At 37.8% G+C, this 144,179-nt stretch overlaps 10 protein-coding genes and 3 pseudogenes across 14 annotated transcripts in view; 8 read left to right on the top strand and 5 right to left on the bottom strand.

Moving 5' to 3' along the window:
• Nucleotides 1-3,712: 3,712 nt before the first annotated feature.
• LOC142520906 (uncharacterized) lies at nucleotides 3,713-6,616 on the top strand (annotated as a pseudogene).
• Nucleotides 6,617-10,582: 3,966 nt separating this feature from the next.
• Nucleotides 10,583-11,188, top strand: LOC142520344 (uncharacterized). The gene has a single exon (XM_075623341.1). The coding sequence runs from the start codon at nucleotides 10,583-10,585 to the stop codon at nucleotides 11,186-11,188; it is 606 nt and encodes a 201-aa protein (XP_075479456.1).
• Nucleotides 11,189-35,373: 24,185 nt separating this feature from the next.
• LOC142521196 (transcription termination factor MTEF1, chloroplastic) lies at nucleotides 35,374-37,515 on the top strand. 2 transcript variants are annotated; one of them, XM_075624422.1, is made up of 2 exons: nucleotides 35,374-36,367; nucleotides 37,059-37,515. In XM_075624422.1, exon 1 carries the CDS (start codon nucleotides 35,474-35,476, stop codon nucleotides 36,359-36,361), a length of 888 nt encoding a protein of 295 aa, XP_075480537.1. In that variant the 5' UTR covers nucleotides 35,374-35,473; the 3' UTR covers nucleotides 36,362-36,367; nucleotides 37,059-37,515. The 2 variants fall into 2 exon arrangements, with proteins under 2 accessions (XP_075480537.1, XP_075480538.1); XM_075624423.1 differs by having other exon boundaries at nucleotides 37,138-37,512.
• A 2,905-nt stretch (nucleotides 37,516-40,420) lies between these two features.
• On the top strand, nucleotides 40,421-42,691 carry LOC142520343 (uncharacterized). The gene is made up of 6 exons (XM_075623340.1): nucleotides 40,421-40,777; nucleotides 40,880-40,982; nucleotides 41,232-41,630; nucleotides 41,750-41,840; nucleotides 41,963-42,290; nucleotides 42,473-42,691. The coding sequence occupies exons 1-6, from the start codon at nucleotides 40,421-40,423 to the stop codon at nucleotides 42,689-42,691; spliced, it is 1,497 nt and encodes a 498-aa protein (XP_075479455.1).
• Nucleotides 42,692-64,738: 22,047 nt separating this feature from the next.
• Nucleotides 64,739-66,128, bottom strand: LOC142520342 (uncharacterized; annotated as a pseudogene).
• A 12,263-nt stretch (nucleotides 66,129-78,391) lies between these two features.
• LOC142520340 (uncharacterized) lies at nucleotides 78,392-80,432 on the top strand (annotated as a pseudogene).
• A 3,482-nt stretch (nucleotides 80,433-83,914) lies between these two features.
• Nucleotides 83,915-86,269, top strand: LOC142521469 (transcription factor MYB105-like). Of its 2 annotated transcripts, none has more exons than XM_075624677.1 (3): nucleotides 83,915-84,787; nucleotides 84,914-85,342; nucleotides 85,789-86,269. In XM_075624677.1, exons 1-3 carry the CDS (start codon nucleotides 84,367-84,369, stop codon nucleotides 85,986-85,988), a joined length of 1,050 nt encoding a protein of 349 aa, XP_075480792.1. In that variant the 5' UTR covers nucleotides 83,915-84,366; the 3' UTR covers nucleotides 85,989-86,269. The 2 variants fall into 2 exon arrangements, with proteins under 2 accessions (XP_075480792.1, XP_075480791.1); XM_075624676.1 differs by having other exon boundaries at nucleotides 85,698-86,269.
• Nucleotides 86,270-88,114: 1,845 nt separating this feature from the next.
• Nucleotides 88,115-89,503, top strand: LOC142520339 (uncharacterized). The gene is made up of 3 exons (XM_075623338.1): nucleotides 88,115-88,750; nucleotides 88,818-88,890; nucleotides 88,972-89,503. The coding sequence occupies exons 1-3, from the start codon at nucleotides 88,564-88,566 to the stop codon at nucleotides 89,501-89,503; spliced, it is 792 nt and encodes a 263-aa protein (XP_075479453.1). The 5' UTR covers nucleotides 88,115-88,563.
• Nucleotides 89,484-91,857, top strand: LOC142521471 (uncharacterized). Its single transcript, XM_075624678.1, has 2 exons — nucleotides 89,484-90,363; nucleotides 90,461-91,857. The coding sequence occupies exons 1-2, from the start codon at nucleotides 90,351-90,353 to the stop codon at nucleotides 90,976-90,978; spliced, it is 531 nt and encodes a 176-aa protein (XP_075480793.1). The 5' UTR covers nucleotides 89,484-90,350; the 3' UTR covers nucleotides 90,979-91,857.
• A 7,743-nt stretch (nucleotides 91,858-99,600) lies between these two features.
• LOC142520783 (beta-1,3-galactosyltransferase GALT1-like) lies at nucleotides 99,601-105,055 on the bottom strand. 3 transcript variants are annotated; one of them, XM_075623906.1, is made up of 9 exons: nucleotides 104,883-105,055; nucleotides 103,335-103,380; nucleotides 102,385-103,223; nucleotides 101,428-101,660; nucleotides 101,041-101,322; nucleotides 100,603-100,731; nucleotides 100,351-100,530; nucleotides 100,097-100,204; nucleotides 99,601-99,850 (listed from the first exon to the last, which is right to left on the bottom strand). In XM_075623906.1, the coding sequence occupies exons 3-9, from the start codon at nucleotides 103,142-103,144 to the stop codon at nucleotides 99,641-99,643; spliced, it is 1,902 nt and encodes a 633-aa protein (XP_075480021.1). In that variant the 5' UTR covers nucleotides 103,145-103,223; nucleotides 103,335-103,380; nucleotides 104,883-105,055; the 3' UTR covers nucleotides 99,601-99,640. The 3 variants fall into 3 exon arrangements, with proteins under 3 accessions (XP_075480021.1, XP_075480020.1, XP_075480022.1); XM_075623905.1 differs by having other exon boundaries at nucleotides 102,385-103,209; XM_075623907.1 differs by lacking the exon at nucleotides 103,335-103,380 and having other exon boundaries at nucleotides 102,385-103,209.
• A 21,385-nt stretch (nucleotides 105,056-126,440) lies between these two features.
• LOC142520338 (uncharacterized) lies at nucleotides 126,441-127,256 on the bottom strand. The gene has a single exon (XM_075623337.1). The coding sequence runs from the start codon at nucleotides 127,254-127,256 to the stop codon at nucleotides 126,441-126,443; it is 816 nt and encodes a 271-aa protein (XP_075479452.1).
• An 8,210-nt stretch (nucleotides 127,257-135,466) lies between these two features.
• LOC142520336 (uncharacterized) lies at nucleotides 135,467-136,312 on the bottom strand. The gene has a single exon (XM_075623336.1). The coding sequence runs from the start codon at nucleotides 136,310-136,312 to the stop codon at nucleotides 135,467-135,469; it is 846 nt and encodes a 281-aa protein (XP_075479451.1).
• A 6,134-nt stretch (nucleotides 136,313-142,446) lies between these two features.
• Nucleotides 142,447-144,179, bottom strand: part of LOC142520733 (extracellular ribonuclease LE-like) — a 1,871-nt gene continuing 138 nt past the window's right edge. The window contains exons 1-4 of the mRNA XM_075623840.1: nucleotides 144,137-144,179; nucleotides 143,874-144,029; nucleotides 143,574-143,772; nucleotides 142,447-142,793 (exon numbers count right to left, since the gene is read on the bottom strand). The exon at nucleotides 144,137-144,179 is cut by the window's right edge and continues 138 nt beyond it. Of these exons, the coding sequence (XP_075479955.1) occupies nucleotides 142,570-142,793; nucleotides 143,574-143,772; nucleotides 143,874-144,029; nucleotides 144,137-144,179 (622 nt within the window). The 3' untranslated portion in view covers nucleotides 142,447-142,569. The remainder of the gene's footprint in view (nucleotides 142,794-143,573; nucleotides 143,773-143,873; nucleotides 144,030-144,136) is intronic.

Raw genomic sequence — 144,179 nt, 5'->3', positions numbered from 1 at the left:
TTTAAAAAGAGTTTTACAATAAATTTTAATTATTAATAAACTAATTGGATAATTGAATAAAGATGTTTGTTCAATTTATTAATTTATTTTTAATTATAGCGGTTAAAAGATAAATTTACAAGAAACATGATTTGATCATATATGATAATAAGATATAATATCATATTTGATATTATATAGTAAAAGGATGACTGAGAGCCATGAACAATTTACTAGGTGTATGTTATGATATTTTACATGTTATATTTTTAATTATTTGATAATTATTAAAGTGTGTTTGTTTGTGGCCGGTTCTCACCCTGAGGATCGTGTGCTAGCACCTTCGAAGATGCTTCAAACACTATATTCTCCAATGAGCTACAATAACTCGTGTTCTAAGAATGTTAACACCGATGAATTAAATTGAGTTTGGTTTAAAAACCAAGCGGAAGAAACTCGAATTAATCCTTCGTGAAGAAACCTGTTAAATTAGAAAACATTTTAACTTATGTAAACTGAATAACTGAAAAGAAAAGAATCAGTTGTCGCATATGTCAATTCAGTTATGGTGAAAATCGAACTGACGGATGTTCTAACTGATCAAGTCAGTTTGAAAACAACATTTAATCAGTTAAATACACAAGATATGTTTATGGATGTTCGGAGACTTCAACCGCTGGTCCGCTCCTACGTCACCCCTTCTACCTCCTCGGGTAGGATCCACTAGAAGACTTTGATTTATACAACTACTTGTACAAACTCACTCATCGTAGGACTTACACTCTGCCTCAACTGAACTCCTAGCCTAGACTGAAGGCAGCACCTTTCAGCCAACACTTGTTTAACGTATGTGTGTCAAAGAATATATTTAGGTGGTGGCGGTGAGAGTGTGCGTGTGCGGGAACTGAACAAGGAATACACCAAAAAAGTGTTCCCACACACTGAGAGAAATGTGCTTCTAATCTAAGCTGATAACACGTTGAAGTGTTCCCTCTGGGCTGATTGCTTCTTAAAAGCTAATATGCAATATGCGTACCCTTTTTCTCTGTATCTTCACACACTTATATTCTTCTTCTCGTTGTTGATTATGTTGGTCTTCACTGATCTTCTATTTATAGGAGGGAAACTGATCGTACAGTGAGACTCAACAATTGTATATATTGCAGCTTGAATGTGTTCCTTGAGATTCGTGTCTCGACTTTTCCGACAAGTCTCCAGGAATTTCTCGGCTTTAATCTTTGCTGCAAAGTCCATTAATTGTACTATCGATAGTACAAATATTTTACCTAGTGCGCATACCTTGATTCCATTGAATAAGCTTGTCGTGTTCTCCATACTATTGATTCCTGACAAATGCTTTGAACTGGTCTTGAACTGTTCTGGGGAAATCAGTTGGCTCGTCAGCTTAACTTGTTACACTGGTTCAGTTGAACTGGTCAGTTGGACTTTCCATCAGTTGAGCACTTCATCAGCTGGCCGTGCTTCTGAAGGTCTTCTGCTGAATTACCTGACAACTGATCAATCGGTTGAACTATTCTTCGATACATCGGTTGGACTGATTCAGCTTGGGTAATCAGTTGGCGTTCTCAAAAGCTTCAGTTAGGCGAGATAACTGATCAGTTCGGCTTCTGATCAATTACAGTATCCTGCACACTACGATGAACCATTAGTAACAAAATAACAAGTTTTGTTAACATCAAAATCAAGATTACGAACATGAAATGTTCCAACACACCCCTTATATTTGTATCCCAATGTACCATGAAAATTTAATGTAAATATTAGATTTAGTGAGAGATCAAGATTCAACTATGGTGAATTCAGATCCTCAAGAGTTTTGAAAATCGAAGACATGTAAATCGCTCATTTTGGATAAGATTCAAAATTTATATCATGCTCATAAAAAGAAAATTAAACATAGTTTAAATTTTTATTATCTTCCATCAATAGTGATTACATTATGAATACTTTCAGCGGTTAGTGTCTGACTCATATTATTGGAGAGGTTTTGACACCGGAAAGCTGTGACTTTCACTAACATACTTGATGTGAACTACGTGGAACTCTCATGACTTCAACTCATATTATTTAGGGACCTCATAGCGACGGTCCGCTAAGGTTTAATGTTGATGGTTCAGACTTGATTCATGAAATTATTGGTCTCTCATCAAACTTGAGATAAAATACGCGAGGGTTGCAATTTGGTTCTACATTTTAGAAATTATGATTGACTGATATTATTCAAGATCAAAATTTAGCAATTATCATTGTGTACTCACTAAAAAATTAGATTTTCCGTTACGAAGGGAGGGGGAATTCATAAAAAACAAAATATCATATTTTATGTCTTATAAATTTTTTTAAAATATATTTATTCTGTTTTCATTTCAGTATATTTAGATATCATTTCAAAATCCTCTATATGTTATTTTCGATCAAAATAAGCTAACTGGACCTAATTACCAAGACCGTTTGAGTAATTTAGAAATTGTTTTAAATTCCAAGAAAATGACATATGTGCTCAACAAGGCTTCTCCAAAAGAGGCGGTTGCCGATGCCCGTGCTAAGGAATCGGCTAAGCCTGAGAAATGGTGAGACCATGACTTGCAAGCTAAGAGCTATATGCCAGCTTCTTTGTCAAACAAACTGTAGAGGCGGTTTGAGGATGTTGTAAATGATGTTGACATTTATGGTCACCCACAAGAGTTTTACCATTAAGGCATGATACTGTCAAGGAGCTCATGACATCACTCATGCGAGAAGAGGACTCGGTCCATGAGTATCGTGTGAGGATGATTGAGCTCATCGAGAAGTTAGTGGGCCTGAACCTTATCTTCTCAAAAAAATCATCTACAAACATTCTACTGCTGTCACTGTCGTCCTCGTTTGATGGGTTTGTGGTGAAATTTAATATGAATAAGCTGGAGGCTAGCCTTGAAGACTTGGTCAATATATTTACCACATATGAAGCCACCATCAAGAAGAAAAAACACGTTTCCTATTGAACTCCTCGTCTGGGACGAAGAAAGGTCAATAAATAAAATATGATTCAAAATTTTAATGACACATATATAAAAAAAAATAATTATATATAATCAAGATAATTCATAAAATAATAATATAACTTTATAGGTCTAGAGTAGTAAAATTAGGCTTATCATTAATCAAATAAATTGTAAAAGCAAATCTTAATATGATTTATGAACCATTTACAATAAATTACTTTAAATTGATAAATTTGCTACAACTAAGATATTTTCTAATATAATATGTTAACTAGAATATAAATATTTTATATTGATAGAGAAAATAAACTCTAAATTCTAGGATCATATACTATGACCGTGAATTAAAATTTTAATATATTAAACTTATACATCATTCGACATTACTAAATATTTGAAGTTAAAATTTAAATTATTAATTAATTATTGTTTAACAATATAAAGTTTATTACTCTATGATTGGAATGAATAAGAATAGAATAATCTAAAAAGAATTCGAATATATATATATATATATATAACGAATTATATTTTATAAGTTTAGCACAAAAAGTAATATTTTTTTATGGATGACCTAAATAAAAAATATGTCTAACAAAATACGACCAGTGAGACCATATCACACAAGTTTTTGTCCTAAAAAAAGAATTCGAATATATATATAACGAATTATATTTTATACTTTTATTTAAATAAAATTATCTAAATGAAAGTTATATGAATTTATTTTCCAACTGAAAATAATGCTACAATGTCGAGAAAGGAACCCGCAAGGCATGACCTCGCTGCCTTCCGCCACTGCCATGCTCGATCTCCGGCGCTGAACTCGCCGCTGGCCGCCACGCCGCCGTACTTCTCCGATTAGAGGTCTCTTTTTTATTCTGTTTGTCTTCTGGTTTTATGAAAATCGATCTCAACCTTTGATTTGTAGGAAAACCGAACTCCGCCTTCTTGCAGTTTTCCGATTAGAGATATATTTCAGGTACCTCCTGCTTGCTTTGTCTGATTTTTACACCGCTGATTAATAGTGATTCAAAGTTCATGTCGAAGTACACCTTTGAGAAATAGATATATATTTCAGGGTTTAAGCGTTTGAGTGGTTTGTATGTGTAGATTGATTTGCAGCATTGAATTGAGGAATCTTTGGCAAGTTTTATATATCTGTAGTCATTTGTTGACAGTTTATTTGGCTTGTACCAATTTAAAATATTGTCAAGAGGATTCTGTTTTTGAAGCCTACATGAAGCTGCAAAAGGTGTTTGTCCTATGCTCATTGTCTTGAAATGTTACTCTTTTACAGCTAATAGATTAATCTTCCCTTCAGATTCAGTCAAAATATTTAAACTACAGATCCTTTAATCTGTTTCAGCTCCTTTCGATGGATTTTTGAATTTTTTTGGACTAGCATTATCTCCTTCACTCATTTTTAAATTTGATTTCAAGAGTGGAATGCAAAAACACTTTGAACTTCAAAAGGGCTGGGAGAGAAACAGTTGGGATAACAATGGTTTCAGATTCAAGAAATGAACCCTGAGCTGAGGATTTTAGGGAAACTTCATTCACCTCTTGTGAATAGATTGATAGTTTTTCTTTCGACGATATGCTGGAAAATCGAGTATCTGTTACTCTGGATGACCTTTTCAAACATCTAGTGAAGATGGAGACCACTAAATTCATTGTTTTTTGAAATGAAAATGTGCCCAAGATTAGTGATTCTGTTCATAATCCGAATAACTTCTTGATCAACAATCAATATAGCCTTTTTTTAAAAAAAAATCAATTTCTGTTACACATGTGAATTTTAGCCAATTTTTCTTGTGCCTTGGGGTTGTTTGTGGGTTCCATGTTTTCATTACGACTTGACGTACGAATTCGAACAATTGTCAAATGATTGGTATTTGAGTTGATGGTTTTATTATTGTTTTCTTATATTCAGATGCATAGAAAATTTTATCCAATTTCTTAAAAATCAATTTTATGGTTTTATTGTTGTGTTGTGCGATATTTGGTCACGGGGTTTATGGTGGTGGTATTTTTATTTGGTTTTTCGATGATGGAGGTAATATTTTGGGATGCTCAATGATGTATTGAGTTTATGTTTTTTTAGTATTTTGGGATGTCGAAAGCACCTTCCTTTACAACCTAGAACTTCGTACCCGTTCCGATACCGAGCTCAAGAAGAATCAATTCCCACCTGCATAAAAGTAATTGCAAGTGCTTCTGATTTCTGCACCTTGTTTAAACAGTAATCTTGCTTTAAATGGTTTAGTGCTCTCCCGTTTTTTGGGTGAATTTTCGTTGCAAAGAAAGAATTAGGGTTTTTAATTTTCTGATATGGGTTTCTGATGGTCTCGTATTGTTTATGTGTTTTGTAAGTGATCGAATTCGTGTTGGTGGTGGTTGTGGAAATGAGGGGTGGCAGGAGTTGGGCGATTATTCCTTTTGTTTTAATGTAATAACCATAAATGGCATAGTGTGATTGTGTTATTCGATAAATAAATGTGTCTCATCTTTTCTTTATGTTTGTCTACTAGATTTAAGCACCTGTCTTGTCTACTGAATGATCCAACGCTGAACATATTAGCTGATTCACGGAGAAAAATGTCTGCAAAGGGGTACCACAATGACGACGATGATGATGAAACCTTCTATTACCGATATTCTTCCACCGCTACTGAACCACAACCATCCTCCACTGTGACCAAATCCTCACGTGGTGCCTCCGGCAGTGGTGGGCTTGCCCCCTCCAAATCCACAGTCTATGTCTGCAACATCGACTACAACCTCACAAATTCTGATCTTTTCACAATCTTCTCCACTTTTGGTAAAGTGGCCAAGGTCACTGTCCTCAAGGACCGTGTCACACGCAAGAGCCGAGGTGTGGCATTCATCCTATTCGTGACTCGTGACGATGCCTTAAAAGCAGCAAAGGGTATGGATAAAAAGATACTCAACGGGAGAACTTTGCGCGCCTCTATTGCTGCAGATAATGGACGTGCCACGGAGTTTATTAGAAAGAAAGTATACAAGGATAAGAGCAGGTGTTATGAGTGTGGAGAAGAGGGGCATTTGTCATATGAGTGTCCGAAGAATTTCTTGGGGCCGAGGGAACGTCCTGTGGTGAAGAAAGGGCGAAGGGGTGGCGGAGAAGAAAGTAGAGTCAAAAAATATGAGCATACGTTCAGGAAAACCGCGGCGGAAGAGGAGGAAGAAGAAGAAGAGGAGGATGGTGGGGTATTCGAAACGGAGAATTGGGCATCTGCTGTGGACGGCACAAGGGCGGATGAGATATTATTAATGGGTGGAGAGAAGGGAGGGGTGACAAGGGAGACAAAGGAGAAGAAGAAAGGTTATTTTAGTGATGAGAGTGATAATGACGATTGAATATTTGGGGTAAAAATGGGAAATTTATTTATCTTTAGCCGAATATTGGTGTGTTTTGGAGTGATTTTCTGAATGCTTTGTTCTCTGTTTTTGCTTGCTTTCTGGATTTGGTATTTGAAATCCTTTAAATATCGATTTCATAATTTTTGTATAGCAGCTCCAAGTTAATCTATAGTTAATTTTTTGTTCTCTAGAAAATATTTTGTATACTTGTTTATTCGATATAAATGTTTCTGTCTTTTATTTTATGTCATAAGCTTTGCTACTTTTAATAAACAAACGATTATCCATCTAATGCGTACAAATTTATCGACATATTTTTGGTTTGCTACAGATTTTTTGTTTGAGAAATAATTTGTTTACATGTTTTTACTTGAAACAAATTTTAAAACACAATAACTCATATTACGGTCTTAGGTTAATTTTGTGAGAAGAGTTTCTGACTCAATTTATTCAAAAATCATTATTATTTATATCAAAATTATTAATTTTATTAAAGATATAGATCAGTTCGACATGCATTACGATATAAATACGTGAGATTCTCTTATAAAAAGAATTACTTATTTTAAAATGCAGTTTAGTAGTTAAACAATACATATTTCGATTTATTTAAATGTTTTTCTGCAAATTTTTCATTATAAAATACACTTATCTTAAGTTGGAATTATTTGAAAATGTAGTTTGTCCAAATTAAATAAATAAAATTACATTGTCCTGTGTTATCTCGAATTAAAGTAGACCTCTTGTGAGATGGTCTCACGAATCTTTATCTGTGATATGGGTCAACCCTACCGATAATAACAATAAAAAGTAATACTCTTAGCATAAAAAGTAATATTTTTTCATGGATGACCCAAATAAGAGATTCATCTCATAAAATACGACCCGTGAGACCGTATTACACAAGTTTTTACATTTAAAATAATAAATAGTAACCTTACACATGACAATAGTAATTGCTGACTAATGCATTTGTGTTGAAGTGGACAAAACTAATCATACCATCAGTCATAAATTTTCTATGACTCAACCTACCTTACATAATATATGAAAATTCACCAAGCTTTCTCTGTTTTACCTTATATATACTAGTTGCATTATTAGTTGCTTGAAGATTAACGTACTCGCCATATTATAATTTTTCAGTACTTTCTCTCTACTAGCAAAAACTTCTGTTTTTAAATCAAATCTAATGGCAAAAAAAAATCCTTATTGTACTTCCATCGATGGTGGAAAGTGTCAATACAACTATCTATTTAAAAAAGAAGTAAAAAAACTAATAAGAAGATTTTACTACATCCCAGTGTGGGTGGGCATCTTACGAACAAGGCTTAAGATGGAATTAATGTTTTATCTTTTGCTAGAATACGCAACTGGTATTGAATTAGAAGTAGACATAAATGATATGCATCAAAACAAAAATGTTAATTAGATTAATAATAAAATAATTGATATACAAAATTCTTACTTGCACAACATATGTATAAATCTATTAAGAGCTTTAGATTGTTTTTCTTTTCACTTCGTAGTTCGATGTACATCTGTCATCTCCATTCAACTATATTTTCTTCTTACGACGAAGTTCGAACAAATTCTGTTCATATTCTTTATTTTCTTTTATTAGTCTCTCATTATAGTATTTTTGTTGGTTGTTCTACGAACTGAATTAAAGTTCATATTTATAAATCTTGAAAAAATGAAGTTACCAAATTCATGAATCTATCAAATACGTTCGTAGGTATGAAAACCTTATAATCGTTGTTATCCTTTCCATATTGATAAGCTTTCATATTTCTTTTATTAATCTTTGGCTTTGGTTTGGTTTTCTTACCAATTGTTCAATAGATCAAATTACACTTAATATTTTGGAATCTTGAAAATTGAAGTTATCAGGTTCATAAATCCATCAACATCAATAATGATACCCTGGGATGTCCCGGGTCATGGATAGTGTCCGGGACATCCCGAGCCATAGAGACTGCCCATGGAAAGTGCCCGGGCCAGAAGCATGGACTGATATCGGGTCAATAAGATGACAAACTGAACCGACATCCGAGTCATAGGATTGCCCTGGACGAGGAAAGTACGACTTGAAGAATTTATGGAGGGGCCAGTCAGTCGAGAGGCCAGGCCATAAAAACACCCGGGACATTATCTCCCTGGGACGTTGTATGCCCGGGCCCTTGTAAGAAACCCCGAGAAACGTTTTACCCAAGCCACTTCGATATAAGTGCTGTATTTAATACCGCTGATAAAGTGGGGTGTGTGCAGCCGACCTATCTCTGACACCAGTGCAAGTGGTTGATAAAATCAAGTGGGTTGGATGTGACTAGTATGCGATTTGACATGTCAGAACAATATGGTATAATCAGCCACCCTACTATAATTAATGCTCAACACAAAAAACGAGGTCATCATTGCATCATCTACTCTAAATACCAGGTTCTTTACTTGTATCTACTCTCTATTCAGATATCTATTCACATATTAAATGCTCTAATTTATTGTTCATTTATTCTCCTCTCACACCAATCTCACAACCATCACTTGGTTACATTGGTTTCTTGTTTGAGCTCCTCACTGACTTAAGCATCGGAGTGTGATCACGCCGGACACCCCTCCGGCGCCCATTCACGTGGTTACTCTCTTGGTTGCAGATTTTCATACGTCTCTCGGGAAGCAAGCTTTTGGTTCAGACGTCCAGCTCTCATATTTCCTTCAATATCTTGATAGCAAATCTGGCAGAGTACCCGACCCGACTCGCCCCTTTTAGCCCGGGTTGCATCATTGGCGTCGTCTGTGAGAAATTTGAGTTTTAAGGCGTTGATATGGCTCTTACCAGAAGAACAAATCAAGAAACTTCCCGGATCCAGGAAAAGAACAACACTCGTCTTTCTGGTGCAGGTGGCCCCCCACCTAATGGTCCCCAGCCCACCATCCATTTAACTCCCGAGGAGTTGACCAAAATTGTAGCTGATGCTGTCAAGACAGCCATGGCAAAGAAGACCACTACTCATCATTCCAGTCACCCCGAGCAGCAACGTGAGCAGCCGCAAGAGGAAGAGGGAAGGGAAGAGGAGAGGGAGTCAAGTGCATGTTCTAAATCTCCTACTGTGGCAGAGGAGTTGGAGGAATTGAGGAAGAAGGTGAGGGCGTTGAAAGGACAAGTTGTTTCCAAGAGCAGTGCTCAAGTGGTAAAGGGTTGTCCATTCTCTGATATCATTGTCCGAGAACCACTGCCCGGGCACTTCAAATCAGCCAAGATCAAAGATTATGATGGGAGTTCTGACCCCGAGGAGCATCTTGCTCGCTTTGAAAATATGGCCATGTTGCATTGCTATGGAGACCAGATCAAGTGTAAAGTGTTTTTAACTACCCTGGTCGATTCTACACAAAGATGGTTTGAAGGGCTGGCACCGCAGAGCATTCACTGTTTTGAGGACTTTCAAAAAGTTTTCTTGCATCAATTCAGCAGCAACAAGAAATACAAAAAAACTGCCTTTAGCCTTTTTGAAGTAAGGCAGGGCCAAGACGAAACTCTGAGAGCTTACATCAAGCGATTTAATCGAGTAGCTCTGGAGGTTCCTGCTTGTGCTCCAAAGACGAAAGTCACAGCTTTTATGCACGGATTGTGGGAGGGAGATTTTTTCCGATCCCTGACCAAAAAACTGCTCGGGGACTTTGAAGATCTTCTATCCCGGGCAGAGAAATATATCAACATGGAGGAAGCGCAAAATCAAAAAAGAAAATCTTTGAAAAGAGCCAGAGGAGACCAGGTTGTGAAGCCCGAGGAGAGAGCTCACAAGAAAAGTGGTCCGGGACATTTCTCTCATGTCCCTCTGAGGATTGCCCGGGATCGAGAGATTCAAGAGTGCAGCTCAGACATAGCCCCGCTTTCCAGTCCAATGGCAAAGGTACCAAGACCAGAGAAGAGAGGGTTATGCACCCTTCACAAAGAATGTTCTCACAGTACCCATGAGTGCCGAACTCTAAGGAAGGAATCTAGCAAGCGTCCCATGCCAGCCTCTCATCCTCCCCAAGATAAGTCTAGATGACAGCCACCCTGGTTGTCTCGATGTCCCGGACAGGACACTCCCCGTAAATCAACAGATATACCGAGCGGAAGTAAGAAGCATGAGGAAAGTTCTCGGGAAGAAAGAAGCAGACATATTGAAAGGAAAGACCCTTCCCCGAGACGAGAAGTAATAAAAATGATTTCGGGAGGATCCACAGATGGCGATTCTAACCGGGCTCGAAAAGCAAGAAGCAGGAGGGAGTGCCTGGAAGTTGATGGAAGTGGGAGGAGTGAGCCAGTTATCAGTTTTCGCCCGGAGGATCTCAGGGGGGTCAGTCTACCCCACAATGACGCCCTTGTTATCCAAGCCCGAGTGGCTAACTATGATGTATTAAGAGTATTTGTTGACAATGGCAGCTCTGTCAATGTCATCTTTAAAGAGGCACTGGTCCAAATAAATTTGCACGAGTATCAGTTAGAGGCGGTTGAGACTGCCCTGTTTGGTTTTGCTGGACATGCCGTGTACCCGGAGGGGGAAATCACCCTGCCACTGACCCTGGGAATCGGAGACTTGAGGAAGACTGTGATGACAGTCTTTACAGTGGTGGATGCCCCGTCCTCGTACAACATCATCTTGGGGAGATCAGCTATGAATGAGATGAGAGCTGTGGCCTCCACTTATCACCAAAAAATTAAATTCCCAGTACGAGGACGGGTCGGGGAGGTCAAGGGGGACCAACCTTCCTCTCGGAGGTGCTATGGGGAGACTGTGCGGGTGGATCAGAAGAGGGCGAGAAGATAGGAGAAGGGGAAGAAAGAGAGTCCAGATGAGGAGGCCAGAGAAAGGGAAGTGCATTTTGTTGCCTAGGAAGAACAAGAGGCTGTGGAGATTGAGCCCGGGAAACACATCCGTGTGGCCCGAGACATCAACGCGTCCACCCGGGTAAATCTCTTGAACTGTTTAAAAGCTAACATTAGTGTTTTCGCTTGGTCTCAACAGGAACTGGCCCGGATCTCGCCAGAAGTGGCCGAGCACAAATTGAATATCCTCCCAGGATCCCGGTCCGTGAAACAAAAGAAGAGGCACTTTGGCCCAGAATAAGATAAAGTTATTGATGAGCAAGTGGGAGAACTAATGCGGGCCGGTCACATTCGGGAATTCCAATTCCCTACTTGGCTCTCCAATGTGGTCCTTGTTCCTAAAGCTACTGGAAAATGGAGAATGTGTGTAGATTTCAGGGACCTGAACAAAGCCTGTCCCAAAGACTGTTATCCACTTCCCCGGATTGATCAGCTTGTGGATTCAACCTCCGGATGCGAATTCTTAAGCTTCCTGGATGCTTATCAGGGGTACTACCAAATCCCCTTAACTCTTGAAGACCAAGATAAAGCCAGTTTTATCACCTCCGGAGGCACCTTCTGTTAAGTTTTTATGCCCTTCGGATTGAAGAATGCTGGGGCTACGTACCAGCGTTTGATGAATCATGTCTTCCAAAAGAAGATAGGCCGGAATATTGAGGTGTATGTGGACGATATCCTAATCAAGACCCGAGAGGTCTCCTGCTTTATTGATGATCTGGCTGAGACCTTCACCACTTTGAAACAGTATGGAATAAAGCTCAACCCGGCTAAATGTGTGTTTGGGGTAAGAAGTGGGAAGTTTTTGGGCTTTTTGGTGACTGATAGAGAAATTGAAGTCAACCCCGAAAAAATCAAAGCAATAATGGACATGCCTTCCCCTCAATTTGTCCGGGATGTACAAAAATTGATCGGGAGGATCGCAGCCCTGTCCCGTTTCATCTCTCGATCTGCTCATCGAAGTTATCCATTTTTCCAAGTTCTAAGAAAAGCGCAAAAATTTGGCTGGGATGACAAATGTGAACAAGCTTTTCAAGACTTGAAGAAGCACTTAGCCGAGTTGCCTGTCTTGGTAAAACCAGAACCCGGGGAAAAATTGTGGATTTATTTGTCCGCTACTGAGCACGCTGTTAGCTCCGTACTCGTCAAAGAGGAAGGAACCGATCAAAAGCCAGTATATTATGTCAGTCATGCCCTTCGAGGAGCAGAATTGAAATACAATGAAGTGGAAAAAATAGCCCTGGCTCTGGTGATGACTGTCCGTAAATTGAGACCTTATTTTCTCTCACATCCAATTGTGGTTCTCACCAATTCTCCACTCGGGAGAATCATGACACACGCCAAAGTCTCGGGAAGATTGGTTAAGTGGACTATAGAGCTCGGGGAATATGACATTGAATATAAACCTCGAGTTGCTATAAAAGCCCAAGAATTGACAGACTTCTTGATTGAGATGATTCAACCAGGAGAAGAAGAGGTATGGAGAATTTTTGTCGATGGTGCATCAAACTTGTCGGGGTGTGGAGTTGGGGTAGTTCTAATTGCTCCATCAGGAGAGAAGATCAAACTGGCCTTAAGAATTGACTCCAGGGTCATTAATATCGAAGCTGAGTATGAAGCCGTCCTGGCAGGGTTGCAGGCTGCCCGGGAATTCGGTGCTTCCCGGGTCATGATTTATTCTGACTCTTAGTTGGTCACCCAGCAAATCAAGGGAGCATATGAGGCCAAGAATGAAAAAATGCTCAAGTATCTGGGGCTCATCACGTCCCAGGCAGCGTTTCTAACCGACTGGAGCCTTGAGCAAATTCCCAGGGAGAAAAATGCAGAAGCTGATACCTTAGCCAAATTGGCTGCTGCCATGTCAGATATAAGCACTCGGGAAGTTCTCTGTTTTACCCGGATAGTGCTCTCCGTTGATGATGAAGTACCATCTGCTCGAGAGAGTTCGTGGATGACCCCTCTCATTGAATATATAGTGCATGGCAAGCTCCCAGAAGATCGGGCCCGGGCTGCAAAAATCAAAAAATAAGCACCCAGGTTCGTCTTTTTGAATGATATTTTATACAAGCGATCATATCAAGGCCCTTTGCTCAAATGCTTATTAGAAAATGAGGTAGAGTATGTTCTCCGAGAAATACATGAAGAGTGCTGTGGTGAACACTGTTAGAGTAGGTGCCCGTCGAGCCAAGTGTTGGCCGAGTGTTCACAATGAAACTCTATGTATAAGCAATCTTTATTTTAATAATATTTGAAATTATTGTTTTGGCAAATCTTTATCTGTATACCCATGCTAGTTGCATAGATAAAGACCTTGAATATACAAATAGTAGAAAGAATATGAGATGCTCATACGATGAGTATCATGAAACTCATATTTGGAATAGTGTATATTCTAAACAGTTCCTAGTCGATTCAGCCGCCGCTAAGAAGGATATAGGCCGCTAGAGTTCGAGACTAGTATCTGCGATGTGAGTACCATGTTTCATTGGTAGGGGACATTATGATGTCCGAGCATGCAGATAGGTGCTCCTGGTAGAGTGCACTGAACAACCCTCCATAAAGGACTTTCCAAGTGGTTCTCACTTATCGAGTGGAAGCATCCTAGATTATGGTTGTACACCATTAGTCCTTATGACCCGGGACAACATTGAGACTCTATGTGCAAGAATTATACTTTGACTTGTTACCGACTCTCAAGGGGTCATCAGGTGGCAAGGTTGGGTGTTCTGTCGAAACACATAGGAGTCGATGCATTGTAGTCGGGGATTCACCGCTTACCTTCGGGTATGGATATCCTATGTGTTCTCATGTATGTGTAGGTTGAAATCTCTGATCAGAGTATGGTGGTAATTATGAAAGTGGTTTCATAGATTACACCATCGATGCAACTACGACATGACACATAGTATCGATTCATTGACAACTCTCGATAAACCAATGGTTGTCGAATCGGTCGGGATATATGAGTTGAAGGGACTGTACTGTACGCTAACCATAATTGAATGGTTCTTGCAGGCACTATCATTTGATACCTAGGGAATCATGTAAGCGATGCTGCTAGGCGTTTAACATTATTGGTTGGGTACTATCAGACTTGAGTTCTGACGTTCTTGTTATCAAGGAGTTGATAAGTAAGAATGGAGCAATTGGGGTATGCTCATATAAGGACATGTTTAGTCCGAATCACATGGAGATGTGAACCCACGGCTAGTTGTATCAATGAACCATTGAGGGCCACACAAGTACTAGCTTTCTAGATCCCGTTGAGAAGTAAAAATAGTTCAATGTGTTGAACGGCTTATAAAGGAGTTTATAAGCGTAAGGAAAATTAGAAGTATGACTTCTATAAATGAGAAATTAGTTCAATGTGTTGAACGACTTATAAATGAGTTTATAAGCGTAAAGAAAAATAGAAGTATGACTTCTATAAGAGAAATGTAACTTTTAATTTATGGAAATGTTCCTAAATTAAAAGTTGGCCAAGTGAATAATGTATTTGAAAATTGTGATTTTCATAAACATTATTATGGACTAAATTAAATTAATTCAAGTGTTGAATTAATTAAACACTAGAGGACCTAGTAGAGTCCAAATAATTAAATTAATTCAAGTGTTGAATTAATTAAATCATATTGAGTCTTGTAGAGCTCAATTTAAATAAATTATTTAACTAGTGGACTTGAGTAAATTCAAGTAATGTTTAAATAATCTCAAAAATGTTTGAGATAATTAAATTAAGTCCATGGGTTTTTAATTTGTTAAAAACCATATAATATATGCATGCATGGGAGGTGAAGGGTTGGAGACTACTTTTTGGGTTATCAAGGCATGGCATGCAAAAAGGTGTTTTTGCTTTTTGCTTTTTGGCAAGACCAAGACAAGTCTCCCTTCCCCCTCATTCCATCTACTATGGCCGAAATATTGAAGGGAATTCTCTCAAGTTTTCTCTCATTTTTGTGTTCTTCAATTGTTGGAGAAAACACTCACTTCTCAAAGAAAAATCCTCTTAGTTTTCTAGTGCAAATTAAGAGAGGATCTACCTAGTTGGTGGTGGGCTTAATAGTTGAGCAAGGAGTGCTCAAAGGAAGCTTGAAGATAGTTTCTACCATTGAAGAGCTAAGGTGTTTACACCTTAGTTGGAGCCATACATCAATCCTTGTGATTGATAGGTAAAATTCTAAACACACTATGAATGTCGTTTTTGTGTTTTATTGTATTTGCTACACATTATAAGGGGTGGCCGAAAATTTCTTGTAAAAAATTCGATTTTTAAACTTCCGTTGCGCTTCCGGTCACCGTAACCGATCCTCTTTCAAGTGGTATCTGAGTTATGGTTACGATTTTATGTAGCATTTACAAGATATTATGTTGAGATCGATTTCTAACCACATGAGAACAAAATTTTGCATCGAATCAAGGCCGGTTTTGGGGGAATTTTGGGCAGCAAGTTGCTGCCCATTTCGGGCAGCTTGGGCTGCCCGAACAGCCCCTACATTTTATATAAAAAAAAATTTGCTTGTTGGCCGGAATCCGGCGACGGAGCTCCGGCGACGGCGATGACGACTAGGGTTTCCAAAAGTGTTTTGGATTATCAAAGTGTCATGGGCCTTGAGTTGTTGGGCCATTGGATGGCTGACATATTTGCAAATTTTAAATGGGCCAAAATGTTTTTGGTGAAAAATAAGTTTTTGGGCCCTTAAGTTTAAAATTACAAAAGTTGCAAATTTTTCTCATAAAATAAATAATTGAAGTTGGACTTTAATTATTTATAGTAAATTGTGATTTATAAGAAATTCGGTTATAAATAAATTAATTGGAAAGTAGACAAAGGTGTTTGTATACTTTGTTAATTTAGTTTATAATCGTGGCGGTTAGTGATTGGATCAAGATATATAATATTGGATCAATTAATTATTGTGATAATTAATTGATGGTGTATGATATGTGATATTGTGCATGAAGGATGATCAAAAGCCCAAGCCCAATTTGCTAGGTGTATGCTAGGATATTTTGTATTGAATGATTGTAATAATTATCAAATTTAAAGTGGGCTTGGTTTATGGCCCGTTCCCACCCCATGAGATGTATCCCTATTTGTCATGGATATTTATTTGTAAATATTAGTATAGTGGATGATCAAGATTGGAAGATGGTGGCCGTAATGATTATGAAGATCGAAGACATGTAAATATTGGAAGCTTATGTAATAGTTGCATTTGCATCCCGTGCATTTCCCTAGGATTGGACCTAGGCCCGTGTTTAGCTCACACGGTCCGTTAGTATTGGGGCGATTGATCATCCTTGTTTTGTTTACTGTTTATAATATATGCATGATATGTTATAAATAATGAGTATGTGCGTTATTATTATGATAATAACAAAGTTGCATGAATCCGACAAACATACGATCAAACATGGCGAGCTTTTAAATAAAATTAATGATGAGACCTTTCAAAATTAAAAACCCTCATTTTGAATAAGATTCAAAATTAATATCAAGCCCGAAAAGGGGAATTATAAATTTGTTTATAATTTCCATGTCTTCCATCGACAATGGGTGCATGATGAACGCTACCCGTACTCGGGGCTCGGCTCATATTATTGGGGGGCCCTGGGTGCCGGAAAGCTGTGACATCCATTGACATGGTGATGTGAACTACGTGGAACTCCCATGATTTCGGCTCATATTATTGGGGGAACTCATGGCGACCGTCCATTAAGGTTCAACATCGATGGGTAAGGCTTGACACGTGAAGATGAACGACGTCATATTATTGGGTCCTAATGAAACGTGAGACAAAAGTTTACGTAGAAGGGTTGCATTGTGATGCAATTGGAAACTACCTTTTAGGAATTGTGATTGGCTGATATTATTCGGGATCATAATTCGCTAATTGGACCTTACGTACCTACTGAGGAAAGGAGTTTCCCGTTTTCACTAGAGGGTAGTGAAAGATGTCAAAACAATGGGAGCAAATATTTATGAAGTAAAAGTCCAAACTTCATATCTTACTAAATATTTTAAAATAGTCATCAACATTTATCTTTTTTTGCTTTTCAGTACAAATTGACAATGTCTTCGATTCGCAATCCGATATCTGTAATACTCGACAAACACATATTAACTGGACCTAATTACCTCACTTGGCTAAGAAACCTAAAAATCATCTTGAATTCGGAAAGGATTGCATATACACTGACTGAGTCGCCCCCTGTTGAGGCTCCGACTGACTGCACTCCTGAGGAATTGCAGGCTTACAAGGAATGGTGTGACCATGACTTGATAGCCAGGTGTTATATGCTGACTTCTATGAATGATGAGCTGCAGAGGCGTTTTGAGGATGCAAAGAGTGCTGCTGACATTCATTTGCATCTCAAGGAGCTCTTTGGTGAGCAAACACGGCCTCTTAGGCATGCTACCGTCAAGGAGCTGATCACTTTACGCATGCGAGATGGGGCCTCGGTCCATGAGCATGGCCTAAAGTTGATTGGGCTCGTGGACAAGCTCGTTGGCATGGATCTGATCTTGCCTTCGGAGTTGACCACCGACGTGTTGCTGTTATCATTGCCTAGCTCATTTGATCCTTTTGTGGTGAACTTCAACATGAACAAGATGGAGCCGACCCTTGAGGAGTTGGTGAATAAGCTTGTTACGTTTGAATCAACCATCAAGAAAAAGAAGTTGGTTCTTTATGTGGGTTCTTCATCTGGTACGAAGATTGATCCACATGGGAAGGGAAAGAAGCGTTCTTTCCAACGTCCCAAGAAGAACGTGCCATTGATGAGGCAATCTCCGAATCCCGTTGAGGCAGCCAGACAAGTTAAGGCTGACAAGACTGATGATGTATGTCATCATTGCAAGAAGCCTGGACATTGGAGGCGTAACTGCAGGGAATATCTTGCCCAGAAGAGTTCTGGAAACGGTATGTTCTAAATTGAAGTAAACATTTCAATTAACTCTACTTCTTGGGTATTAGATACCGGTTATGGTTCACATCTCTGTAATGACTTGCAGGCGATGGGAAGAAGTAGAAAGCTTAGGGAAGGTGTGACCTTCTTAAGGATGGGCAATGGAGCAAGAGTTGCTGCCAAGGCTGTTGAAGATGTTTACTTATTGTTGAACAATAGTTTTAAGTTAATTTTATGAGATGTTTTGTTTGTACCTAATTTTGTGAAAAATATTGTTTCATTTCTATGCTGATAAAAATGGATATTCTTGTTTATTTTGCAAAGGTGTTTGCAACATTTACATGAATGAATGTTTGATTGGTACTGGTAAACTTGAAAACAATCTCTATAACTTAAAATTGAAAGATATTCCATTAAATGTCCATTCAAAGGCAGACACCATATGAGATATGGATGGGTAAGCCACCCAAATATTTTTGTCTTAGAATATGGGGGTGCCCTGCTTATATGAAGCAGGTAGTGGGAGATAAATTGGAATGTCGATCCATTTTATGTTACTTTGTGGGATATCCAAGGAATTCGGTTGGATACTACTTTTATCATCCCCAAGAAACAAAGGTGTTTGTTTCTAGGAATGCAACCTTTTTAGAAAAGGAATTTCTATTAGATAGAAAAGGCGAGATGATAGAACTCGAAGAGGTTCGAGAGACACCCACAGTTATAGAACCCACACCCGAAGAGCCAAGAGAGGAGATACAAGCTCCTAGAAGATCCGAGAGAGTCTCGAGACCACCTATGAGGTATGGTCTGCTTCTTGAAGAGGGCCATGATGAGCCTAACCATGGATGTGATCCAAGGACCTTCAAGGAAGCATTATCTGATACCGATTCATCCAAGTGGCTTGAAGCGATGGAATCTGAGATGAATGCCATGCATTCGAACCAAGTGTGGAATCTCGTGGATCCACCTGAGGGAATTGTTTCCATAGGGTGTAAATGGATTTACAGGAGGAAACTTGGGGCGGATGGGAAGGTATTGACCTTCAAGGCGCGATTGGTGGCAAAAGGATATACTCAAAGACAAGGAGTTGACTTTGAGGAAACCTTTTCTCCAGTTGCAATGTTCAATTCCATAAGGATTTTGCTAGCCATAGCTGCATGGTATGACTATGAGATATGGCAGATGGATGTCAAGACAGCCTTTCTTAATGGGGATATTAAGGAAGAGATTTACATGTCTCAAACCTGAAGGGTTTACATCTATCGGAAGTGAGCATATGATATGCAAACTTCAAAGATCTATTTATGGTCTAAAGCAGGCATCTAGGAGTTGGAACCTCAGATTCGACAGTACAATCAAATAGTTTGGTTTTGATAAGAATCATGAGGAACCCTGTGTGTATAAGAAGGTCAGTGGGAGTGTAGTGACATTCCTGGTGTTTTATGTTGATGACATTCTAATCATTGGGAATGATGTAGGAATGTTGCAATCAACTAAAATATGGTTAGCAAGTAAGTTCTCGATACAGGACTTGGGTGAAGCATCTTTTGTATTGGGAATACAGATCTATAGAGATAGATCAAGAAGATTGCTTGGTCTCACCCAGTCCACATACATTGATACCATCGTGAAGCGGTTCTCGATGGATGAGTCCAAGAGAGGACATCTACCAATGTGTCATGGCGTGTCCCTATCCAAGTCTATCTCCCAAGACTAATGCAGAGATAGAGGCGATGACAAGCATTCCTTATGCATCTATGATTGGTAGCATCATGTATGGGATTATATCTACACGTCCTGACGTGGCTTTCGCACTAAGTGTAGTGAGTAGATATCAATCAAACCCTGGTCTTCCACATTGGAAAGCTGTGAAAGACATCCTCAAGTAATTGAGAAGGACCAATAAATTGTTCTTGGTCTATGGGGTGGAGAACTGAAATTGGAAGGCTATACCGACTCTAGCTTCCAAAGCGATATCGATGACTCGAAATCAACCTCTGGGTTTGTATTCATGCTCAATGGTGCTGCTGTCTCTTGTAGGAGTTCCAAGCAAGACAATACTGCGGATTCCAGCACAGAGGCCGAATACATTGCTGCATCAGATGCAGCAAGGGAGGCTGTTTGGATAAGGAATTTCGTCTAAGAGTTGGATGTCATTCCTAATGGAGTTGCACCTCTCCCGGTGTTATGTGACAACACGGGAGCTTTAGCTCAAGCAAAGGAGCCAATGTCTCATCAGAAGTCCAAACATGTATTGAGAAAGTACCACATCCTCGGAGAGATTGTGGAAAGAGGAAGAAGTGTATTTTGACACAGTCGGCTCCGCAGATAATGTTGCTGATCCACTAGCTAAGCCTTTACCTGGACCATTATTCGAGATGCATCGCGAATCAATGGGTTTGAAGCATATGGGTAGTTGGCTCTAGTGCAAGTGGGAGATTGTTAGAGTAGGTGCCCGTCGAGCCAAGTTTTGGCCGAGTGTTCACAATAAAACTCTATGTATAAGCAATCTTTATTTTAATAATATTTGAAATTATTGTTTTGGCAAATCTTTATCTGTATACCCATGCTAGTTGCATAGATAAAGACCTTGAATATACAAATAGTAGAAAGAATATGAGATGCTCATACGATGAGTATCATGAAACTCATATTTGGAATACTGTATATTCTAAACAGTTCCTAGTCGATTCAGCCGCCGCTAAGAAGGATATAGGCCGCTAGAGTTCGAGACTAGTATCTGCGATGTGAGTACCATGTTTCATTGGTAGGGGACATTGTGATGTCCGAGCATGCAGATAGGTGCTCCTGGTAGAGTGCACTGAACAACCCTCCATAAAGGACTTTCCAAGTGGTTCTCACTTATCGAGTGGAAACGTCCTAGATTATGGTTGTATACCATTAGTCCTTATGACCCGGGACAACATTGAGACTCTATGTGCTAGAATTATACTTTGACTTGTTACCGACTCTCAAGGGATCATCAGGTGGCAAGGTTGGGTGTTCTGTCGAAACACATAGGAGTCGATGCATTGTAGTCGGGGATTCACCGCTTACCTTCGGGTATGGATATCATATGTGTTCTCATGTATGTGTAGGTTGAAATCTCTGATCAGAGTATGGTGGTAATTATGAAAGGGGTTTCATAGATTACACCATCGATGCAACTACGACATGACACATAGTATCGATTCATTGACAACTCTCGATAAACCAATGGTTGTCGAATCGGTCGGGATATATGAGTTGAAGGGACCGTACTGTACGCTAACCATAATTGAATGGTTCTTGCAGGCAATATCATTTGATACCTAGGGAATCATGTAAGCGATGCTGCTAGGCGTTTAACATGATTGGTTGGGTACTATCAGACTTGAGTTCTGACGTTCTTGTTATCAAGGAGTTGATAAGTAAGAATGGAGCAATTGGGGTATGCTCATATAAGGACATGTTTAGTCCGAATCACATGGAGATGTGAACCCACGGCTAGTTGTATCAATGAACCATTGAGGGCCACACAAGTACTAGCTTTCTAGATCCCGTTGAGAAGTAAAAATAGTTCAATGTGTTGAACGGTTTATAAAGGAGTTTATAAGCGTAAGGAAAATTAGAAGTATGACTTCTATAAAGGAGAAATTAGTTCAATGTGTTGAACGGCTTATAAATGAGTTTATAAGCGTAAAGAAAAATAGAAGTATGACTTCTATGAGAGAAATGTAAATTTTAATTTATGGAAGTGTTCCTAAATTAAAAGTTGGCCAAGTGAATAATGTATTTGAAAATTGTGATTTTCATAAACATTATTATGGACTAAATTAAATTAATTCAATTGTTGAATTAATTAAACACTAGAGGACCTAGTAGAATCCAAATAATTAAATTAATTCAAGTGTTGAATTAATTAAATCATATTGAGTCTTGTAGAGCTCAATTTAAATAAATTATTTAACTAGTGGACTTGAGTAAATTCAAGTAATGTTTAATTAATCTCAAAAATGTTTGAGATAATTAAATTAAGTCCATGGGTTTTTAATTTGTTAAAAACCATATAATATATGCATGCATGGGAGGTGAAGGGTTGGAGACTACTTTTTGGGTTATCAAGGCATGGCATGCAAAAAGGTGTTTTTGCTTTTTGCTTTTTGGCAAGACCAAGACAAGTCTCCCTTCCCCCTCATTCCATCTACTATGGCCGAAATATTGAAGGGAATTCTCTCAAGTTTTCTCTCATTTTTGTGTTCTTCAATTGTTGGAGAAAACACTCACTTCTCAAAGAAAAATCCTTTTAGTTTTCTAGTGCAAATTAAGAGAGGATCTACCTAGTTGGTGGTGGGCTTAATAGTTGAGCAAGGAGTGCTCAAAGGAAGCTTGAAGATAGTTTCTACCATTGAAGAGCTAAGGTGTTTACACCTTAGTTGGAGCCATACATCAATCCTTGTGATTGATAGGTAAAATTCTAAACACACTATGAATGTCGTTTTTGTGTTTTATTGTATTTGCTACACATTATAAGGGGTGGCCGAAAATTTCTTGTAAAAAATTCGATTTTTAAACTTCCGTTGCGCTTCCGGTCACCGTAACCGATCCTCTTTCAAACACCTCGGTGTCGGCCGGATTTTGGTGGCCTCAAATGAATCAAGATGCTGCCTGGCTTGTTCAAAAATGCAAGGGTTGCCAACACCATTCTAATTTTCATCATCATCCAACCACTGGCATGCAACCTATCTTATCATCTTGTCCTTTTGATCAATGGGGATTGGATATCGTGGGCCCATTCCCAATAGCCCGGGCGCAGAAAAAATTCCTCCTTGTGGCTGTGGATTATTTCTCCAAGTGGGTAGAGGCCGAGCCATTAGCCAAGATTACTGAGGAAAAGGTCATGAAATTTCTCTGGAAAAATATTGTTTGCAGATATGGCATCCCAAGAAAACTGATTTCAGATAATGGGAGGCAATTCCAGGGAAAGAAAATTACCTCGTGTTGTCAAGAAATGAAGATCGTTCAATCCTGCACCTCAGTAGCCCACCCCCAAGCCAATGGCCAAACGGAAGTGACAAATAGAATCATTGTGCAAGCATTAAAGGCCCGACTTCATGGAAAAGGTAAAGATTGGGTGGAGGAATTACCAAGTGTATTATGGGCATATCGAACTACACCTCGAGCATCTACTCGGGAAACTCCATACAGCCTAGTCTATGGTTCAGAAGCAGTCCTACTTGTGGAGATTGGGCAATCTTCTACTCGGATAGAATCTTATCCGAACAACAATGATCAGTCCCGGGCCATTGAACTTGATCTAGTTGAAGAAATGAGAGATCGGGCAGCCATTCAAATGGAAGCTTATCGCAGCCGGGGTAATTAAATCCTATAACAAAAATGTTCGATCACGAGATTTTCAGGTTGGGGATCTAGTCATGAAAAAGGTCAAACCAGTAGGTGATGTGGGGAAATTAGAAGCACGGTGGGAAGGGCCCTTCAAAATAGTTCGAAGAGTCAGCTCGGGGGCAGCTTATTATTTTGAAGACTCTCGGGGACACTCTCTTAAGAGACCATGGAATACATTTCATTTAAAGAAATATTATGTCTAAAGCTCTTGTATCTACTGTTTCTATATCAAATAAAGAAATTGTCCAAAAGAAGTATCTACAAAGTCCAGGGACCCGTACCCTGGCCCGAGGACCCGCACCCCGGTTATCTCATAAGTCCAGGGACCCGTACCCTGGTCCGGGGACCCACACCCCGGTTATTTCCTAAGTCCAGAGACCCGTACCCTGGCCCGGGGACCCGCACCCCGGTTATCTCATAAGTCCAGGGACCCGTATCCTGGCCCGGGGACCCGCACCCCGGTTATCTCATAAGTTCAGGGACCCGTACCCTGGCCCGAGGACCCGCACCCCGGTTATCTCCTAAGTCCAGGGACCCGTACCCTAGCCCGGGGACCCGTACCCCGGTTATCTCATAAGTCCAGGGACCCGTTGATAGGCTCGTAATAGTTAGTATTTTTATTTTCATATTTCACATTATTCCAACCTCCGATATGTTTAATTGATATATTTTTGTGTAATTTTATTGTATGAGGAACTTTTTTGGTCTTGGAGCAAATTTGAGCTAAAAAGGTGATGTTTATCACATTTGAGGTTTCCAAGATAGATTTTGAAAGAGAGTGGCCAAACCAGAAGAGGTTCTGGAACAAGGCGTGGCCACGCCTTGTGATTATGTTTCAGCTGCCTAAAATTGCAAGAAAGGAAAAATCGGATTTTCTGAAGATTATGCAAGCTTTGAAAGAATTATTAAAACTCTAGATAAGATTATCTATTATTTTATATTTTAAGATTTAGGGTAAATTAGATATTAGTGGGCTTTTTAGCAAAAATTTAGACCCAAATCATACTACTCCACAGAAGAGAGGAGGCGGCAGAAGATTTCTCTCAACAAACAAAATCCTCCAATAAAGAGAAAAGGGATTCCTCCTCACACCTAAGAATCCAACGCACAGCATGAAACAGAAGAAGATTGGAAAAGAATTCTCCTTCTACCTCTTCAACGTGAAGAGAAGAAAAAAAGCGCAGGATTTTCTCTCAATTCTCTCCACAAATCTAGGCTAAGTTTTATTTCTGATTCAAGGGATAATTATACTATTTCAATTTTATCACTGTGAGGCTTTTTGCATTTTAATTTAATATTGTTTTGTTCAAGTATTTGTTGATTTATGATTTATTTATATGAAAGTTGTATGTTGATTAATCTGACAATTTAATTCGAGATATAATTTTCTACTGCTATCCATGAATTCAGTGATCCGTAATTGTCATGAACGATTGGTACATGAGTAGCGATAGATTAGGTGTGTTGTGCTATCATAACATATTTAATTTAAATAAATCAACAAAACTCGATCTATCAATTGCAGCTATCTCGGTTGTTAGATTTTAGGATTAACTGTTTTCACAAAACGAACATGCTATTTTTAATTAATATAGAATGCTATCGTGCCCAGTTAATTATTGATAAGTTTTGATTGGATGCTGGGTTGGTCAATTAAGTTAGGAAAACACAAGAATTTTAGCGGCTATCCCTATAATTCTATGGTTAATTACTTGTAACTGCATGAATAAATAATATGTTAGCCGATGAACAGTGACATAATTGAATAGTGAAAATTCCCTTGAATCAGAGATTGGTAATTTAATTCTTGTTTAGATTTATATTTTTTTTATTGTTTTCTAATTTTAGTTTCAATATTTTATTTTGTTCTTATCCAACAAAAATCCCGCCTTTATTTATTTTTCCTCGAAAGAAATCATCTCCCGTTCCCTGTGGATTTGATCCTACTCACCATTACACTCATTTTATTTAGAGAGTAGGAATTTAAGTTTGGTGGCCCAACGACAGCACACCAAATTTTGGCGCCATTGCCGAGGAATGGTGCAAGGTTAGTTTTTTTCGATTTTGCTATTTTTTTATGTCTCATTCTTCTTGTACAGGTGATTCATCAAGAAAAGAATAATTTGAGAACTTTTTGTTGTGAAATACTTCGAGATGTTTCATCGACAAGTATTCACAAGTTTTGCCCAACAAACCGAAGAGCCGTTCTATGCAGCATGGGAGAGATTCAATTATTTAATAACAACATTCATGAATCATGATTTTTCTAACTATGTTCTTCTTCGAATTTTCCTTAAAGGTTTGAATGCAGTTACACGAAGATGGGTATTTAATGGGGCATTGACAATTGGTAGTCCACTACTTAGTCGACAGGAAGACGGTGTGATATATTTGCTAAATGATATGGCCGACTTTGACTACCATCAGTATTGGGATCCTTCGCTGCAGAGTTGGAGCCACCAATACACTCCAAGAATTAGCCAATCTGATTTTACAGACCAACCTTTCGAGCATCAAGAAGATGAGGGATATAGTCTTGAAAGAATCATAAGTCGATTGAATGATATGGTAAACAAGCGCGTGGCGTTGAATGAGGAAACTGTTGAGCTTCAGTTAGAAGAAGTTTTGGAAGAAATATCGAACGAAGATGAGGCATCAATTAAGTTGATAGATGAACAAGCTCCTGAGACTATCGATTTGAGCTCGTCGATAATGTTATCATACATACATCTTGGAGATCCTTGTCTTTCTCCATTGCCAATCTCAACAAATTTTGTTCTTCAAGATCCAACGATGATATTCTCATCCCATGCCTATTATTTAAAGTCATGTTTTTTTGAGGAGACGAGCTTAGATTGCATACATCAAGCCAAACTTGAGGGCACATGGAACCAAGACCCATATATGGTGTCATATGACACGTACTTTGGGCGTCAGCCGCTTTTTGAATGAGTGCTTTTGAGGGTCAAGCCGACGACTAAAAAATCAAGCGCTTTTGGGAGGCAACCCAAATTTTAGTTCTTGTTTTTTTTTCTTGTTCCAGTAGAGGTTTTCGCACAACAAGGCGTGGTCACGCCTTGTGCGAAAACCTCTACTGGAAAAAAATTAAAAAAAACAAGAACTAAAATTTAGTAGAGGTGTTTCAATAAGGCGTGGCCACGTCTTGTTGAAACACCTCTATTGATTTAATTTTTTTAAAAAAACAAATAAAAAAAATTTAACCTATCTTTTTTTTTCCCTATCTCATAGCCACCTCCATCGCCTCTCTCCAAAGTCCCCCAGCACTCAGCGCCTACTTCTCCAACTCTCCTCCGTCTGCAACCCTAGCGCCGCCACGAACCATTGTTTCCCCCACCACAGCAGTAGATGATGTTTCTTTACGATGCTCAACAGTTTTCAAGGGAGTTCTCTAACTTTTCCTACTATTTTATCGTTTTAGTTGATCATCTATTTTTGTCATTGAGGACAATGTCAAGTTTAGGTGTGGGAGTTTGATTTGATTGTGAGAAGTTTGACTTGACTGTGAGATTTTTGAATTTTTTTATTTTATTTGATTTTTAGTATTTTGATTTAATTTTTTAGCATTTTGGGTTAAAAAAAAAATTAGTGACGTTATTAGTTCCAAGCACCTAGTTCATTTGTTATCTCTTTCTTCTGAATCCTGATTGCCTCCGATGCGAAAGAAAATGATGATGTTTTCTTTGCGTGCAAATGTTTTTGCATTCTCACGTTTGCATTGTGAATAAGTTGCTCTTGATGATAGTTAGAGAGGACAAGTGTGTGGGATTTAACACAATTGCTATATTTTTTTTTGGTGAGCTTTGAGCCTATGAGCAATCATGTTATCGTGCTCCATTTTCTTTGATTGTGTGTTATCATTGCATTGTTAATTTTTCTAGAACTTGCATTGTTATACATGTCTTTGTCAACACTTTGTGGTGGATTAGGTGCATAGACAAAATGATAAGGGCATTAGGTTAAAACCATTTTCTTTAGCATCATCTGAGCCGTTCTTTGAGCCTACCCTGATTCATAGACCCCTAGTGAACCAAGTTTGAGCATCAGCCTTTTTCTTTAAATAAAAATAATCACATTACAAGCCGTGATAAATCCTTTTTGTTGGTTATCCCCCTTTTTGAACCTTGAATTGGAGAATCATATAAATTTTTTACAAATAGCATCACTCAATCCAAAATAGTGTGAATTGTTGGGATTTAGTCAATCTCGAATCCTTATAATCACCGTCTACAGAAAAAAACAAAAAAACAAAAAGGCAAAAAAAAAAAGAAAGAGAAAGAAGAGAAGTAGACGAAGTGAGAAAGAAAAAAAAAAAAGACGAAAAAAAAAACAAAAAAAATGCTCTTGATTATTATAATGAGATATAAGAGTTTTTGGATACATTTTTATTTTTGTGAGAAAAGTTTGATATGGTTTCTCCAATTCCATAGCTCATTGTTTCCTTTTATCCTACCTTACCCCTAGCCACGTTACAACCCATTTATAGCCCTTTTTGTTTGTGTATTTTAATTCATTCATTTAGTGGAAGGATGTGATATATTTGCAAGCCTATGGTAAAAATTTTCAATGCATTTGACATGAGAGTTTGTTTATATATATCCTAGACACTAATGAGCGGAATGAGCGAATCTTGTGAGGAGTTGTTAAATCCCATGCATTTTAATTTCTATACATTCTGATTGCAGTGATTCTTCATGATGTTATTTTGTGAGATGGTCTGAAATTAAAATGTCTTGTTGCATGAAAAATATTTTGGATAAGTAGAGGAAGCGGAAGGAAGACGAAAAATTGAGATAATTAGTTGATCTATTTTATGCTCGATGACAAACATTGTTTAGGTGTGGGAGATTTTGATAGACTCGTAATAGTTAGTATTTTTATTTTCATATTTCACATTATTCCAACCTCCGATATGTTTAATTGATACATTTTTGTGTAATTTTATTGTAGGAGGAACTTTTACGGTCTTGGAGCAAATTTGAGCTAAAAAGATGATGTTTATCACATTTGAAGTTTACAAGATAGATTTTGAAAGAGAGTGGCCAAACCAGAAGAGGTCCTAGAACAAGGCGTGGCCATGCCTTGTGATTATGTTTCAGCTGCCTAAAATTGCAAGAAAGGAAAAATCTGATTTTCTGAAGATTATGCAAGCTTTGAAAGAATTATTGAAACTCTAGATAAGATTATCGATTATTTTATATTTTAAGATTTAGGGTAAATTAGATATTAGTGGGCTTTTTAGCAAAAATTAGACCCAAATCATACTACTCCATAGAAGAGAGGAGGCGGCAGAAGATTTCTCTCAACAAACAAAATCCTCCAATAAAGAGAAAAGGGATTCCTCCTCACACCTAAGAATCCAACGCACAACAAGAAAGAGAAGAAGATTGGAAAAGAATTCTCCTTCTACCTCTTCAACGTGAAGAGAAGAAAAAAAGCGCAGGATTTTCTCTCAATTCTCTCCACAAATCTAGGCTAAGTTTTATTTCTGATTCAAGGGATAATTATAATATTTCAATTTTATCACTGTGAGGCTTTTTGCACTTTAATTTAATATTCTTGTTTTGTTCAAGTATTTGTTGATTTATGATTTATTTATATGAAAGTTGTATGTTGGTTAATCTGACAATTTAATTCGAGATATAATTTTCTACTGCTATCCATTAATTCAGTGATCCGTAATTGTCATGAACGATTGGTACATGAGTAGCGATAGATTAGGTGTGTTGTGCTATCATAACATATTTAATCTAAATAAATCAACAAAACTCGATCTATCAATTGCAGCTATCTCGGTTGTTAGATTTTAGGATTAACTGTTTTCACAAAACGAAAATGCTATTTTTAATTAATATGGAATGCTATCGTGCCCAGTTCATTATTGATAAGTTTTGACTGGATGCTGGGTTTGGTCAATTAAGGTAGGAAAACACAAGAATTTTAGCGGCTATCCCTATAATTCTAAAGTTAATTACTTGTAACTGCATGAATAAATAATATGTTAGCCGATGAACAGTGACATAATTGAATAGTGAAAATCCTTTTGAATCAGAGATTGATAATTTAATTTTTGTTTAGATTTATATTTTTTTTTGTTTTCTAATTTTAGTTTCAATATTTTATTTTGTTCTTATCCAACAAAAATCCCCCCTTTATTTATTTTTCTTCGAAAGAAATCATCTCCCATTCCCTGTGGATTCGATCCTACTCACAATTACACTCATTTTATTTAGAGAGTAGGAATTTAAGTTTGGTAGCCCAACGACAGCACACCACCCGTACCCTGGCCCGGGGACCCGCACCTCGGTTATCTCATAAGTCCAGGGACCCGTACCCTGGCCCGAGGACCCGCACCCCGGTTATCTCCTAAGTTCAGGGACCCGTACCCTGGCCCGGGGACCCGCACCCCGGTTATCTCATAAGTCCAGGGACCTGTACCCTGGCCCGGGGACCCGCATCTCGGTTATCTCCTAAGCCCGGGGACCCGCACCCCGGTTGTCCACAGTCTGGTGATCCGTATCTTGGCCAAAGGAACATGTTCCTTGATCATTTATCAATTTTATATTACCCCAGGGCTTATGCCCCATTTATAAATGTGTATCGGTGAAGGTTGAATAAAATTGACAAGGGTAATTAAAAATTCAAGTCAATTCACATTTGGAAATATTTTAAAGCAATTATCAAATGCAAGAAAAGGAAATATTTCATTGAAAAGGAGAAAGTCTACAAGGAGCCCGGAAGCCCAGGAAATAAAGGAAAAAATAATGAAATAAAAAATAGCAAAAATACAGGGCGAAGGGGTCCTAATCTATTCAGGATCTTGTTCCTTCTCTTGCTCCCCTTCCTCCTCTTCATCATCCGAGAGGGACGCGGCAGCTTTCTCCATGTCCGGGAAATCTTCCCGATCGGCCGGAACCAGGCCTGCTTCTTGAAACTGCTCCAGGCACTTATTGAAGCCCAGGTCAAAGTAGGGGAAGGCCTTATCAGCCACCATTTTCTTGAACTCTCGGGACTTCAAGAATTTTTCCCGGTCTTCTTCTTGTGAGGTCTTCACCTGCTCCAAGGCCGCAGTTGCTTCCTCAGCCCGGACCCGAGAAGACTCTGCCTCTTCTTTGGCCACCTGTACCTCTGCCCGAGCCTTAATCATCTCGGCCTGAGCCAAGTCCACCTGTTGTTTCCATCTAGCCCTCTCCCGGGCTAGGACATGATCGTGGAGCTCGTTCAGCCGACTTACCTCCTCTTGAAGTTTGGCATGTGTTTCCCGGGCGGCGGCGGCCTGTGTATTGGCCCTTTTGGCAGCCTGAGCCACCCGCTCAAAGGCCGACATGAGCATTTGCAAGCCCTGAATATGAAAGAGGTAAGTAAAATGGGTACATGATTAAACGATAAAAGTAAACAGAAGGAACTTACAGAGAAGGACCGGGCTACTCCTTCACACAACATCTCGTTCGGATGGAGTCCTTTGAGATGCCCCACCTCATCCGGGCGTAAAAGACCCCGGATCATCTTGACTAGATCCGAGCTGACGTCATCCCCAAAGATATTGGGAAGGACCCAGGATCTCTCGCTCTGCGGGCCAGAGGATGACCCAACAAAAGGAGGAGGCCGGACAATCTCCTCAGTCTCATCCTCCACAACCACCGTCTCGATAACCGGCTCTTTTGTAGCCTTCCTCTTTCGGTGATTGAGAGGTGCCGAGTCCTCCTCAGCATGTGGGGAAGTGGTATCCTCCCGGGTAAGGGCTGTCTCCTCCCGAGCCTTAGCCTCTGCCTCGACCCGGCGTTCCTCAGCTTCCTGGGCCTCAGCTTCTTCTCGGGCTCTGCGCTCCTCCTGTTCCTGAGCCTCCCGAGCTCTTTTCTCCGCCCGGGCCTTCTTCTGCTCGGCCTTCTTTTTGGCAGCCGCTTCCAAGAAACTTTCCCGGATCATCTTTTCTTCGGCTGCATCAGAGAAAAGTCAAAAATAGAAAGCTAAGGAAAATAATTTACCGGCCTGTGACCCAGCCTGGCTAAACTCGTCAATCATTTGGTCCACATGGTTTTTAGGCCGGTGCCCAATCCCGTAATTCACCAGGTTATCCCCCCCAATTAGCGCTGACGATAAGAAAGATTGGCCCTCGATCGCGTCCCAGGCCTGGGTAAAAGGGGGAAGGAGTTTGTAGTCTCGGGGAAGCTCGGGTTGATCGAGAAGGGAAGATAAGAAACCAGTGTCACACGAGGGGAGACTTGGGAGTTGTAAAAAGAAAAATTTGTTTTTCCATCCCTTCAGAGAGGAAGGGATGTCCGTCAAGAATCGGTATTTCATGCGGGCCATGAAAGAAAAGACCCCTTCGTTAAAGCGACAGGAATAGAAGAAATGAAAGATAGAAGAATTAATAAAATAATTTTTCATACGAAATAAAATAAAGGTGGCTGCCATAATCCGAAAGGCATTGGGGTGGAGATGATTGATCAGGAGCCCATAGAACCGGGCAATGCCCTCAAAGAAATGATGGATAGGAAATCGAAGCCCGCTCTTGAGCTGTTCCACGAAGAAGGTTTGGAAGCCCGGGGGAGGAGTGTCTGGGTGATCACCGGGCTTGGGAATCAAAATCTTGTAAGAAAAGGGGATCGCTCCCAGGGACCTGATTTCCTCAGAAGCCCCGGGGCGGAGATTGGTCACAGTGGAAAACCACAATGGCCCCGCAGTTTTCTCCTTCCCCTTACCCGGGGGACCAGTGGGTCGGGAGGAAGACGCTTTGGGTTGTGTGTGGGAAAGGAGTCGGGATGAAGGGATGGGGATACCTATGGAAATATGGACAGAGGTTTCAGAAGGGGTCGGGGAGAGATCCTCCGACCGTCCCCTGACATTTTTACCAGAAGTGGAGGATGTGGAGTTTGACATGATTCAAGGATAAAAGAAAAAAGTCAAAAAAGGGAAGGTAGAGTCACTTACGAAATAAAGACGGTGACGGAGGGTTGGTAGGAGAGATCGCCGGAGAAGATTTGCGCGACGGAAGCTTGAGAGGAAAATTTGACAGAGTTTGGCCACTGATTTGAATTTGCAAATGATTTTTCAAAAATCAGTAATCTACTATATATAGAGGGGGAAGTTAATCTATGCCGTTGATCTAAATGAATCGGACGGATTAGAGTGGCCTAGGAAATTGGGCGGTATGATTGAGCGGAATATTCGAAAATACAGGCGCGGAGCTCGAGGCGTCATGATGATTTATCTTCTCGGAATACGAAAAGTTCCTGACAACTTTAATGATAGGGCTTACGTCAGCACTGACAAATGTGACATCATCCTTATCATCTCGGGGAGACCACGACAAAATATCTCTCCTGACCGGGCACATAAGACTGATCGGGACAGCGAGCATGGCTCTAGCCCGACTATTTATGGAGGGAGTGATGATACCCCGGGATATCCCGGGTCATGGATAGTGCCCGGGACGTCCCGAGCCATAGAGACTGCCCATGGAAAGTGCCCGGGTCAGAAGCATGGACTGATACCGGGTCAGTAAGATGACAAACTGAACCGACATCCGAGTCATAGGATTGCCCGGGATGAGGAGAGTACGACTTGAAGAATTTATGGAGGGGCCAGTCAGTCGAGAGGCCAGGCCATAAGAACACCCGGGACATTATCTCCCTGGAACGTTGTATGCCCGGGCCCTCGTAAGAAACCCCGAGAAACGTTTTACCCAGGCCACTTCGATATAAGTGCCGCATTTAATACAGTCGATAAAGTGGGGTGTGTGCAGCCGACCTATCTCTGACACCAGTGCAAGTGGTTGATAAAATCAAGTGGGTTGGATGTGACTAGTATGCGATTTGACATGTCAGAACAATAGGGTATAATCAGTCACCCTACTATAATTAATGATCAACACAAAAAACGAGGTCATCATTGCATCTTCTACTATAAATACCAGGTTCTTTACTTGCATCTACTCTCTATTCAGATATCTATTCACATATTAAATGCTCTCATTTATTGTTCATTTACTCTCCTCTCACACCAATCTCACAATCATCACTTGGTTACATTGGTTTCTTGTTTGAGCTTCTCACTGACTTAAGCATCGGAGTGGTCACGCCGGACACCCCTATGGCGCCCATTCACGTGGTTACTCTCTTGGTTGCAGATTTTCATACCTCTCCCAGGAAGCAAGCTTTTGGTTCAGACGTCCAGCTCTCATATTTCCTTCAATATCTTGATAGCAAATCCGGCAGAGTACCCGACCCGACTCGTCCCTTTTAGCCCGGGTTGCATCAAATAATATTATTAAATATAAAAACCTTAGAGTCGTTTCCAATCATTCAATATTGATATTTTGTTTTCCAAATCTCTAATAACTTGATTAAAGAGTTTTCATCTAATTAAGTTTTAATATGAGGATGTGTTCCCAATTTAAGGCAGCTAGCTAAGCTTTTACGCCAATTCAACTTTTTCCATTTCTATTTTGACAAAAACTTGTGTGAGACGGTCTCATGGGTCGTATTGTGTGAGACGGATCTTTTATTTGGGTCATCTATGAAAAAGTATTACTTTTTATGCTAAGAGTATTACTTTTTGTTGTGAATATCGATAGGGTTGGCCCGTCTCACATATAAAGATTCTTGAGACAGTCTCACAAGAGACCCACTCTTCTATTTTTACCGATGTAGGTTTCTTCCACTTTCACCATACTTATTTCTTTAAACACAATTCCAACTTGAAATAATAATCATGTAGCTACGAATATAAAAACCAATATAATCAAGATAAATATGGCTTAAATAAAAAGATAATAGTATTCAAATAATTCGATTTGATTAGCTACATCGATTTTTAAATACAAGAGATAAAACATTTTCAAATTACAATATGTATATAAACCTTCTGACAAGTTTACAGATTGTTAAATAAATGAATTTCCACGTCTAAATGCCATCTTACACCTAAGCATGTCATACATATATAAATCCATTTATTTCATTTTTTTTATAAAGTGTGGTACTGGCTCTCTTTTTCCATACCTAACATTGATAGAAGTTGCTTCTCATTTTTTATTCATTTAAGGTTTGTATTTGAACAGATTAATTTGAATAATACTTTTAAAACTGAAACGGTCAAATCCGTTTTGGTGGACGTTTTTTCCGATCCTTATTATTTTGAGCTTTGATGCTAGTTACGCTCGTCAGTTAGGCTGATCAATCAGCTAGAATCGTTTCAGTTAAGATGAGCGTTGCTGATTTAAGGTCGGAGTCATGCTAATTTCATCATGTGCAGAACCAGTAACTTCATCGTAATTTATCTGTTTCTTAAACTCAGATTCAGTCTTCGACTTGTGAAGATGATTTACTGATAATCATCTTAGATTCGTAACGTATATTGAACCACTCCATTCTGATAACTGAGCTGATCAGCCTGACCAAAATAGTGCAATTTCTTACGTCAAACTGATGGTTGTTTTCATTACAATCATTTTGGTCTTGAAACCATCAATTTGCCTAGAAAACATTCGATTTAGCCCAACTGACCAGAAATACGACTCGTAGAAAATTGAGTTTTATGATCATTCGTTTTTACGGTAGGTCATTTCGTCACTAAGCTATGAGAAATCATCGAAACTCTACGACTCTCCAGATTTTCAATTTTGCTAAATTCGAATTCTAGCTTTCAACTCGAGCTAGCAAATTCACACTTGAGTAAATATATTAGATGCAATTTAACCAAGTTATGTCAATAAAATCAAACATTTTTACATTTATCTTTAGTTTTTCATATTTTCTTTATGCTACATGCATCGAACTCCATTTCTTGTCCGAAGAAAAATTTACATCAATATGTTTCAAGAGTGTATTTGTCACTCCATTCGTCCAACGGTTTTATCCAACCTCCCATCCCAACAACGGAAACCCTCACATTTCCCACTCCCTCCTCTCCAAAGATGACACTCCGATTGCCAATCCCCACAGCGCCCAACTCGGCAAAAGCTCACCTCTCCTTTCCTCCAACTGCCTCCGCCGCCGCTTCCGCTTCTGCTTCTGGCGCCACTGTGGACTCCGGCCTCAAATTCCGGGAGAAGCTCGTCTACCTTCAATCACTCAAGGTAAATCCCACGAAAGCCCTCTACAAGAACCCGAATATCCGCTCCGCCCCGCTCAAGACCCTCCGCTCCATCACCCAATGCCTCGCCTCGATGGGCCTCGAATCGTCTGCCGTTAGCCGCATACTCGACATGTACCCGCAGCTCCTCACCTCCGACCCATATGTAGATATTTATCCAATATTTGATTTTCTGCTGAATGTAGTTGAAATCCCCTTTCCCGAGGTTAGGAAGACCATCATTCGGTGCCCCCGTCTCCTTGTGTCAAACCCGGAAACACAATTGAAGCCCACGTTTGAATTCTTGACAGAATTGGGCTTTGCTGGTTCGAATAAATTCACATCCCAAACCACATTGTTGTTGGTTTCAAGCTTGGAGCTTACGCTGAAACCGAAGATTGAGTATTTGATGGGATTGGGGTTGGATTACAATGATGTTAGGAACATGGTGTTGAGATCACCTGGCTTGCTGACTTTTAGTATAGAGAATAATTATAAGCCTAAGGTAGATTATTTCTTGAATGAGATGAATGGGGATTTGGAGGAATTGAAGAGGTTTCCGCAGTATTTCTCATTCAGTTTGGAGAGGAAAATTAAGCCGCGCCACCATCTTTTGGTGGAGTATGGATTCTCGATATCGTTGTCTGATATGTTGAAGGTTAGTGACGGAGAATTCAGCTCACAGTTGATTGAGGGACGGCTGCGGATGCTGGATGAAAGAGAGTATTAGTATTTTGTAAGTTGCAATGTAAACTATTGTCTTTTTAAGTGATGATGATGATGATGTTTGGTATATGGAGTTGTGTATTTTTGCTCTTTTGTTTATTTTTTTTCCCTAAAACTGTGCTTGTTTTTATCAAAATACATGTTAAATTTCATGTCTCAGATAAAATGTATAGTAAGATTTGTGTATGAAGAAACTAGGTCGATTGTTTGTTGAGGTGCTTGATGGCAAGTAATAATGTGTCATGGATCTTTTGTCACAAGCAAACCCTTTAGTTCCAAGGATCCAACTTTTATGTAGACACTACAGTCAAAAAGTAACAACTACAGAAACAAGAACGAAGCAACTAAGTTGTAGACGGAGCTTGTGCCTTGGGAGGAATAATGGTGGCAGCATCTGGAAACAATTTATTCAAAACTGCTTAGCTTCTTATTGTTCTAATGAAAGTAAAAACCAACTAAAATAAGGTACCGACTCAAATTATGCTTGTTAATGAAGATGCTGAAAATAGTTGCAGTATAAGCAGATTTGTCTCGATGCCTTTTCTATATTAGTTCATGCTCTCATGAGGTTGTTGAGTAAGGTTTCTTGCCGTTCTGTTACTTACAAATGGTTTGCAGACTGGCAATCTCTACCTGTATCTCCTCTTTGTATACATATTTCTAAGGCTTAATTGTCTTTCTTTCTTACATTTCATTCAAAGTGGATGGATATAATCAAGTTGCTATCAAGTTGGTCTTGTTGATGTTTAACGCCATTTCATCATCTTTCCAATGTTGGAGGGTAATTGCTATGGCTAGCAAGCAGCTGGAATTGAAACCAATGTCAAAGAAAAGCGGTTATGAAAGCAACGCACGCTGCTGGTGTGCTTCCTGCTCGCAAGGAAAGAAGAGCGACAAAGTTCACAGTTCCCAATAACGCTTTGTTCTTGATAATGCTTTATGTATATAGTGTATCGTTTCTGGGATAACGTTGGATGTAGCAGTGATCTTCTACTTGCAGTCGGCTTCTGGTGACAGAATTTTGTTGACTTCAGAGGTTTTATGCACGAAGAAATGCATGCTTTCAAATGTTAATTAATTTTTTCTCAGCTTAACTCAGTAAACTAGTTGCTTTTTAATTGAATAATCTGATGTGTTTGGATTTATGAATTTGATTTGGAGAATGATTTGAACGATGTATATCAAATAACACCAATTTCGGTGTATCTGAAATCCACAGCATCTACTGCTGAAATTTCTTGATATGAAATGGATTTAGAAGTCACCTGATCACATAATTGCATGGAGAAGATCTGGAAATCCCAAACTTATCCCTTCTCCTTCCCCAAAGCTTAGAGTGTACCAGTTAACAAGTTGCTATAGTAAAATTAACAACGTCGTCATAGATCTAACAGTCATCATTGATCCAAACAGAAGAAGTTCGTTCATAAATGACTACAAATAAAAAAAAAATTAGGTCGATACGTCCATCTTGAAGATAATGCTTTAGGATATGAAGAAATAAATTGAGCCTACTAATTAAATGATGAGGAATATCCAATACCATAATAATACTCGATTTTTAGGTTCGTATTTTTTATATTTAACGTATTTGACACTACGGTATCTCATTTCAAGTGCAAAAACGATACAGATGAGGTTCTGAAATGCTTGGAAAGTAAATTTTCTAGCCAGAGGTTCAGACATATTTTTCTTCATATAATTTTTAAAGAACCTCCCCATCTATGGATCCACACAAATCTCATAAATATTTAATGACACTCAAAATTAATTGCGTATAGCTGCATCAATCCCATGTCTGTTGCAAGATATTTTGTCTTGTCTGAAGGAGTGGGGGATTTCCCAAAAGGAAAAAATGGCAGCTGCACATATTATCATGTTTGTTTTACTGCCGTGGGAAGACATCCCCGTAAGATCTCCTGGCAGGAGCTCACCTTTATACGGTAGATCAGTTTTTTTGTTTTTTTTATTTTATTCGGAAGAGGTTTTTTTTTTTATAGATCTCGAATATGAGATATTATCTCAAACTTAAAAGTTCTGTGTACATATTTAAAAGTTGTTTTTTATTAAATGTTTTTTTTTATAAATTTAGAAATGATTTATTAATAATTAATTAGAAAAGTTATTTAAATGTGACGATATTTTTTGTTTTAAGCTTATTTTTTTTATAATAATTTTTAATGTTATAATTAATATATCATTTTTTTAAATCATAATTAAATATAAAGAAATATTTTATATAGACATGATACTTGCAGATGAATTAAAAATTTACTAAAATAATTTTCACAAAAAATTTCTATGATATAGTTTCACATGTCAATTCTGTGAGACTAATCTCTAATCCGACCCATATCAAATACAAATATTTTTTTTTGTTACAATTATTAATTTTCACTGTAGGCAAGTATCGGATCGACCGATCTCACGTATATAGATCTGTGAAGTCATCTTGCAAGCGACAATTCGATAATTTTTGTTATATTTTTTATCAAATGAAAATGGAACTTTTTGTTTATTTTATTTGAGAGAAGTATTTTTGGTATATAAAAAATTATACCATGACCCCAAAAGTAGTTAATCTAGACCTCTCCTTATGCTTTATTTATCCAGAAAATTTTGTTAAGATCGTATTCAGGGCCGTGCTTATTCAGAGTCAAGTGAGTCCAATGCTCATGCTCATCTCCTTTTTTAAAAAAAATTATTATATATAATACTATATAACCCAAAACCAAATCAAATTAATAGTCTTGTAGCCAGAATGAAAAACGTTAGAAAATCTGCTCGTGCTTAAAAAGAAAAGAAAACCTATTTGTAAATTTGCTTCCTTGAGCATTGAAAATTTGTATCATATACTAATAAAAGTAGTATTTTTATAGTATATGGAAAATTGCATATGTTGCCTACAATATGTTTGACAAAAATGAATGCATTACAAAATAATTTAGATCATATATGAGTTGTTTGCATGGTTCGCCGAAACGGGAACGGAACGGTCGGAACGGGCGTTTCGGAACCGGAACGTCAGCAACCTTGACGAGGTTCCGGGGTGTATAGGTTGATGGCTTGTATCGGCGTTTCATATACCGAAAACGGGAATATAACGGTGGAAAACGGAGATATAACGGTGGAACGGAATCGGAACGCAATTCGCGACGGTTTTGTTTTGAACTGTCGCTACTAACGACGGTTTTATGTATGTAGCGATGATTTTTATTCAACCGTCGCCGATTTACATCGGTGACGGGTTTAATAAAACCGTCACTATAGTTAGCGACGGTTTGAATAAAACCGTCGCCAAATTAAAATCTGCGACGGTTGAATAAAAACCGTCGCTATATTTAGAGACGATTTTTCATAAAACCATCGCAAATTCGAATCAGCGACGGATTTAATAATGCACGTATCTTTGCTTTCTAGTACAAATAATGCAATTGTAGGTCCTACTGCACGTAATGCAATTTTGAGCACATTCATTGTTTGGATAAAACCGTCGTCAAATTAAATTTCTTATTTACATCAAATAATCTATTTAAATGATATTTATTTTAATTTTTATATTTCTAAATATTTTCCAAAATTTTTAATTTTTATATATTTATAATATTTTTTTTAAATGCCCGTTCCGCGACTGTTCCGCGAAATTTCATTGTAACTGGAACGGTAGCATCCGTTCCGATCTCCGCAACCGCGACAGCGAACCATGGTTGTTTGTGATCATTGAAGAATTTTTTTGATTTTTTAGTAGTGACTTTAATCTTTGATTAATGTCGGTTTGTGTTCAACTTATTCTAAATTTGGAATACCTATATACCTAACATGTCTTGTTTTCTACAAAATCTTCGGAGGAGTGCAAGATTTGCTACTATAAGAGCAATTATTAGCAAATGGATATACACACGTATATATGTATGAGTATGTGTGTGTATATGTTATTTAATACATTTTTAAGAGAATTGTTTTTAAGAAGATGTGATTGGTGGAGTCACTTTTGTCCCTGTGAAATACAATACATTATAAGGGGCTGGGTCTAAAAAAAAAAAAAAAGCTAAAGATTGAAGAAATGATTCAAAGTCAAGCTGGAGATATCAACAAGTACTTTATTTCAAACAAAAACATAGTTGCAGAGGTTGAAAACACGGTTGATAATTCAATTAGCAGAGAACAAGATAATGAATTGGATGAGAATGAGATTGATACTAAAAAAGTCCTTGATTCTGTCGATGTGGATGTATTCAATGATCATGAGAAAGATGAAGAATTTGTTCAATATGAGAACTTGAATCAGGAAACTTGGTCTGATGATCCGGCAAAGTGGGACAACATTGATCAAAAAGTTAGAAACCTTTTAGTAGAAAGAGGTCTGAATAGAGATGTCATAAATGTGTTTCCTAAAGATAGTGCTAACAGGCATTTCAATGTGTCACATTATAAGAGAATTTTGCCAAACGGGGACAAAAGTGATAGAAGATGGTTATTATATTCAGTTTCTTGTAACAAGATTTTTTGTTTTTGATGTAAGTTATTCAAGAAGCAAGTAACCAAGACTGGATATGGCCAGTTAGCTAATGAAGTATACAATGATTGGCATAATTTGAGTCGATATCTTGCAAATCATGAAGCGAGTAAGGAGCATATGGAGTGTATAACAAATTGGCTTGAATTGGAAAGAAGATTGAAGACAAATAAATTGATTGATGCAGGACTACAAGTATAAATTAATAAAGAAAGAGAGCATAGGAAACAAACATTACAGAGGATAATCGCAGTTGTTCAACAACTGGCGAAAAATAACTTAGCATTTCGAGGAAGTTGTGAAAAACTTTATGTTGAAAACAATGGTTTGTTTCTACAAATGATTGAAATGAATGCAGAGTTTGATCCAGTAATGAAAGAGCACCTCCGACGGATTAAAGACCATGAGACTTATACTACATATCTTGGTTGCAAAATTCAAAATGAGTCGATACAGATGTTGGAAAGCAAGGTAAGAAAAACAATACTTGCAAAGGTAAGACGAGCAAAATATTTTTCAATCATATTAGATTGTACTCCTTATATCAGTCACAAAGAGCAAATATCCATTGTCATACGATGTTTAAATGATTCAAAAAGTTTCACAAAAGTAGAAGAATATTGGGTGCAATTTTTAGATGTTGATGATACTTCGGGACTTGGGCTTTTTATGCATCTTAAAAATGCTTTAGTCAATCTTGAGCTTGATATTGATGATATTAGAGATCAAGGATATGACAATGGATCTAATATGAAAGGTAGGCATAAAGGTGTACAAAAAAGGTTATTTGAAGTGAATCCCATAGCTTTTTATACTCCTTGTGGTTGTCATAGTCTCAATTTAGCATTGTGTGATATGGCGAATTGTTGTCCTAAGGCTATGTCATTTTTTGGAGTAATACAATGGATCTATACATTGTTCTCCTCTTCTACCAAGTGGTGGAAGATTTTCAAAGATCACGTGAAGGGTTTGACAGTTAAGCCATTGTCACAAACACGATGAGAAATTCATGTTGAGAGTGATAAACCTATAAAAGAGCGAATTGCACAAATAAGAGATGCTTTATATGATTTGAAAATGATGGTGAAGATCCCAAACGAAGAGTGAAGCTGAGTCCTTAGTGTTATATGAACTTGAGAATTTTGAATTCTTGTTTGGTGTGGTACTTTGGTACAAGTTGTTGCATGCTATCAACACTGTGAGCAAATTTCTTCAATCTGAAAATATGGATATTGATGTTGCTATCAAACTTTTACAGAGAATTGTTTTATTTCTAGAAGAATTTAGAGAAGATGGTTACGATAAGGCCATGGTTGAAGCTAAAGAAATGGCATGTGAGATGGGCATTGAAGCTGTATTTCGAGAGAAACGTGTTATTCGAAGAAAGAAACAATTTGGTGAAAGTAACAGTGAAGAAGTGATACAGTCAGCTGCAGAATCTTTTCGAATTAACTACTTTCTCTTTATAATCTATCAAGCTCGTTCTTCTATGAATGCTCGATTTGAATAGTTTCAAAAATATGAAGAAACATTTGGTTTTTTGTTCAATCTAGAAAGGTTACAACGTGCAGACGATGAAACCTTGTTGAGGTCTTGCAGAATCTTGAAAATTCTTTGACTCATAAGGGTTGTTCTGATATTAATGGGGATGATCTATTTTCGGAGTTGACATTCTTGAAGTACTCATTACCAAGAGAAGCAAAATCGGTCATTGATGTAGCGAATTACTTCAAGAAAATGGATGGGTGTTTCCCAAATGCTCATATTGCTTATAAAATCTTGTTGATTGTCCCGATCACAGTAACAAGTACAGAGTGAAGTTTCTCGAAGTTAAAGCTCATCAAAACTTTTCTCTGATCAACCATGTCACAAGAAAGATTGAATGAATTGGCTATGTTATCGACTGAGAAAGAAATTACTGAACAACTTGATTATACAGACTTGATTAGTATTTTTAGCTCTAAAACTGTGAGGCTGGTTGTTTTTTAGTGATCATTTTCGACATGTTTGATATTTTTATTCATTTAGTCTTTTATATTGTCTTTAACGTATTGATTTAATTTGAAAAATTGCTATGGAACTAAAAAAAATATGAACACACATTATGATTCAGAGGCCTCTTTTGAAAGTTAGACTCAGGCCAAATATTATTAGGATCGGCACTGATCGTATCATGTGTAAATTTTGTGAGACAAATCTTTTAACCGACGCAACCAATGAAAAACTAAAAGCATTAATTTTTACTTCGGATGTGAATCGAATCGACGTGTCTTACGAATATAGTTATGTGAGATCGTATAACATGATACCTACTCATATATATTATAGATATAGATGCAGGTTAAGAATATAACACCACCACTTGTGTCAAGCATAAACATTAGTTATTTTTACATATTTCTTTCATCTAGTTTTTGGCTCGAGTTCTACAACAATAAGTTCATTGATTTTCAAAATATTTCAATTTATTATTGGATAATAAATAAAATCGTTCCTATAGTTCAAGAAAAAAAACTTGTGAGAGACGGTCTCACGTTTCGTATTTTGTGATACAGATCTCTTATTTTGGTCATCCATGCTAAGGATATTACTTTTTATTATGAATATCGGTAGAGTTGACCCGTCTCACAGATAAAGATTCATGAGACCGTCCCACGAGAGACCTACTCCAGTTCAAGTATCTTTCCAATTCAATTACTCAATTTACTTGTGTGGTAATTTAGATTCTCAAATATTTTAAGTAGTGTCGGTTACATCCCAATGTTAAGTTATTCATCAATATTCTGAGTTTACTTCGGGTGATTAACATGATATATGACGATTAATTCCAATTTATTCGGTGTTCACTTACAAAAATAAAATAAAATTTGAGGAGCACTATTGATATCAACTATAATTTTTGTTAAAACGACAAGCATTTGATCCTAGAATTTTTATCAGTTTCGAGGTTATGTATCTGATTCTTATTGATTAAAAGGTGTACAATTATTGACAATATTCTTATAAAATATGGTCCTAAAAATATAATTTAAAATGAATGAAATTTATAATTTTAGTCATGTGTATTCATCTATCCGTGATTTTGTTTTTTTATGTTTACATATTTCAGACCCAGTCCGCTACTTTTGCCATTTCTGCAATTTGGTATTTTTTTTGTTGTAATATTCATGTTTCTTGAAATATCCTTTAATTTTAACTTTAAAATTTAAATAAATACTAGGAAATTATTTATATATATATAAACATTTTCTTCTAACTTCAAAGCCATCCAACAGAAAATCAAATATTTTAAAATATTAATTGCATAAAATCCATAAATCATTAACCACTAAATCGTACGTCGATTTTTTTAAAAATCCAAAACTAAACTTCCAAATAAAGCATAAAATCTTCACATCATAATCCTCAAAATCTTTACATTAAAATTTTAAATACTAAGTAAGCTATGCGGAAAATAAAAGTCTCTCGGGAGGGTATTGTCTGACCCGATCCACTCAAGCGTCAGCGTCTCCCTCAAAATAATCATCGCATGCGACCATCAAAACCCAGTGTGGGGACCCGGACACTAATCATCTTCTTAATCGTTATTGGGATAATTGGATCAATGTAAATAATCTGGGTCTAAATTTTAAATTTTTTTTTAACATGCGGAATGTAATGGGATTCAATCTAATATACATATCAGTATTAAAGTACAAATCTTGTACTATATATATATATATACAATCATTCAACTAAGGTTTAACAACTAAATGTCAAGTGTTCAAACCCTATCTCTAAAACAAGTCTGTAGTCTCCACTCTAGTCACGATCTATCTTCATTTCCTCGACCCTGATCCTGTCCCACCTGTTGCCATGCACACATACAAACACGACAACAGCCGGATAACTTCGGTGAGATATATATATCCCAGTATAAACAATGTAAACATGCAGTCATATAAAAGCATATATAAAAGCATGAAACACAACACATATCAATAACAAGTATCAAATCTGAACAATATGTATCAATACAAACTCTGAATCACACTCAGTGACTCCTAAACTCTGACTCGACTCATCCTAATCTAGGGATCCCGATCTGAATAAGAACGCAATGTTCTCCCATCTACTTTACCCTAGCTAGATGGTGGTACGTTCTTAGTCCCAGACTTTGGCTGTCTATATTGAAGATCTGCAATAGGAGTCGGTCTTCTCCTCAGTCTATCAATATATATCCAAAAGTCCAGTGACTTGGCGGTTCTGCCATGGCGGTTCTACCAAAGACTAGGCGGATCTGCCCAATTCTAACTCATGCTTTGCTACAATTCAATAGAGTAAGCATATCAATATCAAGCATTGCAAATATCAAATGCAATAATCATTCAGTATGTGATTTAGGGAAACTCAAGTCAAATATACTCGAGTTGTGCAATCCCGAATCAACATTTATTTATACCTTTCTTTCTGTCAATCTGACTCTTTCGAAGTCCCGAACTCAAATCTGTCAATACTCAATCTGACAATAACAATAACGAGAATACAATATCAATACCCCACTCAATCAATACTGAATATAATCAGAATTGAATCAAATTATGTTTCAACAGCATCACTGTACAATCTCAATATACCCAGCAATATCCCTCAACAGATATCAATTCCAACATCTGATATCAAATTTCAATCAAATCAATTCAGAAAATCATAGCAATTCTATACGGTATCCGTTCTTCAATCCGGTTTCGATTATACGATTTCTAACATATCAGAAACATCATATATGAATCATATCTTATTCCTTCAACATCATATTTTCAAATCATATCAGAACATAAGAAAACTTACGTCTAGTTAAAGCATGCATCGATAGGAACTCAGTACTGAAGTCGAATTCAAAATCAGACGGGAGGATCGAAATCTAAAGGCGTAAGAATTTCTGCGAATCTTCCCTCGTTTCTCTTTTCTGCTGAATAATGAAAGGAAGATATGTATATATATATATCATAGTTGCATGTTAAAGCAACGTGTTAACTTTTCCTCAACTCCGGCTGGCGCTCGGGCGGTTATAAATTCCCGCCCGGGCGCTTGCTCGGTGCTCGGGCGGTTAATCTTTACCGCTCGGGCGCGGAAGTTTCTGTCGAGATACTTAACTGATCATCTCCTGGCGCTCGGGTGGTAATATTCTACCGCTCGGGCGCCAAACATTCTGTCCAAGAAGTAAACTCATGGTGCATTGGCGCTCGGACGGTTCTTTTCTACCACTTGGGCGCCAGATGTTCGGTCCAACATCTTGGCGCCAGATGTTCGGTCCAACATCTTGGCTTATACTGTAACGATGCCCTGCTTCTTCATTTGAGTTTCTATAACCTCAATTCTGTCAATTAATCAATGTCTGATTACAGTAATTAAATCTCGAGCATTACATTTCTCCCCCCTTAGATATGATTTGGTCCCCGAAATCACAGGCAATCAATCATATCAATAAGAAGGTATATAAAAGAAACTGAATAGAAAACTCACATCAGTTAAATAATGCTGGGAATTCCTGTCTCATATCTGATTCAGTCTCCCAAGTAGCTTCTTCAGTGCCGTGACAAGTCCATTGAACTTTCACAAGAGGAATAGTCTTCGTTCTAAGTTGCTTTTCCTTACGATCGATAATCTGGATCGGTTTTTCAACATAACTTAGACTTTCATCAAGTTCTGTCTCGTCCGGTTGAATAATGTGAGAATCATCAGGGAGATATTTCCGCAGCATAGATACATGAAAGACGTCATGTATCCCTGACAATGAAGGCGGTATTGCGAGTCGATAGGCACGATCTCCTATCTTCTCGAGAATCTCATATGGACCAACGTATCGTGGAGACAACTTTCCCTTCTTGCCGAATCTGACAACTCCTCTGAAATGTGAAATCTTCAAAAATACTCTGTCTCCTGCCTCAAATACCAACGGTCTACGTCGAATGTTGGCTTATTTGGCTTGTCTGTCCTGTGCTTCCTTCATTCTTTTCTGAATTACTTTCACTTTCTCTGTCATATCTCTGATCATATTAGGTCCAATCTCAGGAATCTCAGAGATATCATCCCAATACAAAGGGGATCGACATTTCTTTCCGTACAACGCTTCAAATGGTGCCATCTCAATACTCGTCTGATAGCTGTTGTTGTACGAAAACTCACAAAGTGGCAATGCATCTTGCCAATTAGTGCTAAAATCAAGCACTACGGCTCTCAGTATATCCTCCAGTATCTGGATAGTCCGCTCTGACTGTCCATCGGTCTGTGGATGATATGCGGTACTCAGATGTAACTTCATACCTAGAGCCTGCTGCAAACTCTGCCAGAAGTGCGAAGTAAACCGAGGATCACGGTCTGAAACAATCGACTTTGGCACTCCGTGCAATCTGACCACCTCTCTGACATAAATATCGGCCATCTAGTCATATCAGTATGTCATTTTGTATGAAATAAAGCATGCAGATTTGGTCAATCGATCAATCACGACCCAAATCGCATCGCAACCTCTGGAGGAACGTGGTAACTGCGTCACAAAATCCATGGAAATGTGATCCCATTTCCATTCAGGAATGGACAAACTCTGTAACAATCCTCCTGGTTTCTTTCTTTCTGCTTTCACCTGTTGGCAATTCAGACACTTTGCTACAACGTCAGTAACATAAGATTTCATCTGTTTCCACCAATATTGTGTCTTCAAATCATTATACATTTTCATGTCACCAGGATGAATGCTAAAATGACTGTTGTGCGCTTCTGCTAGTATTTGATGTCTCAAATCTGAAATATTTGGCACAACAATACGGTTATTCACATACAAAACACCATCACAAACCTGATACTCCGATTGATGTCCAGCTCTGACCATAGCAATCGAATTCTGTACATTCTGATTAACTTTCTGTGCATCTTTGATTCTCAATATCAAATCTGGTTCAGCTCGAATTGCACACAATCTCAGAGGCTGACGAACTGTTTCAAAAGCTAATCCGGACAAACAGCAATCTTCTATCAAATTCGAGATACCAATCGTCGATAAGGATAAAGAACATACCTTTCGATTTAGTGCATCTGCTGCTGCATTGGGTTTCCCTGGATAATACTTGATTTCACAATCAAAATCTTTCAATAAATCGAGCCATCTTCGTTGTCTCATATTCAGCTCGGATTGTGAAAACAGATACTTCAGTCTTTTCTTGTAATAGCCAAGCTTGGTGATCGGTATGGTTTAGGATTTCTTATGTTTATTGACTATTTGGGTAAGTTTAAGTATAGTTTTGATGTTAAGGATGGCGATTTATGATTTATAGTATTGTTGATGATAGATGTTGTGTAGTTTGATTGTAGCGTCATTACGATTAAATTCATGATAATTCGTATGTTGAGCCAATTGCTATGAGGCCAATTGGAGTGATTATATAAGACATAGAGGTGTAACTTTCTTATTTTGATTTTTGTTCAAATCATTGTGGAAGGTAAGCCAAAAGTGCCCCGAAATGTGTCGTGTGTTTCGATGTTCTTCCAGTGACACATGTTGGGAGATTTAGCATAACTTTTTACTCAGGCCTTCAAATGACATGAGGCCAATTGGAGATGCAAGCTAAGACATAGAGCTACAACTTTGCAGTTTACCATTTTTCCAAATTTTGACGGAAAGAGGCGTTTCGGAGGCGATCTTTGAAGAAGCTATGCGCAGAGTACGCGGGAACTGGCAGCTGTGGTTTCGGCCTTGGTCATTCGGGCTACATTGACGGACAGGATCCGTAGAGAGCAGGTCAATGATTTACAGTTGACAGAGTTGAGAGCCAGAGCAGAGGAGAGAGGTAATTCAGAGTTTGGATTGAATGGAGATGGTTTGGTGACTTTCAGAGGCCGTAGATGTATTCCTGTTGGTGATGATATTCGGCGAGACGTCTTGACAGAGGCACATATCGTGCCATACTCGATACATCCAGGCAGCACCAAGATGTATCAGGATCTTCGTAGACTCTATTGGTGGCCAGGTATCAAGAAGGATATTGTCATGTTTATTTCTCAGTGCCTAACTTGTCAGCAGGTGAAAATCGAACATGAGAGACTTGCTGGGACATTGCTGTCATTACCGATTCCTCAATGGAAATGGGAGCATATTACGATGGACTTCGTGACTGGTCTTCCCAGAACGCAGAAAGGTTTTAACTCTATTTGGGTTATTGTTGATCGGTTGACCAAGTCAGCGCTTTTTCTTCCCGTCAAGACGACGTATTCTATGAACCAGTATGCCGAAGAGTATATAGCAGAGATTGTTAGACTTCATGGTGTTCCTGTGTCGATCGTGTCTGATCGTGACCCTAGATTTACTTCAGAGTTTTGGAAGAGTTTGCACAGAGCGATGGGTACACGGTTAGCATTTAGTACAGCATATCACCCCCAGAGTGACGGTCAATCAGAGAGAGTTATTCAGATTCTAGAGGATATGCTCAGAGCTTGTACTATTGATTATCCTGGTAGCTGGGATTCCAAATTGCCTCTTGTTGAGTTCACGTACAATAATAGCTACCAAGCGACGATTGGCATGGCACCGTATGAAGCACTTTATGGCAGAAAGTGTAGATCTCCCTTGTATTGGGATGAGATTGGTGAGAGGAAGATGTTGGGTCCAGAGTTGGTTCAACAGACAGCTGATGTTGTTGCTGTTATTCGAGAGAGGATGAAGACAGCACAGTCGAGACAGAAGAGTTATGCTGATGTGCGTCGTAGGCCGTTGCAGTTTGAGGTGGGCGACCATGTGTTCTTGAAGATAACACCTCTTAAGGGTGTGATGCGGTTTGGCAAGAAGGGAAAGTTGAGTCCGAGATTTATTGGCCCATTTGAGATCTTGGACAGAGTTGGTGATCGAGCTTACAGGTTAGCCTTACCGCCAGATCTTGATAGGGTTCATAATGTTTTCATGTCTCCATGCTCCGGAAATATATTGCGAATCCTTCCCATGCTCTTCGCCACGAGCCATTGGGTTTGACACCGAATTTGACTTACCAAGAGATTCCGGTCAAGATTCTGGATCGCAGAGTTAGAGTGTTGAGAAACAAAGAGATCGACATTGTTAAAGTCCTTTGGAGGAATCATTTGATTGAAGAAGCCACGTGGGAACCAGAGGATGAGATGAAAGAGAAGTATCCTGAGTTGTTTGCGCAGTGACATCAATTTCGGGGACGAAATTCCTCTAAGGAGGGGAGATTGTAATAGCCAAGCTTGGTGATCGGTATGGTTTAGGATTTCTTATGTTTATTGACTATTTGGGTAAGTTTAAGTATAGTTTTGATGTTAAGGATGGCGATTTATGATTTATAGTATTGTTGATGATAGATGTTGTGTAGTTTGATTGTAGCGTCATTACAATTAAATTCATGATAATTCGTATGTTGAGCCAATTGGTATGAGGCTAATTGGAGTGGTTATATAAGACATAGAGGTGTAACTTTCTTATTTTGAGTTTTGTTCAAATCATTGTGGAAGGTTAGCCAAAAGTGCCCCGAAGTGTGTCGTGTGTTTCGATGTTCCTCCAGTGACACATGTTGGGAGATTTATCATAACCTTTTAATCAGACCTTCAAATGACATGAGGCCAATTGGAGATGCAAGCTAAGACATAGAGCTACAACTTTGTAGTTTACCATTTTTCCAAATTTTGATGGGAAGAGGCGTTTCGGAGGCGATCTTTGGAGAAGCTGTGCGCAGAGTACGCGGTGACCAGAGTGCACCCGCACTCCAACTTGTAGTGCACCCACGGTGACTAGAGTGCACCGCACTCCAAAATGCAGCGCACCCGCGGTCTACTCTTTCAGATTTTTGGATGAGGTGCCGAAGGCATAGCGCACCCGCGGTGCAAGGGCTAGCGCACCCGCGGTCTGTGAACAGTAAAGTCGTGTTTTTGGATTTAAGTGCTTAAATACAAGAGTTTGTTCCATTTCCCTCATTTCTTCTCCTACTTCTCGGTTCTTCAGCTCTAGGGAAGGTTAGGGTTCCATTTACTTTCTTTTATTTCTTAGATTCAAGCATCTTGTTGGATTATTGAAGTGAGATCAAGGTTTACTTGGGTTCAAGGAAGCTAAGGTAAGCTTTTGGTTTAGTTTATTCTTGGTTTTGGTGTTGGGAGAAATCATGGGTTTGGTGATTGTGTTGGTTTTATGGATTAATTGTTATGGGTTTATGATTATTGAGATGTTGATGGTGTATTTCATGATTTATTGTTGTAGGTTGTGTACCAAGAGATATACTCTAGGTTCCAAGTGGTTGTAAGTGGAATTTCATTCCTTGTGCTCACATGATATTATATGTATGGTGTTTCAATGGTTTTATCATGTTATTCCCTTCCATTTAATTCATATTATGTATTGATATACTTGGTTGTATATTAGAGGCAATTGAATGTCTCAATTGTGAAAAAGGGAATACAAAAGAAAGAGTATGCAAAGTGTTTGTTTAAATGCCCAAGAGAGAATTCAAATGATTTATTGGATTGATAGATACATAGTCATAGATTGCATGCAATTAGTTGATCAACGACCATAGGCTTATATCCCTCAGAGTTATCGATTTATATCGATGGGATATAGGTACAGAGACAGAGATACTATATAGATATCAATCCAACAGAGAAAAGAGAAATACCATCTTATTGTTATATTATGCCATGTTATTCATGTTTCAAGAGTTGATGGTATTTAATGTTTTCAAAGTCATGTTTTCAGAGTATGATATGTATTCATTGCTATGTAAGAGTTCCACTTGCTGAGTTTTATACTCATTTCAGTTATTTCATGTGATGCAAATAAGAGCGACGGGCCGGGACGTTGATTTTGGGCCGGAGTCATATGCATATAGAGAAGGAAGGAAGAAAACTAATTTGATAGCATTTTTGACATGATCACAAAAATGATATTTTGTATTTTTGTTGTATCATTTGATTGATCATGTATATACTTTTGATTATACATTGACATGTATTTTAAATCCTTCTTTCTTTTTAGAAAATTTTAAATTCCGCTGCTATTTTATTAAAACCGGTCGAGGGTGTTACATTTGTGATCAGAATAGATCTCAAACTTTTCACCGTACAGATAATGTCGCCATATCTTCAACGCAAAGACGATTGCTGCCAATTCAAGATCATGAATTGGGTAGCGAGTCTCGTGTGGTTTCAGCTGTCTCGAGGCATACGCAATAACATGCCCTCGCTGCATCAGAATACAACCCAATCCTCGGTGAGATGCATCACAATAAACCACAAAGTCACCGGTACCTGATGGAATCGTCAAGATCGGAGCACTGGTCAATCTTTTCTACAATTCAAGAAAACTGGTCTCACAGTCTTCTGACCAAACAAATGGTGCGTTCTTCTGAGTCAACTGCGTGATCGGTTTGGCAATACTCGAGAAATCTTTAATAAATCGGCGATAATATCCTGCCAAACCCATAAAACTGCGAATCTCTGGCACTGATGTCGGTCTCGGCCAAGAAATCACTGCCTCAACTTTACTGGGATCAACTGATATACCATTTTCGGATATAATATGCCCCAGAAATACAACCTGTCTCAACCAGAACTCACATTTCGACAGTTTGGCATACAATTTCTCAGCCCTCAAAATTTTCAACACAGTTCTCAGATGATCAGCATGCTCAATCATATTCTTCGAATATATCAAAATGTCATCAATGAATATAATAACAAAATCGTCAAAATACCTCTGAAAAACACGGTTCATTAATCCCATAAATACAGCCGGTGCATTCGTCAACCCAAACGGCATGACAATAAACTCATAATGTCCATACCTGGTTCTGAATGCAGTCTTCGAGATATCAGAATCCCTGACTCTCAGCTGATGGTATCCAGATCTCAGATGGATCTTGGAATATACAGATGAACCCTGCAACTGATCAAATAAATCATCAATACGAGGCAAAGGATATTTGTTCTTTACCGTAGCCTTGTTCAGTTGCCGGTAGTCGATACAGAGTCTCATCGAACCGTCTTTCTTTCTCACAAACAGTACTAGAGCACCCCAAGGCGACACACTCGGTCTGATATATCCCTTGGCCAATAGATCCTCCAACTGTTCTTTCAACTCTTTCAATTCGATCGGTGCCATTCTGTACGGAGCCCTCGAAATCGGAACTGTACCTGGCATCAACTCAATACTGAAGTCTATCTCTCGAATCGGAGGCAATCCAGGAATCTCATCTGGAAAGACATCAGCAAACTCACATACCACTGGCAAATCCGCCAATGATAGACTCGATTTCAGTAAATCAACTGAATAGACAAGGAATCCTTCTGCTCCTTCCTGTAACAATCGATTCATAGACAATACGGATATCAAAGGAATTCTAGATCGAGAAACCTTACCGTAGAATTTCCACTCGTCAGCCATATCTGGTCTGAATCTCACAATCTTGTGGAAACAATCAACAGTAGCTCTGTACTTGGTTAGCATATCAATACCGATAATACAGTCAAAATCAGACAATCCAAGTACGATGCAATCTAACTCAATCTCATGCCCGTCATACTGTAGTATACAACGTTTCACAGAATTTACTGATATCAAACCTGTCCCCAACGGAGAAGATACAGACACTACAGCAGATAAAGACTCTACAGGCAATGCATGACTCAATGCAAATTTCTCAGAAATAAATGTATGAGAAGCACCGGTATCAATCAATACATAAGCAGGGTAACCAAAAATAAAACAGTTACCTGCAACAACATCATCTGGTGCCTCCTGGGCCTGCTCCTCTGTCAAAGCAAATACTCTGGCCTGCTGTCTAGGAGGCTGGCTCACTGTCTGGCTACCTCCGGGCCTCTGCTGTGACTAAGCTGGGGCTGGCTGAAACGAATGAACAGCAGCGGATTGTCTATCAGTCTGCGCCGCTGATCCAGATGATTCGGCTCCCTGGGATCTTTGGGAACCTCTCTGTAGACACACCCTAGCAAAGTGTCCCTGTTGTTTGCAGATGTTGCAACTACCAGTCACTCTTTGGCATTGCTCGGTCGGATGTCTCCCTCCGCAAGTTCTGCAGTAAACTCCAGTATAGCTCTGGCTCTGTCGAGAACCACCAGAGCTAGATGAACTGCTCCCTGCCTTCTTGAATTGCTTTCCTCTAGCTTTCAAGAAGTACTTCTTTCCACTACTGCTGCTGCCACCCTCAAATCTGGGAGGTGGTTGCTGTGGTCTCGGTGCTGGAGGAACATAGGAAGCTCCTTTCTGTCTAATCAGACCAGCTTCGGCTTCTTTTGCTCTATTCAGGGCGTCAGTGAAATTATTCGATCGCCCAGTGTTCACCAATGTAAAGATCTCGGGGTTCAAACCATTGATGAACTGATCAGCAATAGCTTCTTCATTCTCGGCCACATGTGGAGCAAATCTCAACAAGGTAGAGAACTTGGTCACATACTCTTCAACGTTCAACTGCTCCTGTCTCAGATTGGCAAATTCTGCCCCCTTGTCTTTCCTGTACGACACTGGGAAGAATCTCTGATAAAACTCAGTTCTAAAAACATGCCAGGTAATAGTTATACCTCGGTGCTCCAATGCCCGCTTAGTTGTAATCCACCAGTTCTTGGCAACATCATGCAACTGGTGCCCAATCAGTCGAACTCTACGCTCATCAGTGTAATCTAACGAATCAAACAGTATTTCTATGTCATCTAACCAGCTCTCACAGTCGACAGAAGTCTCTGTTCCTTTCAGGGTTGGCGGTTTAAATGACTGGAACCTCTTCAACAGTGTTTCCATCGGTGTTGGTGTAACATCCATTGGAGGATTCGAAGTACTACCCTGTTCTGGTATTCTTCGGGGAGGCATATCTGATTATCAAAAGGATTAGCAACCAAATACAACAAACCTGTTTCAGTCCTCCTCTAATCATCTTACTGCTGATCAAGAATCGGTTCTGATTCATTCTCAATAATACACGTTACCAAATCAAATCAGATAGTCAAGTAAACATGTATTTTAAAGCAGTAAGTCATGCTAGCAATCAAAAGCAAGGAAAGAAACTCATTCTACCCCGCTCACTAGCTTCTATCTCAGACTAAAGGATCTATCGCTCTGATACCACCTGTTGTGGGGACCCGGACGCTAATCATCTTCTTAATCGTTATTGGGATAATTGGATCAATGTAAATAATCTGGGTCTAAATTTTGAATTTTTTTTTTAACATGCGGAATGTAATGGGATTCAATCTAATATACATATCAGTATTAAAGTACAAATCTTGTACTATATATATATACAATCATTCAACTAAGGTTTAACAACTAAATGTCAAGTGTCCAAACCCTATCTCTAAAACAAGTCCGTAGTCTCCACTCTAGTCACGATCTATCTTCATTTCCTCGACCCTGATCATGTCCCACCTGTTGCCATGCACACATAAACACGACAACAGCCGGAAAACGCCGGTGAGATATATATATCCCAGTATAAACAATGTAAATATGCAGTCATATAAAAGCATATATAAAAGCATGAAACACATATCAATAACAAGTATCAAATCTGAACAATATGTATCAATACAAACTCTGAATCACACTCAGTGACTCCTAAACTCTGACTCGACTCATCTTAATCTAGGGATCCCGATCTGAATAAGAACGCAACGTTCTCCCATCTACTTTACCATAGCTAGATGGTGGTATGTTCTTAGTCCCAGACTTTGGCTGTCTATATTGAAGATCTGCAATAGGAGTCGGTCTTCTCCTCAGTCTATCAATATATATCCAAAAGTCCAGTGACTTGGCGGTTCTGCCATGGCGGTTCTACCAAAGACTAGGCGGATCTGCCCAATTCTAACTCATGCTTTGCTACAATTCAATAGAGTAAGCATATCAATATCAAGCATTGCAAATATCAAATGCAATAATCATTCAGTATGTGATTTAGGGAAACTCAAGTCAAATATACTCGAGTTGTGCAATCCTGAATCAACATTTATTTATACCTTTCTTTCTGTCAATCTGACTCTTTCGAATTCCCGAACTCAAATCTGTCAATACTCAATCTGATAATAACAATAACGAGGAATACAATATCAATACCCCACTCAATCAATACTGAATATAATCAGAATTGAATCAAATTATGTTTCAACAGCATCACTGTACAATCTCAATATACCCAGCAATATCCCTCAACAGATATCAATTCCAACATCTCATAATCGATACAATACAAATCTGATTTCAAATTTCAATCAAATCAACTCAAAAAATCATAGCAATTCTATACGGTATCCGTTCTTCCATCCGGTTTCGATTATACGATGTCTAACATATCAGAAACATCATATATGAATCATATCTGATTCCTTCAACATCATATTTTCAAATCATATCAGAACATAAGAAAACTTACGTCCAGTTGAAGCCTGCGTCGATAGAAACTCAGTACTGAAGTCGGATTCAAAATCAGATTGGCGGATCGAAATCTAAAGACGTAAGAATTTCTGCGAATCTTCCCTCGTTTCTTTCTCTTTTCTGCTGAATAATGAAAGGAAGATATGTATATATATATCATAGTTGCATGTTAAAGCAACGTGTTAACTTTCCCTCAATTCCGGTTGGCGCTCGAGCGGTTATAAATTCCTGCCCGGGCGCTTGCTCGGCGCTCGGGCGGTTAATCTTTACCGCTCAGGCGCGGAAGTTTCGGTCGAGATACTCAACTGATCATCTCCCGGCGCTCGGACGGTAATATTCTACCGCTCGGGCGCCAAACATTCTGTCCAAGAAGTAAACTCATGGTGCATTGGCGCTCGGGCGGTTCTTTTCTACCGCTCGGACGCCAGATGTTCGGTCCAACATCTTGGTGCCAGATGTTCGGTCCAACATCTTGGCTTATACTGTAACGATGCCCTGCTTCTTCATTTGAGTTCCTATAACCTCAATTCTGTCAATTAATCAACGTCTGATTACAGTAATTAAATCTCGGGCATTACACCCAGTGAGTCTAATGACTCATCACGTTCTAAACACACGTAACAGATACACATACAGACACATGCAGCTTTAAAATAAATCTTTTAATAAAATAAGTTGGCGTAAAAGTTCGGAATCATATATCATATCATAAATCATTAAATCGTTAAGTTTTTCATGATCATATATCATTTGTATGAAGTTTGATCTTTGAAAGTGATTATCATATCATTATGGTTAACTGATCAGTCTAGCTATACCAAGTACCTGGGGGTGGGGCAGGGCGGGGCGTCAACAACTCTCGTCACTAGGCTGTGGCCAAATATGAAAATATGATCGTCGGCTCCCTCTGGAGCTTTTTCTCATAAACGGCTCCCTCTAGGGTCTTTTCCCTCAGGATATCCCCTTTAAAGCTTTTGTATCACACTCAATTCACATCCTTCAAAATATGTTTCTTTTTTATTTATTTATAAAATATCATGTCCTTTAAAAATAGCATTAAACGGGAAAAATCGTACAGCTTTTGCTCATATCATAAAATCTCATTTTTTCATCATAAGCATGTTAAAATATCATTTAGCATGTATTATAATTTTTCGAGACACTGCCAGATCTTTCGACTACCCGAGACGTAAAATGATTATTTTACCCTTGAACCTCGAACTTCCCCATTTTTGATTTTTTTCTTACTTTTTTTTACTCGAGCCCATCCATAGCATCATATAAGCTTAAATTTGACTTCTAATATTTTTTCTTAAATCGTAAACCCGAGCTTTTTGATTTATTGACTTAATAACTAAAGCGTGATGCGTTTTAAATCCGAATAAAGTCAAAACTTAATATTTTATTCTCAAATTTTAAACATAAGTTGTTCATCCCTAAAATACCCTCGTGAACTACGAATAACTCCCGTGAGCCATGGTTCGAACCCCATCTCACTTCCTAGCCGTTCTTGAACCCTAACAACCATCGAGCCACTTTATTCCCAAAACTCTCGAGCCACCCTGGACCAGCCCATGCCCACACCACCAGCCTACCCTCTTGGACCACCCTGAAACATCCTGGACCAGCACACCAGCCCCTAGTCGCCCGCAGCCAGCCACGCGCACCCATGCGGGAGAAGCCCTTGATCACGGCTGCCTTCCATCGTGCCTTCCATCTAGCCGCCCTAGAACTCCTTCTAGCCTCTATATTACGCAGCCTACATGGGACTGTGACCAAGCCTAGTCGAACCTTGTTGCAACCTCCCTCATGGCCGAGCCTACCTATCCCCAAAACTCCATTGAAGCCCTTAGAAGACCCTAGGTTCAAATCCTTATTAGCCGTGCTTGGTTTCAGCCTACGTTCCACCCTTAAATGACCTTTTTTTTACCCATAACGTCTCTTATTGGCAGCGAACCTCTTAGAATCCATAACACGTCTCATGTGTGCGTATAAACGTCAAAACTTTGACAAATATTCATCCAACCGTAAAATAATTTGATCAATATATTTTTCATGCTTTAAAATATAAATCAAGCATAATATGATTTGAATGGTGCAACAACAAAAAAGTTTATAAGCGTGCATTTGCGTTTATAACGCTCGAATATTCAATCATCGATGTGGGTTGCGAAGAAGAACGAACGGACAACGAACAACCTTGAATCTTGGTCTCAATGTTTCGAAAATTGTGTGTGGTGTGGTGTGTGTAATTTTCGGCCAACTTAAGTCTTAGAAGCCTATGATTTTATTTTATAATTTATTGTTTTAGTTGATAAAAGAGTCTAGATTTTAGAGTTTTTAGGACTCTAGCTTTGAAAATAATTAAGCCCATTAATCCTAGGTTAAATAGGCCCATTAATGCCCAATTAAATATAAAATAAAACTTTATAAAAATCGTTTTCAAAAATAATAACTTTTGGGTCCACAAAAATTCTTTGTTTGACTAAAACAGACTTCCGCATAAAATAAGGTTCAACTCGTCAAATAACTTAGGCTCCAGCATTTTTAAAAAAATTCATCCTATTAAATAATTTTATAGAGCCATAAAAAATATTCATCGAAAAAATATTTTCATCTTGGTCGTCTTCGGTCTCCTTTCCTCAGCCTAATATCGAATATCCAGACAAAATCCTTAATTTCATGAAATCATACAATTTAAACACTTAATCATATTGCATATATCATTTAAGCATTTAAAATCAATTAAGCAATTTAAATAATTTGCATGCATGCGGTTTATATGGATTGATTTTTTGTGGACGTTACAAATCCTCCCCCCTTATATAAAATTTAGTCCTCGAAATTATGAATTACCGAAAAACTCCTGGTAGCAACTCCTCATCTCAGTCTCGGTCTCCCAAGTGGCTTCTTCCTCCGAGTGGTTCGGCCACTTGACTTTGACAATTTTTATCAACTTGTTCCGCATCCTTATCTCCTGTCGGCCCAAATTTGAGTAGGTCTCTCCTCATAAGACATGTTTGGTATATGATGCAGTCGTTCAAAATTTAGTACATGTGAGGGATTCAACATGTAGTTTCGGAGCATTGATATGTGGAAGACATTTTGAACTCCTGTGAGATTAGGTTGCAACGCCACTCGATATGCTAATTCTCCCACTCTATCGAGTATCTCGAATGGTTAGATGAATCTCGGACTGAGTTTATCTTTCTTGCCAAATCTCATAACATCCTTCATTGGTGCTATTTTCACAAATACGTGGTCACCTACTGCAAACTTGATATCTCGTCTTCTTTTATCAGCGTAGTTCTTCTGTCGACTCTGAGCAGTCTTCATCATGTCTCGGATCTTGGCGACTAAATATGTGGTGTGCTGAACTATTTTGGGACCCATCATAGCTCTTTCTCCTACTTGTCCCAATGGATAGGTGATTTACATTTCTTTCCGTAAAGTGTCTCGTATGGACCCATTCCTATGGATGACTGATAACTGATGTTATAGGTGAACTCCACCAGTAGCTTCGGTTCCCAACTCCCTTGAAAATCGATCACGCAAGCTCGGAATAGGTCCTATAGAATCTGTATGACTCTCTCAGACTGACCGTCTGTTTGGGAATGAAATGTTGTGCTGAATAGTAGCTTGGTCCCCAAGGCTACCTGCAAACTCTTCTAGAACGATGAAGTGAATCGTATGTCTCTGCCCGACACTATGGAAACTGGAATTCCATGCAGTTTGACTATCTCTCAAATATACAGCTTCACATACTACGTCATGGAGAAAGTCGTCTTCACTGGTAGGAAATATGTTGACTTAGTAAGATGGTCCACTATTACCCAAATGGCATTGTATCCTTTTACCGTCTTTGGTAAACCTACCAAAGAATCCATTGTAATGTTCTCTCACTTTCACTCGAGAATGGGAAGTGGTCGGAGCATTCCTGCTGGTCTTTGATGCTTCGCCTCCACTTGTCGACATGTCAAGCATTCGGATATGAAGCGCATAATATCTCGTTTCATCCCCGCCACCAATATAAAAGTTGCATGTCCTTATACATTTTTGCATTTCTGGGGAGTGTAGAGTAAGGGGTACTATGGTCTTCCGTCATAATTTCAACTCTAAGTGATACTCCACTAGGAACCCATAGTCGTCCTCGATAGTTGACAATGACATCCTTGCCAGTATACAATATCCGGCCTCTAGACTCGTCTCCCTGTCTCCATTTCTGTAGTTTCTCGTCAGTAATCTGTCCGGCTCGAATTCTGTCTCGCAAAGTAGACTGTACTGTTAAAGTAGTGAGATTAGGAGCCTTGCCCCTAGCATAAACTTCAAGATCAAACTTCTGAGTTTCCGTCTATAGAGTTTTTTGTTCTGCTAAATGAGCCAAGACTGTCGCTTTTCTGCTCAAAGCATCTGCAACTACATTAGCTTTTTCGGGATGATAGTTAATGTCACAGTCATAGTCCTTCCCAAGTTCTAGCCATCTTCGTTGTCTCATGTTCAGCTCCTTTTGGGTAAAAAAATATTGAGACTTGTGATCCATATAGATCTTGCATTTCTCACCATAAAGATAGTGCTTCCAAATCTTAAGCACAAATACGACTGCTGCAAGCTCAAGGTCATGCGTCGGATAATTCTTCTCATGGACTTTCAACTGTCTAGACACATATACGATGACCTGATCATGTTGCATGAGAACTGCGCCAAATCCTAGCTTCGAAGCGTCGGTATACAACACATACAACCCTTGTTCTGTCGGCGTAGCTAGAAGTGGTGTGGTAGTGAGTGATTTTTTCAATTGATAAAAACCACCTTGACACTCTGGTCCCCATACAAATTTCGCATTATTCTTCATCAGATATGTCAAGAGTACTGCAGTGGAAGAAAAACCCTTGATGAACTTGCGATAGTAGCCTGCTAGCCCTTTAGGCACCGGCCACTCTTTAACTGCCTCGACCTTAGTTGGGTCGACTTCAATTCCTTCTCTCGAAATGTTGTGGCCTAAGAATGCCACCTTCTCTAGCCAAAACTCACACTTTCAGAACTGTGCATATAATTTTCGATCTCGCAATACTTTCAAAGTCGTCTTCAAGTGCTGATCATGCTCTTCTCGGCTCTTGGAATATATCAAAATATCATCGATGAAGACAATGATAAACTGATCGAGGTACGACTGAAACACGCGATTCATGAGATCCATGTATACCGTTGGATCGTTAATCAGTCCAAAAGACATCATCAAAAATTCATAATTCCCATAGCGCGTTTTGAAAACCGTCTTATGCACATCTGTCTCCTTCACCCTCAGCTGATGATATCCTGATCGAATTCGAGGCAAATCCTCGATTCGAGGCTAAGGATACTTGTTCTTCACTGTTACCCTATTCAGTTCTCGGTAGCCGATGCAGATTCTCGTACGCCCATCCTTTTTCTTCACGAACAACACCGGTGCACCCCATGGAGAGAAACTAGGGCGAATAAATCTCTTTTCTAGCATCTCTTGAATTTGATCTTTCAACTTTTTCATATCAGCGGGTGCTAGATGATACGGTGCCTTAGAGATTGGCACAGTACCTGACATCAACTCAATTGCAAACTCCACCTCTCTCTCGGGTGGAACTCCAGAGACGTCGTCAGGGAACACATCCGAATGTCCTTGACAATTTCCACATATTCTATTTATCGATTTCCAGCATCGGGTACTGATATAATACTGGCCAGAAAACCTTGGCAGCCCTTCCAAATAAGATTCCTTGCACTCATGCAAGAAATGATGCGAGACATCTGTCGATTCTGCGCAGCCTCGGCCGAACTCGGGCATTGGAAGCACAATAAGGTACGCTCGAACGACATTCTTCTGAAATTTGGGCTCCACATCCTTAACCATGCTTGTAGAGATCATATGATGGCCCGAAGGCACTGTGACTCTGAATCTCGACTCCACGTTCTCCGGTAAGTTTCCAATCGTTTCACAAAGGATTCAGATATGAAAGAATGCGTAGCTCCAAAATCTAGCAAATTTTAGGTAGCTATACCCGCTAACAATATTCTTCATGTGGTAATAGTCGTATTATACTCAAACAAGGTCATAAATTCGAAAATTCTTATCATCTAGGCCCTTTCTAGTTTCTCATATTAGCAATTTAGTCCCTATGTCTCGAACATATTGCAAATTGACCCTTTTTTATTTTCAAAAATTGCCAAATGGCCCTCAAATTTTTTGAATTATTGCAACTTAGTCCCCCAATAACTCAAATTATTCCGATCTACCATCAATAATTTTGAAAATTTCCAATTAATCCCATAAGTTTCTAGATTGACATAATTCAGTCCTTAAATTCTCAACCCTCCTCGATTTAATCCTAGCATGCATGCTTATTAATTCGAGCAATAAAGCAATATAAAATGCTTAGATAGCCGGAATACCTATAATAAGCGTAGTGTCAGGCTCTGCTTGCTCAACATGCATCACATAAGCCCTTCCAGTCACGGGCTGCTTCCGCCTCAGGCAATCAATAGCCTTATGCATGTCTCCTCTGCACCTGAAGCACTTGAAAGTGCCCCGCATGCACTTGCCAGAGTGCTGGCGATTGCATTCCTTGTAGAGTGGTCTCTCGTCAGTCTTCGGAACAACTACTCTATGTGGCTATCCCTGTGGTTTCTGCTGTCCTGGCAACCTCGGTGGTCCTTAAAATGGCTTCTTGCTCTGCTGCTACTGTGGTGGAGGGGGCATCTTTCTTTGCATCTCCCACTCAATATCCTTCAGTGATTGCTCCGCTCTAAAGGCACTCGTAACAACATCATTATAATTCGCCGGGTCTCCCAACAGTACGTCCCGATGCACAGTAGGCCTCAGACCATCAAAAAAGTGCCTCAGTTTCTCAACAGCATCATTAGCGATCAGGGGAACAAAGTGACAACCCCTATCGAACTTCTTGACAAACTCCCAACAATTATGTCCCCCTGCCGGAGACTCGTGAACTCTCGCTTTAGCCTGGACCTCACACCGTCATTGAAGTACTTCTCATATAACATCTGCTTGAAGTCCTCCCATGTGATGATTATTCAGATTCACCCCTCTCTCAAATCCTTCCCACCACAAAGAAGCATCATTCTTCAGTAAATAAATGACACATCGGATCCTGTTAGCATCCACCATGTTCATACAGCGGAAGATCACCTACAAAGACCTAATCCACCCCTCAGCCATGAATGGATCAGTAGTACCAGCAAAATCCGACGGATCCATCCTCCGAAACTGCATGTAAATATCATCCGCACGACCCATGGCAGCATTCTCAGCATGCTGCTCTAATAAACGAGCCATTCCCTCGAAAACCCTTGCAGCAGCATCCGGGGGTGGTCGAGGTACCTCCTCGTGTCTCTCTTCCTGCCTCTCCCCTTCAGTACTCATGGAAATAACACGTCTGGGAGGCATCATTGTTCACGTCGTTCAAACCACATAACCAACATGTATTTAAAACTAAAATTACGTCTAGCCTCTTAATTCATGTATCATATAGGCAATTAAAAGTCAGCATATAAATCTTAAAGCACTAAAACTCACAAACTTGAGGCATAACATGTTGAGCTTCTCGGAGTGGCAGTAACACAACTCTTTCGGGATACTTCGCTCTGATTCCAACTGAAACGTCCCTTACTTTTAACTTTAAAATTTAAATAATTATTAGAATTTTTTTAATAAACATTTTCGTCTAACTTCAAAACCATTCAACGTAAAAACTAATATTTAAAAATCTTAAAAGCATAAAATCTTTAAATCATAATCCTCAAAATCTTTACTTTAAAGCTTTAAATACTAAGCTTTGCGAAAAATAAAAGTATCTCACGAGTGTACTGCCGGATCTGATCCACTCAAGCATCAGCGCCTCCCTCAAAATCATCATCACCTGCAATTATCCAAACCTAGTGAGTTTAATAACTCAGCACGTTCTAAATATACGTAACAAATAATACATATACAGGTACATGCAGCTTTAAAATAAATCTTTTAATAAAATAAACTGGCATAAAAGCTCGTAATCATATATCATGTCATAAATCATTAAATCGTAAGGCCATCTCCAACCACAAAATCTATTTTGGTGCAAATTTTACACAAATAGTGCGGTTTCTGCACCAAATACAACATTCATCTTCAACCTTTTTATTTCAAATCTTACACCAAAAAGAATATTCTCTAAATATTCCTTTTATTTTACATATATTAATTATTATATTTTATTTAATATATTTTTAGTTATGACTAATGTTTTATTATTAATAAATTTAATTAATATTTAAGTTTTAATTTAATTATATAACATAAATTAATTAATATATAATATGAATCAATATACGAAAGTTATTTAAATTGAAATATATGAATACAAATTCAAACACAATACAGATAAACAGAATACATATACAACTTCAAATATAATAAGAATACAACTTTAAACATTTAAATGACTATATTCATCCCACAAATGATCAATTAAAGCATTTCGTAGTGCGAAGTGAGTATTTTTGTCTTTTGTTCTTTTATATTGGCTGAGAAATTTTTGAAATTTGATATGATCATCAACAGTCATTTCTACGTCTGGAGTTGTGCTTCTCTTGCATCTTGAATGGGTGCACAGAGGTCGCGTTCATCTTCGATAATCATATTGTGCATTATGATACATGATTTCATTATGCCATGTAAATGGCGTTTCTTCCAACCACATGCTGGGGATGCCACAATTGCAAATCGTAATTGAAGAACGCCAAATGTGTGTTCCACGTCTTTTCTACACGATTCTTGTTTCAATGCAAAATATTTTTTTTCGGACCCCTTGGATCATGAATAATTTGCACAATAATTGACCATTTCGGATAAATACCATCAGCTAAATAATATCACATACCATATTCTTTTTGTCCCATTCTAAAATGAGCAGTAGGAGCAATACCTTGTGCAAGGTTGGAGAATAGATCGGACGCCTCCAAAACATTTATGTCATTACTGGATCTTGGCATACCAAAATATGCATGTCATATCCAAAGATCGTAATCAGCTACTGCTTCTAAAATGATTGTTGGAGAACCACTAAGACCTGCATATTGACCCGCCCAAGCCGTGGGAAAATTTTTCCATTTCCAGTTCATACAATCGAGACTTCCCAACATCCTCGGGAATCCTCGTTGTTCACCAATATACAGTAGTCTGGCAACATCATTGGATGTAGGTGATCTCAAGTATCGTTCCACAAAAACTTCCACTGTAGCCCGACAAAATCGTTGCATACACTCAATTTCCATAGATTCTCCAACTTTTATATATTCATCAGTATCATCCGTGGGTAAAGCATATGCTAGAATTCGAAACGCGGCTGTCGTTTATTGAGAATTCGATCGACCAAGCCGCCCCACACCATCATTTCGTTGTGTGAAATAAGCATCATGATTCTTTACCGCAGCAATGATACGAAGGAACAAATTTCAAGACATTCAAAATCGTCTTCGAAACATTGCTTCATTATATGTTGGATTCTCAGAAAAGTAATCATTGAACAAATTACGATCGATGATTTCCCAATCACGATGGATGACTACGTGACCTGAATTGAACCCCTGTGTTCCTTGCTCTTGTTGGATGATGTACGCAACAACCAACTCTTGCTCTTGAGCTATAACATTTAAAATTACTTTTCTTTTGTTTTCAAAATGCTCAACAACATTTATACAATCGTTTTGTGTTTCATCTTCATTTTCTGATAATGAAGATGAGCTAGAAAAAGATGCATGAGATTGGAAATTAGAATTCATTTTCAAGATACTAAGAATGTAAAATGTGTGGTGTGGGAAAAAATGATAATTCAACCACATTGTATAATAGTTGTTAAGGATATGACATTTAGATGTATTACATTCCTATCTACATTAGGAGCGTTGGATTAGATTTCCTATCTAGATTATTACCGTTGGATGGATTACATTCATATCTACATCATGACCGTTGGATTAGATTTCATATCTAGATCATGGCCGTTGGATGGATTACATTCCTATCTACATCAGGACCGTTGGGATTAGATTTTCTATCTAGATAATGGGCGTTAGATGGATTACATTCCTATCTACATCAGAACCGTAAGATTAGATTTCTTATCTAGATTATTACCGTCAGATGGATTACAATCCTATCTACAACAGGACCGTTGGATTAGGTTTCCTATCTAGATCATGGCCGTTGGATGGATTCTATTCATATCTATATCAGGACCATTGGATTAGATTTCCTATCAAGATCATATCCGTTGGATGGATTACATTCCTATCTACATCAGGACCGTAGGATTATATTTCCTATCTAGATCATGACCGTTTGATTAGATTCCAATCTTATCTACAAAAAGATCGTTAGATTAGATTACATGTAATCTTGACCCTTTGATAAGTTAACAATCTTATCGTCTTTTCAGTATAAATAAACTATATCCGGATGATAAAATCATGACACCTACAATCTCAATCGTATTATCATTTTCCAAGCAAGATAATGGCATTCAATGCTAAGTGCTTCTTACTACATTGAAGAAGACAGGATTATATGTCATGTATATCTTGACATAACACAAAATCCTATCATAGGTATCAACCAATCCAAAGACCAGTTTTGGACTCGTGTCGAAGAAGCTTACAACATCACCAAACCAAACTATCTACAAGTACGTAACAAAAGATCACTGCAGTGTCGCATGAAAGTTGTACTCCGTCACATTGGAAGATTAAAGGATGCATTCGCCAAATTGAAACTCTCAAACCCAGCGGTGCATTTGAAGAGGATATTGTAAGTATTTTTCCTATAAATTATTTCCTTTACTAGTTTAAACTCTTATACGAGTCGTGTATTTTTGTGCTGTTCAATAGAGCAAAAGATATGTTCATGCAAGATTCTAATTATTGTAAAGGATTCAAATTTGATCATCTGTGGCCTATTATGAAAGATATTGAAAAATTCTCCAGTGACATCAATCCACCAAGTTCAGTACCTAAAATTCATGTCACAAACTTGGATTCGTCACAGTCAGAAGCTCAGACACCAGAGACTCCAATATCAGGTTCTCCTGGATTGCATTCATTTTCAATTAATTTAAGCAGTGATAAAAATGCAGGTAGCACTTCATCCGAGCGACTTATTGGAGTTAAAAAAGCTAAATGGAAGAAAAAAAATATGACAACATTTCAGAATTATTATCTACGATGAAACAAGGACATCACAGTCTTATGAATATACTATAAAAGGGCTCCAATGAACTTCAACAACATTATGATATTCAAATGCTAAAATTACAAAATGATAAATTGAAATTGGAAAATCAACAAAAGAAAATTGAAACTCGACAACAAGAAATGACATTGGCTGCCCTTCAAGAGGAGATAGAGTTCTGTACATTGATTTAAGTACAATTGGCGATCCAGAAATGCGTGAAATAGTTCGAATTGAACGAGCAAAAATTATGCAAAAAAAGAGAGAAAGACACCAGATACAAGATGTTGACACGTTTGGTAAATATTCCGGATCAAATTTACTAGATTATTGATTATCTAGTTTGTTTATCTTCTAAATGTATTTTTTTTTTCTATTAATGTCTTAGTATTTGCATTTGTATTTGAATTATCTGTTTGAAGTTGCATTTGTATTTCGATTATATTTTTCAATTTACTTATAAATTGTATTGTTATATTAATTTTTCGTATTTTTATTAAATTATATTAATTAAAAATCATAAAAACAAATTAGTTCTTAAATATTAATAATTAAAGTAAATAAATAAATATTTTAAAATTCAACCATTATTAATTTATAATTTTTATGAATAAATAACTAATTACTAAAATAATAAAATAAATATTATATTATTATTTAAATACTATTTATAATTTAAATACAAATATTCATAATAAATATAAATAAAAAAATTAAAATTTATTTTTTTAAAAAAAAAGAATAATTGGTGCAGGAACAAGCTGCACCAAAAAACACCATTTTGGTGCAGCTTTGAAGATGTTCTAAAGTTTTTCATCATCGTAAATCGTTTTTTGTGAAGTTTGATCCTTGAAAGTGACTATCATATATCATATCATCAAGGTCAACTGATCAGTCTAGCTATGGGGGTCAACAACTATCGTCACTCAAATATGGAAATACGATCGTCGGTCTCCCTCTAGGCCTTTTCCCGTAAGTGGGCTCACTCTGGACTTTTTTCCTCACGATATTTCCATTAAAGCTTCAATGCCACAGTTAATTCACATCCTTCAAAATATTTTTTGTTCTTTTTATTTATAAAATATCGTGTCCTTTAAAAATAGCATTAAACGGGAAAAATCGTACAACATTTTCTTATATCATAAAATATCATTTTTTCATCATAAGCATTTTAAAATATTGTTTAGCATGTATTATGATTTTTCCGGATACTACCAGACCTTTCGACTACCCGGGACGTAAAATGACCATTTTACCCCTAGACCTCGAATTTCCCAATTTTTGAATTTTTCTTACTTTCTTGACTCGATCCTATCCTATAGCATCATATACACTTAAATTTGACTTTAAATATTTTTCTTAAACGTAAACTCGAGTCTTTCGACTTATTGAGTTAAAAACTAAACCGTGAAGCGTTTTAAACCCGAATAAATTAAAAACTTAATATTTTTCCCCAAATTTGAACATAATCTTTTCGTCCCTAAACTACCCCCGTGAACCACAAATCAACACCTGTGAGCCACAGTTCGAACCCCATCTCCCTTCCTAGCAATTCTCGAACCCTAACCCCAATCAAGCCACTTTATTCCCAAAACGCTCGAGCCACCTTGGACCAGCCCATGCCCAGACCACCAGCCTACCCTCTTGGACCACCATGAACTGTCTTGTACCAGCGCACCAGCCTCTGGACGCCTGCAGCCAGCTGCGCGCACCAATGCGTGAGAAGCCCTTGATCGTGGCTACCCTTCCACCATGCCATCCATCAAGCTGCCCTAGGACTCATTCTAGCTTCTAGACGCAGCCTACATGGGACCGTGACTAATACTAGTCGAGCCTTGGTGCAACCTCCCTCATGGCCGAGCCTACCTATCCCCAAAGCTCCATTGAAGCCCTTAGAAAGCCCTAGGCTCAAATCTTTATTAGCCGTGCTTGGTTCCAGCCTACGTTCCACCCTTAAACGATCCTTTTTTTTAACCCATAAAATCTCTTATTGACAGTGATCCCCTTAGAATCCATAACATGTCTCATATGTGCGTATAAATGTCATAACTTTGAAAAATATTCATCCAACCGTCAAATAATTTGATAAAAATATTTTTCATGCTTTAAAACATAAATCAAGCATAATATGATTTGAATGGTGCAAAAAAATTTTAGAAGCATGCCTTTGCGTTTAGAAAGCTTGAATATTCAATCGTCGGCGTGGGTTGCGAAGAAGAACGAACTGGAAACGAACAATTGAATCTTACTCTCAATGTTTCAAAAATTATGTGTGTAATTTTCGGCCAACTCGAGTCTTAGAAGCCTAGGATTTTATTTTATAATCTAGTATTTTAGTCGATAAACGAGGCTGGAGTTTAGAGTTTTTAGGACTCTAGCTTTGAAAATAATTAGGCCCATTAATTATCGGTTAATTAGGCCCAATAAGGCCCAATTAAATATAAAATAAAAATTTACAAAAATAGTTTTCAAAAATAATAACTTTCAGGTCCAAAAAAATCCTTTTTTTGATTAAAACCGACTTTTCAAATAAAAAAAGGTCTGAAGTGTCAAGTAACTTAGACTCCAACATTTTTAGAAAATTTTCATCATATTAAATCATTTTATCGAGCCTTAAAAATATTCATTGAAAAATATTTTCATCTTGGTCGTCCCCGGTCTCCCCAGCTTAATATCGAATATCCAAACAAAATCTTTAATTTCATGAAATCATATAATTTAACAATTTAATCATATAGCATATATCATTTAAGCATTTAAAATCAATTAAGCAATTTAAATAATTTGCATGCATACGGCTTACGAGGACTGTTTTTTTTTTTTTTTTTGACGTTATATTGACAATGACATGTCAATACTCACGATGAGAAAATATTATAATTGACAAAAATTTAAAGGTACAAAACTAAAATAAAATATCAATAATATAAAGACTAAAATTACAAGACAAACATATAGTTTTCTTAAAATAAATTCTTGGTCTTATATATTGATTTGACTCATATAAGCATTATCTTTATTATTATTATTATTATTAATATGGTAACTCGAATGTTTATCCGATACACGTAAAGAGACATAGGTCACCCTAATTTTTTTTTTTTTTTTAAAAAAAAGTGGGTTAATCTCTCTCGACGATTGTTCGAATCAATCATTAATGGATCTAATTTCGCATGTGAGGCTGGATCCTATGTACGTAGGCCACACGTGGGATTGGTAACCAAAAAAAAGAACAGTAAAAAATTACGTAACATCATATTCGGAACTCCAATCTTAAAAATAATGATTTTTTTTTGTAATTTTAGTATTATTTTCATTTAAATATAATATAAAAATTTAACATTATTCGTGTGACGTAAATACGAAACAAAATATTATCTCAAAACGAGAGGTAAGGTCACTAGTAATTTTGATCATTTAAGAAGTGATATAAATGAATCAAGTCGATACGAAAAAATTTTGATTCATATTTGAATTTATTGAATGCGAGCTTAATTTGAGTCCAAATTATATTATTTTATGATTCACGAGTCTTGATATTTTACTGAAAAAGATAATGTTTCATAGTAACAATTCTTATTTGCTTAGGAACTTGCGTGCAAGCTTGTTCCAAACTAAAAGAGCCACACATAGTGCAAATATTACACTTAATTTATATTAGAATTTATTTGAATTATGTTAGTTTCAGACAGAATTATGTTTGGTATTTGTTTTTTTGTTTTTTTTTTGGGGTCATACAGGAGATTAACAACTATTGGATGGTTGATGACAATTAGATATGTTTTTTATCATGAAATATTGGTGGACAAATGCCGCAGCGCCAAAAAATAAGCGCCGGAGTGCTAAGGCTTTAGAGGAGGAAAAGAAGCTCCTAGGCGCCACACTGCAGCGCTAGGATATTCGAACCACAAGCGACACAGCGGCTGAACCACCAAACAAGAAACGCCGCGGCGCTACCCTTGAATCTTACGGGCGCCTAGACGCTACCCAAGCAGCTTTGCGGCGCCAATTACGGCGAGAATCAAAATTGGGCTTTCAACCCACGGGCTTGAACGAAATATAAAATGGAGAATAGGGTTCAGAATGGGGAGAGCCGTTTTTGGGAGAGAAATCCGTGGGAGGTGAAGAGCACATACATGAGAAGAAGATCTTGAACGCCAGGATTGATCGCAACGACGAAGACGACGAATCTGGGGGCAGAAACGCCACTTCTGATTTGTTATCTAATCTTTCGCTTTTTTAATTCGTGTATTGAGTTGTCTAAATCTTCAAACAATATTTGTTTTTGTTTAGATGTCGCTATGAATTAAATTTTTCATTCAAGAGGATGATGTAGCTTTGTTGACATGATAATTTTGATTTCGTTGTTTATATGATTGAATTCTTTTGGTTTAATTGTGTTTCATAGTTCTTATCGATTTCAATTTACTGGTCATAAATTGTTTGTTATCTTATAAATTCTACAACTCGATTGAGGGACTAGAGTTATGGATTATTAGAGACACATTGTTAAATGTTTATATTGTTCGGAAGGCATATAACTTTAGCGAGATTTAGGTAAGATCATTGTTTTAATATATCATTTGAACTTAAGTTTTTATTAGGAATATTTGAATCGAAGTTTGAATGATATATTTTATTCGTCACTTGGAAAATGAGAATAAAATAATTAAGTGTTCTTGGTTATTAAATGACTGGAGTTCGTGAACATAAACTCAAGGAGAATAGTTATCGTGGAAACTAAGTGAAATCACTCCTCTAGATATTTTTTCTCATTGATATTTCTCAATTTCGTGATTCGATTGATATTTATTTGCAACGAATTAGTAGACCAAACATGTCTATTGATTCTTCTAGATAAAGTCGCGAATATTTTTATTACAGTCACTGATATATTTAATATATGTGTACACTTCTCGTGGGAATGAAACTTTACTATTTAATATTAATACTTTACAACCGTGCGCTTACGAGCAAAAAATACGCAACACACATGAGTAAATATATATCAATAATAATTTCAACTAGTGTCCCCACAAGCCAGGGTTGCTTGTGGGGTGTACTAAAAGCACTTAATGTATTTGCACTACTAACAACTACATCTATTTCGAATCGAATTCGAGCATAAAAATTTTTGTCATAATCAACTCGATTCACTTCGTTTATATTTGATGCAATAATTGTTTCTACTAGATAAAGAAATCGAAATATATAGCTTGAGCTGATGTACTATTTAAAAAATTTGAGTCACGCCTTTACTACCAGTTATAAATTTTGATAAAGCAGAAAACGTTCAATCTTACACTTTGCATCCATTATCTTTAATCGATCAAAATTCAATCTTAATCAGTTATTTTTATTTTTTCAATATTAATCTTTTTCCAGTAAAAGAATTAACATCTAGTTAAAGAAACGAAAGAAGTGAACTTAAAATTTAATTTTTTTAAAAAATAAAAACTAAGTAATAAAGATACAAACATTCTACCAAATCTTATAAATTTTCACATGAAAGATATAATCATTCATAAATAAAAGGATGGTCCACTCGTTTGTTATTTCATAAATAACTATGAAACACACACACATGTTTTCATGTGTTAATATTGTCCTTGCACGCGTGAATTAGTATGGCCCATTCACAAAAACTTTGTCTTTACTTCTCCAACACTACATTTAACATTATATATATTCCTATTTCTTTGTTATTTATGTTGTTTTTAAATGGAACTATACAATTTTAAATATAAAATTTTCAAGGTCGAGGTGCAAAAAAGTTTGATAAATAAATATTTTTTATTTTAAAAAATATTATAGACAAAAAATGACTGTATTTATTATATAATACTTGAGCGTCGCATAGTAACCATTTTCATACGTCACTGTGACACTAAAATTTATTTTTAGCTACATGATTTGTTATGTAACTTCGATGATGTAGGCTTATCGATAACCATCTTCTTACATCTCCCCATCTTCTTACAAGTTTCTATCTAATTTCTCGGTATTTTATCTCAAACCCAAATATTTTTTTCCTCACTTATAGTCTTTTTAAAAATATTTTCTTCTTCACATAATTACATTATGCGAGCGTGTGAAAACCACATGTGATATTTCACGCTTTATATTTACAGTGTGTTTGGCGACCAGGATTTGAGAGGATTTCATGGGATTTGGATTTCAAAATCTTATTGTTACTGTTTGGCAAGATGATTCAAAAAAAGGATTCGGATTTGTTTATAATTTTATGGAATTTCAATAAGTATATCCAAATCCCATCAAATTTGATAAGATTTGGTGGGATTTGGATTTTAAAAACATACAATTACTTTTTTATCCAACACATTACACATCATTCTCATCAACACATCATTCTCCACCAAAAGTTTCTACATGGTTAGACTTTTTATCCTTTTAACTTTTTTTAGAAGTTGAAAATTTTCGTTTAAATTTTATAAGTTTCTTGTGTTATTTACTGATTAATATAAAAAAAATTATAGTAATTACCAAAGCCTCTTTTTACGTTTAATAATTAGTTTCATATTAAAGTTTGAAGTTGTTTGATGATTTTTTAATTATTATTTATGTGCATTATGATTAATAAATAATAATTAATTTTTGAATTTAAAAATACAAATAATAGAGAAGAATTATTAATTTCTAAACTTTTTCGGGTTATTTATGTTTATAAGATTTCTAAGGGTAGCTTAGTAAAATTTTAAAATTTCAAATTCGAATCCTTTTTTCTCCAAACAAGAAATGGATTTGTAAATATCATTTTTAAATTTTAAACCAAACACCAAATGGAATTTCAAATACTTGAATTTCCAAATCCAATTTCAAATTCAATTCCAAATCCCATGAAATCTTCTCAAATCCTGGTTGCCAAACACACAGTTATTATTGATGTATAAAATGGTTAGCCCACTTGACACAACTTACTACGATAACATTCCATGAGTTTAATCATCTTAATATTTTTCTCACCCAAACATACTTGACAAAAAATTGTGTGAGACGGTCTCACGAGTCGTATTTTGTGAGGAGATCTTTTATTTGGGTCATCTATGAAAAATTATTACTTTTTATGTTAAGAGTATTACTTTTTATTGTGAATATCGGTAAGGTTGAGCCGTCTCACATATAAAGATTTGTGAGACCGTCTCACAAGAGAGCTAACTCAACATACTTAATCCAACACACTCGATTCTAAATATAGTTTATTAGATTAATATGTAAAAATTATTAACTATATGTTTGGTTGCTATTCCGATGTGATTACAAGTTTTCCTCTGCGGATTATTAAATATATCCTAAATTTTATTTTACAACATGGTACTAAATAATTTTTATAATAATTAATTTATAACAATTATTATTTTTTTCAATTTTTGATCATTCCTTTTTAAAATCAATAACAATTTCAGTAACATGACTATGAGATATATAAAATCTTTTCTTTTTTACTATTTTCATATAAACTCGAAAAATAATCAATTGAAAGTAATTGCATGCATGCCCCATCGATCGGTGTACGTACTATGTATAATATATCATCATTCAATAATTATGAACCCATAAAAATGTATCCATATTAATTTATATACAATTATTAAATCTTTTTATTTTTTTAAAAAAACTAACATTAATTATAATCTTTTAAAATATATATATATATATATATACGTGTAAAAATAAATTTTAGCTCTGTTCCTGTGGTACTGGGGCCAGTGAAAAAAACAAGCCTGCTATGGTTGCCATTTTCCAAGAATTAAGGCATGAAATTCGGGAAACAACGAATGAGGTCAAATCCATTTACTAACATTTTACTGAACTGTGAATTTGAAGCCAAAAAAAAAACCCAGAATAAATGTGAAGTTTCGATAAATTTGACCAAAATATCGAAACTTCACTGAAAATTTAGTACTATATTATTCCAGTCAATCTTCTCTGTCGCCAATAAATGAAAAACGTCTGCAAGTGGTGTTGGCCCTCCTCCAGCTTGCTGTAAAATATTTAATTTCACCACTTTATTTATTATTTTAACCACTTTATTCATTATTTTCTATTTTACGTCTTTATTATTATTTTTTTTTTATGTTATGGATCTTCTACTCGATATAACTTTCATAATTTGGAGGTTGGTGCCATTAATTTGTTTACAGGTTCGTCGTTGGGATTTTTTTTTTAAGTTTGTTGTACTACGATTGACCATTTTTGGGTTAAATAATTTGTATGGCTTACTTTTTATAGTTTTTTTTGTTGTTGAAAAGATATTAATTTGAACTTTGTTATCGAACTAAAATTTCAAAATTAAGGTCAATGGCATGTAGTTTATATGGCTTTAAAGTCTAAATTTGGAACGAAGTGTTGAGTTTTATCAGAACCAATGGTAACAAATCATGTTGAAATGCAATAATTGTCATTGCTGAGTAGAGCGATCAAACTATGTGTTTGAGTTGTTATACGGTTTAAAAGATTTGAGTTGTATCACCAGTTATAACTTTTGGTAAAACGGTGAGCGCTTGATCCTACAATTGGTATTTGAGCCAAGTTCATGGGTTCGATTTTAATTGATTACAAAGAGTACAATTATTGATAGGGAGATTGTTGACATACAATAATTGTCCCTCTTGGGTAAAGCGATCGAACCTTAACGCTTTGGTTACTATGCAGTTTAAAATATTTTAGTTGTATCATTACCATAAACTATAATTTTTGTTAAAGCGATAAGCGCTTAGTCCTACAAATCACTCACTTAAAAAAATTCAAAATAAGCATTTGGGAATCAATATAAGAGAGACATAAATATACTAAATTTTTTGAAGGATTAGTGTTTTCTTTAAGGCATCTCCAACAAAATCTTCTCCAACCATGTTCTATTCCCTCTTCCATTTTAGACCATGTAATAGTGATCCTCCATTTATGTAGTACCATTATTCATATAGAGGATTGAGTAAGAGATAGAAATAATTACAAAATTGGCATTCTAAAAATTAAAATATATTCATTTAGTCCTTCTGTAGTTTTATTAAATTTTTTGGCCAATTTTTTTATTTCAATTTTTTAAATTGTTTTTAATGTTAAATAATTTTTTGGTCCAATTTTAATTTTTTATTTTGAATTATTTTTTCCTGAAAATTTTATTTTAATTGTTGTAGTTTTCTAATGAATTAATTAAATTTACTATTTATAATAGTTAGAAAATGGAACTAATGAACAATTTAATGACAAAAAAATACACAACACAATTTATTACAAATATTTATTATCGATTTAATTTAAATTAATAAACATGCGATATTTTTAGACATAAAAAAGTAGACAATACTTAGTGACATATTACCAATAATAAAAAAACTCACACACACAACAATGAAGATAAACACATTTTTACTTCATTGCAATCACAAAAGTAAACTAGTACGGTAGAAGGTCGGACCCTGATGGTGAAGTTCCTCCGAGGAACTGTCCAAATGGTGTAGAAGTCTCGTCAAAGCCATCCCCCTCCTTCCGGGGAAGAGCTTGAAGAGCGGTCATTTCCTAGTTTTATCTATTTGTTCAGGTTGAGAAATCACTGGTTCTGAAATGACTACGGTGATAAGAGAAACTGAATACCGGTATGCTCTGGAGCCCGTTACCACTACCCCAAAGGTACACTAGAGAAATGTTGCACTAACAGCACAGAGAGATTGTTTTCAAGACAAGACTTGGAGTTATGGTTAACTTGCTTGGTGGGCGTTGGACGAGCGCCCTGCGATAGCTTGTCTGTAGGGGGTGACTCCCTACATTCGGGAAATACGTGTGAAGCAAGCATTTTTCCCATACCAGAGGGGTTCTTTTCTGCCAAATTTTTTGTTGTCCTTTGATCAAGTATGCACGGACTGATTCATCAATGCACATAGGGTTCATCCTTTGTTTCTCAACATCAATGAGCTGTTGTCGATGTACCTCAGCATTCTCCGTCACAGCCACCATTTTCTCAGTACATTTGGCCATGGTGGAAATGTCCTTCAAGTGTTCTTCAGTATCTTTGATCTAAAGGTGTGTATTGAAAGAACTTTATTTTGAATGTACGATGCGTCTCTGACATATTGCAGAGTTTCTTTAGTAGTGGGTGAAAACACGTGTCAGATGACTTGTCTTTGCTAGCAAATAGACAACCCGTGATAGCTGACTGCAAGGTAACAAACCTTCAGTTGGCTTTTAGTGGAAATGCATAGCCCGTGACAACTACTATATAGACAAGAGTTGACAGATGAGTTGTCTCTAATTGCGACTAGAAAACATGTGACAGCTGACTTGTCTTTGCTAGACAACCCTTAGTTGGATTTTAGTGGAAATTCATAGCCCGTGACAAATATTTTTCAACACAGTAAACAAAACCAAGTCGATGCGAAAACAAAAGAAGCCCAATCAATAAATGCAGAACAGAAATAATTTTTGTGGCTTCGCCCTGAACCCCGAGCAGGGGCCTGTTGTCCCCCGCACCCTCTGCGAACTCATCGCGGAGTTCGATCCGTGAAAGTTGTGGATGTGATTAACAGTTCTTTAATCAAACTGTCAAAATCCTTGGATAAATTGGCTCTTGATACCATGAAGAAATTTTGGAGAGCAAACAATATGTTGAGAGATTACCTGTCTTTGATTGTGGCTAGACAATTCGTGACCGCTGCAACTAGACAACCCCCGTCAGTTGGCTTTATTGAAATACACAACCCGTGACAAAAAATTGAGTTGGATTTTATTCCATATAATATTTAAAAAAATTAAAATATCTAACATAACTAAACTAAAAAATGTCATAACTTATTTAAAGACCAGTGACTTCTTGATAATTTACTAGTCTTGCTCAAAAATGAATTTTCACGAGGGAGATCCTTCAAGTTTTTCTTTCTACTCGTCCTCCTCGTTATCGGACGGCGAAGATCAACCTAGTGCCAAAATAAAGAATGAGTTAAATCACATTGACAAACAACAAACGGTTTTAAGCCAACTCATAAATAGTGGTACCGTTGTCTCCAATTACTTCGAAGAATGTGATAATTTGCACCATCGAGGCTCGATCCTTGGCCATGTTGTGATTAATCGAGACAGATTAACCGCTGAACAACGCTTGTACAATGACTATTTTTCTGAATCTCCAATGTACAATGAATCAATGTTCAAGTGACGTTTTCGAATGTCTCGTCGGCTATTCTTGCGAATTATGGAATTCGTTCAACAACATGATAATTACTTCATACATAAAGTAGATGCGTTGGCGGGCCCGAGTTGTCCCCATACCAGAAGATAACAGCTGCAATGCGTATCTTAGCATACAGTGTGGCGGCAGATTCAACGGATGATTATATTAAAATCGGGGAGTCTACTGCAATTGAAAGTTTAAAAATATTTTGTCGGGCTGTGGTGGAGGTGTTTGGTGACTGGTATCTTCGGTCTCTCAATGCTGAGGATATTGAAAGGATTCTCCTTATTGGAAAACAACGTGGATTTCGTGGTTGCTGGGAAGCTAGATTGTATGCATTGAAAGTGGAAAAACTGTCCAACAAGTTGGGCTAAACAATATGCTGGTCATGACGAAAAACCAACAATCATTTTGGAGGTTGTAGCAGATTACGAGTTGTGGATATGACATGCATACTTTGGTTTGTCAGGTTCAAATAATGACATTCATATGTTGTCAAAAACTCATCTCTTTGTTAATTTGGTCAATGGGGTAGCTCCCATCGCTAAGAGCATCTCCAACCCCTGCGCCAGAATTTCACGCCATTCTGCGCCGAAACGCCATTCTGGCGCAGGGGCCTTCTCCAATGGGAGCTGCGCTATTTTAAAATAGCGCAGCTCCCATCCCCTTTGCGTCATATTTGGCGCAGAGGGAGGAAAGTTATTTTTTTATTATGCTTTTTTTGTTTTTTTTCTATTATTTATGATTAGATATTTAATCATAAAAATTAAAATATAAAATTATATAAATTTATAAATATATTTTAAAATAATTTTATAATTAAACATCTAACACACAAATTTATTGAATAATATTTAAACATTCAAATACATAGTTAAAATAAAAATACGAATTCGAATTCAGATAATTTAAATACAAATATAATAAAAGATAAACATACTAAATCATCAATAATTTGGAAAATCGGATCCGGATCCAGTCTCCAAAATCACCAAAATATTTTCCAAATGTAATATTATCGCAATTATTAAAAATATAATATTAAATATATCCAATATAAAATGTAATTAAAATTATATCACTACATTTAAAAAATATACATTTAATAACTAATTAAAAAATTAAATAAATAAAATAAAAAAGAATATTCCGAAAATATTCTTTTTTAGAGTAAGATTTGAAGTAGATGGATTGGATATGAATATCGTATTTGGTGCAGAAATTACACTATTTTAAAGTAGAGTTGCTTTAAAATAGAGTTTTGGGTTGGAGATGGCCTAACTATGTCATACAAGTAAAAAAATAGATCATTGGATATTACCTAGCATATGGTATATATCCAAAGTGGGCTACTCTAGTGCAAACAATTCACAATCCACAAGGTCCAAAGAAGAAATATTTTGCAGCACGACAAGAAAGTTACAGATAAGATGTTGAACGAGCATTTGGAGTACTCCAATCAAAGTGGGCGATAATCACTGGACCTGCACGAGTTTGGAGCAAACAAGTGCTACATAAAATCATGACAACATGCAATATAATACATAATATGATTATTGAAGATGAAAGGGAATGGAATGTACCAGTCACAGATTATCACGAGGCATCCATTCCAGATGTTGAAATGGCACGTGATGAGCATGCTCGGTTTCAAGAGTTTCTTGCACGCCATCGTAAAATAAAAGATAAATTGGCTCACTATACACTCTGAGATGCTCTTATTGACCATTTGTGAAAGGAGTACAGTAATTCATAATATTAGTAATTTTAATGGTCAATTTGTGTGTTGTTCTTTAAATCATATGTACACGTTTATGTTTGTCTTGATTTATATTTTATGTCTGTATGATTAATGTTGACTCTTGTTTGCAATTTGATGACAAAATAAATGTATTGTTTTAAATATATCGAGTCAAATACGCATGTAGTTGTGTCATGTTTAGCGAATTAATTAAGTTTAATAAATAATACATTATGAAATTAATTAATTATATATGTGTGTGTATGTGTACTTGAAAATGAGATAAATTAAAAAAATAGAGTATTTGGTAATATTTAGAGGATATGAGTTAAAAATTAAATAAATCAAAGAAATAGAGTATTTGGTAATATTTAAAAGATATGTGTTGGAGAAAATTTTTGAAAATAGAGATCCATGGATTTATATTTTGGAAGATAGTTGATGAAAAATAAAATATATGTATTGGAGATGGTCTTACAAATGACTGCAATGGAAAACATGTGTTATAAATTGTTATTATTTTATTTAATTCATAAAAGATTAGTTTTTTTCGTATTTTTCTATTGAGCCAAAGTATTTTCCAACAAATTCTTTTAAAGCATCAAGTTGTTATTTGAAAATGTGTATTATATAACTATGATATATCATTAAAAGTTTAAAAAAATTATAAATTTGATTTTAAAACCAAAAAATAATTTTTTTACATAGTTTTATGTATTAAAAGTATAATGATATTGGAATTTTTTTTCCTGGATTTTATGGTAGATGTTTCCTCTTTTTTTTGTGTTTTATAAAAATAATATTATTATAAAGAATAGGTATTATACATGGGAAGAAAAATTAGTATTTTTTTTGGGAGTATTTATTGGAGTCTCGTTTCCTAATATTTAACAACATAGTTTATTATGTTAAAAAAACAATATAAATTATTCAAAAAAATTTAATAATATAATTATATAGGTATATATTATTATATGTTCTAAGTTAATCAATACATAAAATTGTTGTAAAAGTTACATGGAATATATAATTTAGGAGAAATATAATATATTTTTTTCGAGAAATATGTCACAAATAAAATGTAATTTCACCTATTTCACCTAAAAGTTGACTCTACTGCGAACACGCACGGGTGTGAAAATTAGTATCACAAATATTTATTTTTCCGAGGAAATATTACAAATTATATATTATAAATTGCGTGCCTCGGAAAAAATGGTTAATGAGATCCTACCTATGTGGGTACTACCCTCACTTCATTTCAATGGGTAAGATCTTGCCACACATACAATTTCAAAAAAAAAAGTGAGTCCTACATATGCATGGACGAATCTTGACCATCCATCCTATCATGTGGGCAATGCCCACATGAGTAGGATGAAATAAACCAAAATATAATGCTGATGCAAGTTTTATTCTTACAGCAAACTATGTTAATTATCTTCTTATTTCCGACAAATAACGCATAAACTATGTAATCCATGATCCATATCATTTTAGCATTAAATTTATAAAATTATTGTTGACAATTGTTTACAAAAAAATTAAATATAAACTTATATAATAACTTGAATTAACCGTTTTAAAAAATGAGCGAAAACATATACATAATAGTTGCTATAATTTATGGAAAACATGAAATCTTATTATCATTTTTATCGTCAAAAATGTGTGTGAGACGATCTCACGGGTCGTATTTTGTGAGATGAATCTCTTATTTGGGTCATCCATAAAAATAGTATTATTTTTTATGATAATAATATTACTTTTTATTATGAATATCGGTATGATTGATCTGTCTGAAAGATAAAGATTCGTGAGACCGTATCATAAAAGAGCTACTCTCATTTTTTGATGATATAAACTAAACCATATTTGGAAGTTTGAATTAAATATCAATTTGATAAGATTGATGGGAATGGAGAGATGGGAAAAAGTACAAACAAAGCATTTAAATTCATTTGACAATTTTGATGATATATATTTGTCATGTACAAAGTTAAAATGACAAAGGACCAAATTTCATCAATCGTCGCAATTTTGTCATTGCTATGGAGACAAACCATAGTCCCAAGTACCCTACAATTTCAAATAAACTTAGGTAAAAATTTGTGTGAGACAGTCTCACGGATCGTATTTTGTGAGATGGATCTTTTATTTGGGTCATCCATGAAAAAGTTTTATTTTTTATGCTAAAACCATTACTTTTTATTGTAAATATCGGTAAGGTTGCCCCATCTCATAGTTAAAGATTCGTGAGACCGTCTCACAAAAGATCTACTCATAAACTTAGTATAGTAGTATAATATCAATTTTCATAATTAATCTAATTGCTTACTTGATGCTTACACGACATTGGATTTATCAGTAAATTTTGGTGTCATGACGTGATTAATTCGATCATTTATTAGATCTAAAAATCTTAATATATTTCGAGTTGTGGGGTTTATATGTTCATACATAAAATATCTAACTCCTTACACACTTGGATCATCTAATATAAGAGTTTTGCTAGTTTTGAATTATTTGTCATGACAACAATGTTCATTGTCATGTCTGAATTTCGGAAAGTCTGGAGATATTTTTTAAAAACTAACTAATTGCGTTAATTGACTAATTAAAAAATTTAAAACATAAACCCAATCAAATTACACGAGTATTTAAGTAATTTTCATCTTGGCAAAAGAGTTGTAGAAAGTTCTAAAAGGTGTTTTATTAAATTTTTTTTATATAAATAATATATGTTGATCTTTGATTAAAAGTAAAAAGAAAGAATAAATTATCATTTTGTTTTTTAATAATTAATAAAATATTAATAATATTAGTTATTAAAAATAATATTGTATTTTAAATTCAATGATTTGATTGATATAAAATAAATAATTAGTAGATCTATAAATAATAGAATCAAATAAATACGAAATTGAAATAGATAAATAATATGCAACTTCAAACGTCAATTACTTTTTCTTTCCATTTAATTATGTTTTACATTATTGGGTTTTTTTGGAATAAAAATAACTTTTATGTGTATCAAAAACAATTTTCAAAGAATCATTTGTATTTAATAAATATAGAGAGATTATCATTTTTTTTCCTAATAAAACAAGGAATAAAACTTTCTCAACCATTTCAGAGATACATAAAATCATTTTCAATAAATAAATGAAACCCTTTTTCTCTCTATTTAATTGTTCAAATCTTGTAAATATCCTAATAATATTTTAAAATCAAAATAACGTCGAAAAAACCTAAATTTTAAACATAATTTATCAAATAAAATCTCATATAAATTTCCAAACGATCGACACAGATGTTTTAACTATTGTACATTTTAAAAAATATCAAACATAATGTTCAACATAATTTGTTAAGTAAATCTTACATAAATTTAATTTTTAATTATAATTTTTAGTAAAACGAAAAGAAAAAAAAAAGGCTCGGAGAAATCTCCCACATACGGTAAGAATTAGGTCATCAAAGATATATACAGTGATATATATAAACATCGTTACGCACAAAAACACAGTAGGCTTGTGAGGGCGGAAGAGCAGATCAACATCAGCGCCCTGTCCGTGTACAGCTTTCTGTTACAAATACCCAATGCGCTTTGATTTCCCTTCCATTTTCTCTCCTCTCTCTCACCTCGGAAACCCTCTCTCTTTCCATTTCCAACGTCTGTCGAGTTACCCCCACACGCACGTCTTATTCCGAAAATCTTTTACTTGCGACCCTCTTCATCACCTGATAATCGTGATGATGGATGGATGACCTCGTAACAGTACAAGAACAGAATCATCTGTCAGAGAAAATAATGGATTTCTTTTTAAACAGCAAGAATAGAACCCAGGATTCATAGAGAGTTTGCTATCTGCCTTCTTCTTGGATCTGTTTAGGTTCTTTAATGGCGGGGACGATGTTTGAAGGTTGGAACTCACTCACATTAAGCAACAGGTTTGAGTATTCTTCTATGGAGAAGATCAGCTCTTCTTTTTCCAAGAGCAGCAGTGCTGATCACTGGGGTTTTTCTTGTTTGGATGAAACGAATAATTGTGAAGGGAAATGCTCGGATTCCAGTGATGGGTTCGGAGAGAATAACGAGATTATTGATCTGAATGCAAGTTTAAACGAAGAAGATGAGTCTAACATGCATGCAGCGCTAGTGGGCAGTGGGAAAGATTATTCAAGTAATGGAAATGGGCAATCAAAATTGTGCGCGAGAGGGCACTGGAGGCCTGCGGAGGATGCAAAACTTAAAGAACTCGTCGCCATTTATGGCCCTCATAATTGGAACCTTATTGCACAGAAACTAGAAGGAAGATCAGGTAAAATTTGAATAGAACTACTTTATTTATAATCACATCAATCTAGCTAGGGGTTAAATCTCTTTTCTTCCTGTTTTCTTTTTGTTTCCTTCTTCTGATTTTGTGATTCTTTGGGTATACGGGCAGGTAAAAGCTGTAGATTAAGATGGTTTAATCAGTTGGATCCGAAGATTAACAGAAGGGCTTTCAGTGAAGAAGAAGAGGAGAGACTTATGGTTGCTCACAGATTGTATGGCAACAAATGGGCTATGATCGCGAGGCTGTTCCCCGGAAGAACAGACAATGCGGTGAAGAATCATTGGCATGTTGTTATGGCGAGGAAGTATAGAGAGCAATCCAGTGCTTTCAGGAGGAGGAAAATGGGCCAATTTGTCTGTAAGAGAATGGGAGAAGATGATTCCCCTTCGCTCTATAATGTCTCCGCAGATGTTCAAATAGAGACCAAGTGCCAACATTTTGGTGGTGTGAAGTGTGATTCCGCCGGCGGCGGCGGAGCAACACCTGATACTGTTTATGGATTCTGGGCACCGGAGACATCTGCTGGTTTCTTGACAGGTATGGATTCTCAGTTCCAGTCTATGGAAAATGAAATCTTATCGAACTGATTATATTATTAAAGATAGGTTCTTGCGGATTAATTAATCAAATTCTGACTACGAAACACAAATTCACTAGTTTGGCTCAGTTTGCACTTGCTAGTTCTCTTCAAGAATTGTGAAATCTGTGTGGTTTTTGGAACATTTTTCACATGAATAATTAAAATTATTGGCATGATGAAAAAATTATTTTTCTTTTGAGGTTTGTAACAGCATCATGACGATGTGAGATAACTATAAACCATTGAGAAAGATGATATTTTTAGCCCATAATTTATGCTTTATTTCATTTTCTACTGTTGTTTTTGACGCAGCTAGCAACAATAATAATATGAGTGAGATGATGGGAATTTTCAAGAACTGTAGCAAATCTTATCCTTACATACCCTTCTCTGATGTCTGCAGTTCAGCAGTCACAGAACCATCACTGCCACCTTTCAGAGATCTCATCTTCATCACCGCAACAAGTTCCAGGAATTGTACCAACCGCAGAGGAAAGAACTGCACCACCATTTATAGACTTTCTTGGGGTGGGGCCTTGTGAAGAAAAACTGGAGTTAATTTGCCCAAAAAAAAAGCTGAAAATGGTTAGTTACAGTCCTTGAATTCTTCTTGTTTAAAAAAGGGGACAGCTTTTTATGTGAGGTGTGGAAAAGTGTAGAAGCAACAGTAGGAATTCTTTCAGTTGAGTGACATGAAAATTGCCAAAGCCAGATCTTTTAATGTCATTGATTAGCCCGACTCTCTTTCCATCTTACTTTCTTGTAATTTCACTGCTGTTCTTTCGGTGAAACTGTTGCGAGAATGTGCAGCAATATTTGTCTTGTCCACTCCCCACTAATTTCTTCCCTTTTCTTCTGCTGATTCAAATGCTATTTATATGAGATCGGAGTCTCACCCGTTGTCCCTTGCTCTTAGACTAAGTTTCGAATTTTACAAACTTTTTGTTATTAAGACAAGGACAGAGTTTTGTGATATTGTTTTACGGATATTTATTTGTCAGACAGGTCAATTCTCTCCATTTTTAAAATAATAAATAATATATTTGGTATAAAAATAATATTTTTTTATGACTGATTCAAATAAATATTCGTCTTACAAAATTGATCCATGAGAATGTCTTACAAGAATTTGTGTTAAAACAAATGCGATTTATATCGTGTCTATGAGGAGTCGTGTGAGTTTTGTTGGAGATTGGAGTAGGCGAGTGCTTGATGTCAGGAGTTGGATCTTATTATCGAAATTTTTCGGGCAAATATGTCGCGTAAGGTTTGTTCAGTGTGGTCGAAAGTTTTACTCAATACGTATCGAAAAACAATGATTATATAATCGGGATATGTGAATATGATATCTAGTGATAATATTTTTGTTTTACTTTCAAATAAATGCGGATTATAGTGTGTGCCAGTGTTTGCACAAAATTTTTGATTTACGGGCGTGTCAGGTGCAAAAATACACCGATTTATGTAAAAAAGATAAAAAAATCTAAATTCTAAAAATCAAGCGAAAGCGAATCCTAAATTCGACCGTCGGTTATAATCTCCTAAAACAAATATGACTCTAAAACGAAGAAAACTATTGAAATTTGAAGAATAAACACCTGACATTGTTTATATTTTCAATAAACGGTAGGAATTTACAAGACATAAAAAATTTAACATATAAAATTGTTGAAATCTGAAACGATAAGACTTATAATGCTATAAAATATACTTTGCTTGAAAACTAGTGTTTGAATATTGAAACTCAGTAGAGAGTATTTGCAGATTTTTGTGCAGAGTTTTTGTGTCCCTTTCAGTGTTCGTCAATGTTTCTTTTCTTCCCAGCGCCTGTGCGGTTCTTCTCCACTCCCTCATTATTCATGTTCTTCCGCTTTTCATTCCACGATTTCTCCCTTTCATGCCACGATCTTATCCTTTTTCTGCGCTTCGTGATCATTTCAAATTGATAGGGCTTGATCTGCTACTTTTGATGGGCTTGGGTAATTTGATTGGGCCTCTCTAATTTAATTTGAGCTGGTAATTAAATTGGGCTCCCATCATTAAATATTTTTTCCCAAACATTGCCCCCCGCAAGCATTGGCGCATTGGGACAAAATGCTTGTATGTAAGCCCAAGCACCTAAGCCCAATTCTCTATTGGACTTTAAGTTTTACTACCTCTTGGAATTCCCTCCTACGGAGCCAAATTCAAACTCTCCAGCCCTCCTTCTTCCCTTTCGGCATTCTCGTTCACCACTCCCTGCTGTCACTGGAAGATCGCCGCTTCTTGGAGCTTGCTCGCCTCCCTCTCGCCGTCATTCCCTTTGCACCGTGGTCGCCAGAAGACGTTACATGGCTCAAGATTCATGTCCGTCGCATCTCCCTGACTCCAGCGCCGCGGGTTCCTCTTCCGCTCCAGCCTGCGTTTCCGCCCCGCTACATGTTGTGTTCGCCGGTTTCGCCACTGGTCTCAATCCTTTCCTTGCTATCGCCAGGTCGTCAATGGGTCTTCCAACGAGCGTTGGGGCATCTTCCTCCGCAAGGGCGAACGCCCCTCTCAGCCCAGGTCACCACCTGACAGCGGCCATGGCGGTTATAGATACTCCTCCGGTTGTCTCTGTTCCTTCCACGCTGGTTGCTCACACGTTGATCCCACCTTTGGTCGCACCGGCCTCTGTGGAGTTCTTGGCGCAACCGATTTTCCCCTCCACTGCCATGGGTATTTTCTCCTTTCTTTTTCTTGAATATTCAGTGTTTCTCGGCTCCTTGAATGTTGAATGTTGTTGGTCGTCTTGATTGACTTGGAATTTTCTTTCCTGCTTTGTATGATGATTTTGAGGTGTGTATGAAGGACGAGTGTGTATTCTCTGCTTCTCTCCCTGTTCAAGAAACTAAGGGGTGGACGATTGGTTTATCAGAGTAGTTGGGCTAATTCTTTTGACGCTTGGTTGTTGTGGGGAATTGTGAATTTGGTATTATTCGGCCATTCGTTGGCCTTTGTTTCGTGGGTGTGGTGGGTGGCCATAGTGTGGTTTTGTAACACACATAAGTAACAATTAGTTTTCTGAACATATCTTGTATGCATGCAGTGGTTTTCGACCCCAAACACTCTATTGAATCTGATTCCGCCTCGGTCGTTATTCTCACTTGTGATGAAGGAACTAGGTGTGTGATGCTTTTGCTTAAAAATTGTGGGGGCTATGCTTTTGCTTAAACTCTTGTTGGTTCTCATGTTGTCAGCTGTAGTATCATATCCGCCTCTGATTGCTTCCAATATGCCGACTCTGTCCTCGGAAGTAGTTGTTCCATCTGTGCCCGTTATCATTTCAGCCTCGATTCTCAGCTCAGTGATGGACACTCACGTGATTGACTCCTCCACGGCATCCGGTATGTCCTCGGCTTATAAATCATCTTTTTGATAAAGATGTTTGAGATACCAACGCATTTCTTGTAGGTGTACCTGCTGTTAATAAAGCTTCACCTGGTTCCAGGGTCTCTCACCAGTCTGCGGTTATTGCTAAGGCTGGGTATGGACCATTTCTCATGCATGGTTGTTTGTTTTCTTCTTGTATCGTAGTTTTCTTATCTATATGTTGTTCGGATTGCAGGACCAAAGCTGTGAATTTCCTTGTCTCTGTCACCATCGGACCTGTCCGACATCCTTCATATCCGGACAATCAATTCCCCCTACCGGTCCATCAATTGTTCTTTCCCTTGCCTTCATTACACCCTAGGGACTTGTTGCTCTCCCGATCTCTACTGCCTCATAGCGAGCCATCTCAATTCAAGTCTTGGCCGCGGGTTCCTAATGGTTGGGTCGAATGGATAGATCGTTTGGAGCCCCACTTTGAGCGGCAGTGGCGCCATCAGGGATTATGGCCTCTGATCATGGTTTTCAAGATGAAAATAACTAGACAGTCCATTTTATTCGATTGCATTCTTAGGTTTTGGTCCCCTTCTTACAACGTCTTCATCTTTGCTTTTGGCCCATTGTCCATAACCCTTTACGACACATCCTTGTTCTTGGGGTTACCTGTAGTAGGGCCCGATTCCCCTTACTTTGTTGATGACCATGCTGCTCCTACTTTGGCCCATACTCGTTATTGCTACCCTTCTTATAGGGTTGTGGTCAAAGAATAGTGCTCGCGTACCGGTATTCCTTCTGAAGTTGAGCACACTATGTTTCTTTGGGTGCTGGTCTGCCACTCCATATTTTTCCCATCGTTTGGCAAGCCTTCTTTTGAGTATCTACCCTTAGTGTGCTCTCTTAGTACTGGTCAGGTTTACAATCTGGCAGTCATGTTTTGGGTCCGTGTATTGTTGTTTTAATCAATGTGTACGTCACGACCCTATTTACGAATTGGGGGGAATATCGTGGTTTCTGCAGATATGGGCTTTCTCCTATTTCCCCGGTGTGATAGACTTCCTCGTCGGTCCCCCGACCATGCTGCGTACCACGTCGTTGATGGAGAGCCTTTTGACCCTCTCAGCCCCTGAGTTGATGAACTATCTACAGCATTTGAAGCTTGAGTCACTCAATCTGCCGTCGTGATCCTATGTCTCTTTTCTGACATAGCCTCTCTGGATTGGAGTTTTTCCTGATTTCCATGGTCGCTCTCCCGACGACGTTGCTGCCTTACTTTTGATCCAGTACATCCATCAGAGGTTGTTGGTGGTGGATTGTTCTTCTACTCGCTCGCCATACAATGATAAATCATGCCAGTCCTTCGAATTTTATAATACATCTTTGTATGCCTATCAGTTTTGGCTTTCACCAGCGATCCCTCATGTTACTCTGTCTTTCCCGGTGGACCTGACGCATATCGCCTCAGAAGTTGTGTCTAGGAGACTTTCCAAGGCCACCGTACAGCTCCTCTCTATGCTGCCCCAGAGATTTCTTGGTTCCATCGTGCAGCTAAACTACAAAACAACCGATCCCTTCGTTGTCTGGTGGAGGTCTTGATATCTCGACCTGATTCCATCAGTGATGCACCACCCTGGTATTGTCTGGCATCTCTTTTCACTTGCGTTAACATTGGCATAATTTGTTTGTTATCAGTATCTGACATTTCAATAATATTTTGGTATTTCTTGCAGGTAATCGCAAGCGAGATCTGATCTCAGATGAGGACCTTTCTGTTGCTGCCAAACTCGAAAAAGCAGACATCCACGAGAATCTAAAACTTAAACAGGATTCGATCATTGTGTCACCAAAACCTCAACCCCTGAAGACAAAAGTTGTTCCTAAAGTTGCCCTGACAGGAAAGTCTGCCCCTAGGCCTCAGACCGTGGGTCGGCGATACCCGACTCGCCGCTCGACTAGACTGATCACTCGCCTCAGCAATACTCTTGACGATCCGGTTGTCCTTGTCGAGGATGATTCACCCCTCGTCTCCAAGCAATTGAGTCCCAATTATTCTAGTGCCAAATATTCTGACAGTGATGAAGCTTTCGAGGCTGATCTTGGCCCTGCTATACTTGTAGAGGGATCTTCTCACAACGGAAACTCTGGTGTCAAACTTACTGATGACCCTGATGTTTCTGAGAAACGAACACATGATTTTTTAGCTGATTATGACGCATTTGTCTTGCGGAAGTTCTCATCTACTACCTAATTCGGCCCAAATCCTCCTAGTTCCCTACCTGTTGTGGCTACTCCCTCCATGATAATTCATTTCGCCTATTTCTCTGTACTGAATGTTTTGAATACTTTTCATGACTGACTTCGACTTTGTTTATTCGACAGGATCTTATATCTTGGAGAGCACGACTCAGACTTATCGGCGAGCCAGAGAGCCAAGTTGATCTAAGCTTCTCAGACAACGTTTCTTCTGTGACTTCTAATCTCGAGAGATGCACCCCATCCATAAAGGCTCTTGCTTATGCCAACATGGCGGTTTGAAACTTTCTCGGCCTTGGCTTGCACCAGCTTGGGGAGTCCCAACGATTAGCGATGCTTTCATCCATCTCTATTCTCAAGACTTCTCCAGAATTTGCTACTTCGGAGTTTGACATACTTGATGGTCTTTCGACCATATTATCGTAGTTGGACACAGCCTTTGCCACTAGTGCCGATATGATATCTCATCGCACATATTTCCAAAGTAAGAGTGAGAAGAAAAAGGATCTAGACAAGCATGACAAAGTGCTTCGTGAGCAAATTGTTGCAGCAACGGCCAGCTATGATGCGGAAGAGCCTGAGGTTAAGAGACTGGAGGAGGAGATCCAGAGACGCCGAGCCAAAATGGCCACCTTGCTGGATGAAGCAGAGACTTTGGAGGCTACTCCGTTAGAAAATAGGAGAAATTCACAGGCTATCGATCAGCAGCTACTTAGCCTTAAAGATGATTACCAACTCTAGACCAAAAAGCTTTAGGAGGTCGAGAATACTCAGTCGGAGTGTCTGGCCAAGTGGGAGCAGCTTCGTGCTTTATATCCATGAATTTTGTTTTGTTTAGTTGATTGGCACGCATTAGTTGGGAATATTCGTTTATATTTTTGTCTGGGGACTTATTTTGTAGAAATTTACCGGCCTTTTTTCCTATTTTCGATTTGATTCTCTGCTCTTTTGCACCTTCTTTCATTGGTTTCTCTTATATACATCGAAATATTTATTCCTAGCAGGTGATAATAGATTGAGAATTTGGCCATGAGTTGGCCTCAGTTCTTCGGTACATTCGATATTCACGCCTTGATGTCTTTTGGGCTTTTTGAAACACATATACCTCTCAACTCTTGCGTGCTGTTACATGCTGCATCCACTCAAGACGATTCCCTCGTCCCTAACATTATGCATTGCACTTCAGTCAAGCCCATTTCCCGCATACACGTATATACATTTAGACTTCAGTCGGACCCCTTTTCCGCATACACATATATGAATTTGCAATTCAGTTGGACCCCTTTCCCGCATACACTTTTACTTGTTGTTCTTGCATGCGGTGGCTGTATGCGGTCTCTCTGCTTTATATTTGTTGACTGTTGGTTTGGTGTTGTGATTGTTGGATGAAAATGAGTTGAATTTGATGTTGGATGTTGGTTGGGGGAGAAATTTTCCGTTGATTCTTATACTCCGATCCAAATAATCCAACTCATTTCACCAATTTCAATCAAACAATATGTTGGCTTAAAACCTCCCTACTCGTGATTATTTCCCCAATTGATTCCCTAGCGAAGTAAAATGAATCCAATATGATAAGAGTGGCCTACTGGCCAACTTCATTTGATCATAACCAACAAATATTTGTTTCATTTGATCATTTGAAATATCCACCAATGTAAATATTTTTTGGTTATGATCAAATGAAATTGGCCAGTAGGTCACTCTTATCATATTGGATTTATTTTACTTCGCTAGGGAATCAATTAAGGAAATAATCACGAGTAGTGAGTTTTTAAGCCAACATATTGTTTGATTGAAATTGGTGAAATGAGTGGGATTATTTGGATCCGAGTATAAGAATCAACGGAAAATTTCTCCCCCAACCAACCTCCAATATCAAATTCAACTCATTTTCATCCAACAATCACAACACCAAATCAACAGTCAACAAATATAAAACAGAGACATCGCATGCAGCCACCGCATGCAAGAACAGCAAGTAAACGTGTATGCGGGAAAGGGGTCTGAATGAAGTGTAAATGCATATACGTGTATGCGAGAAAGGGGCCCGACTGAAGTTCAATGCATAATGTTAGGGACGAGGGAGTCGTCTTGAGTGGATGCATCATGTAACAGCACGTAAGAGCACATAAGAGTTGAAAAGTACCTGTGTTTCAAGAAGCCCCAAGAAACATCAATGCGTGAATATCGAATGTATTGAAGAACTGATGCCAACTCATGGCCAATCCTTAATCTATTATCACCTGCTAGGAATAAACATGTCGATGTATACAAGAGAAACCAATGAAAGAGGGTGCAGAAGAGCAGAGAATCAAATCGAAAATAGGAAAAATGCCAGTAAAGTTTTACAAAATAATTCTCCCGGACAAAAACATAAACGACTATTCCCAACTAATGTGTTCCAATCAACTAAAAAAAACAAAATTCGTGGAAATAAAGCACGAAGCTGCTCCCACTTAGCCAGACACTATGACTGAGTATTCTCGGCCTCCTGAAGCTTTATGGTCTAAAGTTGGTAATCATCCTTAAGGCTAAGAAGTTGCTGACCGATAGCTCGTGAATTTCTCCTATTGTCTAACATAGTAGCCTCCAAAGTCTCCGCTTCATCCAGCAAGGTGACCATTTTGGCTTGGCGCCTCTGGATCTCCTCCTCCAGTCTCTTAACCTCAGCCTCTTCCGCATCATAACTGGTCGTTGCTGCAACATTTGCTCACGAAGCACCTTGTCATGCTTGTCTAGATCCTCTTTTTTCTCACGCTTACATTGGAAATATGTGCGATGAGATATCATATTGGCACTAGTGGCAAAGGCTGCATCCGACTGCGATAATATGGTCGAAAGACCATCAATTATGTCAAACTCCGAAGCAGAAAATTTTGGAGAAGTCTTGAGAATAGAGATGGATGAAAGCATCGCTAATCGTTGAGATTCCCGAAGCTGGTGCAAGCCAAGGTCGAAAAAGTTTCGAACCGCCATCTTGACATATGAGCGAGAGCCTCTATGGATGGGGTGCATCTCTCGAGATTAGAAGTCACAGAAGAAACGTTGTCTGAGAAGCTCATATCAACTTGGCTCTCTGGCTCGCCATAAGTCTCAGTCGTGCTCTCCGAGATATAAGATCATGTCGAGTAAACAAAGTCGAAGTCAGGCATGACAAGTACTCAAAACATTCAGTATAGAGAAACAGGCGAAAGGAATTAACATGGAGGGAGTAGCCACAGCAAATAGGGAACTAAGAGGATTTGGGCCGAACCTGGTAGTAGATGAGAACTTCCACAAGACAAATGTGTCATCATCAGCTAAAAAATCATGTGTTCGTTTTTCAGTAACACCACGGTCATCGGTAAGTTTGACACCAGAGGTTCCAGCGTGAGAAGATCCCTCTCCAGCTATAGCAGGGCCAAGATCATCCTCAAAAGCTTCATCATTGTCAGAATCTTTGGTAATAGAATCCTTGAGACTCAATTGCTTGGAGACGGGGGGTGAATCATCCTCGACAAGGACAATCGGATCGTCAAGAGTATTGCTGAGGCGAGTGATCAGTCTAGTTGAGCGGCGAGTCGGGTATCGTTGACCCACGGTCTGAGGCCTATGGGTAGATTTTCCTGTTAGGGCAACTTTAGGAACAACCTTTGTCTTCGGTGGTTGAGGTTTTGGTGACACATTGACCTAATCATGTTTAAGTTTTAGATTCCCGTGGGTGTCTGCTTTTGCGAGTTTTGCAGCAACAAAAATGTCCTCATTTGAGATCAGATCTCGCTTGCGATTACCTGCAATAAATACCAAAATAATATCGAAATGACAGATACTGATAACAAGCAAACTATGCCAACGTTAACGCAAGAGATGCCAGACAATACAAGGGTGGTGGATCACTGATGGAATCAGATCAAGATATCAAGACCTCCACCAGACGACGAAGGGCTCGGTCGTTTTGTGGTTTAGCTGCAGGATGGAACCAATAAATCTCTAGGGCTGCGTAGAGAGGAGCTGCGCGGTGGCCTTGAAAAGTCTCCAAGATGCAACTTCTGAGGCGATATGCGTCAAGTCCACCGGGAAAGACAGAGTAAAATGAGAGATTGCTGGTGAAAGCCAAAACTGATATGCATACAAAGATGGATTATAAAATTCGAAGGACCAGCTTGATTTGTCATTGTATGGCGGACGAGTAGAAGAACAATCCACCAACAACAACCTATAATGGATGTATTGGGTCAAAAGCAAGACATTAACGTCGTCGGGAGAGAGACCATGGAAATCAAGAAAAACTCCAACCCAGAGAGATTGTGTCAGACGAGACACTGGGTCGTGATGGTAGATTGAGTGACTCAAGTTTCAGATGCTGCAGATAGTTTATCACTCAGGGGCTGAGAGGGTCAAACGGCTCCCCATCAACGACGTGGTATGCAGCATGGTTGGGGGACAGGCGAGGAAGTCTCACACCGGGAAAATAGGAGAAAACCCCTATATGAAGAAACCATGATATTTCTCCCAATTTGGAAATAGGGTCGTGACGGACACATTGATTCAAATCAAGATAAATGGACCCCAAAAACATGACTACCAGATTGTATACTCGACCAGTATTAAGAGAGCATGCTAAGGGTAGATACTCAGAAGAAGGTTTGCCAGACGATGGGAAAAATATGTAGTGGCAGACCAGCACCCAAAGGAACATGGTGTGCTCAACTTCAGAAGGAATACCGGAACGCGAGGACCATTCTTTGACCACAGCCCTATAAGAAGGGTAGCAATAGCGAGTATGAGCCAAAGTAGGAGCAGCAGGGTCATCAACAAAGTAAGGGGAATCATGCCCTACTACAGGCAATCCCAAGAACAAGGATATGTCGTAAAGGGTTATGGACAATGGGCCAAAAGGAAAAATGAAGACGTTGCAAGAAGGGGACCAGAACCTAAGGATGCAATCGAATAAAATGGAATGTATGGTTATTTTCATCTTGGAAACCATGATCAGAGGCCACAATCCCTGATAGCGCCACTGCCGCCCAAAGTGGGGCTCCAAACGATCTATCCTTTCGGCCCAACCATCAGGAACCCGCAGCCAAGTCTTGAACTGAGATGGCTCGCTATGAGGCAGTAGAGGTCGGGAGAGAAACAAGTCCCTAGGGTGTAATGAAGGCAAGGGAAAGAACAATTGATGGACCGGTGGGGGGAATCAATCGTCCGGATGTGAAGGATGTCGGACAGGTCCGATGGTGGCAGAGGCAAGGAAATTCGCAGCTTTGGTTCTGCAATCCGAACAACAGATAGATAAGAACACTGCGATACAAGAAGAAAACAGAAAACCATGCATGAGAAACGGTCCATACCCAGCCTTAGCAATAACCTCAGACTGGTGAGAGACCCCGGAACCAGGTGAAGGTTGATTAACAGCATGTATACCTAAAAGAAATGCGTTGGTATCTCAAACATCTTTATCAAAAATATGAAATATAAGCCAAGGACATACCAGACGCCGTAGAGGAGTGAATCACGTGAATGTCCATCACTGAGGTGAGAATCGAGGCTGAAATGATAGCGGGCACAGATGGAACAACTACTTCCGAGGACAGAGTCGGCATATTGGAAGAAATCAGAGGCGGGGATGATACTACAGCTGAAAACCTTTGAATCAAAAATAGTATAAGCAAAAGCATAGCCCTCACAATTTTTAAGTAAAAGCATCACACACCTAGTTCCTTCATCACAAGTGGGAATAGCGACTGAGGCGGAATCGGATTCAATAAAGTGTTTGGGGTCGAAAACCACTGCATGCATACAAGAAATGTTCAGAAAACTAATTGTTACTTATGTGTGCTACAAAACCACACTATGGCCACCCCATTACACCCACGAAACAAAGGCCAACGAATGGCCGAATAATACCAAATCCACAATTCCCCACAACAACCAAGCGTCAAAAGAATTAGCCCAACTACTATGATAAACCAATCTTCCACCCCTTAGTTTCTCGAACAGAAAGAGAAGAATAGAATACACACTCGTCCTTCATACACACCACAAAATCATCATACAAAACAGGAAGAAAATTCCAAGTCAATCAAGATGATCAACAACATTCAACATTCAAGGAGCCGAGAAATACTGAATAAAGTTCAAGAAAAGGGAAGGAGAAAAATACCCATGGCAGTGAAGGGGAAAATCGGTTGCGCCAAGAACTTCACAAAGGCCGTTGCGACCAAAGTTGGGATCGACGTGGGAGCAGACAGCGTGAAAGGAAAAGAGACAACTGGACGAGTGTCTATTACCGCCATGGCCGCCGTCAGGTGGTGACCCGGGCTGAGAGGGGCGTTCGCCCTTGTGGAGTAAGATGGCCCAACGCTCATTGGAAGTCCCGTCGACGACCCGGAGATAGCAAGGAAAGGATTGAGATCAGTGGCGGAACCGGTGAACGCATTAGGTAGCGGGGCGGAAATGCTGGATTGAGCGGAAGAGGAACCCGCGGCGCTGGAGTCAGGGAGATGCGACGGACATGAATCTTGAGCCATGTAACGTCTTCTGGCGACCATGGTGCAAAGGTAACGAAGACGAGAGAGACGCGAGCAAGCTCCAAGAAGTGGCGATTTTCCAATGACAGTAGGGAGTGGTGAACGAGAATGCCAAAAGGGAAGAAGAAAGAGGTCTGGAGAGTTTGAGTTTGGCTCCGTATGAGAGAATTCCAAGAGACAGTGAAACTTAAAGTCCAATAGAGAATCGGGCTTAGGTGCTTGGCCCACCACTGTGAACAAATGAGTTGAACCGGACTTACATACAAGTTTTTTGGCCTGCTTGCGGGGGCAATTGTTTGGGCCAAAATATTTAATGATGGGAGCTCAATTTAATTCCCAGCTCAAATTAAATTAGAGAGCCCCAATCAAATGACTCAAGCCCATCAAAAGCAACATATCAAGCCCTATCAATTTGAAATGATCACGAAGCGCAGAAGAAGGAGAAGATCGTTGCATGAAAGGGAGAAATCGTGGAATGAAAAGCGGAAGAACATGGATCATGAGGGAGTGGAGAAGAATCGCACAGGCGCTGGGAAGAAAAGGGACATCGGCAAACACAAAAAGACACATACAACTCTGTACAAAAAAACTGCAAATACTATCCACTGAGTTTCAATATTCAAACACTAGTTTTCAAGCATTTCAGTATATTTTCTAGCATTATAAGTCTTATTGTTTCAGATTTCAACGACTTTATATGTTAAATTTTTATGTCTTGTAAATTCCTACCATTTATTCAAAATATAAACAATGTTAGGTGTTTATTCTTTAAATTCCAATAGTTTTCTTCGTTTTGACGTCATATTTGTTTTAGGAGATTAGAACTGACAGTTGAATTTAGGATTCGCTTTCGCTTGATTTTTAGAATTTAGATTTTTTTAATCATTTTTACACAAATCGGTGCATCTTTGCACCTGGCACGTCCGCAAACCAAATATTGTGCAAACACGTATATTATCCGTTGTGGCCCGAACGTTATTTTTTCTTCCGTAGAACAAAATTATACGTAGTCAGGTGAGAATACAATCTACAGTGCCAAATCGTCACAAAATCATATCTTCTATGTCTAAATGACGAGGAAATAAATTGTTTAAACATTGTAACACATGCAATTTGATTAAAAAAAAAAGATTGTATGTAAATCTGCTGAAGGGTCTTTACATTGAATCAATTTTATTTACGTGAGCTTATATGTGAATAATTATGCGTTGTGGGTTGTCTATTAAGTTAAGTCTAAAATAAAGTGATCAACTAAGGTTTCGGGTTATTGAGCTTTTATGTATCTAATTGGTTGTGAGCCTTTAATGTGTAAAGAAATAAGTGTAATTTCTGTTTTTATGATGAGTTAAAAGAGAAATATCAGAAGATAATGATTGACATTATCTATATAAGGGTCATGATTCCCGGATCACGCATATCAGATTCCATATTCTCTTCCCCATTAAGAAAATAATTCAGAAGAGAAAACTAAAAGATTCGAAAGTGCGCGTGATCTGGAAGGCTAAGATACGTTATATAGAATTCAGGATTATGGCTTGAGGTACACTTCCGTTTGCAATTTCAGACAAATTCTTAATGATATAACATAATTGATTATGTGGTTTATGAGTTTTCTCTACTTTTTAAACATATATGTATTCCAAACTTAAATACAAGTTTGTGATTCAAGATGTAGCTCGATAAGCATCCCTGAACCACTTCAAGGCGCTACAAATAGTCGTCATGGCACACCGATTATTTTGAATGCCCAATTCCTCCTTTCACCCAAATTTTTAGACACAATATTAACAACTTTAGGTCCGCATGATTCAGGATTGTTTTAACAATTTATCTTACACATATTGAGCCTAACTCCATGAACTAATGACAGTGAAATCTGAGAGCCAATAAATGTGTAACCTACTTGAAATCTACACGAGCCATGGCCAGTTGTTTTCTCTCTATACATATTTTACAAATCCCCTATTCACTAACAAAAATGGGAAAACATAATATATATGGTTTTCCCTGTTATGCATAAATCCATTTCAATATCTTGTCACATGTACATCTACCGCAACTCCTCCCAACAAGCATTGGAACAACTCTTTCCAGCTCCTCAGATCATGCGCGGTAGCTTTTCTATCTACTCCGCAGATCTGTGAGTTAATCGCCACAGCAACTTGAGATTTTCTTGTCTTGAATGTTCTGCCACAAACAGAGCAACTCTCTTGGACCTTGGTAATGAGCAACGACATAACCATCCGTGCAACCTTCGATTATAATCCTCCCATCATTCACGTATCTGATTTCCTGATTGTTTTTCTTCATATCAGCAATCCAGATTCCCATTGCCACGTCTTCGAGCTTGAACATCTGCAGCAATGATTTTTTCTTTTTGTTTTTCTTGAATACTCGAGACATTTAAAGTAGGCAACAATTTAATGGTAATAAATAATAATGTGTCGAAAGCGTAAAATTTTATTTTCAAAAAATTTCTTCAAGTCGAACAAAAATAATAATGATGTGCATGATAGGGAATTTGGATGCTCTCAAAGGTTAAAAAACCTACATATTTCAATTTGATGTGATGGCGAGAAAATGAGGACTTCAGTTCTGTACCTTTAAGATTCCATTTTCGTGTCTTTTGGAAATTGCCTTGGCTATGTCCTTTGACACGATATAACCAGGACCATGTGCCCAAGGTGGGTACTTATCATGGGGCCATTCCTACAAAAATACAATATAGAGTCAGATAGATCACTAACGTTAAACTCTGTAAAGTGCGCAAATTACCACGGCAAACATGGAAAATGTATTCAAAATAAGTACAAGGATTTTGAGCAGTGAATCTACATGATCAGTTGAAGAAATACCTCATGACTAATATACCACTTGCTCTCTGGATTACGATGAGGTTCGGAATCTGAATTGATGAGGCCATAGAGCAAACCACGTGTTGCATTGGTCTTTCTCAGAGAGTTCAAGATTTCATCCACACGAACAAACGCATCATCATCCGTCTTCATGATATACTTTGCCGAAACAACCCTAGTCTGTCGAATAGATTGGGGCCATAAGGTACTGAAGGAAATGTACATTAGTTAAGGATGTGAAGAGACTTTTACCCCAAAGATGCAAATGGCTATTGTCTTCCATGTGATGAGGCTGTAGTAGTCAACAAAAGGCATCAGCTGAACGTCTTCATATGTCCGTGCTTCATTCCAGAGCTGCTCGTTCACGATCTGGTTTTTATGCTAAAAGAAATGGACCATACATAAGTTACCTTAACACATAAATAAACCATATTCAAATAATATCATGGTAAAAGACAATATTTTGAATTTTTGTGAAATCTTAGCAGGAGGCAAGAAAAATCTGCATAAAAAAGAGTGATTAACCAATAATTTCTAAAAAGGGAATATTTCGAGTATAAGATCTTCATATTGTAATGCTTTTAAGTTATTAAAGCAAAGAAAAGGGTTAAAAAAAACAGAAACAAGTTCAAGTATGAAAGATGGTGCTTGAACAAGTCATGATAAATATTCCAAAAGGGTAAAACCTACCAGGCCCACAAAGAAACGAACCGCAACCTGTCCTGATCGTACTTCAGCATATTGCATCCATGATCTTCGAACTGCCATTCTACGTTTAAAATTGTTTGCATTAGAGAAAACACCAATAACGAGCCTCAGCTCTCTTTGTGGAGGTAGTGGGATCGCTTTAAGAGCTTCCAAGTCAATTATGTGTTCTAAAACTTCCGAAGTTGGTAAACCACTGGCTAAAATAGAAAATAATTCTAAATCTCCTGAAATCCTCACTTCACTGATGAGCCATGGCTCCAAATCCTGCATGACAAGCCGATAATAAACACAAGTTAACATGTAATGTCATATTTACATGAAATTCAGATAAATTGGGGGAAGGAGGTGAACGAGGTACAGAAAAATTACTTCACGGTATGCAAATGAAGTTATGTGCTTTCCATCCACAGTCATTTGAATTCCTTCTAAGCCGACTCTAAGAGTAGCAACAAACAAATCATTTTGCCTAAAAGGAAAGTACTTTCTTGGTATCCCATCATGAACCATAGAAATATTTTTTGATCCACTGGCATGTTGGTTAGATTTGCTAGATCGGTTGCCTTCTTTGTCCACCAACTCATTGCACCGGTCCAGCTCATCAACTGATTTCAGCAGATAGAAAGTTATCCGACAAAAGCAACAACAGATTATGTAGGATTAAAATGGATGATGTAAACATCTGGGATGTAGTACATGTTAAAATCATTTCAATTATTATACCTGCATGATTGATAAACACTCTAAATCCACATTTTATTACATATAACAAAAATAGCAAAACTGAAGCCACATAAAGGTTACCGAAAGCGAATAGTCCCGTTATTCCTTATTTGGAAAAAATAACAATATCTTCGTACAATAGAGTAAACTTTGATTAAAACATCCGTTAGACACTCCAAAAGAAAACAAAGTATGTCCGTGTGAATGTCAATAGTAAAAAAAAATTAAAATACATGGATATGGTCAAATCAAGTGTCCAGGTAAATGTAAGCTCTGCAAGGAATTTCCAGGGGCTAGTATGATTTGAGAAACATATCCAATTCAGGGCTGACCAAATCTTTAGTTAGCGACTGAACTTTTTTTTTAAGAGAAGCTAGCCACTGATTTGAGCCCATAATATCATGCCAAATTTTCTCATGCACAAGGCCCATATAACTGGGACAAGGAAATCTTAGATTTATATCTGGATTACAACGACTAACATGACTAAAAGTTCCCAAACTGAATGATAACTAACCATGCATAAGATGTCAAATTCCAAATACATGTTGAATACCGAATTTGTTGTACATATTTTAGCAGATGAAAAAGGCTATAGATATATACCTTTCTTATTATGTTCATCATCAGGAGATGGACAGCGCTCCTCTTCACCCCAATCATGCGCAAGTGTCCAGGTGTTTTGTACAATCACAGGATCGTCTGTTATTTTATCCCCATGGAGCCTAACATTATAGTGCAAAATAATAGGAGGATCTGGCTCCCCTGGAAGTGGTTCACCAGTGAGGTCAATCCGAAAATTACCAAGAAGGCCATTAGGAATGCCAATAAATGTGACCGAAGAACCTTGAGTCAAGCCACAAGGAATCCGCAACTTAAATCCATTGTCATCAAGTTTTGTTACATTCATTTTACTTAGAAAATGAGGACATTGTTTCTCTTTTCCTCTGTATGATAAACTTCCATCACTCCGAAGTTTTTCTTCTTCCACTACATGGATTAGATTTTTCCATGCAACACCAGCTTCCTTAATAGCTTCAATAGCATTAGGTAAGGCTTTATCCAGTGTAAGCAGGGGTTTCAGTCGGTTCCAAGTTCGCAAAGCATTTTGTTCTTCATTTGTCAAGTTTCTTTTAACATATAACTCAGATAATATAACTTCAGTAGATATCACTTGAGAAGAAGTTTCTCGACTATGAAATGCAGGTGGAGTGCCAGGACTTATCCACTCAAGAGGATTTGTAAGATTGAAGGCCCGAGGACTTGCAAGATAACTCTCCTTGATGGGGTTATTAGTTATATAATAACCAAGAACTAAAACCATCAACAAGGTTGTGGATAAGACACCACCATACAGTTTCTTCATTTTTGTGCATTATTAAGCATCCAAGCAGATATCATGAAAATTGAACTTCAAGGAAGCAAGGGAATCTGCATAAAATGGTCTGCCCAATAGGTCATAACGAACAAATTCCAAATTAGGGATAAAGACAATGTGAATGTAAGTAACAGATTAGCCAGACTGTATTCTCAAAAAAGGTGAACTTAAAACTTACTGTTAAGAAAGAAAGACATCGGTTGTGAGATGTCAACCAGTTGTTTCTGCATCATATGAGTGAATTTATTGATAAACTGGTAGAGATGCATGTGTTCATTCTAGCCTATATGGACACTCAAGCAATATAAGATTCATTAACAGAGAAAATAATGCTAATGCCATAAATTATAACTCCATGATGTTTCGATCGCATACACATTTTGAGGGATCTAGTCTTATTCTGATTACAAGACATTGATTCCGTACTAGCTATCAGTGATTAGCAGATTGTGTTCCAAGATAACGAAATCAACTTACAAAAAATTCAACCAACATATAGAAAAGTCATTTAGCTTTATGCAGTAAAAATTAGGTTAAACAACATTCCAGCCCTTTATGATCCTTTTAAAATAATAGGTCAAGCAGTTTTTGTGGAAGGCCTGCTGGTACTTCAAGTGTCTCACGCAATTATGCGCTTCAAAGTTCAAACCAGTGGGCGTTCAGACACAATGTAATAGCAATTTTTCATTGCATTTGGATAACCAAAACACAAACTGAAAGAGAGGGATCAGAGACACCACAAGATAGAAAGAGGCAATGAAGTTCTTTTCTCCATATTTAAATATCAACGCAACACCATAAAAAGTACAAGGGAAGATAGCCAGAGGCATTAAACATCTTTTCCTCCATAATTTGGATAATAACACGAACACAATACAAGATTATAAGGAAATGGTCCAAAATGGAATGACATCGAAAATTAGATTGCTTTGGACAAAAAATTAAAATATTTAAAAACTCAAACATAGAAGTTTACAAGAGACTCAGAAACTTCAAAGGAGAAAATAACTATATAATCATACCCATAACATTTGGCAAAGTAATATTTCAGAACCATCAAACTCCGCGAATATAACTCCAAAGTTCAGAAAGAAAAGGACTCAAGACATAGATAACATTGTGGACAATAAATGCTACACGTCAGGGACTCCTCCCCGTAGTACCCAAAAACAGACACACAAGACCACGAAAAGTCAGCAGTCAATGGTGGAAGCATTAGGCAGCCCATTATCTCTACACTCACCAATTAGCCAAACGTGACATAGATGACTATAATGGCATGGCCATCTAGCACCATGCCATAGAAAAGATATATGAACAATAAATTACGAGTAGGATTCCATCGGCACAATCTCGGAAAAAAATGCAACTGCCACCAGAACCACAACTTCAACGAATCCAAGTTTCCACACTAGCCATTAACGAACCTAAAAGGCTACGAACTTCCTAAAACCAACTCTACACTGCTTCTTAAAAAATTCAACTGTCCATCACAGCGAAACTCCAACTGCAGATCTCAACGTCAACATTGATTACTAACGAACCTAAATGAAGAATACGAACTTCCAAATCTCAAACTCCACGGAAAAACTAAAACTTCACAGATCGTAGCACACTGAACTACAAATCAAGCAGAAAGAAAACAAAACTCGCCACCGAAAATCCAAAAAAAAAAAAAATCAAGCTACGGCGAAAATATTACAGCTATAAATGCAACAAGACATACCTCGCGGCACAACGACCTGAAGAGTGCGATTTGGAGCAAGAAAAGCAGAAGAAATCTGGAGGAAACAGAGGGAATTTGACAACGATTTGAAAGCTGTCGTTTGAACGAGCTTTGAATTTTGTGCTCGCTCAACTTCCTGTTGAAGCAAATATTCTCCACTTCTTTGTTGCGTTCACTGTTAGGGTGTCGATATTAATTAATAAATTAAGTGTGATTAACGGCTTAATTACGTTCGTTTCTATCCATTATATTTGACTCGATTTCTTTAATAATTCGAATTAAAAAAATTTATTATACTTAATATTTGTCTTCACGACATCCAAGTCAAATAGAACCCAATTGATAGGTAATCCAGTTATTTCGTTTTTAATTATTTAATATGTCGTATATTTGAAATGAAATTTTTGAAAATGATGTGTTTTTATACGCGGAGTCGTATTTTAAACCAGTAATCGATTTTCGAGATGAGTTGTTAATTTTTCGTCAATATTTTTATTAAATGATTTTTTAATTATTTAATATGTGGTAAATTTGAAATGAAATTTTTGAAAATGAGGTATTTTTATACGCGGAGTCGTATTTTAAACCAGTAATCGATTTTCGACGAAAATAGAGACTTTTTGAGAATTAGGCTAATATTTTCACAAAATTTCCTAAACAAAATATTTTAAATATTAACTTGTAACGTACCGTATTTTGAACTACTTAAAATTTACGAAAAAATAAAAATTTTCTTAAATAAATAATAATATTTCAAATTGCGATAAAAATAAACTGCTCGTCTAAAATATTTGAAATAAAAACGATTACAAAAAAAGTTTGACAAAAAAGTACTCGTTTAAACATCGTGAAATAGTTTCATAAAATCAGAGTAACTAAATTAACATGCTTGAAAATTCTTGAAAACATAGGCGGTCCTCGGGTTAGCCTCCGCACAGTCCGAGCCGACTCACTGGTCTCCACCTCTCGCCTCCTCAAACTCGTCCTCACCTGCATCGATCAAGTCTAGTGAGTCTAAAGACTCAACAAGTATAAACTGAGAATAACAAATAATACGTAATAAAACCATATGCATTTTAAAGTAGAACGTACATACTTAAACTTGAACGTACTTACATAAACATAGACGTGTCATCATATCGTAAAACTTTTCATAAACGTACTTGCATCATACATACATGAACATACATAATCATCATCATTTTGCGTTGAGATATGTTTCAAAGCAAGTGACCCATACATAATTTCGCCTAATCAGACTAAACCACAGTACTAGGCTGGCAGGATGTCCACTACCACATACATGAGATCCCTGATCATGCTTTACCGGGTGGATTGGTCCCTTGTCATGCTTTACCACTTTCCAATCCTGATCTAAACTCGATCATGCTTTACCGGGGTGGAGAGGTTCCTGGCCACGTTTACCGGCATCGAAACTCGTTCATATTTGGTCACAAGATATTTCGCATATCTCAAAAAAATAAACATTTTCTTTTGCACGTCGAACATACTTACATGGAGTTGAGGGATTCGTTGGATCTCGCTTGGGCTACTGCTGCGCTGAAGGAACGTTTGCTGGGCATCTTTGGGATGTTTCAAACAAAATATTCTCCAATGAGCTGCAATAGCTCGTGTTCTAAGAATATTAACACCGATGAATTAAATCGAGTTTGGTTAAAAACCAAACGGAAGAAACTCGAAGTAATCCTTCGTGAAGAAGACTGTTATATTAGAAAATATTTTATCTTATGTAAACTGAATAACCGAAAAGGGACAGATTAGTTTTTGCATTCATCAGTTCAGTTATGGTGACAATTGAACTGACGGATACTCTAACTGATCCAAACAGTTTGAAAACAATAGTTAAATAGTTAAATACACAAGATATATTTATAGATGTTCGGAGACTTCAACTGCTCCTACGTCACCCCTTCTACCGCCTCGGGTAGGATCAACTAGAAGACTTTGATTTATACAACTCTCTGTACAAACCCACTCAGCTAGGACTTACACTACTGCCTAAACTGAACTCCTAGACTAGACTGAAGGCAGCACCTTCCAGTCAACACTTCTTTAACGTCTATGTGAGAAAGACTACATACACAAGTTTAACGTCTTTGTGCAAGACTGTATTTGTGTGAATGAGAGTGTTTGTGTGTGAGAACTGAACAAGGATGTTCTCACACACTGAGGGAGATAAGCTTCTAATCTAAGCTAATATAACTGTGAAGAGTTCCCTCTGGGCTGATTGCTTCTGAAAGCTGATGTGCAATAAGCGTGTACTTTCTTTTCTCTCGTATATGCTTAAAAGCTTTTTCACTTCTTTTCTTCTTCTTGTTATATTGTTGTTATTGAGTCTACACTGATCTTCTCTATATATAGGCGGGAAAACTGACCGTACAATGAGATTAAATTAGTTGTATCCGTTGCATCTTGAATTCGTTTCTTGGACTTTGTGTCTCGACTTTTCGACTGCCCTTCTGAAACGTTTTGTCTTTAATGCTCTGATGCAACGTCCATTATTGTCCTTTGACTGGATAATGGTTTTGTACCTTCACGTACAGCTGGATTCCACTTGAGAGAGTTTTGTCTTCATCCATAACTGAAAGATTCTGACTGATGCTTCGAACAGGTCAGTTGAACTGATCTTCAGTTGGGCTGGTGAAATCATTTGACTCGTCAGTTGAACTGATTTCACTCTTGTTCAGTTGGACTGATCAGCTGGGTTTCTTCATCAGTTGAACACTCCTTCGGCTGTCCAGGCTTCTGAGGTTCTCTTGCTGAACCACCTATCAACTGGACAATCAGCTGGACTGCTCAATTGACGTAATCAGTTAGACTGATTCATTTTGTGCGATCAGTTGGGTCTTCAGTTTGCGATGTATACATCTCGTGAGTGATCCTAGATGCTGCACACTAATGTAGATTATTAGTAACATAATTAACAAGTTTTGTTATCATCAAAATCAAGATTGCGAACTTGAAAAGTTCCAACAATCTCTCCCTTTTTGATGATTACAAAACCTAAGCAGTTAAGCGTAATATATTCGGTTCAAGGGTTAGTATATTCAAACAAAGAAAACTCCCCCTTTATAACTGAATTTAAGGAATTTTGAAAACAAACAAAAACTCCCTCTTCAAAACAAAAAAAAATTAAAGAGAGATTGACAGAATTAAGAAATTACTTTTCAGTTGATGAAAAAAATAATTTTTCTCAACAACTGAATTTTAAAACCGATTGATAATACTTTTAGTTTGAGAGAAAAAAGAAAAGCACCCCCTCAAAAACTGAATAAAACCCGTATCTGAAAGATATTTATATAGTCATTCATTCAGAAATTATAATTATTCAAGTAATATAGGCAAGAGATTTAGAAATATCCATTCAGTCACAATGAAACACAGCTGAACAAATATGATGTTTATTTAAATAAATTTCCTTGTATTTACATTTGAGTACATACATCAGTTGAACAAGAAAGATTACTACAACGGTAGCATATTTTAAACAACATCAGATATCAGTTGGTTTATGCGACAGAACTGGATATACCATCAACTGGTTGCTCGACTGCTTGAACTGCTGCATCAGTTGTGAGTTCATTTTGCTAGAGAAACGAGTTAAACTGCTTGAACTTGACTTCTTCGCATACTAACTGGTCGAGCAGACTCTGACTAGGCTAAACTGGAATGCAGCTGGTGATTTAATCATCCAACGTCCCAGAATGAATGAGTTTCGTCTGAAGAACAGCTGACCTGATAAGCTTGCAACTGAAGACTTGTTCAAGGAGCAATTTAGCTGTGCATCTTTTCAAATGATTCTCAGTCCCCTGCAGGCTGATTAAAACACCTAAGTAAAGAGTCTAAAGAAGTGGCTACAATCTTAGTTGCAGAGCCAATCCTCTCAACTCTTTACCAAAGAGCGACATATAAATATTTTCTAATAGGTTTTAAAAGACTATGAAATACTTTTAAATAGCTTTTAACACTATTTTTAAAGTAAGATTTTAAAACACAGTTTTCTTCAAATGTTCTTCTTAGAACAACCTGCTCTAATACCAATTGAAGGATCGTTAGCTGGGCATCTTTGGGATGCTTCAAACAAAATATTCTCCAATGACCTGCAATAGCTCGTGTTCTAAGAATATTAACACCGATGAATTAAATAGAGTTTCGTTAAAAACCAAGCGGAAGAAACTCGAAGTAATCCTTCGTGAAGAAGATTGCTATATTAGAAAATATTTTATCTTATGTAAACTGAATAACCAAAAAGGGACAGATTAGTTTTTGCATTCATCAGTTCAGTTATGGTGACAACTGAACTGACGGATACTCTAACAGATCCAAACAGTTTGAAAACAATAGTTAAACAGTTAAATACACAAGATATATTTATAGATATTCAGAGATTTCAATTGTTCCTACGTCAACCCTTCTACCGCCTCGGGTAGGATCCACTAGAAGAATTTGATTTATACAACTCTTTGTGCAAACCCACTCAGCTAGGACTTACACTACTGCATAAACTGAACTCTTAGACTAGACTGAACGCAGCACCTTCCAGTCAACACTTCTTTAACGTCTATGTGAGAAAGACTACATACACAAGTTTAACGTCTTTGTGCAAGACTGTATTTGAGTGAATGAGAGTGTTTGTGTGTGAGAACTGAACAAGGATGTTCTCACACACTGAGGGAGATAAGCTTCTAATCTAAGCTGATATAACTGTGAAGAGTTCCCTCTGAGTTGATTGCTTCTGAAAGATGATGTGCAATAAGCGTGCCCTTTCTTTTCTCTCGTATATGCTTAAAAGCTTTTTCACTTCTTTTCTTCTTCTTGCTATATTGTTTTTATTGAGTCTTCACTGATCTTCTCTATATATAGGCGGGAAAACTGATCGTACAATGAGATTCATTCGTTGTATCCGTTGCATCTTGAATTCGTTTCTTGGACTTTGTGTCTCGACTTTTCGACTGCCCTTCAGAAACGTTTTGTCTTTAATGCTCTGATGCAACGTCCATTATTGTCCTTTGACTTGATAATGGCATTGTACCTTCACGTACAGCTGGATTCCACTTGAGAGAGTTTTGTCTTAATCCATAACTGAAAGATTCTGACCGATGCTTCGATCTGGTCAGTTGAACTGATATTCAGTTGGGATGGTGAAATCAGTTGACTCATCAGTGGAACTGATTTCACTCTTGTTCAGTTGGACTGATCAGCTGGGTTTCTTCATCAGTTGAACACTCCTTCGGCTATCCGGGCTTCTGAGGTTCTCCTGCTGAACCACCTATCAACTGGATAATCAGCTGAACTACTCAATTGACGTAATCAGTTAGACTGATTCATTTTCTGCGATCAGTTGGGTCTTCAATTTGCGATGTAAACATCTCGTGAGTGATCCTAGATACTGCACACTAATGTAGATTATTAGTAACACAATTAACAAGTTTTGTTATCATCAAAATCAAGATTGCAAACTTGAAAAGTTCTAACATGCGCATACTAACACATTTTCATGCACTTAATTTCCATAACTTAGAGGTAATAGTCGTGCTCACCACCAAAATAAACAATTGACTTACGACGTTCTAAATCACTCGAGACTTGACCTCGTTTAATCATCATACTAAACCATGACATCGAATCCCGAAACAATCTCTATATGAAGTTTGAACATTTTCCCAAACATGGAAGACATGAACCTAAAATAGTGGTTTAAAAATCATGGATGAGCGCCTAGGCACTGGACATTGCTGCGCTGTGGCACCACAAGGGCAGCGCCTCGGCGCTAGGCTTGCGAAAGTCGGGCGCTGCAGCGCTCTATAAGAGCGCTGCGGCGCTAACTCTGCGCAAACTCGACCCCAAATGAACAATCTTGATGCAAACTCTAAGCCACGCCCTATCGACTCAAACTGATGCAATGAGACCCATCCTAGGACGCTATGGCAATGATTCAAACTCACACAAATACCCCAAAACAACGACGCACAACATACAACGCAACAAAACTCATAAACACGAATTTTTTACACCAAAATGCTTCCTACGACTTCTAATGCAACCAAGTGCCTAACGACATGAAAGGAATCACCAAAAATCATCCAAATCATACCCAATATACCTAAATGCAGCAGCGATCACTTGACGGTTCCCAACGAAGCCTGCAACAAACAATACTCTTGAACACGTTTTCATAACAACCCAATTTGAGCAGTCACACGAGAAAAATCATAACTCACTCATTACTTGTCCAAAAATTACGAATTTACTGTCAAATCAAAGGTATCAAAAATTACTACATTTTATATGTTAGAAGTTTTTCTAGAAAATCAACCGAAAATGCACAGTAATCAAAATGACAGCAAACTCGATTTTTAAGATCTAAAAATCGTTTCAAAATCGATTCAATCATTTTTGCTCAAACTTTTCATAAAATACATGGATTTTTGTACACGATAAACATCAAAACATATAGTATGACAACATCGATGCAAAAACTAAATAATATACATGCCTTTGTGTCTAAATGCTCGAAGATGATGAATACTGGCGCGGTGGAATATGGGGGACGATCCGGTGAAGTTTGCTACGCAATTTCTTGAAGAAAAATGACCGAAAATCTGCTGAAAATTCGTAGGGGAAGGGGAAGAGGTGGTGGCTGCTGAAAAATCAAAGAACCCTTGCTCTCCCTCAAAGAAAATGAACGTGTACGTGTTGTGTGTGCTGAGTGTGTGAGTATATTGTAACGTGTGTGTGTTAATTAGGGGAAAATTGATTAATTAATTAATTAATCATACTAATTAAAATGTTAAACCAATTAACAAGCTAAAAAAATTATAATCCAATATTAACTTTACTAAAATCCCCTAATTTAAATAAAATACCCAAGAAACAAATCTTTTAAAGTTTAAAATCTTCAACTAATCAATTTAGTATTTTGAAATGCTTAAAATCTTAAAATCACCTAATAATTAAATTAGGCTTTAAAAATGCTACAAACTTCATAAATCAGTTAAAATACTAAATTCTTGACTGAACAATAAAATACTACATATTCATAAATCGCCTAAATCGTCACCGGTCTTTTTTCTCGATCACGTATCGAATATTCGCCTGAAACATAAAACTCAAGAAAACATTTTAATGTGCATCAAATAAACATATAATATTTTAAAATAATTCAAATCGTAAGTCAAGCATCGTTAAAATCATTTTAAACTTAAATAAATAATTTAACAATTTAAATAAATGCATGAGTTATACGTGTACTGATTTTGAGTTTTACATAACTAATGGACTTAATGGGCCCGATATACTAGGTTAATGAGCCTAAGCTTGCACCATGTGTTTTATATCAAACTTAAAGCTAACAAACCCTTACAAATACACACATAACTCACGCACAAATCACACAAACACACACTAGGACTCTCCACCAGCCAAGACACACGAACACATGAGAATTTAGAAGGAAAGATACGAAAAGGCTTGAAGGAATTCAACAAGGGTTAATCTCCGTCAATGTCCCTCGCATGACAAGTTGTTTTTCGTGCGTGAAATACGCAAAGGCACGCCTTTATATTTCTTCACTCATATTTCACACAATATTATGCGTTTTGATACATGAATGCATGAAAAATATGATACACTTCTTTTATTTTCGTTTTTATGGCATAAGCATGATAAAACTAGAGTTTTCATCTTTTAAAACTCTTGTTTATGATGCACAAAGGGGCTGCCATGGTAAGGCTATGGGAAGAGACGTTTTTCTAATTGTTTAAGGGTCCTTAGGTGCATGTTTAAGGGCTGTACAGATAGGGCAAAAATATTGAACGAAAATTTGGGCTTTAAGGAACTAGGGTTTTTGAATTGGAGTTCTAGATGGGCATGGCTGTGAGCTGCTGTTAGGGCACGCTCATGGATCCTAAGGGGGTTGAGTTATGGTCTTAGATAGGTTTAGGGAAGGCTGGTGCGAAGGCTAGGGCGGAAACGTGAATATGGGGTGCATGATGGCTAGCAGCGAGCGGGTTTAGGGTTGTGCTTGTATGGGCTGTAGAGCTGGTCTAGGAAGGGTCTAAGGGTCTCGGTCAAGGTCTTAGGAGGGTTATCCAGGGTCTAGTTGGGTCGAATAGGGTCTGGACATGATGGTTAAGGGCTAGGCTTGAAGGAATTTATGAGTTGTTGAAGCTAGGGTGTAGAGTTTTTGTGCAGAAAATTTTAGTAGTTGATAGGATCGATCGGGGGGATCATCGTTGAGCTACAATAGCTCAATTCTTGAAATATTGAACACCGATGAATTAAATCAAGTTTGGTATTCAAACCAAGCGGAAAATACTCGAAATAATCCTTCGTAGAAACCGATTAAATATTTTGTAAAGCATTTAAAATATATGCAAGTTGAATGAGTAAAATATTTTGGTTGAAATATTTTATCAAACACTTACATGCAATATTTTGGTATTTGAAGAACACATAAAAGGCTTCAACAATGCATATTTAAGACTTTGAAAATGAACTAAATACAATAAATATATAGACATGAATTTGTTTATGGATGTTCGGAGATTTTAAATGCTCATACGTCACCCCTTCTTCCACTTGGGAAGGATCCACTAGAAGACTTTGATTTATACAACTCTTTGTACAAACCCATTCAGCTAGGGACTTACGCTACTGCCTAACTGAACTCCTAGCACTCAAGATTGTAGGCAGCACCTCACAATCAGCATATTTTTTAATGTCTCATATGCAAAGACTGCATACACAAGTTTATTGTCTTTGTGCAAGAGTCACTCAACTAATCTTTGAAGTTCAACTCTCTTGTATATGTGTGAGTGATTGTGTGTGAGGAATTTATCATTTACAGTGTACATATCAAATGTATCCTCACACAAGGGCTTGTGCTCTCAACTAGCTTATTTCTTCATGTTAACTGCTCATGCTTTGAATCCTCTTCAAAAGATCTTGCTTGATCTTCAACATGTATTTATAAGCCCCAACAATGATATATACGTTAGACACAAGAATATGACCGTTTGAAAAGTTTATGTACTGTTTCTGAGATTGCAACGGTCAAATTCGCCTTGCTGGACATTTTCCCGACTGGTCAACTCAACTGATCATTCAGTTCAACTGGTCAGCAGCTGGTTCAGTTCAAATGGTCAGCTGCTCAGCAGCTGGTTCAGTTTCAGCTGGTGTGCTGAAATCAGCCTAGCTGATTTCAGTTTGTGCAGAACCAGAAGCTTCATTGTCATTTATCAGCATCTTAAGCTTTGATTCAGACTTTGACTTCTGAAGATGATTTGTGGATCATCGTCTTATCTTTTCAACGCATGCTGAATCGCTTCATTTCGATAATCGAGCTGAGAGATATGTCTAAAATACCGCAGCTGCTCTAACCCAACCGATTGCTGTCTTCGTGCGATCAGTTACGATCGGTTATGATCAGTTTGACCTAGATAACATCCAATTTCGCCCAACTGACGTGAAGTACGACTTGTTTCAAATTGAGTTTTCTGATCAGTCCAGTTAGCGTATTGTCATTTGGATCATCCAGCTGAGAGATATCTTCAAAACACCGAAGCTCGCCAGAAATTCAGTTTGTGCAGAATTCAGTTTCAGCTTACTTCTTGTTTTAATTACTTCACACTTGATTAAATATATTAGAAATACAACAAGAAGTTTTGTTACATCAAAATAAAGATTGCGAATATGAAATTTTCTAACAATAGTTGTTTAGGCTTTTCTATGGGTTCTAAATGGCATGATTTGGGTTGCATAGGGTATGGTTAGGTGCTAATAAGCTATGGTTCAAATTTGGTAAGGTTTGGTTAATTTTTGAGTCGATTCGGGTTAAAACATGGATCTACGTCTAAGTTTTGAAAAAAAATTGGAAAATTAGTCGAGGAGCTTAACTTTACATCTAAGAAATATTTATGGGTGTATTTTAAGGTGTCATGTTAAGTTTGAATGGATTTGAGTCGTCGTTTTGAGGTCTAAGGATTAATTGAGAAAGTTAGGGTTTGAGGGGCAAAACGGTCATCTTACACATGAAAAATGTTAGACGTCCTGGCAGTACCTGAATGTTGTAATATATGTTAAATTGTTTATTTCAAATGTTTATGAAATTTTATGATAAAACTTTAATGCTAAAATACATGTTGTATGTTTGGTTTAAAAGAAAATTGATTTATATATATGAATAAATTTTATAAGTGATGGAAATATGCAAAGTTGAAGGATGTGAATTTGATTGTGATTAATACGATGATACGATGATATGTAATGCCAAGGCTCAGTTGACGGGTGAGAGTGTCGCTGATGTCCCCACCGCCCGATACAGTGGTAATACGTAGATGGATCCATTGACCTACATCTAATACAAAAGTCACAATTGATGATCTGAATTTAATAAAAAAGGAAACATATACATATATTATGAAACGAAATAAAAGTATATGATGAAAGGAAAATGTTTAAAGTTTATGTTCATTAAAAGCTATTTTATTAAAAGTATTTTCATTGTTGCTTATGAATGTATATGTACTACTCGTAATTAAGGTTTGCTGAGTCAATAGACTCATTAGGTGTGAACGATGCAGATGATCATGATATTGATAGAGGACTTGATGGTTGAACTAACTGGACTGAAGGTACACAACTCGAGGACCGTCGCTAGTTTTTCGCAAAAAACTTTTATGATTTAAACTACTTTAAAGATTTTATGACGTTTAGTACTTTTATGCTTTTGAGGGATTTTGAGATATTATGATGTTTATGCTTTATTTTGAAAAATATTAAATTTAGGTTTGTTTGACGATTTACTATTTCATGATTTGAATGATTTTTTTTTTTATTTTCAAATAATTAATTAGTGAGTTTATTTTAAATGGTGTGAAAAATATATACACATGTATAGAGTTCAGTGAAGCTTCGAAGAAAATTTTTTTAGTACATTTTCAAGAAAAACGAGTAGTGGACGTTTTATCTAGTGTGTGCGAACAACTTGATGAATAAATTTTCTTGAAGAGATTGTTGCTGAGAGCTTCTCTTGTCTTGAATCAGCAATATCGGCAGTCCAAAATAGTATCTTGAATCGCTCTATTTATAGACCAAACATCCAACATTAATATTTTATTGAACGATACTCAAATGTACTAGATAACAGAAGTTTTGGTAGAAGAAGTCATGTATCATTTGTCTTTTTTGTTTTCCCTGGATATAGTACGAACAAATAAATATCATTGGCCACTAGTTAGATTCGGGAACAAATGGTTCTTTAACTTCTGTTAGATTAAAACGAATGATTATTTGAATTGTTTCTCTTTTTTGAGAATATTCTCGGATTAAACTCTAAGAAATTTGACGGAAGTTTATATTATGTTGACACAAACAGACTTTAAACAAGAAGTCGAGCTGAAAGTAAAGATCTCAACCATCTTGATATCGAAGTGATCAAAAGTTTCAGTTGTATAAATTCCCGATCCGTTCGATAAGATACCTAGTTCAAGCTGTGAGATCATAGGATTTTAATTTTTTTATCATTATATTAAACATTAAGTTCAAATTTAATCTTAAAAAATCATAATAAATTAGAAATTCAAACATTAAGTTTAAATAAAAATTTCTCTAATATCACTATATTTCGTATAAAAATTATTATATATAAATATAAAATTATATTTTAAATAAAAATTAATCTATGTGCACACATAGTACAAGAAAGTTTATTAATATAAATAAATTACATATTTTGAAGGCGTCTAGAATGGTCTCTTGTGACCTTTTTCAATTTCCTATATTATAATTTATACCTAACAAAATCACATGGACGTCTTATTTGTTGAAAATAAAAAATTGAAAATATTGAAGGTTGAAAATAAGAGTTATAAATATTGAAAATTAGTGTGTGATGATATATGTAATGATATATTTATTTTTGGATTATTTTTAAAAAAATTCTATAAATATATATCTCAATTTGTGAAGAAAAACACAAATAAAGTGTGTAATTTACACATAACAAAATCAACATGGACGTCTTATTTAGTTTTTTTCTATTTTTTTTCCTACATTTGTTTAATATCATTTACATTAAATATATGAGAGTTTAATTTCATCCAATTTTCTTTTTTTTTTTTTAAAAAAAATCCTAACATATCGGCTAACTCCAACCGGGAACACGTTAAATTTACTTCGTTAATGTCTCTTGACACTTGATGTTTGCATATATATTTAAAAAAATTTTGGTAAAATATATAGAGATGATATCAAGATTTAAAAATATAATTTTTATAATAATTTTAGGTTATTGGTTCACAGAAAAAGCAATCTAGATTAGGTATGACAATGGAGCGTGGCAGGGCGGTTTTGTCATCCCCATCCCCGTACCTGAATTTTATCTCCATCTCTATACATGTTTCAATCCACGCTTTCCCCGAACCCGAAATCACGGGGATCAAATTCTCATCTCTGCCTCCATCCCTGTTTCAAAAATATTAATAGAGCAAGACGATGACGGATTCAAGAATTTTTTCAAACCAAAGCTTATTATTATCTATTATTATTAGTGATAATATTAATATCAATTAATAATTATTACTGATATTACTTTCGAGACGGGTTCGGGGATGTGGATAATGATCACATATCCGTCCCAAACTACTTCGGGGATTTTAAAAGACCCTCGAACCCAAATCCGAAAAAATCGAGGATCGGATTTTTCCCGCAGAACTCCAAACCCGTGGAAAAAATTATCTTCCATAATCTAGCTTTTTATTTATTCAAAGAAAATGGGGAAGAAACAGTCGAAAGAAGTAATAAAGACGGAAAAGAAAGAAAAAATGACTAAGGCGTGTCACCTTATTGCTTATTGTGCACACGTTTTTCTTTATTCTGTTTTGGTTGCTTTGGACAACTAACACGTTTCTCGGGTCCTCTTCTACTTTTCCACACAGTCTCATTTAATTAGACTAATCAAATGCACAAGTCTGATTCATATTAGGTGTACCAAATCTTTAAAACATAGTATTATTTTCAGGAAAAAATATGTATCAACATAAAACGCCTTGGAAAATGTTAAAAGATCATATTAATAATACGAGAAAGACCATCAAAAAAATATCGAAATCTCGAATAATCGCGACATGCATGTAGGTTGGTGAACTAGGATTCTTTGAAATTCGGTTGATTTGATTTATATGAATTTATGATTTACCAGTGAAAGTTCAGTTTCCACAGGGTCAACGTGATGAATGTGAGTGTTGTGTGTATCAGAATGTAGGTGTTGTGCGTAGGTGTCGTAACACCCACGACAACATGCAGCGAAAATTATAGTTTAACACATTAACACACAACCGGAATGACAAATGATACGAGAGACGAGATATAAATTATGCACAAGTATAAAATACTTGCGCGGTGCCTCAGGGCAAAATAATTACTAGAAAAACTTGTAAGTTTACAAAAACCAATATTAGTGAAAGAATAAAACAACTCCCTAATTAAGGTGAGTAAAAAACAATTGCATCCTAAACCACTAACAAACCGTATAACCAATATACAGAGGATGCATCAACTGAGAAGTGAAAAGTCTTCAAAAATCAACACACTAATCTAAACAGTGATTAGGCGTTCTTCTGATGTTATCAGCACTTCACAGCAACACTTTAACAATGGCACGAGATTGCCTCGATCTCAAAAACTCTTAGTATGAATTCGTCTCTCTAGGATTTTTATGCTCTCGGTCTCTCCGAGATTGTTATACTCTATATCGTCACACCTTTTTCTTCTCCTTTGAGTCCTATTTAACATCGAGAAAAAAAACAATTTCATTAGGAAACAAACTCTTTTTAAAACAAGGATAATATCTTAAAGATATTGTGATATCATATCTTAAAGATATTATGATATCATATCTTAAAGATATTATGAGTCATATCAAATATAGTCTTATATCACATATTGAATTTATACGAGATCATATCATCAATTTCGAGATTATTCTCATGTCTAGAAAGATAAAATATTAAAGATAAAAAAGGAAAATATTTCAAGGAATAAAATTCCTTTCAATCTCCCCCTTTTTGCCTTTCTGGACAAAACAACCCAAAAATGGTTGTACGGCTCAGCTCCCCCTGAGTTAGCAAATCAGTGACTCAGCCAATTTTAGTTGACTCCCCCTGAATTCTACCGTTAAGCCTCCCCTGATACAGTTAACACAAGTGTTGTATGTTAGATGTTGCAACATTCAGATCATAACATCGAAACAGTTCATTAATTAGGAGAAACAAAGATCAGAGAGAATAAAAGAACAACTAAAATACTAAAACCATCAAGAGAAGAAAAAAAACTCAAAATCTCATTATCCTTCATTACTGCCATCATCAGCATCAGCCATTTTTTCTCCACTGGTTCCAGCTATATCTGTATCTACTCCCCCTTTTTGTCCAGAATGGACACCTTCATCCAGCAGAAGCTCATAGTCAGCCACTTGATTTTCATAATATTCAATGGTATTCTTGGCATTTTCAATCTGTTGTCGACCATAGCCAATCTGAGCTTGAATGTAGGAGATAGACAGTGTGACATAACCAGTAGGAGGGACATCTGTAGGAGGTGGTGTAGCAGTCGTAGGCATAGGCTCAGATGTTGTATCATCAGTGTTGCCAACATCCGGAACAACACTAGAATGTAGCCAAGGCAGATCGATCTTTCTGTTGCCTTTGAAATAAGCAGGAGAAATCTTCAGAGACTCTCCGACAGGGCAGTGATCTTCATCAATATCCCTAATGAAACCTTGAGATTCCAGGGTAGGGCAGCTTGGTTTTCTTGAAGTCTCCTTCAGCGTATTGCAATGCTGTCTTGAACACCAGCTTCCCAAAGTTAAAGGCACGTCCAGTACCAATAGAAAACAACACTAGGGCCTGAGATCTATCACAGTAGTAGAATTTGTTGACGATGTCCAATTCCAAATTGAGGTCTTGTGCAGCACAGAGAAAAAAGAAGTGAGATTGGCAGCGCTCAACTTCTTGGGATGGTCAGGGAACACTTTGATCAGGCCTCCAGTGAGCACAGAGGTTACATCATTTATGTCCAGGTTCTCTTCAACTTCCTCAACATCAGGAGTGTTGTAGAATGCATTGATCACAGAAGGTGAGAACTTGTAGATACGATCACGAACAAACACTCTCCAATACTTCACCGATTCCTCATCTACAACACTGCCCAGGAGATTGCAGTAGAATTCCAACACTACACGGCGGCAGTAGGGCGTAACAGTAGTGACAGTGGATAGCAACCTTCGGTTCTTGAGAAACTCAATCAAGTTGTGTTTCCCATATGCATCAACATCAATATTTTTCTCCTCAATCAGCTCTCTCTGAACAAACAGCGGCCACAATGCCAAGGCATCCTCAGAATAAAATTTGGGAGAAAAAGACTTACTTAAATCATAGTCAGCAGAGTCAATGTTGAGCTTGGTGTTGTCAACATCCACCTCAACACCGGCAGTAGTAGCAGCAACATCTTCAGAAGACTCACTTTCTTCAGAGCCAATATCTTCAGATTCAGCATCATTTTGTTCCTCAGACTCAAACTCAGACACAGAGGATGAAGAGGAATCATCAGAAGCCCCAGGCCGATTTTCCTCAAATTCCCTCATCATTTCTGAATCAGGTTCATCATCCTTAGAAATTTGTTTCTTGGCAGCCTTTTCTTCTTTAAGTTGAGCAAGAAACTCTGCCAGAGATTGTTCATCTTCTTCAGGCTCAGCAGTAAATCTTTCTTCTGCAACATTTTGTGGATCTGTGACGGGGTTTTGCTCTTGAACATCAGAAGTAGAACTGAGTTCCTTTGCAGCAACAGTTGGTTTGGGGCGAGCCACCAACTCAAAATCATCATCATCGGAGTCATCTCCAGATGAGAAATCAGGGTCCAGAAGATTTGAGGAGGTAGATGCCCGAGGCTTCTTGGTTGGAACAAACTCAGGATCGAACCCTGCTTGTCTCTTTGACCTTCGGGTCATAGAAGCAGTGGGAAAAGCCTTATTCAGGGCTTCAAAGTCCAGTGGATTCTCAACGTTGATCTCGTTCCCAGGTTCACCAGGGGCGATTATTTCCAACGGAGTTGGTTCTTCTGGCACACCCACAATTTCCAGGCCCTCAACATTGGCTTCGGCGGTGGGTGTTGAGTCATGTGACTCTTTAGGCATGCTCGCAGCCATTTCACTTCTGATGTCGTGAGGATCAAAGCCAGCCATCTGCGAAATCAATAATAAAGAAAGTAGAGTAGTTCGAAGAACGCAGAAAATTGCGAAGAACAGAGTTAATTCGTGCAGAAACTGAATAGTGAGAGCAGGAGAAATCTTAAAATGTGAGGAAGATTAATAAACGATAAAGTTAATCCTAATTCAATCCTAATCATTTAAATACACCCCTCCAACGGTAACATCCTGGTGAGCCGCAACTGCAGCACCTTTCCAAATCAATTTTTACTCTCACCCAACGATAACTTTCTGAAACAGTGCAATCATTATTTCAAGACATCAGTCAGGATAAAACACCACGTCGAATTAACCTCACAAACAGTTAGAGGTCAAGATATTTCAAAATTAAGTTGGTTAGGGTTTTCTTCGGATTTCATGAATTAAAATCTGATAGCCCACTGGACTTGATGATTTCACATAACAGCAGAATGAATGACTTAAATTTATGCCTAAAATATGATCAAAAATGAAATACGCAAGCATGTGATCAAACTGTGATCTGTCTGTACTTGGGTGTTGGCAACACCTCCTAGCAACACTCACAATTTGGACTCAAACTTTCTTGAACAATTTTAATTCAGACATGGTAGCTCCCACTCTAGAAGAACGGTCTTCATAGGACTCCTCTAGGTAGCTTTTTCCATCTGTATTTTGACTTAGAAGTGGTAGCTCCCAAACTAGAAGAACGGTCTTCATTGGACTCCTTTAGGTAGCTTTTTCCATTTTCTTATAAACGTTTTTTTTTGTTCAATTTTTCTCCTCTTTTCTATTTTTCACCTTGTTGCTCAAGATTTTTCCAAGTCATTTTCCATATTGGACAAGATCATGTAATACACGAACATCCTCAACTACTTAATGACTTAGATTGAGCATAATCCACACTTTAGAAAATTTTAAGAGAAAGTTTGATTCTCAGCTGAGAGCACACCATTCAGTATCCTTCACTTGTACAGGCTTCACACAAAACAGGATGAATGCAATATGTCTAGCATCCTAAAAATAAAATGCACATGCATGCTGAGTATTGTCCACAGGTGTTGTAACACCCAGGACAACATCCGTGAGTGATCATTGTGAACACAAGCTGAGAGACTTCCTAAGATTGGAAAATCTCTCAAAATCCAATGGTTTTGTAAATATATCAACCAGTTGGTTCTCAGTTCTAACAAATTCCATTCGAATTGTACCCTTCTCAACCAAATCTCGAATAAAATGATGTCTTATGTCTATGTGTTTTGTTCGAGAGTGTTGTACCGGATTTTTTGAAATATCAATTGCACTTGAGTTGTCACAGTATACAATTAAGGTGTCACTGTTGAAACCATAATCTTTAATCATTTGATTCATCCACAAGAGTTGTGAGCAGCAACTAGCAGCTGCAACATATTCAGATTCAGTAGTGGACAGAGACACACAATTTTGCTTTCTACTATACCATGACACCAAATTGTTACCAAGATAAAAACATCCACCAGTGGTACTCTTCCTATCATCTAGGTTTCCAGCCCAGTCAGCATCACTAAAACCCACTAAATTGGTGTTTGTTTCTTTGGTGTACCACAAACCTAAGTCAACTGTTCCAGATATATATCTCAAAATTCTTTTGACAGCTTTTAGATGAGTGATTTTAGGATCAGCCTGGTACCTGGCACACAAACATACACTAAACATGATGTCGGGACGATTTGCACTCAGGTAAAGAAGACTGCCTATGATGCTGCGATACTGGGTGTTGTCAACACCTGCGACAACATCATCTTTAGACATTTTTTCAGTCGACCCCATTGGAGTTTTCATGTGTTTAGTGTTCTCGGCAGAAAATTTCTTAACCAAATTCTTAGTATACTTGGATTGACACAGAAAAATACCATCATGCATTTGTTTAATTTGCAATCCAAGAAAGAAACTTAATTCTCCTACCATGCTCATTTCAAATGTGGTAGACATGCATTTAACAAAATCATCAACATGCTTTTGAGAAGAAGCGCCAAAAATGATGTCATCCACATAAATTTGACACACAAGAATATCATGCTTCAACTTTTGAATAAAAAGGGTTTTATCAACCTCACCTCGTTTGAAGCCTAAGTCAAGCAGATATTCAGTAAGCCTACCATACCATGCTCGTGGAGCTTGTTTCAGTCCATAAAGTGCCTTCTTCAACTTGTAGACATGGTCCGGGTGGTGTGGATCTTCAAATCCTTTAGGTTGGCTTACATAAGCTTCCTCATTCAAAATGCCGTTCAAAAATGCACTTTTCACATCCATTTGATATAGTTTTATGTCCATGTGACAAGCAATGGCAAGTAAAAGTCGGACTAATTCAATTCGGGCAACAGGGGCAAATGTCTCATCAAAATCAATCCCTTCAATTTGTGTATACCCTTGAGCAACTAGCCTTGCTTTATTTCTCACAACAATTCCAGATTCATCAGTTTTATTCTTAAAAATCCATTTGGTTCCAATAACATTCACATTATTAGGTCTAGGAACCAAATCCCACACATCATTCCTAACAAATTGTTCAAGTTCCTCATGCATCGCATTGACCCAAAATTCATCTTTTAAGGTTTCATTTATATTTTTGGGTTCAGTGAGTGAAACAAAACAAGAATGACTTACTTGAGAGTACACGAAAGTCATGCATACTAGACCAATCATTTTTCGATAATCTACTTTCTCCTTTTTTCTAGTTTGCATTCCTTCAAATGCTTCTCCAATGATCTGAGATGATGGATGATTTTTTTGAATCTTACTGGGAATATCAATCCCTTCATTGGTTACATCATCATCATTTACAGCTTCCTCTCCTGGTTCATCATTTGATTCTGCCAGTGCAGGTGTTGTCTCAGGTGTTACAACACCGGGTACAACATCTGTGTTAGGCAGTGTCTCACTTACGTTCAATAGCCCATCAACATCATCCTCGATTGTTTTCCCTGTTAGATCTGCAAGATTATCAAAGACAACGTTAATAGATTCCATAGTCGTTCTTGTTCTGAGATTATACATGCGATATGCACGACTATTGGATGAATAACCAAGGAATAAACACTTATCACTTTTTGAATCAAACTTTGCAAGATGGTCTCGGTCATTTAAAACATAACATACACACCCAAAAACATGAAAGTACTTTAGGTTTGGCCTCTTTCCCATGATAATTTCATAGGATGTCATAGTAGAACAACTCCTTAGGTACACACGATTTGAAATATGACATGCTGTGTTTATGGCCTCGGCCCAAAATCGTTTTGAAATATTCTTTGAACTCAACATGACCCTAGCCATTTCTTGCAATGTTCTATTCTTTCTTTCGGCTATTCCATTTTGTTGAGGGATCTTAGGGGCAGAAAATTCATGAGTTATCCCCCTCTTTTCACAGAATGATGTGAAGTGTGAATTTTCAAATTCCTTACCATGGTCGGTCCTTATTTTACCTACCCTCAAATCATGTAGATTAGTAATCTTAGCATGTAATTTCTTAAAAGCAGCAAATGTGTCGGATTTTTCTCTAAGAAAAATTACCCATGTAAAACGAGAGAAATCATCCACACAAACAAATGAATACTTCTTACCTCCAAGGCTTTCCACTTCCATTGGACCCATAAGATCCATGTGCAAAAGTTCAAGACACCGTGTTGTCCCATAGTGTTGCAACACTTGATGGGGAACACGTGTTTGCTTACCCTTTTGACATGCACCACAAACATAAGGAATTCCAGAGGATAAATTAGGCATACCTCTCACAGCATCGTACTTACCAAGGTTCTTTAATGTCTTGAAGTTTGCATGACCCAATTTTTGATGCCACAAGTTTAATTCACTCACCTTTGAATGATTGCACACAAGGTCCTCTCCAAGTTGATAACAGTTGTCAGCAGACCTTGTACCTTTCAAAATACAAGTATTAGTGTCATCAAAAACTTCACAATTGTCTTTATCAAACTTAACATGTAAACCATCATCACAAAGTTGACTTATGCTTATTAAGTTTGAGTTAAGTCCCTCGACATGAAGCACATTGTGTAGGTTAGGCAATCCATCAACATTTAAGGTCCCTTTGCCAGCAATTCTTCCTTTAGCACCACCACCATACGTCACATGACCACTCCTCAGTTCAACATAGTCAATCAAATGGTCTTTAGAACCCGTCATGTGGCGTGAACAGCCACTGTCAAAGTACCATATTCCTGCAAGGTTAGTCTTTAACGAAGTATAGATAACAGAACATTGAATATTAGCCTTTAGCACCCAAACCCTTTTTACCGATGGTTTCCTATTGGCAGTGTTGCGCCGGGTGTTGCACAATACCTGAGGCAACACCTGTTCAGATTCCCATTTCTTGTAGTCATCTCTTAGTTTAAAACAGTAGGGTTTGATATGTCCAGGTTTAAAACAATAGTGGCAGATAAAGTGGCGTTTCTTGGAATTGGACTTCTTGGTGGATTTTTGCCTTTTTGATGAGGCACTTTTTTCAATGTGTGTAGCATTGGAGATTTCAGCACTTTCTTTGACAAAGACAGTTGGTTTTCTTTCAGTATTGGAAGGTTCTCCAGTTTCAAACAGGTTATTCGTATAACCAAGTCCAGCTTTGTCATTCTTTCCAATCATCAAGAGTGAATCAAGTTTGGATGAACTTGAATTAAGCTTAGCAAGAATTTGAGTTGCTTCTCCAAGCTCCTCCTTGACTTTGCATAATTCCAGATCTTTCTTGCTTAAGATTACTTCAAGTCGTGATACTTGTGACTTCAGCTCAGTGTTCTCTTTGGAGAGAATTGCATTCACTTTATTTCTTTTGATCCAATCTTCATACAATTCTTCATACATTGTCTGCACACTTTCCAGAGTGACTTCATCATCATCAACTTCTTGGTTTTCAGACTGAATTGATTCACCAAGGGTTGTAGAATTAAGACACACTGAATTTGAAGAGATGTTGCGACCAGGTATTGCAGCACCTGTGGCAACACCCAAGGGATTGATTTGCATTAAACATTTCTCCTTGATCACAGCAGACAGCGATGTGTGTTTTTCAGATTCATTTGATCCTTGATCATCATCAGACTCTTTATCACTCAAAGTGACAGCCATGCCTTTGTTTCTCCGAAGTCGATTGGCACACTCATTGGCATAGTGTCCAAATCCAGAACACTCTCTGCATTGCATTGAATCCAGATTTCTATCATTTGATTAGATTTGCAATTCATTCCTTGGTCGAAATTGTCCTTCATAGGAGTAAACTTTTGAGCCTTTGCAGAAGTGGTGATATTGGGCAACACAGATTTTTGTCAAATTTTCTTCTTCTCTCTCATTTTCTTCAAGTAATCACCAAATTTCTTAGTAATTAGAAAGATAGAATCTTCACCTAAATCAGACTCATTCACCTCTTTAGATATTTGAAGGATTTCATCATAAGAGTCGGTTGAAACTTCAAGGGCTATTGTCTTCCCTTTATCCTTCTTTTGTAAATCAAGATTCATCTCAAAAGTTCTGAGAGAACTTATTAATTTATCCAGGTTGATTGTTGAAGTGTCTTTAGATTCTTCAATTGCACAAACTTTGACATTAAATCTCTCAGGAAGAGATCTTAAAAATTTGTTCACCAATCTTTCATTGGACATGGGATCTCCAAGACTGTGAGCTTCATTAGAAAGTTGTCTCAAACGGCTATCATACTCAAGAATAGACTCATTGTCCTCCATTCTCAAGCTTTCAAATTTTGATGCCACCATCCTTAGTCTAGTTTTGCGCACACTCTCGGATCCTTCACAATGTTTCTGAAGTATATCCCAAGCTTCTTTGGCACAAACACAATTGGTGATTAGATTGAACATCCTTGTGCCAACAGACGAAAATATAGCATTGAGAGCCTTAAAATTAAAATTTGAAGTTTTCACTTCATCGATTGTCCATGTACTTTCGGGTTTGAGCCGAGTGTCTCCATCGGCATCCTCAATCTTTGGTGGACTCCAACCATCAAGTACACGTTGCCAAGCTCTTTCTTCAATGGATTTAATAAAAACCCTCATTTTTACTTTCCACAATGCATAGTTTGATCCATCCAACACGGGAGGTCTAAAAACAGTGTTTGTTGATGCTTCCATAATCCTTTTTCACCTATGAAAACAAAACAAAACAGGATCTCGCTTAGTAGCGTCAAGTGGAAGCTCTGATACCAATTGAAAGTTCAGTTTCCACAGGGTGAACGTGATGAGGATGAGTGTTGTGTGTATCAGAATGTAGGTGTTGTGCGTAGGTGTTGTAACACCAACGACAACATGCAGCGAAAATTATAGTTTAACACATTAACACACAACCGGAATGACAAACGATACGAGAGACGAGATATAAATTATGCACAAGTATAAAATACTTGCGCGGTGCCTCAGGGCAAAATAATTACTAGAAAAACTTGTAAGTTTACAAAAACCAATATTAGTGAAAGAATAAAACAACTCCCTAATTAAGGTGAGTAAAAAACAATTGCATCCTAAACCACTAACAAACCGTATAACCAATATACAGAGGATGCATCAACTGAGAAGTGAAAAGTCTTCAAAAATCAACACACTAATCTAAACAGTGATTAGGCGTTCTTCTGATGTTATCAGCACTTCACAGCAACACTTTAACAATGGCACGAGATTGCCTCGATCTCAAAAACTCTTAGTATGAATTCGTCTCTCTAGGATTTTTATGCTCTCGGTCTCTCCGGGATTGTTATACTCTATATCGTCAAACCTTTTTCTTCTCCTTTGAGTCCTATTTAACATCGAGAAAAAAAAATTTCATTAGGAAACAAACTCTTTTTAAAACAAGGATAATATCTTAAAGATATTGTGATATCATATCTTAAAAATATTATGATATCATATCTTAAAGATATTATGAGTCATATCAAATATAGTCTTATATCACATATTGAAGTTATACGAGATCATATCATCAATTTTGAGATTATTCTCATGTCTAGAAAGGCAAAATATTAAAGATAAAAAAGGAAAATATATCAAGGAATAAAATTCCTTTCAACCAGATATCAACTTTGCATTTTTAGTATTGGTTATGATAAGTTTCAAATGTGCTCGAGATGTATATCATTTGAAACCTGACTCATTTGAAACATTATTAAACATATCTAAGATATGTGTAACAATTTTTAAAATAAGAAATTAGATGCGAATTTTTAAAATAAGAAATCACATCCGTACACCTAAATTAAAATTTCCAAAAAATATCCTTGAGCTTTTAGTACATGACATTGTTATATCTATCAAACATGTTTTTTAAAAATATATAGCCTAAAGAAATATATTTCGCAATGTTTCCAGCTTATATACCAAATTATTTTATTTTACTTTTTTTTAGCTCATCATGTTTTCGTAAAATAAATTAAACATTTTACCTCTTTGACCAGAATGTCATCAGGTTGTATCTACCAGGTTTTATAAACTGCTCCTCGGAGCCTAACCACGTAGTCGCAACAGATGGTTCATGACATAAATTTTTTTAACAACAGTTAGCAAAACCCTGTATTGTTTCCTACTTCATGGTGTGTAGTAAAGAAGTTTAATTTTGAAAATAATACATGAGAGGGGCAGTAAACCTTGGTTCTTTTATTCAAACATACAACATATTATTAGATAATAACATTATATAGAGAAGAAGAAACTTGTTTAGCTACTAATCATAGCTGGAATTACAACACACATAAACTGAAAATATTATAAATTTTATTTTGAAAAAAAATTGAAGAGGTTGAATGATGTATTCATCTTTCTTCTGTCCTATTATATATAGAAGTCTTGGTGGTTTTGAAATCTTGACTTTAGACTTGTGAATTGCTTTGCAATTTGTGGCCGATAACATCTTTTAATTGATGTGCCACTTGTTAGTGGTCTGTCATGTTTTGGTAGTTGAGTGGTCCATCATCCACTGATGAAGTGGTTTAATCACATGCCTTCTATACCTGTGTCGGAGAATCTTTTGCTTTTGTATGGTCCTCAAGGAAAACATGACTTGTGTGGACCTTCACCACTTGGACTTGTCTCCGCATTATGTTTTCGATCAGATTTGGGCCAAATACCTTTCTGAAATCCTGACTCTTTCTAGTTTGAGTATTGATGTGATCCGGGTGAAATGATGAGCCGGGTCGGGTACTTCACCGAATCTACTATCAAAATATTAGGAAAAATAAGAGTTGGACGTCTGGACCAAAAGCTTGCTCCCCGGGATAAATATGAAAATCTGCAACCAAGAATACAACCACGTGAATGAGCGTCGGAGGGGTGTCCGGCGTAACCACTCCGATGCTTAAGTCAGTCAATAACTCAAGCAAAGGACCAATGTAACCAAGTATTGGTTGTGAGATTGGTGTGAGCAATAAATGAGAGCATTCAATGTGTGAATATATAGTAAATGCAAAGAGTGAACCTGATATTTGTAGTAGGAGATGTAATGATGACCTCGTTCTTTGTGTTTGAGCATTAATTTATAACCTATTGTTCTGACATGTTAAATCTCATACTAGTCACATCCAGCCTACTTGATTTTGTCAACCACTTGCACTGGTGTTAGAGATAGGTCGGCCGCACACAACCTACTTTTTCGGCTTTATTAAATGTGGCACGTTTATCGAAGTGGTCTGGGTAGAGTGCCTATTAGGTATTCACATGAGATCTCGGGCATCCCATATCCCGGGTAGTTTAAGTCCGGGTGTTCCAATGGCCCGGCCTTTCGACTGACCTCTCTGCTTATTCTGAAGTCACACCCCCAACGTCCCGGGCAGATTATGATCCAGATCTATACTCATTGTCGTCTTATTGATCCGGGAATAACTTATACTCCTGACCCAGGCACTACCCATGGCCCGGGACATCCTGGATATTATCCCTGACCTGAGACATCCCGGGGTATCATCACTCTCTCCTTAAATTGTCGGGCTAGAGTCGTACTCACTGTCCCGATGAATCCTGTGTGCTCGGTCAGGAGAAATATTTGTTATTTAGTCTCCTCGAGATGGTAAGGATGATGTCACCCTTTCAGTGCTGACGTAAGCCCTAGCATTAAAGTCTGTCAGAAACTTTTCGTATTCCGAGAAGATAAATCATTACGACGCTCGAGCTCCGCGCCTGTCTTTTCAAATGTCCCGCGCAATTTCCCATGCCAATCTGATCCGTCCGATTCATTTAGTTTAACGGTGTAGATCAACCCTCTTCTCTATATATATCAGATCACTAATTTTTTTGAAAAATCACTTGCAAATTAAAACTTGTGGCCAAACTCTGTCAAATTTCTCTCTCAAGATTCCGTCGCGCAAATCTTCTCCGGCGATCTCTGCTACCAACCTTCCGTCACCGTCTTTACTTCGTAAGTGACTCTCCCTTCCCTTCTTTGATTTTTTTCCTTCGACCATGTCAAATTCTACCTCTTCTACATCTGGCCGGAACGCTAGGGGTTTGTCGGAGAATAACTCTCCGACCCCTTATGAAGCTTCGACGCATATTCCCATAGGCATCCCAATCCCTTCCTCCCGACTCCCTTCCCAAAAACAAACCAAGGCTTCCTCTTCCCGACCTACTGGTATCCAGGGGAAGGGGAAGGAGAAAACTACGGGGCCACTCTGGTTTTCCAACTGTGACTTCCACCCTTCGCCCCGAGGCTTCTAAGGAAATTATATCCTTAGGGTCGATCCCTTCTACTTACAAGATCAGTATTCCCGGGCCCACTGATCACCCAGACACTCCACCTCCGGGCTTTCAAACCTTCTTCATAGAGCAACTTAAGAGCGGCCTTCGATTCCCTATTCACTATATTTTTGAAGGGGTTGCCCGGTTCTTTGTGTTCCCCATCAATCATCTTCACCCTAACGCTTTTAGGATAATGGCGGCCACTTTTGTTTTGTTCCGCATGAAAGTCATTCCTATCAACTCTTCCATCTTCCATTATTTTTATTCCTGCCGGTTCAATGACGGGGTCTTTTCTTTTATGGCCCGGATGCATTACCGATTCTTGACTGACATCCCTTCTTCTTTGAAGGGGTGGAAAACAAAATTTTTCTTTTTACAACTCCCAACTCTCCCGGCCTGTTCAACAGGCTTTCTGTCCGAGATGACCCCTCAACCCGAACTCCCTCCCAACTTCAAACTCCTCCCCACTTTCACCCACGCCCGGGATGCTTTGGAAAAGCAATCCTACCTGTCCTCAATATTGATCGGGGGGGGGGGGGGGGGGGGGACAACTGAGTTTATTATGGGATCGGGTCCCGTCCTAAAGACCCTGTGGATCAGATAATAGACGAGTTCGACCAGGCCGGGTCGCAGGCTGGTAAAGTATTCTCCTTAGTTTCTCTTTTTAGTACATTTTGTATTAATCATCTGACTATTTATCTCTGGTGCAGACGAAGAAGATATGATCAAGGCGAGTCTTCTCGAGGCGGCTGCCAAGAAAAAGGCCGAGCGAAAGAAAGCCCAGGCGGAGAAGAGGGCCCGAGAGACTCAAGAGCGAGAAGAGCGTCAAGCCCGGGTGGAGGCTGAGGCCCGGGAACTAGAGGAGAACAGGACCCGGGCAGAGGCTGAGGCCCGAGAGGAAACAACTCCCACCCGAGAGGAAGCCACTTCCCCAATCGTTGAAGAAGACCCGGCACCTCTCAATCTCCGAAAGAGGAAAGCTACGACGGAGCCGGTTATCGAAACGGTGGTTGTGGAGGATGCACATGTGGAGATCATCTGATCTCCTCCTCCCACTGGGTCATCTGCTGGTCCCTCAGGCGGAAGGCCCTGGGTCCTGCCCAATATCTTTGGGGATGATATCAGCTCGGATCTTGTGAAGATGATCCAGGGCCTTCTACGCCCGGATGAGGTGGTACATCTTCAGGGACTTCACCCTAATGAGTTGCTGTGCGAAGGAGTGGCTCGGTCTTTCTCCGTAAGTCTTTTATTTATTCTATCTTTTAACTTTGCATCCATTTTCTAACTTCTTCCATATTCTCAGGGCTTGCAGATGCTCATGTTTGCTTTCAAGTGTTGCAACACTATGGGTTTCAATATTTCTCGCGTTTAATATTTCCCCTCATTTAATGAAGTATTTTGCTTCCATATTTCTCGCGTTTAATATTTCCTTGTGTTGCAAAGCTGTACTTTAAATATCCTTGGATTTCAACCAACCTCCACCAAACATTAATAATCGGAGCTTAAGCCTTTTGGGTTTAATAGACAATCGATCAGCAGGGTGTGGGTCCCTAGGCTTAGGAGGTAACCGGGGTGCGGGTCCCCGGGTCAGGGTACGAGTCCCTGGGCTTAGTATGTAACCGAGGTACGGGTCCCCGGGCCAGGGTACGGGTCCCTGGACTTAGGAGAGAACCGAGGTACGGGTCTCCGGGCCAGGGTACGGGTCCCTGGATTTAGGAGATAACCGAGGTACGGGTCCCCGGGCCAGGGTACGGGTCCCTGGACTTAGTCCCTGGACTTAGGAGATAACCGAGGTACGGGTCCCTGGACTTAGGGAATAACCGAGGTACGGGTCCCTGAGCCAGGGTACGGGTCCCTGGACTTAGGAGATAACCGAGGTACGGGTCCCCGGGCCAAGGTACGGGTCCCTGGACTTAGGAGATAACCGAGGTACGGATCTTCGGGCCAGGGTACAGATCTCTGGACTTAATAGACACTTCCTTGAACAATTTCTTTATTTGATGTACAGGCAACAGATACAAAAGCTTCAAGTATAATATTTCTTCAAATGAAATGCATTCCAGGGCCTTTTAAGAGCATGTCCCTGAGAGTCTTCTAGATAATAAGCCGCCCCCGAGTTAACTCTCTGAATTACTTTGAAGGGTCCTTCCCACCGTGCTTCCAATTTCCCCACATCACCCACTGGCTTTACTTTTTTCATGACCAAGTCTCCAACCTGGAAATCTCGTGATCGGACATGCTTGTTATAGGATTTTATTACCCGGCTGTGTTAAGCTTCCATTCGAATGGCTGCCCGATCTCTTTTTTCTTCAACTAAGTCGAGTTCGATGGCCCGGGTCTGATAATTGTTACTTGGATAAGATTCTATCCGAGTAGAAGATTGCCCGATTTTCACAGGTAAGACCGCTTCAGAACCATAGACTAAGCTGTATGGAGTTTCCCGGGTAGTTGTTCGGGGCGTAGTTCGATATGCCCACAATATACTTGGTAACTCCTCCACCCAGTCCTTTCCTTTCCCATGAACCCGGGCTTTCAGTGCTTGCAAAATGATCATATTGGTTACCTCAGTTTGGCCATTTGCTTGGGGGTAGGCTACTGAGGTGAAGGATTGCGTGATTTTCATTTCCTGACACCAAGAGGTGATATTTTTCCTTGGAATTGACTTCCATTATCTGAAATCAATTTTCTGGGGATGCCAAATCTGCAAACAATATTTTTCCAAAGAAATCTCATGACCTCTTCCTCAGTAATTTTGGCCAGGGGTTCAGCCTCCACCCACTTGGAGAAATAATCCACAGCCACAAGAAGGAATTTTTTCTGTGCCCGGGCTATTGGGAATGGGCCCACTATATCTAGTCCCCATTGATCAAAAGGACAAGATGCTGAGATGGGCTACATGCCAGCAGCTGGGCGATGATGAAAATTAGAATGGTGTTGACAATCCTTGCATTTCTGAACAAGTTGGGCAGCATCTTGATTCATTCGGGGCCACCAAAATTCGGCTAATATAGCTTTTCGAGACAGGACAGTTCCACCGAGATGTTCACCACATCACCCTTCGTGTATTTCTCGGAGGACATACTCTACTTCATTTTCTGATAAGCATTTGAGCAAAGGGCCCTGATATGATCGCCTGTACAACATCATTTATAAGGACAAACCTGGGTGCTTGTTTTTTGATTTTCAGAGCTTGAGTTTTATCTTCCGGGAGCCTGGCATGGATCATATACTCAATTAGAGGAGTCATCCACGAAATTGTCCGGGTCGGTGGTACTTCCTCATCAACAGAAAGTACTAGCCAGATAAAGCACATGACTTCCCGGGTGCTTGTGTCTGACATAGAGGCAGCCAATTTGGCTAAGGCATCAGCCTCCTCATTCTCTTCTCTAGGAATCTGTTCAATGGTCCAGTCGGTTAAAGATGATGCTCGGGCCGTGATGAACCCTAGATACTTGAGCATTTTTTCATTCTTGGCCTCATATGTTCCTTTGATTTGCTGGGTGACCAATTGAGAGTCAAAATAAATAATGACCCGCGAAACGCCGACTTCCCGGGCAGCTTGTAACCCTGCCAGAACAGCTTCATACTCAGCTTTATTATTGGTGACCCTGGAGTCGATTCTTAGAGCCAGCTTGATTTTTTCTCCTGACGGAGCAATTAAAACCACCCCAACTCCACACCCTGACAAATTTGATGCCCCATCGACAAAAATTCTCCATACCTCTTCTTCTCCCGATTGAATCATCTCTATTAAGAAGTCTGTTAATGCTTGGGCTTTAATAGCAACCCGAGGTTTGTATTCAATGTCATATTCTCCGAGCTCTATAGTCCACTTAACCATTCTTCCCGAGACTTCAGTGTGTGTCATGATCCTCCCGAGTGGAGAATTGTGAGGACCACAATTGGATGTGAGAGAAAATAAGGTCTCAGTTTCCGGGCAGTCATTACCAGGGCCAAGGCTATTTTTTCAACTTCGCTGTATTTCAATTCTGCCCCTCGAAGGGCATGACTGACGTAATATACTGGCTTCTGGTCGGCCCCCTCTTCCCTGACAAGTACGGAACTAACGGCATGCTCAGTAGCGGATAAATAAATCCACAATTTTTCTCCGGGCTCTGGTTTTACCAAAACAGGTAACTCGGCCAAATGCTTTTTCAAATCTTGGAAAGCTAGTTCACATTTTTCATCCCAGCCGAATTTTTGTGCTTTTCTCAAAACTTGAAAGAAGGGGTAGCTTCTATGTGCAGACCGGGAAATGAATCGAGACAGGGCCGCAATCCTCCCGGTTATTTTTTGTACGTCCTGGACAGATTGAGGGGAAGGCATGTCCATTATTGCTTTGATCTGCTCTGGATTTACTTCAATTCCCCGATCAGTCACCAAGAAACCCAAAAACTTCCCACTTCTTACCCCAAATACACATTTAGCCGGGTTTAGCTTTATCCCATACTGTTTCAAAGTGGTGAAGGTCTCGGCCAGATCATCAATGAAGCAGGAGACTTCCCGGGTCTTGATCAGGATATTATCCACATATACTTCAATGTTCCTGCCTATCTGCTTTTGAAAAACGTGATTCATCAAACGTTGATACGTAGCACCAGCATTCTTCAATCCAAAGGGCATAACTACGTAACAGAAAGTACCCCCGAAAGTGATAAAATGGCTTTATCTTGATCTTCAAGAGCCAAGGGGATTTGGTGGTACCCCTGATAAGCGTCCAGAAAACTTAATAACTCGCACCCGGAGGTTGAATCCACCAGTTGATCAATCCAGGGAAGTGGATAACAGTCTTTAGGGCAGGCTTTATTCAGGTCCCCGAAATCCACACACGTCCTCCATTTTCCAGTAGCTTTAGGAACAAGGACCACGTTTGAGGGCCACGTAGGGAATTGGGCCTCTCGAACGTGGCCGGCCCGCAATAGCTCTCCCACCTGCTCTTCAATAACTTTATCTTTCTCCGGGCCAAAATGCCTCTTCTTTTGTTTCACGGGCCGGGATCCTGGGAGGATATTTAATTTGTGCTCAGCCACTTTCGGCGAGATCCCGACCAGTTTCTGTTGAGACCAAGCGAAAACACTAATGTTAGCTTTTAAACAATTCAAGAGATTTACCCGGGTGGATGCGTTGATGTCTCGGCCCACCCGGATGTGCTTCCCGGGCTCAATCTCCACTGCCTCTTGCTCTTCCTCCGCAACAAAATGTACTTCCCTTTCCTCGGCTGCCTTCTCCAATCGATTCATTACCTTCCCCTTGTCTTCTCTCCTTGCCTTCTTCTGATCCACTCGGACAGTCTTCCCATAACACTTCTGAGAAGAGGGTTGGTCTCCCTTGACTTCCCCGACTTGCCCGCGCACTGGAAATTTAATCTTTTGGTGATAAGTGGAGGCCACGGCTCTCATCTCATTCATAGCCGGCCTCCCAAGGATTATGTTGTATGAGGACGAGGCATCCACCACTGTAAAGATTGTCATGACAGTCTTTCTCAAATCCCCAGTTCCCAGGGTCAATGGCAAGGTTATCTCCTCCTCTGGGTATACGACATGACCAGCGAAGCCAAACAGGGCAGTCTCAACCGCCTCTAATTAATACTCGTGAAAATCCATCTGAACCAATGCCTCCTTGAAGATGACATTGATAGAGCTGCCATTGTCAACAAATACTCTCAACACATCGTAATTAGCCACTCGGGCTTGAATGACGAGGGCATCGTTATGGGGTAGACTAACTCCCCTGAGGTCTTCTGGGCCGAAGCTTATAACCGGCTCATTCCTCCCTCTCCCATCAACTTCTAAACACTCCCTCCTGCTTCTTGCTTTTCGAGCCCGGTTGGAATCACCATCTGTAGATCCTCCCGAAATCATTTTTATTACTCCTCAGCTCGGAAAAGGGTCCTTCCTCTCGGTTTGTCTGCTTCTCTCTTCCCGGGAACTTCCCTCCTCCCTCCTACTTCCACTCGGAATATCTGCTGATTTGCGGGGAGTATTAGGTCCGGGCCGTCGAGACAACCAAGGTGGTTGTCTAGACCTATCTCGGGGGGGATAAGATTCTAGCACAAGATGCCTACCAGACTCCTTCCTTAGTGTTCGGCACTCATTGGTATTGTGAGAACATTCTTTGTGAAGGGTGCAGATCCCTTTTTTTTTCTGATCTTGATAGTGGTGCTGCTGGATTTGGACGAGAAATCATCTCCGAGCTACATTCTCTGACTTCCCGATCCCGAGAAATTCTCAAAGGGACGTGAGAGAAATGCCCTGGACCACTTTTCTTTTGAGCTCTCTCCTCGGGTCTGACAATCCGATCTCCTCTGGCTCTCTTCAAGGCTTCCCTCTTTTGGTTCTGCGCCTCTTCCATGTTGATGTATTTCTCTGTCAGGGACAAGAGATCTTCAAAGTTCCCGGGCAACTTTTTGGTTAGGGATTGAAAGAAATCTCCCTCCCACAATCCTTGCATAAAAGCTGTAACTTTTGTTTCTGGAGCACATGCAGGGACCTCCAAAGCTACTCGATTAAATCGCTTGATGTAGGCTCTTAGAGTTTCATCTTGGCCCTGCCTTACCTCAAACAGACTGAAGGCAGTCTTCTTATATTTCTTGCTGCCACTAAACTGATGCAAGAAAATCTTCTGAAAGTCTTCAAAAGAATGAATGCTCTGAGGTGTCAGCCCTTCGAACCATCTCTGGGCCGAGTCAATCAGGGTGGTCAAGAATACTTTACATTTGATTTGATCTCCGTAGCAATGTAACATGGCCATGTTTTCAAATCGAGCCAGATGTTCTTCGGGGTCGGTACTCCCATCATAATCTTTGATTTTGGCTGATTTGAAGTGCCCGGGAAGTGGTTCTCAGACAATAATATCGGAGAATGGTAGGGATATAATCGAGTCGAGCCGAGCCGAACTCTTGAATGTTTGAGCTTGGTTCGTTTATAATCGAGCCGAGCTCGAGCTTTATTTAACGAATATATGCATAGCTCACGAGCTTATTCAAGCTTTTATCGAGCCTAAACAAGATTAATAAATATGAATTATACATTTAAATTTTCAACGTAACGAGCCGAATACTGTAAAGCTTGAGTTTGGTTTGTTTATCTTAACGAGCCTCATTAAACGAGCTCAAACGAGCTTTTATCGAATCGAGCTTCGAATAGCTCACGAACGGTTTGGTTCGTTTACATCTCTAGAGAATGGGCAACCCTTGACAATTTGAGCACTGCTTTTAGAACCAACTTGTCCCTCCAACACTCTCACCTTCTTCCTCAACTCCTCTGATACAGTAGGAGATTTAGAACCTTCACTTGACTCCCTCTCCTCCTCCCTTCTCTCTTCCTCCCGCGGCTGCTCGCGTTCCTGCTCGGGGTGGCTGGAATGATGTGTAGCGGTTTTCTTTGCCATGGCTGTCTTAACAGCATCAGTTACAATTTTGGTCAACTCCTCAGGTGTTAAATAGATAGTAGGCGGGGGACCATTGTATGGCTGACCACCTATATCAGAGAGATGAGTGTTGTTCTCTTCCTGAATCCGGGAAGTGTCTTGGTTTGTTTTCCTAGTAGGAGCCATATCAACGCCTTATCTCAGAATTTTCCACAGACGGCGTCAATGATGTGATCCGAGTGAAATGAGTGAGCTGGGTCGGGTGCTCCACCGAATCTACTATCAAAATGTTAGGAAAAATAAGAGCTGGACGTCTGGACCAAAAGCTTGCTCCCCGGAATAAATATAAAAATCTGCAACCAAGAAGACAACCACGTGAATGGGCGCCGGAGGGGTGTCCGGCGTGATTACTCTGATGCTTAAATCAGTGAATAACTCAAGCAAAGAACCAATGTAACCAAGTGATGGTTGTGAGATTGGTGTGGGCAATAAATGAGAGCATTCCATGTGTGAATATATAGTAAATGCAAAGAGTGAACCTGATATTTATAGTAGGAGATGTAATGATGACCTCGTTCTTTGTATTTGAGCATTAATTTATAACCTATTGTTCTGACATGTCAAATCTCATACTAGTCACATCCAACCTACTTGATTTTGTCAACCACTTGCACTGGTGTCAGAGATAGGTCGGCCGCACACAACCTACTTTGTCGGCGTTATTAAATGTGGCACGTTTATCGAAGTGGTCTGGGTAGAGTGCCTATAGGGTATTCACATGAGATCCCGGGCATCCCATATCCCGGGTAGTTTAAGTCTGGGTGTTCCAATGGCCCGGCCTTTCGACTGACCTCTCTGCTTATTCTGAAGTCACACCCCCAACGTCTCGGGCAGATTGAGATCCAGATCTCTACTCATTGTCGTCTTATTGATCTGGGAATAACTTATACTCCTGACCCGTGCACTACCCATGGCCCAGCTGCATGGCCCGGCTTCATGGCCCGGGACATCCCGGATATTATCCCTGACCCGGGACATCCCGGGGTATCAAGTATTTTGGGTAGATTATTACTGACCATCTTCCCACATGAGTCATAGTACAGAATTTCTAACGAGTTTCTTTACTCCCCTGTCAGCTTGCTACTCCTCAAAATATTTCATTTCTTTTCAAATATTTCTTCTGCAAAACTTGTATTTTTTCTACCATGGTATTTAACAAAAAAAATCCAGTTACATAATTTTGATAAAAACTTAAATGGAAATCATGCGAGCCTTTCCCAGCTGGTTCTGATGCTGCTCAAAAAAAGTAAATCTCCAAAATATCTCCTCTTGATGAATAATCATTATTTTCCCATTTTTCATAAATAGCTTCCTGGATTTATTTTGGTAGTGCTGAGATTTATGGGAAACTAGGTGATGTAATATAAACTGAGGCAAGAACCCCAAATTCATACAATGCTTTTACCTTCCTTGGGGATAAAAATTTGGTTTCATTCATATCCTATGATACTTTCTTGAAATATCAACTCGGATTGTGGCTGGGTTGATACATATTCTTGTTTTCTATTTCTCACAGTTCTGTTATTATACCTGAAATGGAGAAACTATATGTTCGTTAGTACTTACCTTAGATTTTTCCTTGTCAAGTTGAGGTCTAAGGTTGATCTCTCAATCTCCAATCCCCGAGGTGAAGGGTTGACTTGAGACTCGAGATAAGGATCCGAAACTTCAATTTTTGTTTTGGCCAACTTATCTAAAGATGATCCAGAATTAGAACTTGGGCTATGGGTAATTGAATCTCCTGCTCTAAGGATATATCCATGTACTCGAAAACTATCTATTTGGGAAACCAATGACTTCTCAATAGCACGAGGGTCGGCTTTTGTAATACAGATCATAATTGAGTATAAGCTTGTAAACAACATGTTATTCAATCAAAGACAATGCTCTTATCTACTTGTTATAGTCTACCCGCAATTTCTGTGTTTAGGGTAAGCTTATTGAACCATGTTTGAAACATTTCATGGTGCTCTCAAATGCCTCAACATTTTCATGATGAAATTAGCTTTAGTGCTATCCATATCGTTTTAAGAAATCAATAAGAATATTTACATGATATTTAATAATATCAATATCAAAAATATAATTTTGACACAAATTTTTTCATCTTCATAATCTAGCATTTTTGGTTTTAGATTCAATTATATTTTTCAAGAAAAATTTTATATGTATATTATCATTTTTAAGGTAAATTTCTTTGCAAGCAAAAATAATGATCATTTTTCAAAATTTTTTTTTACCGCATAAAGTTTTTTTTCGTTGATATGTCATCTTACAACTTCTTCTGCATCTGAGAATAGTCCACTGCAATGTCTTCTGGTGTGAGCTTTGTAATAACTGCTACCCACCAACAATCACTGACATATTTATATAATATATCAGATCATCTTCATCTTGAGGGATAATCATTTTCGGAGATTTTTGTAAATTTCTTTTAATTGGCTTAATCTTTTTTGTGTATTCTTTTATCCATATGAATCTTGCATCCTTCTTTAATAATGTACTAAACTTTTTTTTTTGCTAGATTTTTTTAAAAACATTTTAACAAAGTTAAAAACTCCTAAAAAACTTTGAAGTTGTTTCTTGTCTTTAAGTTTTTATGAAAAATTATGCACATTTTTCATAATGTGTTCTAGCATAATCATTCCCGACTCATCGATTTCTATTTCAAAAAATTCAATATTCCATGTTGCGATGATTGCTTTTTTTTTTCTTTTTTCCTGATAAGTTTAGTCCTTTTTACACACTTTAGAGAAAATATCTAAATGTTTAATATATTAATTCATGTTTTTAGATGCTATTAAAAATCATCAGTATAAAAAAATATAAATTTAAAAAATATTTAAATATATTATCTATCTTTCTTTGAAATGTCTGGGGTGAATTATGCAATCTCATTGGTAATACTTCATAAATATAGTGATCTTGTGGTGTGGAGAAATATGTGAAATTCTTCATTCATCTGATTTTGATAGGATCCAGACTTACAATCGAATTTAGAAAATATTTTGGAGTTGCTTATACAACTGATTGAATGTTGTCTACTAGGTATAAAATACTCATCAAATTCCAAAATTTTATTAAATTTTTAATAATTATTACTAATCTGGGTTTGTTCCTTTTATTTTAGCATGATTTCTTACCAGAAAACATACACTGCTATATGATGGTATTCCTGATTTGATCAAACTAAGATTTAAGTTTTCCTTGATAATAATCTGCATATCTTTTTGATCTATTATGTTCACTGGGATATACTTACATCTGACGAACTCATATTCATTGTCTTCCTTAATTTTAAGATGGCTTGGAGTTGGTTTCTCTCACATCATGCCAAGAGATCTTCTTTGTAGTTTTCTTTGATAATTTTCTTAACATCTTCTAAGGATACATTTGATTCAAACTTTACATCATTCTAGTGAAAAGTTATTCTAAGGAATTCTATTTCTCCTGGTTGCATTTTTTGATTTGCTATTAAATGAAGCATTTTTTTTCCAATACGTTTAGAATCCTTCTCATCTTTGGTTCAAAATTTTCCTTCACCACCACGCTTGCGGCGAAACTGGATAATTTTTTCTTACAAAATGCCTCTCCTAGTCTTTGAACTATGACTTTGTGATTTCATGATGTCGTAAACACTAATATTCTAGTCCCATTTTTTGTGTAATTATACTTGTTGGATCACTAACCAATTTATTGCATGATTTTTTTTATCTTTCGAAATCACATGATGGGCTATTTTTTTTAATTTTTAATTTTTTTGAAATCATATAATAGACTATTTTTAATTATAGGTATCCATCCATCTACTGGCATGGCATGGGCATGCCCGACTTGGCCCTACGAGTTAGAACAATGCGACCAAATTCTGGATGTTGATTCGAAAAAACCATTTCTAATATTGGTATTTTCAATAGTAGTGTTAAACATTATTGGCCACTAAAATAATTATATAAAGAAGAGATTTAAAACCAAACATGGAAATTTGCAACTTTGATCGGTATGTTTTTTTAGTTTAAGAATCTGACCGTCCATATTATCAAATTTTAATTTTATTTTCAATTTCGGAAATTTCATCAGAATATTGATGTGAGTGATCAACGTCATGTTGATTCTACCTCGACATTGAGCCTGAAAAATAACTAAAACAGGTGAAAAAATAGCAGACAAGATTACATTCAGTAATAATTATAGATGATTAAAATCATAAATAATGGTCAAATATGAATCGTGTCGACAAACTATTATTATTTCTCTTTGAGTTAAATTAATATTTTTATGAAGAGAAAGATAAATGTTCCTAAAATGATGGGAACTCAACGGTAGAGTCGCATTTCCCATGCGGCAACACTGGGCATTGGATGAGATTTGAGCCAGAAGTGTCAATACAAAAGTATATCTGATACAATTGGCTATTCCCAGATTCATCAACATTGCATTCTATCCAAGGACTGTATCCAATTGCTCTTTCAACTGCACTTTTTATGCTGCTCAAACTATAATTTCCTCCATCTGGATTGATCCCTGAAAAAAATTATTAATTTGGAAAATTATGAATGATATTTGATAGTCATGAATCCCGGGATTTGATTGAAGATGAAATGTTTTTTAAAATATAAAAACTCATGCGAGACTGTCTCATGAGTCAATTTTGTGAGACAATTCTTCTGTTTAGGTCACTTATGAAAAATATTAATTTTATGCCAAAAGTATTATTTTTTATTGTAAATATGAGTAGGTTTGATCCGTTTCATGAATAACATCTGTGAAACCGTCTCACAAGAGATCTACTCTTTTTTAAAATATCATGTATCATTTTCACCTTTTAAAATTATTACAATTTGTTTCTCATTTTATGAATCATGTAGTTTCCTCAAAATATATTAAAATTTTATTGACACTAACTTCAAAATTTCTACCGTAGATTTAAAAAAATTATCCTATAACTCAATTAAAAGAATATTATAGATCTACAAAATATTATATTACTAAAAAATGATTATAACGGTTGAATTTAAATTTTCAAATTCAAAACCCTTTATTTTCCGACCAAGAAATGCCATTTGTGATCATATTTTTCAAAAATAATGAACCAAACATACAAAACGAAATTGAAATTTTCAAATCCAAATCTAATTTTATTTTGTTTCCATACATGCTTTAGGATCAAGACTAGGTACGTCGCGGTTGAATTTCCGAACTATAATAAATTCGTAACAAATGCAGAATAATTTTACATTTTATTATATTTCATATTAGGCACGAGATCGCAGAAAAAAAAACCGAAGCGAATGGCGAATTTACCTGCAGATTCAAGAATTTGGAGGAGATCAAGTTTGGATTTGAGGTTAAGAGCAGATTTGAAGTAGCCATGTTGGTCCAGCACGGACTCGGAGCATGTGCCATGCTTGTCCCACTCGTGTGCCCAAAATGTCGAGCCACTGCCGCTGGGACAGGCCAAAGTCGGCCAATTTTGCTGCATTCTGCTTATTAAATCTGATATCTGCATGCCCCACAGATTCAATCCATTCTCAGTTTGTCATATCTGTTTTCGACATTTTAATATGAAAATTCAAAAGTGTTTTACGTGTGTACGTATCATACCTTCGATTGATCGAAAGGATCGTTGGGATCACAGTTCGAAGGATACGAGCCATCTTTGTAATTCGGCCACAGCCCATGGATGCCGAAATCTGCTTCCGGCTTCCCTGTTGTAGGGTAGCAACAACTTTGTTTCGTGTCGCAATATGATCCTGGCCACTGCACATACGATAACATCAAAGTTGATATAATCGGGTCCCTTCTAAAGGGAAAAAAATTCTATGTCGCGAAAAACGATGCATATATAGAGGCTCGAAATCACTCACCTGTAGGACAAAGTAGAAGAAATCGAAATCTTGTCCTAAAGAG

This window comes from Primulina tabacum, chromosome 12 (genome assembly GCF_025594145.1).
Source record: "Primulina tabacum isolate GXHZ01 chromosome 12, ASM2559414v2, whole genome shotgun sequence".
Lineage (NCBI taxonomy): Eukaryota > Viridiplantae > Streptophyta > Magnoliopsida > Lamiales > Gesneriaceae > Primulina > Primulina tabacum.
The sequence above is the reverse complement of the archived record's forward strand: the minus strand, read 5'-3'. Positions and strand labels throughout refer to the sequence as shown.

Bases quoted from the DNA above. Each gene is read 5' to 3' on its own strand.
- LOC142520344 (XM_075623341.1), top strand. From the start codon at position 10,583: ATGATTTCGGGAGGATCCACAGATGGCGATTCTAACCGGGCTCGAAAA.
- LOC142521196 (XM_075624422.1), top strand. From the start codon at position 35,474: ATGACACTCCGATTGCCAATCCCCACAGCGCCCAACTCGGCAAAAGCT.
- LOC142520343 (XM_075623340.1), top strand. From the start codon at position 40,421: ATGATTCAAAGTCAAGCTGGAGATATCAACAAGTACTTTATTTCAAAC. The intron at 40,983-41,231 runs GTAAGGAGCATA...AAATGAATGCAG, and splicing joins TCTTGCAAATCATGAAGCGA to AGTTTGATCCAGTAATGAAA. The intron at 42,291-42,472 runs GTGATACAGTCA...GAGGTCTTGCAG, and splicing joins GTGAAAGTAACAGTGAAGAA to AATCTTGAAAATTCTTTGAC.
- LOC142521469 (XM_075624676.1), top strand. From the start codon at position 84,367: ATGGCGGGGACGATGTTTGAAGGTTGGAACTCACTCACATTAAGCAAC. The intron at 84,788-84,913 runs GTAAAATTTGAA...GTATACGGGCAG, and splicing joins GAAACTAGAAGGAAGATCAG to GTAAAAGCTGTAGATTAAGA. The intron at 85,343-85,697 runs GTATGGATTCTC...TTTTTGACGCAG, and splicing joins ATCTGCTGGTTTCTTGACAG to CTAGCAACAATAATAATATG.
- LOC142520338 (XM_075623337.1), bottom strand. From the start codon at position 127,256: ATGGAAGCATCAACAAACACTGTTTTTAGACCTCCCGTGTTGGATGGA.
- LOC142520336 (XM_075623336.1), bottom strand. From the start codon at position 136,312: ATGACAATCTTTACAGTGGTGGATGCCTCGTCCTCATACAACATAATC.
- LOC142520339 (XM_075623338.1), top strand. From the start codon at position 88,564: ATGCTTTTGCTTAAACTCTTGTTGGTTCTCATGTTGTCAGCTGTAGTA. The intron at 88,751-88,817 runs GTATGTCCTCGG...CATTTCTTGTAG, and splicing joins TGACTCCTCCACGGCATCCG to GTGTACCTGCTGTTAATAAA. The intron at 88,891-88,971 runs GTATGGACCATT...TTCGGATTGCAG, and splicing joins GCGGTTATTGCTAAGGCTGG to GACCAAAGCTGTGAATTTCC.
- LOC142520783 (XM_075623906.1), bottom strand. From the start codon at position 103,144: ATGAAGAAACTGTATGGTGGTGTCTTATCCACAACCTTGTTGATGGTT. The intron at 100,531-100,602 runs GTAAAAGTCTCT...TCTATTCGACAG, and splicing joins TAGCCATTTGCATCTTTGGG to ACTAGGGTTGTTTCGGCAAA. The intron at 99,851-100,096 runs GTACAGAACTGA...TCATTGCTGCAG, and splicing joins ACGAAAATGGAATCTTAAAG to ATGTTCAAGCTCGAAGACGT.